Here is a 144,179-nt window from a genome sequence, read left to right as displayed (position 1 = left end):
TTAGTTCTCTTTTGTCTATGAAGATCCTGATTTACCCCTCAGTTTTGAATGATAGCCTTGCTGGGTATAATATTCTTGGATTAAGTCCCTTGCTTTGCATCACTTTGTATGTTTCATTCCATTCCCTTCTGGCCTGATGTGTTTCTGTTGAAAAACCAGTTGATAGTAAAATAGGAGATCCATTGCAGGTAACTTTCTGTCTCTCTCTGCAGCCTTTAAGATTCTTACTTTGTCATTGATGTTTGCCAATTTAATTATGTGTCTTGGTGTCAGTCTTTTGGGTTCATCTTATTTGTGGCTTTGTGAGCTTCTTGGACTTATATGATGTTTTTCTTCCCCAAATTAGGGAAGGTTGTTTTTTGTCATTATTGCTTTAAACAGGTTTTCTATTCTTTGCTCTGCTTTCTCTCCTCTGGCACACCTATTATGAGGTTCATTTCTTTTGTCCCAAAGTTCCCTTAAGCTCTCCTCTTTTTTTTTTTTTTTTTTTTTTTTTTTTTTTTACGTTTTCTTTCCAGTTGCTGCTGTGTTTGGGTGGTTTTTTTCCTACATTGTCTTCTAGCTCACTAATGCAGTCCTCAGCTTCTTCTAGTCTACTACTGATACTTTCCATTGTGTTCTTTATTGCATAGATGTCATTCTTCATTTCTCCTTAGTTCTTCTTCATTTCCTCTTGATTCTATTTTTTTTTTTGCATTTGACTTTTTTTTTTCAAGTACATATAGATAATTCTTCTTTTTCAATCTACTTTATTGTTTATTATTAAGGTATTATATATGTGTCCTTATCACCACATTACCCCCACACCTATCCACTCATGCCCTCACACCCCTGTTGTCTGTTTTCATTGGTTAGGCTTATATGCATGCATACAAGTCCTTTGATTGATCTCTTCCCCTTACCCTCACTCTTCCCTACTTTCTCTCTGAGGTTTGACTGTCTGATCAATGCTTTTCTGACTCTGGATCTGTTTTTGTTCATCAGTTTATGTTGCTCATTATTTTTCATAAATGAGTTAGAGCATGTGATATTTATCTTTCGCTGATTTGGCTTATTTCGCTTAGCATAATGCTCTCCAGTTCCATCCATGCTGTTGCAAAAGGTAAGAATTCCTTATTTTTATCACAGTGTAGTATTTCATTGTGTAGATGTACCAGAGTTTTTAATCCACTCATCTGCTGATGGGCACTTAGGGGGTTTCCAAATCTTAGTTATGGTAAATTGTGCCACTATGAACATAGGGGTGCATATATCCTTTCTGGTTGATGTTTCTAATTTCTTGGGATATACACTGAGTGGCCAGATTATTATGATCTCTCAACACATAATAACCTGACCACTCAATATGTGTGTGTGTGTGTGTGTGTGTGTGTGTGTGTGTGTGCATATGAAGCCTGGTGCATGAATTCATGCATGGATGGGGTCCATCCAGCCTGGCCAGGAGGAGGGGACGTGGGTGTTTGGCTGGCCTGCCTGCTGGTCGAACTCTTGGTCGAGAGGAAAATTTGCATATTAGCCTTTTATTATATAGGATATACACTGAGTGGCTAATTATGTGCCCAGAGATCATAATACCGTATTTTTTGGACCATAAGACTCACTTTTTTTCCCCCAGAAGTGGGGGGAAAAAGTCCCTGCGTCTTATGGTCCAAATATAGCCTACACATATACTTTAAAAAAAAAGTTTTTTTACTTGCCCGGCTCTGTGTGGTCTCTGTGTGCTTGCCCGGCTCTAAAATGGTTCTAAATGCTGCTGTTTACTTTACAGGGTTGATTACATGTGTTTATGACTGTGATGTTGGGTTTTAATGCACATAAAATATTTTAGGACACTATTTGTTTCAGAATCTTTTTTTCTTCATTTCCCTTCTCTAAAAACTGGTGCGTCTTATGGTCCAGTGCGTCTTATGGTCCGAAAAATACGGTAATCTGGCCACTCAGTGTATTCCTAGAAGTGGGGTTATTGGATCAAATGGGAGTTCCATTTTTAGTTTTTTTAAGAAATTCCATACTCTTCTCCACAATGGCTGCCCCAGTCTGCATTCCCACCAGCAGAGCATGAGGGTTTCTATTTCTCCACATCCTCACCAGCACTTGTTGTTTGTTGATTTGTTGATGGTAACCATTTTGGCAGGTATGAGATGGTACAGCATTGTCATTTTCATTTGCATCTCTCAGAAGATTAGTGGCTTTGAGCATGTTTTCAAATGTCTCTTGGCCTTCCTTATGTCTTCTTTTAAAGTATCTATTTAGGTACTTTTGGCCATTTTTGATTGGATTGTTTATCTTCCTTTTGTTTAGTTGTATGTGTTCCCTGTAAATGTTGGAGATTAAACCTTTATTGGTGATAATGTTGGCACATATGTTATCCCATGCAGTGGACTTCATTGTTCTGTTTATGGTGTCTTTTGTTGTGCAAAAGCTTTTTATTTTGATGTAGTCCCATTTGTTTATTTTCTCTTTATTTCCATTGCCCTCCTCTTGATTCTTACACATGTTTTTGAATTTTTTTTGTCTATCCTCTTCTGTGTCCTTATAACCATTGCTCTGAATTCTTTCTCTAACAAATTGCTTGCCTCCATTTCATTTATTTCCTTTTCTGGTTATTCCTCCTTTTTTTTATTAAAAAAAAGGGGGGGGGGCCTTGCATCTTAATCTCTCCATATTTGTTGCTCTTTTGTGATTGTTTCTATGTACTAGATCAAACATCTATGTCACCTTATTTTTTTAGTTTGTCTTAAATATAGATGTTTTGTGGAACCCAGTGGTGCAATCTCTCCAATCTTCTGGACTGGGTAATCTTAGGGTGCTCCTTACTTGGGATATTTGGGTTCTCTTGGTATAGCTGGGTTTTGAGTGTTATTGTCCCATTTGAGGATGGAGTCTCCTCTCAGGGAATCTAGTTCTGTGGCTTGATCTCTATCATGTTGACTGAACAGTACAAAATACAACTCGACAAGACACAACACTAAGGGAACACGAATGTACTCACGACACCAATGACCCCAAGAAAAGTGACTACTAGAGAAGAGAGAATTAGGTGAGAGGAAAGAGAGCAAATATGATATCTAGAAAAGAAAAAAGGTAGAGAAAAGAAAAAGGAGGAAAAAAATATGAGGAGAAAACACCACAGAACAAACAGATAAACCAAAACATGTAAACAACAAACACCCAGAAAAAAGGGGGGTGGTGGGGAGAGATGTTGCAAAATCTGTAGAGGCAAAGCTTATATACCAATAGTATGGTTAAGGAATTGAATGGATAAGGGGAGGATCTTGATTCAGTATAGAGGAGATAGAAAGAGAATGAGTGGATAAGAGGAAAAGAAAAAAGTTTTAATAAAAAATAAGTAAATAAGGTAAAATAACAATAAAAATAGAATGAATAAAATGATAATATGAAAAAAATCAAAGAGAAAAATAAAGAAAACAAAATTTTAAAATAAAACAAATAAATAAATTAAATTTAAAAAGTGAAGTATCATTCATTTCAGCCAAGTTTTATGTCATATGGGGGCTGGTTTAAGATCCCAGTCTTCTGTCTGCTACTTCTCAACTTCCTGTTAGGTAGTCAGCACCTTGTTAAAGTTCCAAGAGATCCACTGCTCCTCTGTTTGTGTCTATCTCCACAGCCTTAACTGCAAGCAGGTGGGACCAATCTGCCACTTAGCCTGTCTGCCTGCTGTCAATCTTAATCTCTCCAATGGCTGTTGCTGACAGGGCTATAGATAGGGAGGGTGCTGTAATTGCTTTCTAGGACTTAACGGCCTCTCCTCAACATAGTTCCTGAGGGTTCTTCATGGCTATTCAGATTTTTTGTGTCTTTTATACTGCTCAGGTTATATCTAGGTGTGGCTGTATTGGCTGCCCTGAGGCTGCTGAGAGGGCCTGGCTCTTCAAGAGATAAATGGCTGCTTAGATCCAGAGGGTCAGGAATGTCCTAGTGCTGGACTCCTGTTTACTTCTCCCCAACCTGCTCTCCTCCACAGCCTTTCACCAGACTCCACAAGTCTGCACCTCCACCTGAACCTCAGCCATGGTGACCATAGACAAAACAACCATACTGTTAGTTTCTCTCCCTGGCACCATGTGGCTCGGGCAGTTCTTCATGCTGCCTCTCTGCTCAACCTTTTGCAGCTATGGACTTAGATCTAGAATCCCCTGCCACCAGCAGCCTGTGGACTTCCTTTCCATAGTCATATGTTATGCCTGTGCCCAAGGGATGTGGACTTGGTACCATGCAGCTTCCTTCTGACCCTCTCAGCTCAGCCGTCTCACAACTCTCTCCAGCCCAGATCCCTGATTCTACCATTCTCCAGCGTCCTCTACCCTTCCCAGCTGTGAATTGTCTCACCAGCTGTATCTACTTTGCCAATTCTGGATGAATGTTATTCAATTTAGATGTTCCTTCTATCTGCTCTGGGATAAGGCTCCAGACAAGTCTGCTTATTCAGCTGCCATTTTTTCTTTCTCCAATAATGCTATTTTTAAAAGGTTTTAAATAACTTTCTCAATGCAAACAACCCACTGGAGCAGACCTAATTCACTTTATAGGTCAGCTGAACCAATAGCATTCCAGGAGCCACACTGAGCTATGCCATCACACAGGTGACTAGGCTCATAGGGTCTGCACAGTCCTGACCAATAGATGGCATTTGTGTGTTTCCCTTCATGCCCACACTTTGGGATGGCAGCTAGCATTGTCCTAATAGAATGCCCTGTTTGTGTGTGTGTGTGTGTGTGTGTGTGTGTGTGTGTGTGTGTGTTTATTTTTTTTAGTTGAGTTGAGAGGAAAAGAGAGAGAGAGAGAGAGAGAGAGAGAGAGAGAGAGAGAGAGAGAGAGAGAGATTTGTTGTTCCACTTATTTATGCATGTGCCTGACCAGAGATCAAACCTGCAACCTTGGCATATCAGGACAATGCTCTAACCAACTGAGCTACCCAGCCAGGGCAAATTCCATGTTTTCTTAACCATGTTCATTTTGTCAACTCTAAGAAAGAAGCTACCTACTAAGAAGGGTTTCTGGTGGCTAACTGTGCTCAACTTTTTTAAAAAGTAGAGCCTAGTAGCCATTTCTACACAGGGACCTCTCACACGAGCTACACTCCAGGGATAAACCTGCACTGCACTGCCTGCCTGCACTATGATTCTGCCATCTGAGCCACCCCTTATAAAGCAATTCCTAGAATCCTAGTTTAACCAATACGACTAAGGCTTTCCCCCATCCAATTGAAGCTGTGTAGCTCCAACCACTCATAGCTGCTGTTTAGGGGTTCTATTCTGACCATTCAAGACAGTGCCTTTTCAACCAATCAAACTGTAAGGATTTGGAGTCCTATTTGCATAAGGAATAGGGGGTAGGACTTCTGTCTACATAAGCCTGCTCCCTCTGGCTTAAGGTATGTGCTTTCCACTGAAGACTGGACACTGTGTTCCCTGGCTGAGCTGAAACACTGAAGATGTCTTCTGAGTAGAGCTGTCTAGCTGGAGAGGGGCCACCTCACAGAAGTGTTATTTCCACAGCCATGCTGTATTATAATTGAGCTTTTTTTTTTTTTTTTTTTTTTTTTTACACTGAATAAAGTTTCCTTCTTCACTGCATCCCAAACTGGGGATTACTGTTGGCATTGAATTGGTGCCAACGACCACCATTTGACAGATTCATACATTAAAAAAAAAAAAAAAAAAAAGTTCTTCTGGGCCTCTCCCACCTGGTGAACCTGGACATAAAGTCAGCTGATGCATTTTCCCTGATAAGTTAATGTTTCAGGCTTCACAATGGTGACCTCAAATCAACACTGCCATTAACAGCAGCTTAGCCAATGCCATACGCTCAATAGCCTTTTAATTAAAATTCCAAGTTGGTGTTTTTGTTTTCAAGGGAAGGATGTTGAAGACCAAGGTCACCCAGTCCAGACACTGTGGGCAGGTACGCCTGGCTGCACACTGACATGCCAGCAGCTCCTGGGAGGGCAGTGCGCTGCAGCAGGAAGCATTTCTACAACTTTCAGAATGTTTTCTGGATATAAATAGTCTACAGCATGGTATATTCCAGCAAGAAAGACTGGAACAAAAGTAGGTTATGGACTGGCAGATGCCAGCCTTCTGTGGGCAACAGAGCACCCATGGACTCACTTCAGCTATATTTAGCATCCACCTTAATGTACTACAAACAATGCCATTTTTAAAAGCCACACCAAACAGAGGAGAAAATATTATTAAAATTTATTAAGCAACCACTACGAGAAACCCCTGGGCAAAATCACTGTGATAAATACCTGCTTAAGCCCCTGCCCATCCCCACCTTATGTTTCTTGTTAACATACGGGGTCCATTACTGTGTGTGGCTCCTTCCCAGAGGATAGCCATCTGCACAGAGGAGCTGTCAGGCACTCTGGGCCCCTTCCAACCTGACAAGCCACTCTCAGGATTACAGTGATGGAATAGCCCTCTTAGCAAACAGGCTTCTCAGGTTCCCAGAGGGGCCTCAACTTTTTTATTTTTTTATTTTATTTTTTTCATAGCAGAATTATTAAATATAGAATGGGCATCTCCCCAAAGGAGAGAGAGCAAGCTGGCCCACTTGCTGTGAGAAGCAGTTTTGGGATCTCACATCAAGCAGTCTAGCCAGGTGCTGTGCCCTGACTCCTAATATGACCACTGATTGTGCAGCGGGCACACAGTGACATGGACACAAGTAATCCCTATTCCAGCTCAATCGCTGATCAACTGGCTTTAAACAAAATCTCCCGGCTCTCAGATTCTGTTTCCTCAGGTGTCAAACACAGATAATGAGAACATCTTCCAGGAGTTGTTAAAAAAAAAAAAAAAAAAAAAAAAAAAGTAAGTCCAGGCACTTACCCTGAAATCTAGCATACAGTACGTAATTGTTCAACCAATATTAGGCACTATTATGCTAGATACTAACTATTCTCCAAAGGAGGAAAAGAGTAATGGGTCAAGTCTGAGAATGCTAACTTCTCAACTGCCTTACCTCTTCATAGCTGGAGGACGAAGGATGATTACAGGGACAGAATTGTCCTGCCTGTTGCCATTGAGAGAACTATTCATTCATTCCAAAGTGAACTGAATGCCTCCTGAGCCTTAAGGATTTTATGAGCAGTATAGTGAAATTTTATAGTGAAATAAATTCAGTTCATGATTGACCATATTGCCACGGATAATTTCCATTTTTCAAGGTGATAATGTGGATGTTATTTGTGGCATACAATTTTCAGGAGTATTAGTGTAATTGGGAAAAAGTAAAGGCCTTTCATGTATTAAATAATATGAAAAAACCAAAACACCTTTTTCCCACTGTAATAGTGTCTTTTAACTATTTGATGGCACACCTAGAGCAAGATGTAGCTATTGAATTAAACAGTGCTGAAAGTAGTGAAGATGTCTTTTGCTGACTGTCGGAAGTGTTGTAGCCTAATATGCTGAAATCTAAGGAACAGAGAGCCCCAGAGTGCCCAAGCTCCCCTAGAATTGTAGAACTGGCTGGTGGGTGAAAAGAACAGGGAAGGTAGAGACTCACCAGTCATACCTAATCTTTCAGCTTTTTTCTTTGTGATTTACTTTGAGCAAATCGAATAACCTCTACAAGCTTCTTTGTCTGTAAAAACTGCAAAGAATGAGAACTAACTCCGAAGTTTCTATGAGGATTAAATGAGATAACATATTTAAAGAAGCTGTTACTTAAATCAGTGTGGAATTCTGAATTTTATTTATTTTCTCACAGCACACACACACCCATATGCACATATGCAACATATAACACATGGCTTCTTCTTTAGAGAATGACCTGCTGCCCTTCTGGCTGGTCCCCACCAGGGGAGTGAGAAATTAAAGCACAGCCAATCTCAGGAATGCCTGCCTCCTTTGCACCACAATATCTTCGTGCCAATGAACTCAGATTATTAGGAACTAGAGGCTCCGTGCATGAAATTTGTACATGGGGTGGGGGAGGGGTCTGCACCCTCTCCAATCTGGGACCTCAAGGAATGTTGGACTGCCCATTTAGAGGGAAGTCAGGCCTCCCTCTCACAAACCCGGACTGCTGGCTCCCAACTGCTCACCTGCCTGCCTTCCCTATTGCCCCTAACTGCTTCTACCTGCCAGCCTGATCACCTCCTAACCATTCCCCTGCCAGCCTGATTGATGCCTAACTGCTCCCCTGCCAGCCTGTTTGTTCCTAATTGCCCTCCCCTGCAGGCCTGGTCATCCCTAACTTCCCTCCCCTGCAGGCCTGGATCCCTCCCAATTGCCCTCCCCTGCAGACCTGGTCACCCCCAACTTCCTTCCTCTGCCAGCTTGCTCACCCCTAACTGCCCACCCCTGCAGGCTTGATCACCTCCAACTGCCCTCCCTTACAGGCCTGGTCCCTCCAAACTGCCCTCCCATGCTGGCCTGGGATTACCCACAACTGCCCTCCCTTGCAGGCCTGGTCCCTCCCAATTGCCCTCCCCTGATGGCCATCTTGTGGCGGCCATCTTGTGTCCACATGGAGCAGCCATCTTGTGTTTTGGAGTGATGGTCAATCTGCATATTACTCTTTTATTAGATAGAATAGAGGCTTGGTGCATGGGTGGGGGCCAGTTGGTTTGCCCTGAGGGATGTCCCGGATCAGGGTGGAGGGTTCCTTGGGGTATGGGGTGGCCTGGGCAAAAGGTCTGTGGTGGCTTGCAGGCTGGCCACACCCCCTGGTGACCCAAGCAGAGGCCCTAGTATCTGGTGTTTATTTATCTTCTGTAATTGAAACTTTGTAGCCTTGAGTGGAGGCCTAGGCAGGCAAGGACAGGCAGGAAGCTTGGCTTCCTCCATTGCTGTGGAAACCCAAGCCTCCCTCCTGCTCTCTGTGGCCGTGGCCATCTTGGTTGGGTTTATTTACATATTTTCTCCTGATAGGCTCATGGACGTGGCTTTTGGGTGTAGAGGAGTGTTGGTTAATTTGAATTTTGAATCTTACTTTTGCCCTCACCACTCTGTTGAAATTCTGCAAAACCTCCACACCAAATGGCCTTTAGTTGTAATTTGTTCTCCTCCCTTTTCTACAGCATTTGACAGGCTGATTTCCAGTTTGAATTGCTTTTTCTCTTTTGGTTTCCATGGCGGGATGCTGCTCTGGTTTTCTCCTGCCTCTTTGATGCTTCTCCTCCAAGTCTACGTTACAAGCTCCACTTGTCTTATTTCATGAATATGGGACAGCCAACATTCCTAGACCTCTTTGTTTTCTCTTTGTATTCTCCCCCTCCATCAGTGTAATTCATTTCACTGTAATCAACTCTCTTTTCTAAAATCATGGTTCCCAAGTCTGCATCTGTGATCTTGACATCTTTTACAGACCTGGAACTGGGGTTCAACGCCCAAATACCTATAGGGGCTGAGCAAGTAGAGGTAATAGGGTAGATTGGTGGCTATGACAACTGAGAGCCCAGTGATTCCAAAACTTAATTTTCTACAGAAGTCAGATATGTAAATTTTTATAAGTAATTCATTAACAATTAATTTACTTTTTTAATTATGTAGGTTAACCCCGGGACCCAGGCCTTTGCTCTGGCCAGAGTCTGTCTTCTTCATCTTTGCTGCAGACTCTGGAGTCTGCAGTCTTATCTTCACTGCAGCACTCTGCTCCTGTAGATTTCCCCCAACCACCTCCCACTCCCCATCCTCCCTCTCATAGTAGGCATCCTGCCCAGCCTGACCACTCCGGGCCTGGAGCAGCTTGGTGGCCACCATCTTTGGCCTTTTAATTTGCATACTCATTCTGATTGGTTGTGGGCATAGTGGAGGTATGATCAATTTACATGTTTGTCTATTATTAGGTAAGATTGTTACTTTTGATTTTCTGCCACTCTAAGCCAAACCTAATCTTCACTAATATAGATCTCACCTAACACAAACCCCTAACTATATCCTAACCATCACTTAAAGTAGCAACATGTTGTTCCCCAACTTACATCTATTTTCCTACCTCTCTGTACCTTTTCTCACACTGCACCTGAATTGATTTGCTTTTGGTGAAATTCTATTTCTCACTCTAGACCCATCTCAATCCTCATATTTCACCTCTATAAAATTTTTTTCATCACCCCAAAAGCATGATGTCTCTCTGAATCCAATCAGCATGTAATGTACTTCTCACATATTATATTTATCGCAACACACATGCACACACACCCATATGCACATAGGCAATATATGCATGCACATATGTATACACACACATTTACATGCTCACATACATGCACACACACAACTAATGCATGCACAAACATACTTACAGCTTTATGTCCAAACATTGCTGGCCCCATGCATACTGAACTGAGTGAGCCCATGATACAACCTATTTGATTGAACTAAGAAAACAAATCACCCACCAGAGAACAGCAAATGGCTGAGGAGTGTGGGAATAGGAAGTCTCCTCCCAGGTGTTGGGATGGCTAGTAACAAGGTGGTTTTTTGAGAAAGCTCTGTACATCTGAACAGAGCAGTTGTTTTAGGCACCAGCTGGCACTTCTTAGAATCATGCCACCTGCAAATACAGACACCAAGCAATTGCAACTAATCACCACACTTTGTCTGTGGCTCTCCCTCTGTCCTGCTCCTTCCCAATCAACACATGGTCAAGGACATCCCTTGCATTACATGGTCAATGGGCCATCCAATATAATAAAGAGGTAATATGCAAATTTACCATCACTCCAAAACACAAGATGGCCGCCCCCCATGCGGACAAAAATGAACACCACAAGATGGCCAGCAGGAGAGGACAGTTAGGGGTGACCAGGCCAGCAGAGGAGGGCAATTGGAGCAACCAGGCTGGCAAGGGAAGGCTGTTAGGGGTGACCAGGCCATCAGGGGAGGGCAGTTAGGGGCAATCAGGTCGGTTGGGGAGCAGTTAGGTGTTGATCAGGCTGGCAGGAATATGGTTAGGGGATGAGTTAGGTTAGGGGATGATCAGGCTGGCAGGCAGAAGTGGTTAAGGGAAATCAGTCAGACAGGCAGGTGAGCAATTGGGAGCCAGTAGTCCTGGATTGTGAGAGGGATACCTGATTGCCCAAAGGTGGGATCAGGCCTAAATGGGCAGTCAGACATCCCTCAAAAGGCCCCAGATTTGACAGGGTGCAGGCTGGGCTGAGGGACACACACTCTCTGTGCACAAATTTCATGCATGAAATTCGTGCACTGGGCCTCTAGTTTAACTATATTTGATCAGAAAAACATTTTGAAGCTTCTGACTTGGGCATACCCTGTACAGCACCTGACTGCCACAAACCCTTCTAGATTTTTTTTTATACTATCTCTGAATGACAATTAAAAATAGCTTGGTTTGGCAAAGGATCCAGGTTAGGATTACATGACATATGGCACTGTTGGATACAAGCCATGCTGTCAGATTATCCAGGGTCCTGGTCCTTGTGCCTGTGAGCTGCTTACATGAGAACACCCATTATCTCCTCACCTGAAACCTTTGATAAAAGATGATATTTCAATATAAATAGCAAAGAAAGGAGTTTGGAGAGAAGAAACATTCTACCTCTCTATGTGCCAGGCCACTCTGAGGCTCACTTCCCAGTAAACCCACTTGCTTTCCCTCGAAGTGACATATGTTCTCTCAGGCACCACAGAGCTCTTCAACCGTCTGGGCAGTTTCATTGTTTCTGAAAAGACAAGTTTCTCACCCCAGCCTCTATTCCCCAAATTCAGTCTTTGATTTCCTAAGCACAGTTTAGTGCTGAAGGTGATCACAGACAGGAAGAATGAGAGTGCCCTCATCACAGGATAGATGCAAGAGCTTCCTACACAGGGGGATTAGGGGTGAGCAGGGAGAAAGGGACAGGAGACAGGAAAGAGAGAATGGTGAAGACTTGGGCTCCATAAGTTAAAAACAAGCTTTCCAGTAAGGCACCAAATGTTTTCTCTTTCTGGTTCTCCTTCTGATCCTAGCCATTGAATCCATTGCCACTGCAGGCACCATCAAGAGCAAACTTCAAGGCATTTTCAAGGGAATTAATTTGGATAACAGCCTTAGCTTGGACTTTGGGCTTGTTGATTTTAACTGGTCTTCTGTTTTTAATATTTTTTCTATTTTTCTTTTTATTCTACTTTTATTTATTTGTTTTTAAATATATTTTATTGATTTTTACACAGAGAGGAATTGAGAAGGATAGAGAGTTAGAAACATCAATGAAAGAGATACATCGACCAGCTGCCTCTTGCACACCCCACTGGGGATGTGCCCGCAACCAAGGTACGTGCCCTTGACCGGAATCGAACCCGGGACCTTTCAGTCTGCAGGCCGACGCTCTATCCATTGAGCCAAACCGGTTTCGGCTTATTCTACTTTTAATTTATTCTTTATTATTATTAACTCATCATTTCATCTTCCACTTTTTTTTTTTTTTTTTTTTTTTAGTGGAAACAAGAAGTGACTGTTATAACTTTCAGACACTATAGGATGGTGCCTTTAAGATGTCTTAGACTGGGTGGGATTGGGGTGAGGGAGGCAGAAAATTTTTCTTCAAAGGACCATAGCACAATTGAGAAGGTGCCCACAAACATTTGGTTGTGAAAAGCAGCAGAGTTGCTATCTGCCAGGGAGAGATAGCTGGAAATGCAGGCACCCTCTTAAAGGGCCAATGCACAAAATTTCATGTGCAGACACTGACCTTGGCAGAGGGAGGGCAGAACTGTGTGAGAAGAATCCAGGGTTGTGTGCTCTGGGCATAGAGCTTGAAATGCAGTCACTTGGTTTCCTGTGCTGTCATTCCCCCAAACTGCAGAGGACATCTTTCTCAAGCAAACTTTTATCATCCAGGCATCTTTGCCTGGAGATGGAAGCAATTGCCTCACCCTGTTGGAAACCTCTTTCCCAACCTTGTGGAGTCCACAGTCTAAGGCTCATTAAGAGTGTGAGAATAACAATCACCCTGCAGGCAGAAGCTTTCAGTCCTTGCCTGATCTGTTTATGGACCCCAGGCTAGAAAAAGCAGACCCTGGAGTGCACCTTGGTCCTTTCCAAATGCACACGGCCCTATCAACAATCCACAAGTGCGCAGGGCTAGTCACAAACAGTATCCGACATTGTCCTAAGCAAGAAGAACCCAAAGAGACTGATGCTCAGACACATCATAATTAAATGCCAAAAATTAAAGACAAAGAGAGAATCTTAAAGGCAGCAAGAATAAAATAATTTATTACTTACAAAAGAGCTCCCATAAGGCTGTCAGCTGATTTCTCATCAGAAACTCTAAAGGCCAGAAGGAAATTGCATGAAATATTCAAGATAATGAAAAGAAAGAATCTGAAACCAAGACTACTGTATCCAGCAAGGCTATGATTCAAAATAGATGGTGAAATAAAGAGCTTTCCAGACAAAAAAAAAAAAAAAAAAAAAAAAAAAAAAAAAAAGGCTAAGGTTCATTATCTCCAAACTAGCAATGCAAGAAATGTTAAAGGGACAGGTGTAAGAAGAAGAAGAAATGGGGGGGGGGGGGGGGGGGGGGGGGGGGGAAGAGAGAGAGAAAGAGAGAGAAACATAAGCATAAAGAATTAAAATTGCAATATAATAACCTTAAATGTAAATGGGTTAAGTGCTTCAATCAATAAACATGGGGTAATTTAAATGGAAAAGAAAACACGACCCAAATGTATGCTGTCTACAAGATACCTATCTCATAAGAACAACAGTGAAGAGATGAAAAAATTTTTTTAACATGCATATGGAAATGAGATAGCAATACTTACAGCTAACAAAATAGACCTCAAAGTGAAAGCCATAACAAGATATAAGGCTGAGGAGTTGGCTGTGGGCTAGCCGGACTGCTGGCCATGGTGTGGGAGACAGCGGCCACCCTGAAGCTTTTCATCTTTCCAAGTCTCTGCTGCCCAGGGCACTGCAACCTCATGAGGAGCAGATACGTGAGCAGCCCACTCCTGTCCAAGGAGCATCAGCCCCACGAGCAGCCCTCCCCAGGCCTAAGAGCAGCAGCCACACCCAGCCTGTACCTGTCCAACAAGCACCAGCTGGGTGAGCAGCCCACCCCCATCAGAGGAGCAGCAGCCACACATGCAGCTCACTCCCACCTGAGGAGCAGCAGCCACACAAGCAGCCTATCCTCCATTAAGGAGCAGCAGCTGTGTGAGGAGCCCGCACCCATACAAGAAGCACCAGCCTGGCAAGGAACATGCCCCTGTCCAAGAAGCAGCAGCCTCATGAGTAGCCCGCCCCACCTGAGGAACAGCAGCAGCATGCAACTAGCCCCATCCAAGAAGCAGCAGCCCTATGAGCAGTACACACCTGTCTGAGGAGCAGCAGCCACATGAGCAGACCACCCCTCTCCAAGGAACAGGAGCTGTGAGAGGACCTCCCCCACCAGCCAGAGGAGATAATACTGCTGCAAACAGCACCCACCAGAGGAGCTGCTGCCAACTGAGAAGCAGCAACTTCAGCACCACCTGAGGAGCAACTGCAGCCTGAGAAGCCACTGCCACTCAAGGAGCAGCGCTTTCACAACTCAACCTCTACCATAGATCAGTCAGTGAGACCACAAATGGGTAGACAAAGAAACCCCGAGTAAAGAAAAGGAGGAATATCCAGAAAAGCAGCTAAGTGAAACAGAGGTGAGCAATATGTAGAAAAATAATTCAGAATAAGTGTCATATAGTTCATAAACCGGATGGAGGGAAAAAAATCAATAACTTATGTAAGAATCAAGAATAAGTGGATTAAAAAAATCAATAACTTATGTAAGAATCAAGAATAAGTGAAGCCAAAACCGGTTTGGCTCAGTGGATAGAGCATTGGCCTACGGACTGAAAGGTCCCAGGTTCGATTCCAGTCAAGGGCAGGTACCTTGGTTGTGGGCACATCCCCAGTAGGGGGTGTGCAAGAGGCAGCTGATCGATGTTTCTCTCTCATTGATGTTTCTAACTATCTCTCTCTTCCTCTCTGTAAAAAATTGATAAAAATATATTTAAAAAAATAATAAGTGAAGAGTGGTATATCTGCAATAAAAAACAGCATGGAAAGTTAAAGGGACAGGTGTAGTAGACTAGGAGAAGCAGAGGATTGCATTAGCAAATTAAAATACAGGGAAGCAAAACACACCCAAACTAAACTGTATTAGAGAAAAAATTAAAAGACAGGAGGAAAGCCTAAGGGAGTTATGGGACAATATAAAACAAAGCAATATACAAATAATAGGTTTGCCAGAATAATAGGAAGAGGAACAAGGGCTAGAAAATCTATTTGAAGAAATAATGTCAGAAAACTTCCCAAATGTGGGGAAGAAAAAAGTCACACAAACACAGAGAGTCCCAAACAATTTGAACCCAAAAAGACCCACACCAATACACATCATAATTATGATGGCAAATATTCAGAACAAAGAGAGAATCTTAAAGGCTGCAAGAGAGAGACAGAAAGTTACATACAAGAGAACTCCCATTAGATTATCAAATGATTTCTCAACAGAAACACATCAGGCCAGAAAAAAATGTAAGGAAATTTACAAAGTGATGCAAAGCAAGGGACTGAATCCAATAATATTCTAGCAGTGTTTCCCAAACTTTTGACATATGTGTACCCCTTCTATAGTTTTCATAACGCTGAGTATCCCTCGTACTCATGAGAACGTAGAATTAGGCGCAGCTAAGCACGGTGCAGTGCATATCCCCACCTAACTCTGGTGCAACGCGTACCCCCACCAAACTCTTCCGTACCCCTCGGGGTACATGTACCACACTTTGGGAAACACTGCTAAGACTATCATTCAAAATTGAAAGGGAAATAAGGTGCTTCACTGACAAAAAAAAAAAAGAATTTATTACTACCAAGCCAGCAATGCAAGAAATGCTAAAGGGACTGGTGTAAAAAGAAGAAATTAAAAGGTAAGAAAGAATACAGGCACAAAAAATAAAAATGGCTACAAATAATTACTTTTTAATAATAACTTTAAATGGAAACAAACTAAATGCTCTAATCAAAAGACATCGAGTGGCAGAATGGATTTAAAAAAATGACTCATATATATGCTGTCTAGAAGAGACCTACATCTCAACAAGGGACTCACACAGACTGAAAGTGGAGAGGTGAAAACATATATTTCAGGCAAATTAAAATGAAGAAAAAGCTTGTGTAGCAATACTTATATCTGACAAAATAGACTTCAAAGTGAAGGCCATAACAAGAGATATGGAAGTCCATTTCATAATACTAAAGGGATTGATATAACAAGAAGATATAATCCTGATAAACATATATGCACCAAATGCAGGAGCACCCAAATACATAAAAATCTCCTGGAAGATATCAAGGGAGAGATGGACAACAACACAATCACAGTAGGGCACTATAATACACCACTGACATCATTGGATAAATTCTCTAGACAAAAAAAATCAGCAAAGAAACAGCAACCTTAAATGACTCAGGTGGACTTAATTGACATCTTCAGAACTTTTCCCCACAAAGCCACAAAATATACATTTTTCTCAAGTGCACATGGGACATGTCCAAAAATAGAACACATATTGGGTCACATGCAAAGTGTCCCCAAATTCAAGAAGACTGAAATCATATCAAGCATTTTCTCAGACCACAATGTCATAATATCAGAAATATACTACAATAAAAACAGCACAAAAATTCAAACACTTAGAGGCTGAATAGAATGCTTTTAAACAGTGATTGGGTTACCAAAGAGATCAAAGGAGAAATTAAAAAACATCCTGAAAACCAATGACAATAAAAACACAACAATTCAAAATCTATGGAAACAATGAAAGCAGTTCTGGGATGGAAGTTTATAGTGCCATAAGCCTAACTCAAAAAAATAATAATAATAATAAGATAATAAATCATCTAACTCTACAACTCTAAGAATTACAAAGAGACCAACAATAAAAGCCCACAGTAATCAGAAGGAAGGAGATAATAAAGATCAGAGCAGAAATAAATGACATAGAGACACACAACAACAACAAAAATACAAAAGATAAATAAAACCAAGAGCTGGTTCTTTGAAAGGATAAACAAGATTGATGAACCTCTAGCCAGGCTCACTAAGAAGCAAAGGAGAGGACCAAATAAACAAAATCAGAAATGAAAGAGGTGAAGTAAAACAAACCCCACAGAAATACAAAGGATTGTTAAAAAAAAAAAAAAATACTATGAACAACTCTATTCTAATAAACTAGACAACATGGAGGACATGAACATATTCTTAGAAAAATACAACCTTCCAAAACTCAATCAGGAAGAATCTAAACATCTCAATAGGCCAATAACTATGAAAGAAATTGAAGCAGTCATCAAAAAACTTCCAGCAAACCAAAGCCCAGGGCCAGATGGCTTCACAGGGGAGTTTTACCAAACATTCAAGGAAGAACTAAAACCTATCTTCCTAAGACTATTTCAAAAAATTCAAGAGGAAGATTTCCAAGCTCATTCTATAAAGCCATCATCACCTTAATACCAAAACCAGAAAAGACAACACAATGAAAGAGAAATACAGGCCAATATCCTCATGAACATAGATGCCAAAACCCTCAACAAAATTCTAGCAAATCAGATCCAGCAATACATAAAAAAAAGATCATACACCATGACCAAGTAGGATTTATCCAGGGGATGCAAGGATGGCACAATATTCATAAATCAATAAACGTGATACATCACATAAACAAATTGAGAGATAAAAATCACATAGTCATATCAATTGATACAGAGAAAGCATTTGACAAAATCTAACATTCTTTCTTGATAAAAACTCTCAGTAAGGTAGGAATAGAAAGATCATACCTCAACATATTAACTAATAAAATCCATATACAACAAACCTACAGCCAACATCATACTCAATGGGCAAAAACTAAAACCATTTCCCCAAAGAACAGGGACAAGACAGGAATGGCCACTCTCACCACTTCTGTTCAACATAGTACTGGATGTACTAGCCATAATGATAAGACAAGAAGAAGAAATAAAAGGCATCCAAATTGGAAAAAAAGTAAATCTATCCATATTTGCAGATGACATGATACTGTAAATAGAAAAACTCTAAAGATTTCATTAAAAAATTATTGGACTTAATTTGTGAATTTGGAAATGTATCAGGATACAAAATTAATGCTAAGAAATCTATGGAATTTCTATACACAAATAATGAACTTACTGAAAGAGATACTAAAAAAGGAATCCCATTTACCACTGTACCAAAAATATTAAGATACCTAGGAATAAACTTCTATACACAAATAATGAACTTACTGAAAGAGATACTAAAAAAGGAATCCCATTTACCACTGTACCAAAAATATTAAGATACTAGGAATAAACATAACTAAAAAGGTAAAAAGCCTATACACAGAAAACCAAAGGATGTTGACAAGAGATAGAGGAAGACATAAACAGATGGAAAAAGATACCTTGTTCATAGATTGGTATGTAGAATCAACATTATTAAAATGCCTATACTAACCAAAACAATCTATAGAATCAAAGCACTCCCCATTAAAATAACAACAGCACTCTGGGGAGTGAGGGCATGTATGGGAGTTAGGTGGGGTGGGGCAATGATAAGATATGTACACATATAGTACCTTAATAAAAAAAAATGGGGGGAGAAATACCAACAGCGTATTTTTCAGACCTAGAACAAACTTTTCAAAAATTTATCTGGAATAAAAAAAGACCCAGAATAGCTGCAGCAATCCTAAGAAAAAAGTAGGAGGGATCTTAATAACATGTACCAAGCCACTGTTCTCAAAACAGCCTGGTACTGGCACAAGAACAGACATACAGATCAATTGAATAGAATAGAGAACCCAGAAATTGACCCAAGCAATTAATATTTGACAAAGGAGGCATGAACATACAATGGAGTCAAGACAGTCTCTTCAATAAATGGTGTTGAGAAAATTGGACATATACATATAAAAAAATGAAACTAGATCACCAACTTATACCATACACAAAAATAAACTCAAAATGGATAAAGGACTTAAACATAAAATGGGAAACCATAAAAATACTAGAGGTATCAATGGACAGCAAAATCTCAGACATATGCTGAAGCAATTTCTTCACTGATACTGCTCTTAGGGCAATGGAAACTAAAGAGAAAATAAACAAATGGGACTACATCAAAATAAAAAGCTTTTTCACAACAAAAGAAACCATCAACAAAACAACTAGAAAGCCCACTGCATGGGAGAACACATTTGCCAATGTTATCACTGATAAGGGTTTAATCTCCAACATTTACAGTGAACTCATACAACTTAACAAAAGGAAGATAAAAAAAACTCAGTCAAAAAATGGGCAAGGGACCTAAATAGGCACTTTTGGAAAGAAGACAGAAGGAAGGCCAAGAAGCATATGAAAACATGCTCAAAGTCACTAATCATCCAAGAGATGCAAATGAAAACAATGCGGTACCATCTCATACCAGTCAAAATGGCTGTCATCAACACATCAACAAATGACAGGTGCTGGCGAAGATGCATAGAAAAAGGAACACTCGTGCACTGCTGGTGAAATGCAGACTGGTGCAGCCACTGTGGAAAACAGTATGGATTTTTTAAAATATATTTTATTGATTTTTTACAGAGAGGAAGAGAGAGGGTTAGAGAATTAGAAACATCAATGAGAGAGAATTATTGATCAGCTGCCTCTTGCACACCCCCTACTGGAGATGTGCCCGCAACCAAGGTACATGCCCTTGACCGGAATCGAACCCGGGACCTTTCAGTCCGCAGATCGACGCTCTATCCACTGAGCCAAACCGGTTTCGGCACAGTATGGAATTTTCAAAAAAAAACAAAACACATAAAAGTGGAACTCCCATTTGACCCAGTGATCCCACTTCTAGGAATATATATCCCAAGAAACTAGAAACACCAATTAGAAAGGATTATATGCACCCCTATGTTCATAGCAGCACAATTCACCATAGCTAAGATTTGGAAACAGCTTAAGTGCCCATCAGCAAATGAGTGGGTTAACAAACTGTGGTACATCTACACAATGGAATACTAGCTGCTGTAAAAAAGGAGTTCTTACCATTTGCAATAGCATGGATGGAACTGAAGAGCATTATGCTAAGTGAAATAAGACAGTCAGAGAAAGATAAATATCACATGATCTCACTCATTTATGGAATATAATGAACAACATAAAATGATGAACAGAAACAGATCCAGAGACAGAGAAAAACTGATCAGACCATCAGACCTCAGAGAGAAGGGAGGGGAGTGTGAGGGTAAGCGGGAGAGATCAACCAAAGGACTTATATACTTGCATATAAGCCTAACCAATGGACACAGACAACAGGGGGATGACGGCATGAGTAGGGGTATGGGGGTGGAGGTAATGGAGGAAAAGGGACATATATGTAACACCTTAATCAATAAAGAATTTAAAAATAAAAAAAAATAAGAAAGGCCTTTTTATAATATTGAAGGGATCAGTAAAACAAGAGGATATAACTCTGGTAAACATACAATATTTGCACCCAATAAAGGAGTATCCAAGTACATAACAAAACTTCTGGAAGATATCAAGAGAGAGACTGACAGCAATGCAATCATAGTAGGAGACTTTAATACCCCATTGACATCATAGGATAAATCCTCAAAATCAACAAGAAAAGAGCAATCCTAAATGACTCACTAGATCAGATGGAATTAATTGACATTTCAGAACATTTCAACCCAAAGCAATGGAATCTACATTCTTGTCAAATGCACATGGGAATTAGAAACATCAATGAGAGAGAATTATTGATCAGCTGCCTCTTGCACACCCCCTACTGGAGATGTGCCCGCAACCAAGGTACATTATTGATCTCCTTTCAAAGATAGGCCACATGTTGGTACACAGGCTACATCTCTACATATTCAAGAAGATAGAAATCATATCAAGCATCTTCTCAGATCACAATGGCATATTAGAAATCAATTACAATAAAAACAATTTAAAAAAACAATTAAACGCCAAAACCAGTTTGGCTCAATGGATAGAGCATCAGCCTGTGGACTGAAAGGTCCCAGGTTCGATTCCGGTCAAGGCCATGTACCTTGGTTGCAGGCACATCCCCGGTGGGGGTGTGCAGGAGGCAGCTGATCGATGTTTCTCTCTCATTGATGTTTCTAACTCTCTCTTCCTCTCTGTAAAAACTCAATAAAAATATATTTTTAAAAAAAAACACAATTAAACATATTGAGACTAAGTAGCATGCAACTAAACAATGAATGGATTACCAAAGAGATCAAAGAAGAAATAAAAAGCATCCTGGAAATTAATGACAATGAAAACACAACAATCCAAAAACTATGGTACACTGTGAAAGCAATTCTGAGAGGGGAGTTTATAGCACTACAGGTTTACCTCAAAATAAATAAATAAGTATAGCCGAAATCGGTTTGGCTCAGTGGTAGAGCGTCAGTCTGTGGACTGAAGGGTCCCAGATTTGATTCTGGTCAAGGGCATGTACATTGGTTGCGGGCACATCCTCGGTAGGGGGTGTGCAAGAGGCAGCTGGTAGATGTTTCTCTCTCATCGACGTTTCTAGCTCTCTATCTCTCTCGCTTCCTCTCTGTAAATAATCAATAAAATATATTTTAAAAATAATAATAATAATAATAAATAAATAAGTATAATAAGTCATCTTTCCTTAAAACTAAAAGAGCAACAAGAAAAGCTTAGAGTAAGTAGAAGGAGGGAAATATTAAAGATCAGAGTGGAAATACATAACATAGAGACAAAAAAATCCTACAAAAGATCAATAAAACTAAGAGTTGGTTCTTTGAAAGAGTAAGATTGATGAACCTGTTGCCAGACTCAACAAGAAACAGAGAGGATCCAAACAACAAAACCATAAATGAAAGAGATGAAGTAGCGACTCACCCCAGAGATACAAAGGATCGTAAAAAATAATAATAATAATTTTTTAAAAATACTATGATCAAGTCTATTACAACAAACTGGACACATTCCTAGACAAATACAACCTCCCTAACTCAATCAGGAAGAATCAGAAAACCTGAATAGACTGGTAACTACTGATGAAATTGAAAGAGCAATAAAAAATTAAAAAAAAAAAAAACTCCCAGTAAACAAAAGCCCTGTCCAGATGGCTTCACAAAGGAGTTTTACCAAAGTTTCAAAGAAGAACTAGCACCTATCTTCCTCAAACTATTCAAAACATTTAAGAGGAACACTTCAAAACTCTTTCTATGAGGTCAGCATTAGCCTAATCCCAAAATCAGATAAAGAAACTACAAAGCAAAAGAGTTATAGGCCAATATCCCTGATAATTTTAGATGCTAAAATCCTCAACAAAATTCTAGCAAATTATATTCCAGCAATACATTAGAAAGATCATACACCATGATCAAGTGGGATTAATTCCAGAGATGCAAGGATGGCACAATATCAGCAAATAAATAAATGTAATATATCACATAAACAAACTGAAAGATAAAAAACACATGATCATATCAATTGATGCAGAAAAAGTATTTGACAAAATCCAACACCCTTTCCTGATAAAAACTCTTAGCAAATGGGAATAGAGGGATTATACCTCAATATGATAAAAGCCTCATTGTGACAAACCTAGAGCCAACATCATACTCAATAGGCAAAAACTAAAACCATTTCCCCTAAGAATAGGAACAAGACAGGAATGCCCACTTTCAACATTCCTGTTCAAAATAGTATTGGAAGTGCTAGCTATAGCAATTGGACAAGAAGAATAAATAAAAGGCATCAAAATTAGAAAAGAAGTAAAATTGTAATTATTCACAGGTGACATGATATTGTACATAGAAAACCATAAAGTCTCTATCAAAAATTTACTAGATTTTATAAATGAATTTGTCAATGTACCAGGATATAAAATTAACACTCAGAAAACTCTGACCTTTTTTATACACCAATAATTAATTCTCAGAAAGAGAAACTAAAAAATAAAAAACAAAAAAAAATCCTCCTTACCATTCATTGCAACATAAAAATTAAGATATATAGGAATAAACTTAACCAAAGATGTTAAAGACCAGTACTCAGAAAACTACAGGATGTTGAAAAAGAGATAGAAGAAGGTATAAATAAGTGCAAGAATATACCATGTTCATAGATTGGTAGTATCAACATCATTAAAATGTTCATACTACCTAAAGCAATCTATAAATTCAATGAAATCCATATTAAAATACCAATAGCATATTTCACAACCTAAAACAAATATTCCAAAAATTTATATGGAATAGCCACAGCAATCATGAGAAAGAAGAACAAAGTTGGAGGAATCACAATACCAGATATCAAGTTATACTACAAAGTTACTGTACTCAAAACAGCCTGATACTGGCACAAGAACAGGCATATAGACCAATGGAACAGAACAGAGAACCCAGAAATCAATTCAAGCCATTATGATCAATTAATATTTGACAAAGGAGGTAAACGCTTACAAAGAAGTCAAGATAGTCTCTTCAGTAAATGGTGTTGGAAAAACTGGACAGATACATACAAAAAAGATGAGACTAGATCACCAACTTACACCATACACAAAAATAAACTTAAAATGGATAAAAGACTTAAATGTAAGGTGTAAAACCATAAAAGTTCAAGAACAAAACATAGACACCTAAATCTCAGACAACTCTCATAGCAATATGTTTACTGATACATCTCCTAAGACAATGAAAACTAAGGAGAAAATAAATAAATGAGATTATATCAAAATAAAAAGCTTCTGCAGAGCAAAAGAAATCATCAACAAAATAACAAGAAGCCCACTGCATAGAAGATATTTTCCAATGAAACATGTAATAAAGGCTTAATATCCAAAATACATAAGAAACTAATACAACTTAACAAAATGAAGACAATCCAATCAAAAAGTGGGCAAAGACCTAAGTAGACACTTCTCCAAAGTGGACATACAGATGACCAAGAGCAATACAAAGAAAAAAAATGCTCACAGTCACTAATCATTCAAGAGGTGCATATTAAAATGACAACTGATGTATCACCTCACAATTGTCAGAATGGCTACCATCAACAAATAACAAGTGCTGGTGAGGATGTGGGGAAAATGGAAGCCTCTTGCACTGTTAGTGGGTATGTAGACTGGTGCAGCCACTATGGAAAACAATATGGAGTTTCCTCAAAAAAATTATAAATGGAACTGCCATTTGACCCAATGATTCCATTTCTAGGAATATATCCTGAAAAATCAGAAACATCAGTCAGACAGGATATATGCACCCCTATATTCATAGCAGTGTAATTTATAAAAGATAAGATCTGGGAGTAGCCCAAGTGCACATTAGGTACATTTGCACTATGGAATGCTATGCAGCTATAAAAAATAAAAATTAAAAATAAATTTTAAAAAAAGAGAGAGAGAAGTTCATACTCTTTGAGACAGCATGGAGGGACCTAGAGAATATTGTGCTATGCAAAATAAGCCAGTCGGAGAAAGACAAGTGTCACATGATATCACTTATATGTGGAATCTAATGAACAAAATAGAACCAGAGACAAGGAAGCATGGAACAGACTGATGAATTTCAGTGGGAATACAGGGGTAGATGGGTTGGGTTGGAAGAGATTAAGCAGGGAACTTGTATGCATACATGCATAATCCATGGACATAGACAATAGTATGGTGAAGGCCTGTGGTGGGGGGTGGGACAGGCTAGAACAGGTTAATGGAGGGGGAAGGAAGGGAATATATGTAATACTTCCAACAATAAAGATAACTTTTTAAAAGATTCTTATACGCATCAAAACTCATCAATTGTAATATATTGCTTTTTCTACTTATACACATTTGGGAATTGTCTTAAACACATCCATGTGTCTTCTTTATTTTTTTTAAATAAATTTTTATTGTTCATATTATTACAAATGTTCCTTCCCCTCCCCTCCATTGCTCTCCTCCACCAGGTTCCCAGCCCACCCTCTGCCCTTTCCCCTCCCCCCGTTGTCCTCATCCATAGGTGCAAAGTTTATGTTCAGTCTCTTCCCACATCCCCCTCTCTGCTTTTCCCCAAGAATCGTCAGTTCACACCCCTTCCATACCTCTGATTCTATTATATTCACCAGTTAATATTGTTCATCAGATTTTTTTTTAATTTCCTTGGTTTTTAGACTCACTTGTTGATAGTTATGTATTTGTTGTTCATAGTTTTTATCTTTATTTACTTTCTCTTCCGAAAGAACCCTCTTCAGCAATTCATATAATTCTGGTTTGGTGGTGATGAACTCCTTTAGCTTTTTTTTTAAATTAGTGAAGCTCTTTATCTGGCCTTCAATTCTGAGTGATAGCTTTGCTGGGTAGATTATCTTTGGCTGTAGGTTCTTACTATTCATCACCTTGAATATTTCTTGCCATTCCCGTCTGGCCTGCATGGTTTCTGTTAAAAAATCAGCTGACAATCGCATAGGTGCTCCTTTATAGGCAACTACCTGCTTTGCTCTTGCTGCTTTTAATATTCTCTCTTTGTCTTTTGCTCTTGGAATTTTAATTATGATTTGTCTTGCTGTGGTCCTCTTTGGATTCCTTTTGTTTGGAGTTCAGTGCACTTCCTGGACTTGTAAGTCTAATTCTTTCACCAGGTGAGGGAAGTTTTCTGTCACTATTTCTTTCAGTATGTTTTCGATATCTTGCTCTCTGTCATCTTCTGGGACCCCCATAATTCTGATGTTGGCTCGCTTCAAGTTGTCTTACATTATCTTCAGTTTTCTTACATTATCTTCAATTTTCTGGATTCTCTTGCCTTCTTGCTTCTGCGGAGGAGTGTCTTCTGGCTCTTATGTTCCAAATCTTTGACTTGATTCTTGCAACTCTGTATAATATTTTTTATTTTAGACGATGTATTCTTTATTTCTTGTTGATCCCTTATCATTTCTTGTTGATTCCTTATCAATTCTAGTTGATCCCTTTTCATATCCTCATAGGTCTTATCAACCTTTTCTAGGAAACTCTTGAAAAACCTTATAAGCATATAGATTTGAACTCTATATCCAGTCGCTTTTTGTCCTCCATTTCTTTTGTTTGTGATCTATTTCGTTGTCGCATTTTCGCAGCTTCCCTGATGGGGCAGAGTTTCAAGGTGGAGCCTACAGCCTTGGCTTCCGTCAGCCCCGCCCTATGTGGCTCCTAAGTCTCAGGGTCTTTCAGTACTCGCTGCAAACACCTCTGAGAGAAAGGTGCCCTCAATTTTCGCCTGCTACCAAACAGTCTAGGCTCTCTCCCAATGAGCCCGGAACTGGGGTTCGGTTCAGCTGGAAGTGGGATTGGAGGTGGCATTCAGAGCAGTCTGGAACCCCAGTCTCCTTCCTGCCAGGGCAATCCCGTGGCACAGCCAATCGTCCCTTCTCTGCGCTGCGCAATGTGCACGCCTCTGGGACCTCCTTTCACCACTCCCCCGAGGTTCTGCCTTACCGCCCAGCTCCCTCTGTTTGAGCCTGGGTCCCTGGGGTCTGGCCTAGAACTGGGGTTCAGAGCAGTTGGAACTGGGGCCCAGCACAGTCGGAGCTTTTATCTCCTTGCCGCTAGGGAACGCCAGCCAGGCAATCAGCCGCCCCTCCTCTCCGGCTCCGTCGTCCTCTCTGCGCACGCCGTGTGTCTCCGTACCTTAGGCTTTTATAACTCCTCCGCGCTTCCTTCTGGTTTTCTCCTTGCTTCTCGTTGTAGAATTTCCAGTCAGTCCACTTTCCTGTAGTTCTGGGTAATGTCCATTTTATATTTTAGTTGTATTTTATTGAAATTGTTGTGTGCGGCTGTGGCTAGGTATTTACCTGTGCAGCCATTTGGATTCTCCTCCTATGTGTCTTCTTTAATTGGCAGTATATTTACTCACAGCAATGATAATATCTATAGTAATAATAAAGAAATATGAAAATCATCCCGGACACTGTCATAGTAACAGTAATGAATGAACAGCAGGCTGGCAGGCTGCGTGGGGTGACCAGGCCAGCAGTGGGGTTAGTGAGGACAACCAAATGACTGAACAGGAGGCTGCATAGGGCAACCAGGCCAGCAAGGGGGGCAGTTAGGGACAACCAGGCCAGTGGGGGAGGGGGGGCAGTTGGGGGTGACCAGGCCGGCGGGGGGGGGGGGGGGGGGGGGGAGGAGTTGGGGTTAACCAGGCCAGCAGGACACAGAAACTTGGGGGCATCCAGGCTGGAAGGAGGGGCAGTAAGGAGCAACCAAGCCAGTGGGGAGAGGGAGCAGTTAGTGGCAACCAGGCTGGCAGAGGGGGGCAGTGGGGGCGACCAGACTGGCAGGGGGGAAGTTGGAGGTGATCAGGCTGGTTGGGGGGGCAGTTAGGGGCAATCAGGCAGGCAGGCAGGTGAGCAGTTAGGAGCCAGCAGTCCCAGATTATGAGAAGGATGTTGCAGTCAGACATCCCCTGAGGGGTCCCAGATTGGAGAGGGTGCGGGCTGGGCAGAGGGGATTACCCCATGCACATATTTCATGCACTAGGCCTCTATGTTAAATAATGATGGATCTATTGATCAATATCATCTTACATTTTATGTACTATGGTGAGCACATTCAAAACACAGTAGAAAAATCAAATTATTCATATTAATCCAGAGGAAGCAAAACCATCATTGGTATGTATTGTTAATCAGATTTCAAAATCTTGCATCTTAAGGAAGCTCTTAGAGACAATGAAGTGCTTTCTTGAAGTAAAACTAGTCAAACTCACTTATGTGTTCGGTGCATTCAGTGAGGTATTCTCTGGAGGGACCTCAAAGGGTTGGGTAGCTGACTTGGCGGGTTTTGGCAGGTGCATGTACGAACACATAAAAATTAAAGAACATAAATTGAGACTTTTACAAAAACAGAGAATAGAGTTCTTAAAAATAAAAGGTAAGAAATAAAACTGAAAATATAGGAGAAAGTATATGACAGCAAGAGCTATAGAAATTTAGTTCAGGAATTTAGCAAGCAGGTAAATTCAGTAAAGAAAATAGCTATTTTTAAAACAACCTGTAACCTATTACCAATCTCTATGATTTTAGTTTATTCAAATAGGTATTTAGTTGTTCAAACTAAGCTATGAGTTATCTAATAAACAATGTGTAACATGAACATGTTAATTGCTTGAATCTGCAAACCCTGAAAGGGCCTACGCACAGGAAATGAAAATCTCTTTGAGAAGAAACTCTGAGTTCTTGTGTACTTATCATACTTCTAGATGAAAGTAGCCACCTCCTGATGGGATCTCCAATTCCGGACTTGTCCATTCCAACCTATGCTTCTTATCTGTCACGTGGGTTCTCCTTAAGTACTATTTTCACATCACTCTGTATTCCAAAACCACTAATGGCTCCCTAATGTCTTGCAAATATTATCCAAACATTCCTACCTGACTTGTAAGTCCTCTTATTGGGTTAACATAGCTGACTCAAGTTCCAACTGTTCTTCTTGTGTCCTTTGCTACTAAAAGCTAATTTCAGTGCATCCTCTGTGGACATCTCTAATATATTTTTCTCCAAAACTGAAGCACCCCTTTTAAAATTCCTGCCTGTCAAGTTCCTCTCCTTCCCCACCTGCAGTCAATAGGGCAGTCAAGGTGTCTGCCACATCCAGAGCTCCCCTGGTCGGAAGCCTCAAGGGGCTCTTCTGCATAGGAGACCATATTCTGTATGACCAAGATCCTATGGCCAAAGCCTATTAGATTAGTGCAAGCTCCCAATCAAGTAATTTTGCCAGTGACCAATGAGTGCAAAGCTCTGCTTACATAAGGATGCTGAGATATAGGCAGACCAATAAAACCCTCTCTCTTGGAAATATAAATGGAGGAAAGAAAGAGGGAGAGGAGAGAGAAAACAAGATGTGTGTGTGTGTGTGTGTGTGTGTGTGAGAGAGAGAGAGAGAGAGAGAGAGAGAGAGAGAGAGAGAGGCTAACTTATAGGAGCAGGAGTGGATACCTCAGCAAGTTATCAAGTTATATTAACAGTAAAGCCTTAGAGAAAAAGCCAGAATTCCTGCTGCTGCCAGAACACAAGATTGCCCTTTACTAGGGCAGCTGTGGATCTAGTACAACCCCACTAGTCCAGTTTATATGGGACAGGTCTCACTCAATTTATGTTTTTTCTAAAAACCCTGTTTATAGACCTTTTCCTGAAATCTTGTGCACTCTGAAAGGCTGCCTGAGATTCCTTACCCCCCACCCTGCCGCATGAATACCTGCACAGTACTTAGTGGAACCTTAATACATGTTAAATCTATAAAAAGAAGAATCTAATTGGGACTGTCATCAGGAACTTACTCAGAATTTCTTCCAAAGGTCACTAATTTTGCATGTGGTTTAATTTTGCTTCCCAATCAGATCATACACTTTCTTAGGGAAGGGTGTATGGCTCATGTTTCCTTTTTTTATCTCTCATATCTTGTATGACCTTGAATAAATTATTTAACCTCTGCAAGCATCAATATTCTCATTTTCAAAACTGATATAATAGTATTACCTACTTTAAAGGTAATTCAGAAAGTGTTGCTGGAGATAGTGATGGCAGTGGTGGTAAGGCTGGTAATGATGATGGTGGTGGTGATGACAATTGTGGTGGTAGTGGTAGCAGTGATTATGGTAGTCATAGTAATGACAGTGGTGGTGGTAGTGGTAGTGGGGAGGTGGTCACCATTGTCATCATAGCGGTGGTGGTGATGATCACAATGGTAGTAGTGGTGATCATGATGGTGGTGGTGGTGATCACAGTGGTGGTGGTGATCACAGTGGTGGTAGTAGTGATCACAATTATGGTGGTGGTGATCATGGTGGTGGTGGTGATGATCAGAATGGGTGGTGGTGATTATGATGGTGGTGATTATGTGATTATAATAGTTGTGTGTAGTATACATTCTACAACTATGAATGCATAGTAATTTAGAAGTTTTCATTGATATGTGGGTCATCTGCCAAAACATATACTACTTTAATTAAAAAGAGAATAAGAGGTAGAAATAAGCAGAAGTGAGAACCAACGTATGTGAAGCACTTGCTCAGATATCAAGCACCATAAAAATATACAGGATAGGGCATATTCTGTTGTTCATATGGAAAATAATACAATAAATCATAAGTAATAAAACAAGAATAAACTCTATTTCACATACTCACAATTGTAAACATAATTTTGACCAACACTGTATTCTCTTGTTTATATCTCACAATAGCTCATTGGTAGAAATTATAACTTAAAGATTAGAAAAATTTAGATCAAATAAATTATAATAAATGACACTCAATTTTATAAAATTAATTAAGATCTACATCATTCCCAGAACCATACATTTTCTACTACACCATGTTATAAAATAATTAAGCCCATGAGGAATTGGTAGATGGAGAGAGGGGAAGCCAAGGAGTAAAATACCAACTTTACTTCTTCTCAAAAAAAGTCACACTTATGCACACTAATTATATCATTTTCATTCTAGTTTCTCTCATAAAACTCCATTATTCCATGTAATATACCTGATCAAAGTATACACAAGTATTAGGAAAAATAATGTTGGATTACTTCATTTTTAACTTTGACCTAAAAAGGAGGAAAAACAGAAGTAGGGTGTCAAGAAGTGGTGCTACTGCAGAGTTGGCAACTGGCCATTAAGATCCACTTCAAGTAAAACTCCTTCTATCAAAATGTCCTCAGAGACTGGCTAATTCTATCCCTCAGAATTAAATTTTCAAATATCTGTTGATAGAGCTTGTCTTACTGAGCTTTGCATTTATTATCATTCAGGTAACTCCCAAAACTGCTTTCTGAGTGGTGGAGTTGAGGAGGAAGCTGAATGATGGCATTTTCTGAGTACCTATTACCTCCAGGATCTTAGCCTTCACTCACTTATTTGAAGCCCTCGGTGGTCCTTTGAGGATCCACATGTTATTAGGATGAAGCAGTGAGACCCAGACAATGCAGGCAGTGATGCCTCAGTGAGTCAATGCTGAAACTGTACTTTGCTCTAGAGATCTCAACAGTACTTCATGCAACCCTCTGTGAGTGCCACCTGCATCTCCTCACCCCTGGTTCCCAACAGCAAAGGTGTGTGATCAGGATGGCTGGGATTAAAACCCAACTGTGACTTCTCCATACTTAACTAGCATCTCTGTGCCTCGGGTTCCTCAGTCCACATGACAGAATTATAATGAGTACTGCAAAGGACAATAAATAATCTAAGTCAGTCCTTTCTCTTGGCAGCTTGTACCACTATCATTATACTGCTAGATTTGCTTTGTTTTAAGGACACTGTTCTAGATTTTTCTTCTTCTGACTCTTGGTGCTGATTCCTTAATTAGAAGCTAGTACAACCATTAGGAACAGCAAAGCTCATTCTATCCACTGAGCAACCACTAAGGCCAAGAGAAAGAGTTGGCATGGTGACGATGGAAAAAATATTATATATGAGTTAATAGAGTTGATACAGTAGCAAAAGGACTAATGCATTTTGGGGTTTTGTTCCCATTGATTCCATCATGAATGAACAGAGGTGAGAGTCCCCTTTAACAGCCTCTCTGCAAACCCCACCTGGAAAATTATATTAAATTCTGGGCACTTCAATACCATAAAGATGTAGAAAAGCTGAAGGGAGTTCAGAGAAGAGTAATAAAAATGATGGGGAGGTTGGGAGAATTGATTTACTAGGAAAGATTAAAATAACTATGTACATCACATCTGAGTGGTGGCAGTCTATAAATAATGGAAACATGTAAACACTCAAGGGAAAGAGTTATTTAGCTGGTACAAGGCAGCCCCAGTAATGAGGGTGAGATGAAGCAAAGGGCAACTTATGAAGAATGTTAGGAGAACTGTGTTTGATTTTTGAGAGAGAGAGAGAGAGAGGGAGAGAGAGAGAGAGAGGGATTTAAAATACCAAGGAATAATTCAGCAGGAGGAAATCCTATTTTTTGAAATTATATTGGTTTCCAGTCTACCCTGGACATCTACTACCTCAAGTTATACTTAACTTTACTGTCATTCCTTCCTCTCCAAGAGACTGGAAGCCCAGAGAAGGTAGAAATGGATTTGTTATGCTCACTGTTGATGCCCCACACCCAGTGCTGTGCACACCTCATTGTCATTGTCCCATCAGCATTGAAGACTGAAAAATGATCAATTTGCAAAGAAATAGAATGAAGTCAAGCATTTGTTACCCAAAAACAATATGTAGCAATGGTAATATTGAAGTGTCAAAGATCCAGCAGGATCATTGCTCTGAATGATAGGATAATGATTTCAGGGTCAGAAGGGCCATTGAAAGTCTTCTATTTCAGTGATTCTAAACTTGATTTTTCCAGACCAGTTTAGGTGTGTTCCTAGGTTTACACAAGTTCTAGGACATGAATGTAATTCCAAAACTTTCTTTTCACTATAAAAAAAATCTTATCAGAATGCAAGTGAATGAGAGTGCCATCATCAAATGGGTAATTTTGAAGCCACTCTAATATATAATAAACAAAAATGTAAAGGGGGGGGGCCAAATATATGGTGACAGAAGAAGATTTGATTTTGGATACAATGCAATATGCAGACCATGTATCACAGAAATGTACACTGGAAACCTATATGATCTTATTAAACAATGTCAGTCCAATAAATTTAATTAAAATATTTTTAAAAGATAAAGGAGGTCAATTATATTGTGACAGAAGGAAACCTAACTTTGGGTGGTGAACATACAATACAATATACAGAGTTTGTATAGCAGAATTGCACACTTGAAACCTATGTAATCTTATTAACCAATGTCACCCCAATAAATTTATAAATTTTAAGTTAAAATATTTAAGAAAAAAAGAAAGAATGCAGACTGATTTTAGTAGCCCTCGCTGAGCACCCTTGTGTGTTGCATATTCACAGACGCCTCCCTTGTACTTCAGCCTCCATGTGGGCAGGGGTGCCTCGCCCTGACATAGGCTCACACATCCCCAGGTACATAAGGACATTTCTTATGTTTTGCTTTTTTGTTGTTTGTTAATCCTCACCAGATGATATTTTTTTCCATTGACTTTTTTAGATAGGATGGACAGGAGGGGAGAGACAGAGAGAGAAACATTGATGTGAGAGAGACACATCAACTGGTTGCCTCCCACACTCAGCCCAACTAGGGCCGGGGATTTAGCCTGCAAAGGAGGTACACACCCTTGACCAGAATTGAACCCACAACCCTTCAGTCGACAGGCCAATGCTCTAACCACTGAGCACCAGCTAGGGTTTGGGTTTAGCATTTTTAATAACACAATGATTTTCTCCACTACTCCACATTGTTGCGATTCATGTGTTGAGATGCAATAGATGGAGATTGCCATTCTAGCTCAGCACTGCTATGTGCAGACTAGTGGGAGTAATGTGCTCCAGGTGACCCAATCTGTTGCACAGACAAAACTGCAGGAAAAGCTCCCTCCACTGTCTCTGTACTGAACTTACCAGGTGCCATTCTGAGTATGCTGTCATTTACCAATAAGGAAACTGAGGCTGTATGACCTTAAATCTCAAGCAAGTGGCAGAGCTAAGGTTGAGCCCACCAGGCTGCCCACAGAGTCCACCTGCCTGACCCTACCCAAACCCCTGGTTCTTCTGCACCAGTTCATGGAGCAAAGCCACAGGGAATCCTTCATGAAGAACAGAATTTTCTTGGTCAGTTTAGCCAATGCTTATGAGCTGTAGTGACAAATGTTGGAGGCAAAGTCCAGATGCCCTGGATGAACACATGTGTTTCTGAAAAAGTCAGCTTCAAAGCCTGAAGTCCATCATGGAATCCTAATGCCCCATTAGCACTCAAAATAACGCTAAATACAACCCAGAGTGAATGCAAGGGAATGCAGCTGATTTTTCATTTTACAAATGAAGGTCTCTAGGCCCCCAGATACTTTGTAGTCACTAGCTGCCCCTGACACCCAGGCACAGAAACAAACCACTCCAGCCCAATGTGCTGTGCAGCCAGTAAGGGGAAAGTCTTGTGCACAAAGGCCAAGACTGAGTCTGAAGTAATCTCAGACTGTGGCCAGCAGGGGAGCAGAGAAAAGCAGGCAGAAGAAACAGCGGGAACAGAGGAATAAAGTCAAGAAACAGCTTGGTGCATTTGGGGAACCAAAAGCATTTCAGGGTCACTGGAGCAGAGATGGAAGGAGGAGCAAATGTCACCGTAAGAAGGTACAGGGAGCCCATAGAAGTTCCTGATGTGGAGAGGGCCATATAGTGGCATGCAACTGAGCATGTGTAACCTGGAACCCCAAAAGAACATGAAGCCACAAAATTTCACCTGCACTGGTCTGAAGCTATATGTAAACTTTATTAACCTACTTCATGTGACCAATTTTTCTGAGCAGAAATATTAGTGTGTTGGAATGTGTAGTGCTAACTCAGATCCTGCTGGGGTGTTACATAATGTGTGGTGTGTATACTGCCATCACATTTCTAAATCTGGAACATTCCCAAAGACAGGATGCTCCAGGGGCTGCAGATGGGCTACACTCTGTCAGCTTTGTGAAGGGTAGACGGGAGGGAGCAAGGCTGAGGTGGGAACCCAAGTCAGCTGTGACAGTATGATCAACAATGAGCACAGGCCTGAACTGGGGTGTGCTAAGGGGGATAGGGAGAAGGAGGTGATTTTGAAAAGTGATTGGAAAATAAATCAGCAATATTTGGTGAATTTGATGTATAGGGTTTGAGGTGAGGACAAGGAAGCCCAAGTTTCTCCCTGGGTGCCTGCATTTAAGATGTTTTTCACAGAAAACAGAGCAGGATTAGGGAGTAGAATGATGGTTCCATTTGAACATACAAAGTTTAAAGTACCAAGGAGAAATCCAGATAGAGTCATCTGACAGAGAGGTAGATATACAAACTGGAAGCTCAGAGGAGACGACTAGCAATGCGTGGTGGCAAATTAAAATTTCATACATTGGCACATAGCAAAAATGAATCAGAATTTTTTTTCCCACCTAGCAACAAGAGAATAGCAGAGCGAGAATGTCAGGCCAGGTTCTCCAGAAACTCCCTAAAGGTCTGCAGTTGAGACAGTTGCAGGAAAGCAGACAAAGAGCTGTCCTCCTGCCTTTCTTGTGCTGGTTTAGTTACATATAAAACTGTTTGGTTCCACTGGGCTTGGTTAGCACCAAAGCAACTCTCCTTGTATAGCCTCCCTACTTCCCAATGCGTGTCCCTTTTCTAATTTCAAAGAGACAAGTTATTGGGTGAACAGCATAGCAGCAATTCAAGCACCACTGTGGAACAATAAAGTAGAAACATACTGTTGGCTTTTCTTTATTGTGCTAGAGAGGTGGAAGTATGTGGGTCTGTACATCTTCCTAACTTGGTACAATAAAGAGTTACAGAATCTTCTAAACTGACTTTTTCTTAAATATAGGTAGATATAATAAGACAACTATGTAACCTTCCAGCACCACACTTTCTTGTGCTTGATTCCTCGTATACATATTTTAAGTTTTCTCTAGATAAATTTCTGAAATGGTGTCAAAAGTGCTCTATGAAATGCAGGAGGGGTATCCAGCAATAAATCACCAAATTCCAAAACAGTGGAAACGCAAACAATGCATCTGCCAAAGAGTTGATAACAAGGTTGCTTTATTAAAAAAGCATAGTTCTGGTGAAGAAAAGTGGAATTCCCAAAAATTGCAGTCATTTCTGGTGAAACAAAATCTCACTCAATAAGTACAGATAACAATACTGCTCATGGGCTACTTTCTGTTTTTGTCTTTAGAATTTGTTACTCATTTAAAGTGGATAAAACTGTTGTGAAAGACCCAGCAGAAAGAGCCAAAGGACCCTATCTTTGATTCTTTACTGACATTACTAACACTGTATTATGAAAAGATTTCATAATGTAGTGTCAGTAATGTTCTTGTTTATTTCCCTCTTAACAGCTCAGAGTAGGTGGGCTGGATTCTGTAACCCTCAAGGATATTGAAGGAACTAACATTTCTTCCCTCTCATACCGCCACTGTCCTACTAACCCTCAGGACACTTGGCTTGTCTGAATAATGAGTATTAAAGTCATACAAAGTTCCAATTCATGGGAAGAAGAAAGACAAGGGAATACATGTGTGATGCTTGAGGCCCAGTCTCAAGATGCAATAAATCTCTTCTGCTTGCATTCCACGTCTAAATATTAATCCAGTGGTTAACCCAGCCCAGCTTGGGAAATGGATCATGATGAGCCCAGCTACCCACTAGTTGGAAAAAGGGAAAAATAGACCTGAATTAACAACCTGTGGTCTCTACCCATCAAGCCCAGGAACAAGTGTAGCCCAGATGTGTCCTATCTCATGATTCCTGGAACAGGTCCCCTCTACATGGAAATGAAATATATATGGATCTAGAATATTGAACAGAGAGCACAGGGGATACATAAGTGAAAATTAGATTCTTTATCTTCTAGGGTGGACTGTCTCTCCCACTAGAAACTGAATCAGATCAAGTCACTTCCAATTAGAGGAGGAGGAGGAGGAGGAGGAGTTAGTGCTGGGCCATCACTTCCCCTCTCTGGAATGTGGTAAAAGTAGGTGAGATATTGCATACCCACTGTTTTGCATTCTAGGGAACACCACAGCTTGCAAAGGACATTATATACTGAGCATCTGAATGGCTAAAGCACAAGAGAAGCACATACAAATCCATTATGATATAAGGAACATGCTTGGTGAGGTTTTTCAAAAAATAGATATCTTAGTGGACAGCACCCCTCTTAGTGGACAGCACCTGATGAGTGCTTACTGTGTGCCAGGCACAAATTTTTCACATATTCAATCCTAACAACAACCCTACAGAGGTAGGGACAGAGGACTAAGCTAAGGAAAAAAGGATATAGCTTTATCCAAGGCCACGGAGTTAGAATAAATGGTGGTGATGGGATTCAAATCCAGGCAACTATGTGACCAATTTTACAAAGTCTAAATTGTAAAATTTACAAATTTTACAAAGTCTATACACTCTTTTTTAAAGTTTTCATTGTTTTGTTTTGTTTTGGTTTGGTTTGGTTTGGTTTTTTTAGAGAGAAAGAAGCATCGATGTGAGGACAAAATATTGATAAAGCTGCCTCTTGCATACCCCCTACTGGATAGAGCACAAAACCTGGGTATATGCCCTGACCAGAAATCAAACAAGGGACGATGTACCAGTACAACCAATGGAGCCATACCAGCCACGGCACAAAGTCTAGGCTTTTAATAACTGTGCTAAATGGCTTGGTGAAGAATGGGTATTTAATAAATGTTGATTCAAAAGGTGAGATTTCTTTCTTTTTTTACAGCCGAGTAATATCCATTGTGTAAATGTACCACAGCTTTTTTACTGATGGGCACTTAGGCTGTTTCCAGATCTTGACAATTGTAAATAATGCTGCAATAAACATAGGGATATATATATTCTTTTGAATTAGTGTTTCTGGTTTCTTCAGATATATCCCCAGAAATGGAATCGCTGGGTCAAAAAAGTTCCCTTTTTTATTTTTTTGAATAAACTCCATACTGTTTTCCACAGTGGCTACACCAGTCTGCATTCCCACTGATTGACCTGAGATTATTATACTAAGTGAAATAAGCCAGCCAGAGAAAAACAGATACCATATGTTTTGACTTATACGTGGAGTCTAGTGAATTAAATAAACTGATAAATAAAATAGAAAGAGGCATGGATACATGAAACAGACTGGAGACAGATAGATGATAGATAGATAGATAAATAGATAGATAGATAGATAGATAGATAGATAGATAGATAGATAGATATAGATATATACATAGAAAACTCAACAATATGGTGATAAAGGGAAAGGAGATGGAGATAAATGGAAACAGAAAGAGACTTTGCTTTGGACAATGGGTGCATGATTCTGTGCAGATGATATTTTGTGTTGTACACTTGAAACCTACATGGTTTTGTGAACCAGTATCACCCCAATAAATCAATAAGTAAATGTTGAAAAGTGGCACTAATCTTAATTTCCACTATGCTTAAAATATTAATCAGTTTCATTCATTTTCCATCCCATGAGAAAATACAAATAAATATTCTTTATGAATTAGTACTACCCAATGTGAATTAACGCCAGTATAAATTATTAATATTTCAATGGGTCCAATCTTTTTAAATAAACAGTATAGTCCCATTTAGTGTAGGAACAATACTATATATTGCAAAGCACAAAATGGCCTACTTTCTATTGAGACAAACTATCACTGATTTATTTACTGCCTTCTAAATGAAAAGTTCTCATTCTAGTTGAAGAAAACAAATAAGTTTTTATTGGACCTTCCATTCTTTATATATAACTTGTTTTCAGACCATTAATCCATAATCCTACAGTCTTGACCTTCCTATCATATCTGAAACATAAAATCCTACAGTCTCAAGAAAGGGCAATTCCATCAATGGATTACACATTGTATTAACTCTCTGCACTAATTTCTTGTGTAGTTCTCAGCATAGTCTAACTCTGGCATTTGTTAAAAATGCTCAGACCTTCCTAGGGAGCTATAACTAATCAAACTTATAATTTGTTCAGACATTTGTTATGTAGCCCTTAATACAACTCCTAAAGTACACTCAGAACCATTGGGTGTGACTCCCAATTTAACCTTATGACAAACTGTCACGTGTTCTGAGATAAAAACAGCTAAACAGGAATGCTGAAATTTAACTTCTATTAAGAACTAGACAGCATGGAGGGACCTAGAAAGTATTATGCTAAACAAAATAAGCCAGTCAGAGAAAGGCAAGTACCACATGATCTCACTCATCATGAGTGAGAATCTAATTGAACAAAATAGATCCAGAAGCAAGGAAGCATGAAACAGACTGACGATTCTCAGAGGGAAGTGTGGGAAGGAAGCAGGAAGAGATTAATCAAAAATTTATATGCATAACCCATGGACACAGACAAGTGCATGGGCCTTGGGGAGGAGGAGCAGGTGCGGGGTGGAGGGGGTCAATGGGGGAAGGGGAAGGAAACATCTCTAATACTTTAAACAATTAAGATAAAATTTAAAATAAAAAATATATAAAATTATCATTACAAGCATGTCAAAATAGGTATTCTATATGACATTACATATCTCAATTTTTCTTGGGGGTGTTTGTTTGTTTTGCTTTCACATTTCCTATATTATATGTTGTAATCAAGCCACTCTCTCCTATGAAGTATGCCATGCCCACACCAAGTTTGGTTTAGGATCAGGGTGGAAGACTCAGCCACCACCCATCAGGGAATGCTTTCTTGTTGCCCTGTTCATCTTCCTCTCTGACTAATGACTCCAATCTAAAAAGCTGAGTTTTAAACATGGTAGTCAAGAATGAATATCCTAATTCATCTTCCTTCCTCTAAAGTCTTCAGCAAATTTTAGGAGCTCTCTCTTGATGGAAAATGTAAGTCAGGGAGCTGAGTTACATATATTTGAGCACCCTGATATGCCAGCAATGATTATCTCATTTTATCTACCTGACAGCTCTGGAAGGTCAGTATTTTTTGCAACCATTTCATATAATAGTTTTTAAAATTTTTTATTGTGGTATAATCGGAATAAAATAAATTGCACAAAAATGTATATTTTGATAAGTTTGAGATATTTATACACCCAGGAAATCAAGATCATTAACATACAAGTTCCGCCGAAACCGGTTTGGCTCAGTGGTAGAGCGTCGGCCTGCAGACTGAAAGGTCCCGGGTTCGATTCCGGTCAAGGGCATGTACCTTGGTTGCGGGCACATCCCCAGTTCGGGTGTGCAAGAGGCAGCTGACTGATGTTTCTCTCTCATCGATGTTTCTAACTCTCTATCCCTCTCTCTTCCTCTCTGTAAAAAATCAATAAAATATATATATTTTTTTTAAAAATACAAGTTCCTCCAAAGTCCCCTTAGGACCTTTGCTAATCCTTCCCATCCTACCTCTCCTACCACTGATCTACTTTCTAAAACTGCAATATATTTACTCTTATAATTCTATGTAAGTGGAAACATACAGCATGTATTTCTTTTTGTCTAACTTTCATTCAGTACAATTATTTTGAGATTCATCATTGCTGCAACATGTTTCAATAATTAATTCATTTTTATTGTTGAACAGTATTCCACTGTACAATCATTTATTATTTCTCCTGTAGTATACATTTGGATTTTTCCCAGTCTTTGGCAATCATGTAAGAAGTTATATATGTATTTGTATGAACAAATGACTCAATTCCTATGGGCTGCATACATAAGAGTGGAATGGCTGAATCATATAGCAGACATATGCTAAGCCATATACTTTGGGTGTCAGTGGAATGGCAGTGTGAGAGAGACCCTTGGCCTCTCCCACTGAAATTTCAGCAAGTTAACCAACTATAATTCAACAAAGAAATCCCTGCTCAACACATAAACATGCCTGAGAGATCTGCACATTGAAACATCTACAGGTGGGAAACCAAGAATAAATGGAGAGGCAAGAAGGGAAGAAAGTGCAGATGGTCCACAGACACAGAGGAGAGAAAGCCTGCAGTAGCAGGTGCTTCCTTCAGCCAAGAGGAACAGAGAGCTGCAGGGGGGCAGCCCAGCAGGGCAAGCAGCGAGAGAGCAAAGAGTGTCTGAGTCAGAAGGCCCCTGATGGAGCACGGGGTTCTATAATGTGGCTCTCCAGTGGTGTTGCTACAGACAAATGGAACCACAGAGCCTTGCCACCGCTTGGATTTTCAAAACTCATCTCCTGTTGCCCTTGGAGTTGGGTCCAGGAGCATATTATCTATAAGCCAAGAGTAGAAACACTGGGACTATATTTTCCTCTGTGACTGATCCCCAAGAGGGGTGCTTGGGAAGGGACCCCAGGGAAGTCGGGGGTAGTTATTACAGTGATGGATAAACAAATCCCCCCACCCCTAACCCTAAGCAGCACAGTTGTACTGTCTGACTGAAGCCATGGAAGTCAAGACTAAGAGACCACAAAGATAAAAATGTTGTGATTCATCACCATCTACTGGAAAATAATATATAGACAGAGATAAATGTGTAGGCTAAGGAGAACAGCAAATAACATGAATAATCACAGAAATAGGATGACCAGCGATAAAATTTAAAATTCCCAGAAAGCAAGCTGTAACACATGTGATATAAATGACAGAGATTTCAAGAATGCAGTTCTGAAAATACTCAATGAGTTGTAAGAAAATACAAAAAGCCAATTCAATGCACTCAAAAAACAAATCAATGATCAAAACAGATACTTCACTAAAGAGATTAAAATTTTTAAAAAGAACCAATCAGAAATCATGGAAATTAAGCCTAAAATTAAGGAGTTTAAGTATGAACTACTGAGCATATAAAACAGAGCCAACCAGATGAAGGAAAGAATTAGTGATATAGAAAATGGGAATCTAGAAATCTAGACACAGAAAGGAGAGATAAACCTAAGGATAAAGAAAACTAAAAGAGTTCAATGAGAATTTTATGACTCCCATCAGAAAAAAACAATATTATAATATAGGCATTGTAGAGCAGGAAGAGAGAGAGTAGGGTAGTCTATTCAAATGGATAGTCTATTCAAATAAACAATGGACCATGAAAACTATACTCAGCAAGGATATCAATCAAAGTTGAGGGGAAATCAGGAGCTACACAGACAAAAAAGAACTAAGGGAGTTTACTACCACCAAACCAGCAATGCAAGAAATGCTAAAGGGTCTGCTATAAAAAGAAGAAATAGGAAGGGAAGAAGGAACACAGGCATAAAGAATAAAAATGGTGACAAACAAGTACCTATCAATAATAACTTTAAATGTAAATGGATTAAATGTCCCAATCAAAAGACATAGAATAGCTGAATAGATAAGAAAACATGACATATATACCTGCTGTCTAGAAGAAACCCACCTCAGAACAAAGGACTTCACAGGCTGATGGTGAAGGGATGAAAAAAGTTTTTCAGGTGAATGGAAATGAAAAAAAAAAAAAAAAAAAGCTGGGGTAGCAATATTTATATTTGACAAAGTGGACCTCAAAGTGAAGGCTATACCAAGAGATAAGGAAGACAACTACATAATACTAAAGGGTGCAATTCAACAAGAAGATAAAACTTTGGTAAACATATATGCACTCAATACAGAAGCACCCAGATACATAGGTAGACAGTGGATGACAACTTTCCAAACCAATGGAAAGCACTAAATCCTTGAAGTCAAGAAGCGAACAGAGCACCTAGTTACCTCAATCCAAAGAGACCTCTCCAAGGCACTTGGTATTAAAACTGTCAAAAATTGCCGGGACCGGTTTGGCTCAATGGAAAGAGCGTCGGCTTGGGGACTGAAGGGTCCCGGGTTCGATTCCGGTCGAGGGCATGTGCCTTGGTTGCGGGCATATCCCCAGTAGGGGGTGTGCAAGAGGCAGCTGATCGATGACTCTCTCTCATCGATGTTTCTAACTCTCTATCTCTCTCCCTTCCTGTCTGTATAAAATCAATAAAATAAATTTTAAAAAAAATTAATGACAAAGAAAAAATTCTCAAAGTAACCAGGGAAAAGAAGGAAGTGACTACAAAGAAAAACAAAATTTCATCCAACTTAGCATAAATTCTATAAGCCAGATGAGAGTAGAACCAAATATTCAAACATCAGAAAGAGAGAAATTACCAGCCATGAATAATATATCCAGCAAAATTATCCTTTAAATATAAATGAGAAATAAAGACATTCCCATATATACAGAAGCTGGGGGATTTTATTGCCAGAAAACCTCCATTGAAGGACACACTCAAAAGGAGGTATTCTACCCAAAACAAAGAATATAAGGTCATAACACTACAAGTAAGATCACCAAAAAACTTACAGCATAAAAAAAGATAATTTGTGACAACAAAAACATAAAAGGGAAGGGGGTAAAAGTCTGTCACCAAAGACAGCACAGATATATAAAGGATAATACTAGAATATTATGAAATAACCAAATTCAATAATCTAGAAGAAATGGTAAGTCCCTATACTAAATCAAGAAGAATTGAAAAATCTAAATAGACTGCTCAGCAGTGAAGAAATTGAAACAACCATCAAAAACTTCCCAAAAAACAAAAGTTCAGGACCAGTAAATTCTACCAAATGTTCAAAGAAAATTTAAAATCTACCCTTCTCAAACTCTTCCAAAAAATGAAGAAGAGGCAATACTTCCTAACACATTCTATGTATGTGGCAAATAAAACCCTAATACCAAAACCTCGTATAGATAACACAAAAATATCTCTAATGAATACAGATGCAAAAATCCTAAACAAAATACTGATAAATCAAATACAACAGTACTTAACAAAATAATACATCACGAGCAACTAGGCTTTATTCCAGGGGCACAAGAATGGTTCAATATACACAAATCAATGCCATACACCACATTAACAAAAGAAAGGATAAATATCATATGATAATAGATGCAGAAAAAACATTTATAAGATACAACATCCATTTATAATTAAAATACTCAATAAAATAGGAATAGAAGAAAAGTACCTCAATACAATAAATGCTATCTATGATAAACCCTCAGTAATATAATACTCAATGGTGAAAAGCTGAAATCTTTTCCTCTAAAAACAGGAACAAGACAAGGATATTCACTCTCACCACTCTTATTCAACATAGTGCTGGAAATTCTAGCCAGAGCAATAAGGTAAGAGAAACAAATTAAAGGTATTCAAATGGGGAAGGAAGAAGTAAAACTGTCACTTTTTGTAGACGACATAATTCTATTATTTGGAAAACCCTAAAGTCTCCACACACACAAAAAAAACTATTAGAAATAATAAACAAATACAATCAAGTTGCAAGATACAAAATCAATGTGAAAAAATCCATTGCCTTCCTGTATATTAATAACAAAACTTAAGAAAAAATCAGGGGGAAAAACAATTACCTTTGTAATTGCAAGTAAAAGAATAAAATACTTAGGAATAAACTTAACACAGAATGTGAAAAGCCTATATACTGAAAATTAGACAGCATTATTAAAAGAGATAGAAAAAGACATGATAAAATGAAAAAGTATTCCATGTTCATGGATTGGAAGAATCAAGGTAGTTAAAATGGCCATATTACCTATAGCAATATACAGATTTAATGCAATCCTCATCAAAATCCCAATATCATTTTTTTAAGAAATAGAACAAGAACTTGTCAGCTTTATATAGAACCAGAGAAGACCCCAAATAGCCAAAGCAATCCTGAGGGGAAAAAAGAACAAAACTGGAGATATCATACTACCTGCCTTTGACTTATACTACAGATCTATGGTAATCAAAATATCATGGTATTGGCAAAGAAACAGACACACAAATCAATGATACAGAATAGAGAGCCCAGCTATAAAACCACATGTATATGGGTAGATAATTTTCAACAAAGGAGCCAGAAACACACAATGGAGTAAATATTGTCTCAAAAATAAATGGTGCTGGGAAAACTGGAAAGCCATATGCAAATGAATTAAACTGGATTACAGATTGTCCTCATGGTCAAAAAATAATTCAAAATGGATCAAAGACCTAAATATAAAACCCAAAACAATAAGTCACATAGAAGAAAATATAGGCACCAGAGAAAAGAAGATGGCTGCCAATAGGAAGGCAGACTTCAAGATAGTGTGTGAGTGAGAAAACAAAGGGAAAGTGTGTGGTCACATGGGGAGTGTTGGTTGGTGAGTGGAGAGACAGCTATACTCCAGGAGACTGTGGGGGACTGCTGGACCGGGCTCCCCTAACCAGGCAGCCCCCACTGCTGTTGGCTCATACACAAAGACCACGCCATCTTGAAGGGGAAAGTGGATGTTATTGGAAGTCTGAAAATCCTGGGGAATCTACAACTATGGCACCCATTGAACAGCTACAAACCAGAGAACACCCATCCCCAAGAGTTACAAGCAGGTGGATTCAGAGGAGATCTATACTCCCTCACGGATAGGTCAGATTTTGCCTGGGATAAGGTGAGGTCTGTGGTTCCAGCAGGAGAAAGAAAGGCGCACAGCAGGAGCTGGAGAACCTGGGGAAGTCTGAACTTAGAAAAATCCAGGCTCTTGGGGCTGGCATGATCCATGAATGTGTAAGAGGGTCCACAGAGCTGCTAAAAGAAGGGAACTCTAAAAAGCAACCCATTTTGATCTGGGCGCAAAAGGATAGTCTAAAATTTTTTAAAGTGTGCTGGCTGCTTAGACTAAGGGGGAAAAAGACTGCACAGACTTATGCGCAGCCCCAGAGTTCAAATATTTACCCTGGCTCTTTCCTTTTTTTTTCTTCTTTTTTTTTTCTCTTTTTTTCCTCTTTAAATCCTTGCTCAATACATAGGATAACCGAATTGGGGACACTCTCACAGACTGCAGGGGAAAGTTGTCTTTCTGGAACCTGAGGATCAGAGTGGGGAATAACCATCAGAGAGCCAGCTCTGGGGCAACCCACTCCCCCAAACTGGTATTAAGTGCCATAGAGGGGAAAAATCTAAACACTAGCTAGAGAGGACCTATAGACATGGAGGTCAATTCCAAAACACTGCCACCCAAGGCTGAATCAGAAGATAAAGGAATACAAGAAATAAAGACATACTGCCTGCTTAAAAATCAGGACTCACTTAGGACACCAAGGAGCAGTGGAATGCAAGGAACTTCAATATTGTCCTGAAGGAAATAGGCGTGCCAAACAAAACAGTAGAGAAAGTGAATGACTTTCACTACTGCACATTTTTATTTTTATTTTTTTCATGATTTACTTAAGAAACTATTTTTTTTATTTTTTCCTCACTTGATTTTACCTTTCTCAATATTATATTTTTATTTTCAATCAGTATTATTACTACTACTATTTTACCTTTTTTTTTAAGTGTCATTTTATTTTCTCTTTATTTTACTTTGGTATTAGTGTTCTACATCTTTCCTTTAACATCATTTTACTCTATCTCAACTTTACCTTTATGCCATAACTCTCTTTCTCACTTTTCCCCTTTTGTTGTCTTGTTTCTCTACCCTATTCCTGCTTTAGATTTTCCCTATTCCTTCTTTTTACCCTTTGTTAAAATTTAACCCTACATATATGTCTAATTTCCAATATGCTGCTCCAAGTCGATACACTCCTCTCTCTTCTTTCTTCACTATCCAAAAAAAATTTTTTTGTCCTTTTGTTGTTGTTTGCTTTACTGTTGATTATATCAATTTTTTATGCTTGTTTTTGAGATTGTCTTGCTTTTTCTTTTGCTTTTTCTTTAGTTTTTGTTTGTTTTTTGCTTCTGTTTTCAATTGTCTCACTTAATATTAATTGTTTGCAGTTTGCATTCATCTCCAGGTACTTGTTGCTGGCATTTGTTGAGATTAGTGGCTGTTCTAATGGAGTTTTCTCCTCATATATATAGTTTCTTATCCTCTTTTTTCTTATTCTCTTTCATTTCTCTCTTACTTTTTTTTCCTTTTCCCAATTTCATTTTTGCACTCCTTTTTTTCTCTCCTATTCTCTAATTTGCCTTTCTCTGGTGGTCACCTTTATTTGGGGTTATTAATATTGTTAATACATGTGTATTCAGTACCTTGTATGTTGTGTCTTATTGTGTTGTATTATGTGCTTTTAAATCAACACAGGAGAGAGAGAACTACATAACCTGACACCTGGAGAAGAAAGATTATGGGGAGACAAAGAAACAGCCCACATATGAAAGAAAAGCAGGCAATACCAGAAAATGAAGTAAACGAAATGGAGGCAAGAAACCTGTTAGAGAAAAAATTCAGAGAAATGGTCATAAGGAAGATGAAAAGAATGGAAGATAAATTCGACAATATGTGTAAGAACCAAGAGGAAATGAAGAAGAACCAAGAAGACATGAAAAATGGCATTGCTGCTGTAAAAAACTCATAGAAAGAATTAAGAGTAGACTAGAACAAGCAGAGGACTGCATCAGTGAGCTAGAAGACAAGGTAGGAAAAAATACCCAAGTAAAGCAGATTTTAGGGGAGGGAAAAAAAAGGCAGGAGGAGAGCCTAAGGGAATTTTGGGACAACACAAAACAACATTCTCATAATAAGGAATACCAGAAGGAGAGGAAAGTGAGCAAGGAATACAAAACCTGTTTGAATAAGTAAAGACAGAAAACTTCCCTAATATAGAGAAGAAGGAAAAAAACACAGAAATCCAAGAAGCTCACAGAGTCCAAAGCAAAATGAACCCAAAAAAACCAATGCAAAGGCACATTATAATAAAATTGGCAAACACCAATGACAAAGTAAGAATCTTAAAAACAGCCAGAGAGAGACAGAAAGTTACCTACAAAGGATACTCCACCAGACTAGCATCTGATTTCTCAAAAAAAAGACATCAGGCCTGAAAGGAATGGAATGAAATATACAAAGTCATGCAAAGGAAAGGTCTGAATCTAAGAATATTGTACCCAGCACGGCTATCAATCAAAATTGAGGGGGAAATCAGGAGCTTCACAGACAAGAAAAGGACTAAGAGAGTTTATTACCACCAAACCAGCAATGCAAGAATGCTAAAGAGTCTGCTGTAAAAAGAATAAATAGGAAGTGAAGAAGGAACACGGGCATAAAGATTAAAAATGGCAACAAACAAGTAACTATCAATAATAACTTTAAATGCAAATAGATTAAATGCCCCAATCAAAGACATAGGGTAACTGATTGGATAAGAAAACATGACCCATATATCTGCTGTCTACAAGAAACCCACCTCAGAAAAAGACACATACAAACTGAGGATGAAAGGATGGAAAAAGGTTTTTTAGGCATAGGTTATGAAAAAAAGCTGGGTAGCAATACTTATATCTGACAAATTAGATCTCAAATTAAAGGATATAAAAAAAGATGAGGAAGGCCACTTCATAATACTAAAGGGAGAAATCCAACAAGAAGAAATAACTCTGGTAAACATATATGCATCCAATACAGGAGCACTCAAATACACTAAAAAACAAGACAGAGATTGACAGCAATACAGTCATAGTAGGAGACTATATGATACCCCATTATCACCATTAGACAAATCCTCTTAAAAAATCAGCAAAGAGCCGGGACCGGTTTGGCTCAATGGATAGAGCGTCGGCTTGGGGACTGAGGGGACCCGGGTTCGATTCCGGTCAAGGGCATGTACCTTGGTTGCGGGCATGTCCCCAGTGGGGGGTGTGCAAGAGGCAACTGATCGATGACTCTCTCTCATCGATGTTTCTAGCTCTCTATCTCTCTCCCTTCTTCTCTGTACAAAATCAATAAAATATATATATTTAAAAAAAAAAAAAAAAAAAAAAAAAAAAAAAAAAAAAAAAAAAATAAAAAATCAGCAAAGAAACATCAATCCTAAATGATTCACTACACCAGATAGAATTAATTGACATCTTCAGAACATTTACCCAAAGCCACAGAATATACATTCTTCTCAAGTGTACAAATGTCGTTTTCAAAGATAGATCATATATTGGGCCACAGGCAAAGTTTCTTCAAATTCAAAAAGATAGAAATCATATCAAGCATCTTCTCAGATCACAGTGGCATAAAACTGGAAATCAACTACAATAAAAACAACCCAAAGAAATCAAACATATTGATACTAAATAGCATGCTATTAAACAATGAGTGGGTTACCAGAGAAATCAAAGAAGAAATAAAAAACATCTTGGCAACAAATAACAATGAAATCATAATAGTCCAAAAACTATGGGACACAGCGAAAGCAGTCTTGAGAGGGAAGTTCATAGCTCTACAAGCCTACTGAAAAAAAAAAAAGGAAAAAAAAAGAAAGGAAGGAAGAAGAAGAAAGAAAGAAGAAAGAAGAAATAAAGAAGAAGAAGAAGAAAGAAAGAAAGGTAATAAATTACCTAACCCTAAAAGAGTTAGAAGGAGAGAAACAAGATAAGCCCAATATAAGCAGAAGGAAGGAAATAATAAAGATCAGAGTAGAGATAAATGACATAGAGACAAATAATAACAATAATAATAATAATAATAATAATACAAAAGATCGACAAAACCAAGACCTGGTTCTTTGAAAGGATAAACAAGATTGATGAACCTCTAGCCAGGCTCACAAAAAAGCAAAGAGAAAGGACCTCAATAAACAAAATTAGAAATGAAAGAGGAGAAATAACAACAGACCTCGCTGAAATACAAAGCATTGTTAAAAAATACTATGAACAACTCTATTCCAACAAACTGGACAACCTGGAGGAAATGGACATATTCCTAGAAAAATATCAATACAACCTTCCAAAACTCAATCAGGAAGAATCTAAACATCTCAATAAGCCAATAACTATGGAAGAAATTGAAGCAATCAATAAAAGCTTCCAGCAAACAAAACTCGGGACCAGACAGCTTCACAGGAGAGTTTTACCAAACATTCAAGGAAGAACTAAAATCTATCCTCCTCAGACTTTTCCAAAAAAATTAAGATGAAGGAACACTTCCAAGCTCCTTCTATGAAGCTAGCATCACCTTAATACCAAAACCAGCTAAAGACAACACAATGAAAGAGAATTACAGGCCAATATCCCTCATGAACATAGATTCCAAAGTCCTCAACAAAATTCTAGCAAATTGGATCCAGCAGTACATCAGCAAGATCATACATCACGACCAAGTAGGATTTATCCCAGGAATGCAAGAATGGTACAATATTCGCAAATCAATAAACGTGATACATCACATAAGCAAATTGAGAGATAAAAATCATATAATCATGTCAATTGATGCAGAAAAAGCATTTGATAAAATCCAACACCCTTTCCTGATAAAAAATTCTCAACAAGGTGGGAATAGAAGGATCATACCTCAACATAATAAAAGCCCTATATGATAAACCCACAGCCAACATCACACTCAATGGGCAAAAACTAAAACCATTTCCCCTAAAAACAGGAATAAGACAAGGATGCCCACTCTCACCACTCCTGTTTGACACAGTACTGGAAGTATTAGCCATTGCAATTAGATAAGAAGAAGATATAAAAGGCATCCAAATTGAAAAAGAAGAAGTAAAGCTGTCCTTATTTGCAGAAGACATGATATTGTACATAAAAATCCTAAAGACTCCATCAAAAAACCATTAAACTTAATAAATTAATTCGGCAATGTAGCAGGATACAAAATTAATGCCAAGAATTCTATGGCATTTCTATACACTAATAGTGAACTTACATAAAGAGAGACTAAAAAAGCAACCACATTTACCATCGTACCAAAAAATATTAAGATACCTGGGAATAAACTTTACTAAAGAGGTAAAAAACCCATATGCAAAAAACTACAGGGCATTGAAAAAGGAGTTAAAGTAAGATGTAAACAGATGGAAGAACATACCATGTTCATGAATTGGTAGAATCAATATCACTAAAATATCCATACTACCCAAAGCAATCTATGGATTCAATGCATTCCCCATTAAAATACCAACAGCATATTTCACAGACCTAGAAAGAATTCTCAAGAAATTCATCTGGAAAGAAAAAGACCTTGAGCCTCCTGAAGAAAAGGAGGAAGAGATGTTTTCTTAGGGGAATTCACTAGGTTTTAACCATTCGTTTCTCCTGCTCCTCTTCTCCCTATCAGACCTGACCCCACACACCCCTGTCCCCTTGGTTGTGTTCAAGCCCCCTGGACAGTGGGCAGGGATGGCAGAGGACAGGAGCGGCACTGCCTTCACCCCTCTCCTCTCTGTACCCCCTGCCCTGCCCTCCCAGGGATTTGTGAGCCTCCTCCCTTGATGGTCCTTCTTGCTCTCCTTCCGGTCCCCCCCCCCCCTACTGTCTGCTGCCCCTCCCTGGGGAGTTGGTGCTTTTTTTTTTTCCAGGGGGAGGGAGGAGAGAAAGGAGGAGAATCCGAGATTCTGTCCTAAAGAGAGGGAAAAGTGAGATTGAGAAGGGGCAGAAGCAGGGAAGGCAAAGGTTTGTACCTTCATAAGGCGGGGTTGTTTAGGGTCAGGCCCTAAGCATACTCCTCAAGAACCTGTCAGGGGAAAACAAGTCAAGGGGGAGCAAAAGGACCTACTTGGGCCAGAGGCAGGACAAGGAATGGAACTTTAGGAGGCCAGGGTAGTGGGGAGATCCAGGGACTAGAGGTGCTGCCTGGGGGTGGAGGAAGGCAGCTGCAGCGTCTCCCCCTTTCCTCTTCCACCCCAGCTCCAGCCCTGGCCATTTTATCCCTCTCCCCCAAGGTAGAAGCTGTGGCCCTGGCCATGTCATCGTGTTCCTGTGTCCCCTGCATGTTCCCTACCCTTCACCCCCTCCTCTTGGCGTGGATCCCATTACAATAAATTAAAAAAAAAAAAGAAAAAAGAAAAAGACCTTGAATAGCCACAGTAATCCTGAGAAAGAACAAAGTAGGTGAGATCTCAATACCACATATCAATCTGTATTACAAAGCCACTATTCTCAAAACAACCTGGTACTAGCACAAGAACAGACATATAGACCAATGAAATAGAATAGAGAACCCAGAAATTGACCCAAGCCACTATGCACAATTAATATTTGGCAAAGAAGGCATGAACATACAATAGAGTCAAGACAGTCTCTTCAATAAATGGTGTTGGGGAATTTGAACAGATACATGCAAATAAATGAAACCAGACCACCAACTTATACCATACACAAAAATAAAGGACTTAAACATAAGACAGGAAACCATAAAAATACTAGAGTTATCCACAGGCAGAGAAATCTCAGACATATGCCAAAGCAAATTTTTCAACAATACTGCTCCTAGGGCAATGGAAACTAAAGAGAAAATAAATAAATGGAATAGCTCAAATTAAACAGCTTTTGTACAGCAAAAGAAACCATTAACAAAACAAGAAAGCCCAGTGTATGGGAGAACAAATTTGCAAATGTTATCACTGATAAAGGTTTAATTTCCTACTTTTACAGGGAACTCATAAAACTTAATAAAAGGAAGATAAAAAACTCAGTCAAAAAATGGGCAGCGGACCTAAATAGATCCTTTTCAAAAGAAGACAGAAGGAAGGCCAAGAGACATATGAAAACATGCTCTAAGTCCTAATTATCTGGGAAATGCAAATCAAAACGACAATGTGGTACCATCTCACACCTATCAGAATGACTATCACCAACAAATCAACAAATGACAAGTTCTGATGAGGATGGGGAGAAAAAGGAACTCGTGCAGTGCTGGTGGGAATGCACACTAGTGCAGCCACTGTGGCATTTCCTCAAAAAACTAAAAATGGAACTTCAATTTGACCCAGTAATCTATCCCAATAAACTAGAAACACCAATCAGCCATGAAAGAAAAATACCACATGATCTCACTCATTTATGGAAAATAAAGAACACTATAACCTGATGAACAAAAAGATAGATACAGAGGCATAAAGCAGTGAACAGATTGTCAAATTGCGGTAGGAAGGCTGGAGAGTGTTGGGGAGTGGGAGGAAAGAGATCAACCAAAGGACTTGTATATATGCATATAAACACAACCAATGGGCATAAGACACTGGTGGGGGGGTAGGATGAAGGCATGTGACATGAGATAGAGGAGGCTGGGGGAAGGTTAATGGTGCGGGAAGGGAGATAAATGTACTACTACCTTATTTCCCCGAAAATAAGACATCCACCAAAAATAAGACCTACTTACAGGTTTCCTTCTGAGTGAAATATAAGGCATCCCCCCGAAAATAAGGCCCACCCCCCTAGGCTAACCATGAGAGATTTGGTCCACTGATTCTGAAAGAAATGGAGTCACAAGAAATTCACCAGGAAATTTAGGAATTGGATTGTTATGATGATGTTCCAGAAGTTGATGACATGATTGTCATTGAATAAATGAGTAAATTCTTGATACTGTAGGATTCACAGTTTGTCTGGTTTGTGTTGACAACTACCGTACTACCTTACCGTATACAGGTAATAAATTTCCTTTATTTTCATTTAACAATGAATGTGTACCATATTCTTCTTCATGGAAAAATAAGACATCCCCTGAAAATAAAACCTAGTGCATCTTTGGGAGCAAAAATTAATATAAGACACTGTCTTATTTTCGGGGAAACAGGGTACTGTTTTTTAAACAATAAAAAAAAAAAAGAAAAATTTAAAAAAAGAAAATATAGGCACCAAACTGATAGACCTTGGTAGTAGAGAACATTTTATGAATTTGACCAAAGGCCAGTGGAAAAAAACAAAAATAAATTAATGGAACAATATTAAACTAAAAAGCTTCTGCACAGCAAAAGAAACTGACAACAGAGCAAAGAGGCAGCCAACTAGATAAGAGGTGATATTTGCAAATAGTAGCTCCAACAAAGATTTAATTTCCAAAATATATAAAGAACTCATAAAATTCAACCCTAAAAAAAACCAATCAGGAAGTGGGCAGAGGACCTAAAAATACACCTCTCCCAAGAACATACAAACAGACAATATATATATATGAAAAAATGTTCAACGTCAAATATTTTGAGCACATGCTATGAGAAAAGTTTTGATGCAACTAGCTGGAAATTCCCACTAATTATGGAGATGCACATCAAAACTGCAATGAGATACCCCTTACACCTGTTAGAGTGGCTATTACGAACAAGACAATATCAAGTGATGGAGAGGTCATGGAAAAAAAGGAATTCTCATTCACTGCTGGTGGGAATGTTGACTGGTACAACCAATATGGAAAGCAATCTGCCGATTCCTAAAAAAATGAAGACTAGAGCTACCATACAATTCAGCAAGCCCTCTCCTGGGTATATACCTGAAAAACTCAAAATCATGTATATAAACACCCCGATGTTCATCGCAGCCCTATTCACAATGGCCAAGACGAGGAAACTAACCAAAGTGACCTGTGTGGAAGACTGGATAAAGAAAATGTGGTACATACGTATATGCAATGGAATACTATTTAGCCATAAGAAAGGAAGAAATAGCACCATTTTCAACAAAAATGATAGACTTTGAGAACATTATGCTAAGTGAAATAAATCAGGCAGAAAAAGCTAAAAACTATATGATTTAACTCACATGTGGGATATAAAACTGAAACTCATGAACACAAACAACAGTGTGGTGATTGCCAGAGGGAAGGATATAAGGGGAGAAGATTTGACTTTGGGTGGTGCAATATACAGATCTTGTAACATAGACACCCACACATGAAACCTATATGTTCAGGTTGACCAATGTCACTCCAATAAATTTAATTAGTAAATAAATAAACTTAAAAACGTCATATTGTTTTAAGAAACTGCCAAAATGTCCTATCTAATAAAGAGGGAATATGCAAATTGACCATCACACTGTCACAAAGATGGAGTCCCCCACAGCTAAGGCTGAGCTCCCAGAACAAGCCTTAAGGAGCAATCAGCAGAAACTTGAGGCTGTGTGGCGCTGGGCATGGGCAGGGCACCTGAGCCTGCGCCTCCCCCCTCTCTGCCATGTGGGGTTTGACAGGACACCTCAGGCTGTGCCCCCCACCCCGGCTGCACCCCCCACCTGGCAGGGCATTACAGGGGACCCCAGGCCATGGCCCCGACCTAACAGGGCTTGAAGGAGGACCTCAAGTTGCTCCCACTGCCCAGTGCCAGGGGACCTGAAGCTGCACCCCACACCCAATGGGGCTTAATGGGGGATCTCAGACCGCACCCCCAGCCTGGCCGGGCCTGACGGAGAACCTTAGGCTATGTCCCCATCATAGCCTGATGGGACTTGACAGGGGACCTCAGGCTATACCGCCAGCCCTGGCACTGGGCCAGGGCACCCCAGGCAGAGCCCCCAGCCCAGTGAGACTTGACAAGGGACCTTAGGCCATGCCGCCCACCCTGGTGCTGGGTCTAAGCACCTCAGGCCGCACCTCCCGCCCAGCGCCAGGCCAGGGGGACCTTAGACTGTGCCCCTGCCTGCTGGGGCTTGACAGTGGTGGGGCCAGCTGGGTCTGGATCTCACCCAATGCGGGTGGGACTGGCTTTGTATGAGTATTGTGCAATTTTGAGGCACGGTAGGTGGGCAGGGACTACACTCTGGGTATCGTGCCATGTCCCAGACTCTGATAGGAGGAAGATTTTCATGTATATTTTACTAATTTTCTTTCATCTCTGACACTTCTTTGATAGAGAAAGGGCAAATAGTAAACTATTAAAATATTTCCTCTAAAGAAATTAGAGGCCTGGTGAATAAAATTTGTGCACTGGATATAGGGGGGAGTGTCCCTCAGCCCAACCTGAAATCTCTCCAATCTGGGACACCCCCTACCCCCTGGGATTGGGACTAAACCAGCAGTCAGACATCCTTCTCACAATCCAGGACTGCTGGCTCCCAACTGCTTGCCTGCCAGCCTGATCAACATCTAATCACTCCCTGCCAGTCTGATCGATGTCTAACTGCTCCCCTGCCAGCCAGTCACCCCTAACTGCTCTCCCCTGCAGGCCTGGTCCCCCTGAGCTGCCCTCCCTCTCCTGCAGGCCTAGTTGCCCTCAACTTCCCTCCCCAGCTACCCTGCCCCCCCTAATTGCCCTCCCTCCCCTGCAGGCCTAGTAGTCCCCAAGGGCCCTCCCCTGCTGGCCTGGTTTCCCCTAACTGCCCTCCCTTGCTGGCCATCTTGTGACAGACATCTTGTGACCACATGGGGTAGCCATCTTGTGCAAGGGTATAACAGCCAATTTGCATATTACCACTTTATTGTATAGGATGGCCAATTCTGCATTCCTGCCAACTATGTATGAGAGTTTCAAATTATCTAAATCCTCACCAGTGGTCAGTTCTTTTTATTTATTTATTTTTTTAAATATTTTTATTGACTTTTTACAGAGAGGAAGGGAATGAGGGATAGAGAGTTAGAGACATTAATGAGAGAGAAACATCTATCAGCTGCCTCCTGCATATCCCGCAACCAAGGTACATGCCCTTGACTGGAATCAAACTCAGGACCTTTCAGTTCGCAGGCTGATACTCTATCCACTGAGCCAAACTGGTTTCGGCAGTTCTTTTAATTTTTAATTATTTTAACAGGTGTGTAATGGTATCTCATTGTGATTTATTTTTGCATGCCCCTAATGAGCAATGATATTGAATATCTTTATGTACTTATTTCCCATTCATATGTTCTTTGTTGAAGCATTTGATCAATAAATTTCCCATCTTCTTGAGGTTTGATAGTTCTTTCTACACATTGGACATAAGTCCCCAGACATGTAATTCTGGATATAATTTACAAATATATTCTGCCAGCCAGGGCTTTTCTTTTCATTCTCTTAATGGTATCTTTAAAAAAGATTGTGCTCTTTCTGTCTTGTATCAGAAATCTTTACCCAGGATCATATATGTTTTTTCATGTTTAATTTTAAAAGTTTTATGGTTTTTGGTTTGATGTTTAACTCCCTAATCCATTTTGAGATAATTTCTGTATAGAAATTAACAAGGTGTGGATTGAATTTTTTTCACATGGATATCCCATTTTCCATACCATTAGTTGAAAGGCTGTTATTTCACTGAATCTGCTTTGCAACTTGTCAAAAATTAGTTGTCCAGCCCGGCTGATGTGGTTCAGTTGTTGAGCATTGACCTGTGAACCAGGAGGCCATTGTTCAATTGCCAGTCAGGACATAAGCCTGTATTGTGGGCTCAATCCCCAGTAGGGGTGTGCAGGAGGAAACTGATCAATGATTCTCTCTCAATTAAAAAAATATATATTTTTTTAATTAGTTGTCCATATTGCTCCCCAAGAACTGTCACTCATTACTGATGGGAATGCAAAATGGTGCAACAACTTAGACAGTTTCTTACAAAACTAAACATACTCTTGAGAGAGAAACCAAGATGGCGGCATAGTTAAACACCTAAACTGCTGCCTCACACAACAATATCAAAACTACAACTAAGAGACAAAACACACAATCCAGAACCACAGGAAAGATGGCTGGGTGGAAATTCTACAACTAGCAGGAAAGAGGAAAGCACACTGAGACTCAGAGGAGCTGCAAAAGGTTGAGGTATAGAGATGCATGCACACAGAGAGGATGGGCAGCTGACTGTATGGGCGACTGAGTGTGCAGCTGGCTTTCTAAAGCGGAAGGGGGACAGAAGCTCCAGACTGTGCTGAACTCCAGTTCCAGGTGAGTTTCTGTTAAACCAGACGCATTCAGAGAGAAACTGGACTGCCTGGCAGTGAGCAGAACTCGAGGGCAGCTTTCTCTCAGATGTGCTTGCAGCGATTACCATGGGACACTGAGACACAGGAGCCTACTAGGGCAGGGCTGATGGGAACCAAGGTAGTCTGCTATGCCCTTAGACTCTGCCCCATCCAAGCTAAGCACAGAGGCTTTTGCAAGTCTCCCATTAGGGTGTCTCCAGCACAGAAGTTCTCCCATCATAGACACAGCTGATCCTCACAGGCAATTGGCCTGGAGGTCAATTCCTCCCAGTGATACCAACAACAATCAAGGCTTAACTACAACAAGATTGCACACAGCCCACAAAGGGGTGCACCAAGAGTGTCCACCTCAGGTAACTGGGGAGGCTAAGCCAATGGGCCCTATAGGACACCTAGCCATACAAAGCTACTCTACCAACTCAGAAAAGCAGCCAAAATGCAAAGACAAAGAAACAGATCACAAATGAAAGAAATGGAGGAAAGCAAACAACTAGATATAGAGTTCAAAACCACCATTTTAAGGTTTTTCAAGAATTTTCTAGAAAAGGCTGATAAATTTAATGAGACACTCAAGGATATGAAAAAGGATGAACTAGAAATTAAACATAAACTGACTGAAATAAAAAATATTATACAGAGATCTAACAGCAGACTATAGGATCACAAGAATCAAGTCAAAGATCTGAAGAAAAAAAAAAAAAAAAAAAAAAAAAAAAAAAAAAGCAAAAAACACCCAACCAGAAAAGCAAAAATAATCCAAAAATTTGAAGATAGTGTAAGGAGCTTCTGGGACAACTTCAAGTGTAGCGATATCCCAATTATGGGGGTACCAGAAGAAGAGAAAGAGCAAGATACTGAAAACCTATTTGAAGAAATAATGACCAAAAACTTCCCCCACCTGGTGAAAGAAATAAATTTACAAGTCAAGGAATCCCAAAAGGATCACACCAAGACATATTGTAATTAAAATGCCAAGAGCAAAAGACAAAAAGAGAATATTAAAAGCAGCAAGAGAAAAACAGGTAGTTACCTACAAGGCAGCACCCATACCACTGTCAGCTAATTTCTCAACTGAAACTATGCAAGCCAGATGGGAGTGGCAAGAAATATTCAAAGTGATAAATAGCAAGGACCTACAATAAAGATTACTCTATTCAACAAAGCTATCATTCAGAATTAAAGGGAAGATAAAGAGCTTCACAGATAAGAAAAAGCTAAAGGAGTTCATCACCACCAAACCAGTATTATACGAAATGCTGAAAGGTATTCTTTAAGAAGAAGAAGATGAAGAAAAAGGTAAAGATAAAAATTGTGAACAACAAATACATATCTATCAACAAGTGAAATACATAGGATTGTAAAAGAATACTATGAAAATCTCTACTCCAACAAACTGGACAACCTAGACAAAATGGACATATTCTTAGAAAAATACAACTCTGAAAACTCAATCAGGAAGAATCAAAAACATGAACAGGCAAATAACTACCAATAAAATTGAAGCAGTAATAAAAAAAAAAAAATCTTACAGCAAACAAAAGCCTTAGACCAATGCTTTACAAGGGAGTTTTGCCAAATATTCAAAGTAGAACTAAAACCTATCCTCCTCAGACTACTCCAAAAATTTCAAGAGGAAAGAACACTTCCAAGCTCTTTCTATGAAGCCAGCATTACCCTAATTCCAAAACCAGATAAAGATGCTATAAAGAAAGGGAATTACAGGCCAATATCCTTCATGAACACAGATGCTAAAATCCTTTAAAAATTCCAGAAAATTGGATCCAGCATTACATTAGAAAATCATACACCATGACCAAGTGGAATTTATCCCAGGGATGCAAGGCTAGTACAGTATCTGTAAATCAACAAATATGATACATCACATAAACAAATTGAGAGATAAAAATCTCATAGGCATATCAATTGATGGAGAAAATGCATTTGACAAAATCCAACATTGTTTCTTTTAAAAAATATATATTTTATTGATTTTTTATAGAGGAAGAGAGAGGGATAGAGAGTTAGAAGCATCGATGAGAGAGAATCATCAATAAGCTGCCTCTTACACACCCCCTACTGGGAATGTGCCTGCAACCAAGGTACATGCCCTTGACTGGAATCGAACCTGAGACCTTTCAGTCTGCAGGCTGATGCTCTATCCACTGAACCAGAATGGTTTCAGCCCAACACCCTTTTCTTGACAAAAACTCTCAGCAAAGTGTGAATATAGGGATCATACCTCAACATAATAAAAACATTATATGACAAACCTACAGCCAACATCATACTCAATGGGCAAAAACTAAAATCATTTCCCCTAAGAACAGGAACAAGACAGGGATGCCCACTCTCACCACTCTTGTTTGACATAGTACTAGATGTGCTAACCATAGCGCTCAGACAAGAAGAAACAAAAGGCATCCAAATTAGAAAGGAGGAAGTAAAAGTATAACTATTCATTGATGACATACTATACATAGAAAACCCTAAAGACTCCATATAAAAAAAAAAACCCTCCTAGACTTAATAAATGAATTTTGAAATGTAGCAAGGTACAAAATTAACACCCAGAAATTTAAGGCCTTTTTATACACCAATAATGAACTCACAGAAAGAGAAACTTAAAAAACAATCCCATTTACCATTACAACCAAAAAAATTAAAATACTTGGGAATAAACATAACTAAGGAGCTAAAAGACCTGTACTCAGTAAACAACAGGATGTTGAAAAAAGAGATAGAGAAAGACATAAACAAATGGAATAATATATCATATTCATGGATTGGTAGAAACAATATAATTAAAATGTCTGTACTACCCAAAGAAAAATCTCTCCAAAAATTTAAATGGAATAAATAAAGACCCCAAATAGTTGCAACAATCTTGAGAAAGAAGAACAAAAATGGAGGGTTAACAATATCAGATACCAGGCTATATTACAAAGTCACCATTCTAAAACTGCCTGGTACTGGCACAAGAACCGACACATAGGCCAAAGGAATAGAACAGAGAACTCAGAGATCAACCCAAACCACTATGCTCAATTAATATTTGACAAAGAAGGACTGAGCATACAATGGAGTCAAGGAGTCTCTTAAATAGGTGGTGTTAGGAAAGTTGGCCAGATACATGCAAAATATGAAACTAGAACACTAACTTAAAATGTACAAAAAAATAAACTCAAAATGGATAAAAGACTTAAATGTAAGATGGGAAACCATAAAAATCTTAGAAGAATCCATAGGCAGCAAAATGTCAGACTTATGTCAAAGCAATTTCTTCACCAATACCACTCCTATGGCAATGGAAACTAAATATAAAATAAATAAATGGGACTACATCAAAATAAAAAGCTTTTTCACAACAAAAGAAACCATCAACAAAACACCAAGAAAGCCCACTGCATGGTAGAACATATTTGCCAATGTTATCTCTAATAAGGCTTTAATCTCCAAACTTTATAGGGAACTCATATAACTTAACAAAGGAAGATAAACATTCCATTAAAAAAAAAAAAAATGGGCAAAGGACCTAAATAGTCACGTTTTAAAAGAGGACATGAGGAAGGCCAAGAGACATATGAGAACATGCTCAAAGTCACTAATCATCCGAGAGATGTAAATCAAAATGACAATGAGATACCATCTCACACTTGTCAGAATGGCTATCATCAACAAATTAACAAATAACAATTGCTGACAAGAATGTGGAGCTAAAGGAACTCACATACACTGCTGGTGGGAATGCAGGCTAATGCAGCCACTGTGGAGAACAGGATGGAGTTTCCTCAAAAACAAAAAAATAGAACTCCCATTTGACCCAGTAACCTGGAATATATCCCAAGAAATTAGAAACACCAATCACAAAGGCTATATGCACCCCTATGTTTACAATTTGCAATAGATAAGATTTGGAAACAGCCTACGTGCACATCAGCAGATAAGTGGATTAAAAAACTGTGGTACAACGGAATACTACACTGCTATAGAAAAAGAAAACTCTTACCATTCACAACAGCATGCACTATGCTAAGTGGAATAAGCCAGTTGGAGAAAGAGAAATATTACATGGTCTCACTCCTTTGTGGAATATAATGAACATGAACTGATTAACCAAAATAGATCCAGAGACAGGGGGCATTAACAGACCAGCAAACCTCTGAGAGAAGGGAAGGGAAAGGAAGGGAGGTCCAGTGGGGTGGTAAAGGATTAACCAAAGGAATTGTATGCATGCATATAAACAAACCCTTGAACACAGACTCTGGTGCAGTGGGCCCATGACCGGGGAAGGGGTGGGGGGAGTAGGAGTGGCTGTGGAAGGGCTGATGGGGGAAAAAGGAGACATATGTAATAAACAATAATATATTTTTTAAAAGATAAGGATACTTAAATGCATATTACTAAATTAAAGAAGCCAATCTGAAAGGCTACGTACTATTATGATTCCAAGTATATGACATTCTGGAAAAGGCAATACTACAGAAACAGTAAAAGATCAATGTTGCCAGAGACTTGGGGGTAGTGTGGGGAAAATTTTCAGAGGACAGGGGATTTTTACAATAATGAGACTATTTTGTGTGATATTATAATAATGGATACATTTCACTATACATTTGTCCAAACCAAAAATATGCCCAGCACTAAGAGTAAATCGTAATATAATTTTTGGACTTTACTTAATTATGTCAATGTAATTTCATCAGTTGTCACAAACATACAATTCTGGTAGGGGATGTTGAAAAATGGGTAGGCTGTGTGTAAATGAGGGAATATGGGAAATCTCGAAACCCTCCCTTCATATTACTGTTAAACCTAAAAAGACTCTAAATATAAAGTCTAGTTTTCAAAAAAGTATAGAGATAAAAATTATAAATTTAGCATGTTGGATCTTTTTTTCAGTGATTCTGTTGGTAAATTATATTTTCTTTCTGGGTATTTGCTTTCCAAGATAAAATAGAGCAATAAGTGTATTTTAAAATTAGATGTTTATTTATGTATGGGTCTATTTATGGACTCTGTATTCTGTTCCATTAATCTATTCATTTGTCTTATGTCAATTCCAGTCTTAATTACTGTAGTTTGTGGGTCTTGAATTAATTAAATTTTATTCCCTTTAGGAAGGAACCAAGATGGCAGTGTAGAAAAGTGGGGTACTAGCAGACTCTCCACAACCACTTCAAAATTATAACTAAAATACAAATCAACCATCATTCACACTGCCTGAAATCTGGATGATTGGAAGCCCTACAAATAGAGAATGAAAGAAGAAACCACATTGAGACTGGTGAGGGGAACAGGCTGATCTGACACTCACATGTTGCATGTTTTTAATAGGGAGGGATATCTTGGCTAAGGAGGCCTCCTACGAGGAGCAAGGGGTCCCAGCCCCAAACTAGGTCCCCAGTCCAGGGTTCCAGTGCAGGGAAGAGAATTCTCTGTAACTTCGGGCTGTAAAAACCAGTGAAAATTGTGGCTGAATGACAAGAGGCTGTGGAAGTCCAAGGCAGTATCTCTTAAAGATGTGCAGATTTACTCGAATTTACTCTCTCTGACCTCCAGCTCTAGGGCAGCAACTTGAAAGGATCTGGGGACATACAGGGAGGAAGTATATTATCTGGCATAAGGGCAAGAACTTGAGGACAGCTTTATCCCAGACAAAAGTGCTAGCAGAGGTATTGTTTCTCTACTGAGATCCCCCTATTAATATGTACTCCCTGTATATGACCCCTCAAGTGACTGGAAGGTGCCATATCTCAGTCTTCATTAACCTAACCCATACCCTGGTAATTCCCTAAGATCCTGCCTCAACCAATCTGCAGTCCCACCCAAGCTGTTTGCAATGGTTTTTTCCATATCAATGGACTGTCCTGGCCCCTGGCTTCAGAGTTTCCTAAAATCTCTTACACAAGCAGCATCTGGTATCAGCATGCCCCATACCTATGAATAAGAGGCCCAAGACCCAGCACTAGCACCAGCTTGCCTTGCTTCATTGCTGGGCCTTGCCTGGGCACTTCCTACCCCATGAGACATAACAGCTCTACTTAATACATAGAAACAAACACAGGGAAGCAGACAAAATACAAAGACAAAGAAACATGTCACAAATGAAAGAAATTAAAACAAGCAAGTTACTGGATACAGAGTTCAAAACAATGGTTATAAGGTTACACACAGACCTTAATAAGAGCTTCAAGAGAATTAATGAGAGCTTCAAGGAACTTAGTGAGACTTTTAAGGATCATAGTATCAATGTTGAAGACATTAAAAAAAAAAAAGACCAATCAGAAATTAAGCATACACTAACAGAAATAAAGAATAATTTACAGGGATTCAACAGTAAAATAGAAGATTCTGAGAATCAAATCAACAATTTGGTATGTGAGGAAGCAAAAAACACCCAATCAGAGCAAAAAGGAAAAAGGACCAAAAAATATGAAGACAGTGTAAGGAGCCTTTGGGAAAACTTCAAGCACACCAATATTCACATTATGGGGGTGCCAGGAGAAAAGAGAGAGCAAGATATTAAAAACCTATTTAGGAGGGAAGATGGTGGCGGAATAGACAGAAGTGTCCTGAGCCTTGTCCCAGAGCGGGTGGAGGGAGCAGCTGAAAGAAGTGGAATTCAGCCCGAATTTGGCAGGGAGACACAGCTGGTGAGATAGTTTGCACCAGGGAAGGGCAGAAGTCCAGGAAGTAAGGTAAAATCAAGGTTCTAAGCGGGAGAATCTGCCCAGCCTCTGTGTCCAAAGAGGCAGGGGAATCTACAGGGTGCCGGGCTGCACCCCTGAGGACAGGCTAAGCATCAGTTTGTGAGAAAATAAAAAGGGGGCGGGGTGGGCAAGGGGCTGCGCGAGATCGGGGATTTTGGACCTTGGAGTCTGGATTTTAGATCTGAGCAAACTCTGAAAGGCCAGCTGGATCGCGCAGTGCCGGCAAGAGAGAAGCTCTCCTGGAACAGTCGCTCCTCGCCCCGGGGCCTGTGCCTCCTCCCACTGAACCTGGTTCATGGGACCTTTTGGATACAGACACTTACCCCTGGCTAAGGTGCGGGAGAAGGTGTGAACTTGCGGAATCAGGAAAGAGTGGGTGGTGATCTAGGGGAGGTGGTGGCCGGTCTGTTGCTGAGTCATCTAAGCCCGGTTGCCATTTTCTCCTGAGAGATAGCCCCTCCCTCCAGGCTCCAGGAAAGGAACATAGCCACACCCAGTTCACACCTTGAGTAAAACAAGGAATCTGAATACTCCCTGTGGATATAAGGGCCTAAAGACTAATCATTAGCCCCAGCCACTGAGAAACTGACAAATAGTACAGACAAATGGAATCATAAGCCAGCCAAAGAAAGACACTCTACTTTTTTTCACTTTTATTTTTATTTTTCTTTTTTTCTTTCTTTTTTCCTTCCTTCCTTCCTACCTCTTTCTTTCTTTCTTTTTTTTCTTCTTTGTTTTCCAGTTCTGGTTTGTTCCTTTTCTTTTATTTTTGTTCACATTATTTCTCATCACTTTTTTATTTGCTATTTTTAATTTTTATACTACTTTTTAAATCAATTTCTTTGTGTAAATTTATCATTTTTTCTTCTCATTCTATTTTCTTTCATCCACTTATTCCCTTTCTACTTCCTCAATACTAAATTGAGGTCCTCCCCATATTCATCCAATTCTCAATCTTATTTTCACTATATAAGCTTAGCCTCTATAGATTCTGCTCCAATCCTCTTATTCTTTTGTCTTTTATTCCATATCTTTTTCTCTCTCTTCCATAGCATTTGTGCTCTCTTTTTGCTGTCCAATATCTCTTTTCTAGGGGTCACTTATACTGGGGGTTTTGGTATCCTGAGTACATCTGTGCTTAGTTTCCTCAGTGTTGAATCTTGTTGAGATGAATTTTATCCGTTCAGGCCAAGGGGCTTGAGAGCAAGCCACATAACCAGACACCTGGAGATGAAACATGCATGAAAGGGTCAACGACACCCCAGAACCAACCACAGAGGCAAGAAGAATGTGACAGTAAGGGAAAGAGCATGAGTGAGTGAGGAAGTAAAAGAAGAGCGTGTGGTCAGGTGGGGTATATGTGTGTGAGTGAATGAGGCACAGTTAGATCCCACAGGACCTTCAGGGCAGGCTAATCAGGCTTGCCTAACTAGGCAGCTTCTGCCAACATCACAAACAGTACTGGAAGGCCAACTTGTCCAAAGGGTCCTAGCCTTTTTGAAGGGCAGAGCTGCTGTAACTGGGTTCCCAACCTCAACTCCAACCAGAGTGCCCTCAGATAACACCTGAGACTCTCCACCACTCCTGCCAGGGGCACGCTACCTGGACTGCAATCCCATTGTCAACGAGGCTCCAGCTGCCCAAAGCACAGGCTTCTGTGAGTTTGGAAGCAGCTTCCCCTCTGACCGGCTCAGCACCACGTGAACAGCAGACAGGTGAGCAGCCTGCTCCTGTCCAAGGAACAGCAGACCCCTGAGGAACCTGCCACAGGCCTAAGAACAGCAACTTCATGTGGCCTGCCCCTGTCCAAGGAGCAGCCAGTTCTGCAGCAACCTCATAATCAGCCCAACCCCGTCCAAGGATCAGAAGCTATACGAGCAGCCTCCCCCACCAGCCAGAGGAGGCACCACGGCTGTGAACAACACCCACCAGAGGAACTGCTGCCAACTGAGAAGCAGCTGCTACCATAGAGCAATTGCAGCCAGGGAAGCTACTGCCACCTGAGGAGTAGCCCCTGCACAGCTCGACATCTAGATCAAACGGTGAGACCAAAAATGAGTAAATAAAGATCCCACCAAAGGAAAGAAAAGGAGGGAACACCAGAAAAGCAGCTAAGTGACACAGAGACATGAAATATGTCAGAAAAAGAATTCAGAATAAGGGTCATAGAGTTCTTAAATCGGATGGAGGAAAAAATTAACACCCTATGCAAGAGTCAAGAAGAAATGAAGAGTGATATAGATGCAATAAAAAAACACCATGGAAAGCTTCAACAGTACACTAGGAGAAGTGGAGGACCGAATTAGTGAACTAGAAGACAGGGAAGCAAAACACAGCCAAATTGAATTGAAACATTAAAAGACAGGAGGAGAGCCTAAGGGAGCTATGGGACAATATGAAACGAAGCAATATAAAAATAATAGGGGTGCCAGAACAACAGGAAGAACAAGGGTTAGAAGAAATAACTGAAGAAATAATGTCAGGAAACTTCCCTAATATAGCAAAGAAAAAAGTCATACAAGCTCAGAGAGTCCCAAACAGGATGAACCCAAATAGACCCACACCAAGACACATCATAATTACTATGGCAAATATTTAGGACAAAGAGAGAATCTTAAAGGCTTCAAGAGAGAGACAGAAAGTTACATACAAGGGAACCCCTATTAGATTATCAAATGATTTCTCAACAGAAACACATCAGGCCAGAAAAAAATGGAAAGAAATCTACAAAGTGATGCAAACCAAGGGACTAAATACAAGAATACTCTATCCAGCAAGGTTATCATTCAAAATTGAAGGGCAAATAAGGAGGAGCTTCACAGACAAAAAAATAAATAAAACAACAACAACAACAAAAAAAAAAACCTAAGGCCGTTAATCACTACCAAGCCAGCAATGCAAGAAATGCCAAAGGGATTGGTGTAAAAAGAAAAGGTAAGAAGAAACATAGTCTCAAAAAATAAAAATGGCTACAAACAAGTACCTTTCAAAAATAACCTTAAATGTAAACAGACTAAATGCTCCACTCAAAAGACATCGAGTGGCTGAATGGATAAAAAAAAAAAAACACATCCCATATATATGCTGTCCTCAAGAGACCCACCTCAGAAAAAAGGACTCAAACAGATTGAAAGTGAAGGGATGGAAAGACATCTTTCAGGCAAATGGAAATGAAAAAAAAAAAAAAAAAAAAAAAAAAAAAAAAAAAAGCTGGGGTAGCAGTACTATTTCTGACAAAATAGACCTCAAAATAAAGGCCATAACAAAATATAATATAAAGAAGGCCATTTCATAAGAATAAAGGGATCAATACAATAAGAAGATATAACCCTGATAAACATATATGCACCCAATGTCGTAGTGCCCGAATACATTAAAAAAAAAAAAATCTCCTGGGAGATATCAAGGGAGAAAGTGACAACAATATAATCATTGTAGGAGACTTTAATACACCACTGACATCATTGGATAAATCAACTAAACAAAAAAATCAGCAAAAAACAGCAATTCTAAATGACTCACTAGATCAGATGGACTTAATTGACATCTTCAGAGCATTTCACCCCAAAGCCACAGAATATACATTCTTCTCAAGTGCACATGGGACATTTTCAAAACTACACAAAGTCTCCCCAAATTAAAAAAGACTGAAATCATATCAAGCATTGTCTCAGACCACAATGGCATAATATTAGAAATAAACTATAATAAAAACTCTACAAAAAATTTAAACACTTGGAAGCTGAAAAGCATGCTATTAAACAATGATTGGGTTAATAATGAGATCAAAGAAGAAATTAAAAAATTCCTGGAGACTAATGACAATATAAACACAACAATACAAATACTATGGGACACAATGAAAGCAGTCCTGAGAGGAAAACTTATAGCTCTACAGGCCTACCTTAAAAAAACAAGGAAAAGGGTTAATAAATAATCTAACTCAACAACTCAGAGAAATAGAAAGAGAGCAACAAGAAAAGCCCACAGTGAGCAGAAGGAAGGAAATATTATAATAAAGATCAGAGCAGAAGTGAATGACATAGAGACCAAAAAACAATGCAAAAGATCAATAAAACCAAGAGCTGGTTCTTTGAAAGGATAAACAAGATTGATGAACCTCTAGCCAGGCTCACAAAAAAGCAAAGAGAGAGGACCCCAATAAACAAAATCAGAAATGAAAGAGGTGAAATAACAACAGAACCCACAGAAATACAAAGGATTATTAAAATATACTACGAACAATTCTATTCTTACAAACTAGATAACCTGGAGGAAATGGACACATTCCTAGAAAAATACAACCTTCCAAAACTTAATCAAGAAAATACTAAAAATCTCAATAGGCAGATAATTATGGATGAAATTAAAGCAGTCATCAAAAAGATTCCAGCAAACAAAGCCCAGGGTCAGATGGCTTCATTGGGGAGTTTTACCAAACATTCAAGAAAGAGCTAAAACCTATCCTCCTTAGACTTTTCAAAAAAAAAAAATCAAGACAAAATAACACTTCCAAACTCCTTCTATGAAGCCAGCATCACCCTAATACCAAAACTAGATAAAGACAACTCAATGAAAGAGAATTACAGGCCAATATCCCTCATGAACATAGATGCCAAAATCCTCAACAAAATTCTAGCAAATTGGATCCAGCAGTACATCAGAAAGATCATACACCATGACCAAGTAGGATTTATCATGGGGATGGAAGGATGGTACAATATTTGCAAATCAATAAATGTGATACATCACATAAACAAATTGAGAGATAAAAATCACATGGTCATATCTATTGATGCAGAAAAAGCATTTATCAAAATCTAATACCCTTTCTTGATAAAAACTCTCAGCAAGGTAGGAATAGAAGGATCAACATAATAAAAGCCAAATATGACAAACCCACAGCCAACATCAGACTCAATGGGCAAAAACTATAATAAAAAGATTTCCTCTAAAAACAGGAACAAGACAGGGAAGCCCACTCTCACTACTCCTGTTCAACATAGTGCTGGAAGTATTGTACTAGCCATAGCAATCAGACAAGAAGAAGAAATAAAAGGCATCCAAATTGGAAAAGAAGAAGTAAAACTGTCCTTATTTGCAGATGACATGATACTGTACATAGAAAATCCTAAAGAATAACTAAAATTAATAAATGAATTTGGCATAGTAGCAGGATACAAAATAAACGCCAAGAAATCTATGGCTTTTCTATACACCAATAATGAACATACAGAAAGAGAGACTATAAAAGCAATAACATTTATCATCACAACAACAAAAATTAAGATACCTAGGAATAAACTTAACTAAGGAGATAAAAGACCTAGGTATACACGGAAAACTATACAACACTAAAAAAAGAGTTAGAGGAAGACATAAACAGATGGAGGAACATACCATGTTCATGGATTGGCAGAATCAACATCATCAAAATGTCCATACTACCCAAAGCAATATATAAATTCAATGCACTTCTCATTAAAATACCAACAGCATATTTCACAGACCTAGAAAAAATTTTCCAAAAATTCATTTGGCATAAAAAAAAAGACCCCAAATAGCTACAGCAATCTTGAAAAAGAAAAACAAAGTAGGAGGGATCTCAAGCTACTAAGGAATCTACAAAGCCACTGTTCTCAAAACTACTTGGTATTGGCACAAGAAGAGACATATGGATCAATGGAATAGAATAGAGAACCCAGAAATTGATCCAAATCGCTATGCTCAATTAATATTTGACAAAAGAGGCATGAACATACAATGAAGTCAAAACAGTCTCTTCAATAAAAGGTGGTGGGAAAATTGGACATACACATGCAAAAAAAATAAACTTGATCACCAACTTACACCATACACAAAAATAAACTCAAAATGGATCAAGGACTTAAACCTGAGAAGGGAAACCATAAAAATTCTATAGGCAGAAAAATCTCTGACGGCCATACCACCCTGAACGCGCCTGATCTCGTCTGATCTCAGAAGCTAAGCAGGATCGGGCCTGGTTAGTCCTTGGATGGGAGAAAAATCCCTGACATATGCCAAAAGAACTTCTTCACTGATAAGAACTTCTTCACATAGGGCAATGGAAGCTAAAGAGAAAATAAACAAATGGTACTACATCAAAATAAAAAGCTTTTGCATAGCAAAGGAAGCCATCAATAAAACAAGAAGAAAGCCCACAACATATTGCCAATGGTATGAGTTTAATCTCCAACATTTACAGGGAACTCATGCAGTTCAACAGAAGAAAGATAAACAACCCAATAAAAAAAATGGGCAACTGATCTAAATAGACACTTTTTGAAAGAAGACAGGAGGAAGGCCAAGAGACACAAAACATGCTCAAAGTCTCTCATCATCAGAGAGATGCAAATCAAAACAACAATGCGGTACCTACTCACACCTGTCAGAATGGCTATTATCCACAGGTCAACAAATGACAAGTGCTGAGAAAAAGGAACCCTCGTGCACTGCTGGTGGGAATGCTGACTGGTGCAATCATTGGAGAACAGTATGGAGTTTCCTCAAAAAACTAAAAATGGAACTCCCATTTGACCCAGTAATCTCACTCCTAGGAATATATCCCAAGAAACTAGAAACATCAATTAAAAAGGATATATGCACCCCTATGTTCATAGCAGCGCAGTGAACATAGGAGTTTGTTTGGAAACAGCCTAAGTGCCCATCAGCAGATGAGTAGATTAACCAACTGTGGTACATCTACACAATGGAATACTATGCTGTGGTAAAAAAAAAAAAAAAAAAAAAAAAAAAAAAAAAAAAAAAAAAAAAAAAAGGAGCTCTTACCATTTGCAACAACATGCATGGAGATGGAGAGCATTATGCCAAGTGAAATAAGCCAGACAGAGAAAGATAAATATCACATGATTCACTCATTTGTGAATATAATGAAAAACATAAACTGATGGGTAGAATATAATGAACAACATAAACAACATAAACATATATATATCCAGAGACAGAGAAATGCCAATCAGAATGTATAACCTTAAAGAAGAAATTGTGAGGTAACCAGAAACTCAAGAATTCCTGAGAATGCCTTTCTAGACATACTAGCAATCATCAGATGTACAGTAATATTACCTGGGGCAAATGGGGAGGTATTTTGGACTTATGCTCCTGATACTTCACAGGTAAGACCCCTTTCATGGGCTGATCCCCCACATAATGTAGACACTAATAATACCAAACACCTTGGTCATCCAGGAGGAACATGGGAGGGGCAAGAAAGTGTAATTACACAGGGGTCTCTACCCAGCTTCCCTTTTGTAGGACACAAAATCAAAACACTGCCCCTTTGTGTGTAAAATTAAAGAGCGATTTCTGGCTTGTATGGACAGCAAATAAAGGGTGTCACTATTATCACTACTAGCCCCTTGGAGAGGTCCAGAAAATGTAACTAAGACCTGGTCCATAGAAAAAGAAATAGACAGCCAGTATGAAATGGAATTGCCATGAATATCCTTACATGGTAATATTCTACAATGTCATTAAAATTTTCCCCAGATTTGTGTTACGCCAATTACTTATAATAGTACCTTGAACACTTGGGGATCAATAAAAAATCACCTTTTTGGTGCTTGGAGACAAAGGTAACACATCTCTTCATATTCTAAAATTATAAAAGCATAACATACAATTATCCCAAGCAAACTTACAAACCAATTCTTTAAATGTCTGGCAGCAATTTAAAAATGACATGAAAGGATTTAATCCCTTCCATTGTGTAGAGGGCCCCTGGGGAGGCACCTGAGCATTCTATATTGGCCCCTCTTGCTCTTTTGGGACCCTCTTCTGAGAATCCAATTGCCAACAGCTGCTGCCTGAACTTTCTGTTCATGTCGAGGTTGAAGTCTCGTGATGGCTGGTACCATGAATCTGTCTCTCATCCAGTGGGGCAAGCTGGGCCCTCCCTGGAGAAGAAACCCGGGTTCCCCAAGATATGAGGTCAGCGCTGGGGCCCCACCAGCAGGCGTGGGAATCCTAAGGCAGGAGCTGGACATGGAGGCCACGGGGGCATAGGATACCAAGGAGACAGAACTGAACCTCACATCACCCTGCTTGGCCTCAGAGGATGGCTGGTTAGCCAGTGACGGTTAAGATTCCTCAGGGAAGGGACAACCTAAGACAGGCACAGTCGGAAGAGGGGCCATCAGGAGAGAACTTGGGGAACAACTGAGGTGGGGCACAGACCCTCACCCCCAAAACTTTGCAGGGGCCTGAAACCTCACCCCTGCTGAGGGAGTCTATGTCCCCATTGCTGCTTAACTTCCCATGCCCAGCTCAAATAGGGAACCAGGTAAAAGACAGAGACTTGGCTGACAGCAGCTGCCCTCGCACTACAACAAGACTTGTTTGAATTGTATTGTAAACATGGTGTGGGGAAGTGGGTTTTTGATATCTAAATCCAGCCCATCACCAGGAATGCTCAGGGCCTACTCAAGAAGGCAAATAATCCTTTCCCCTAATATTTACACGGTAAAATAAGATTGTTTTAGCATAATAAATTTGATAGTACAATAGTAGACAAGTTTTCAGGCTAATTTAAATTAGCTAATTGAAATAAGTGAATATCCTAGAAAAACTAATTGCAATGGACAAAAAGCTGTTCCTAAAGTGTTAGCTAAAATTTTTATTGGTAGTTCATCTCAGGATAAAATCTCACAGCAAGAAATGAAACTAAAGCAGTCATATTATAGTGCAAAAAATTAAAACTTAAAAACTATTAAGACTACATTATAAAATTTTCAAAAGCCTCCTAATATTTAAATCAAAAGGGGGGAAAGTAGAAAAACATCATGTAAGGAAAAATATCCTGTAAGTAAATTACATCTAGAAAATTTGTACTTGAAAAACACACATGGTGTCAAAATAAGCCAGAGGAACATCATTTGGGCAAAAATTAAAAAGGATTCCAAGTCAAATTTATAGAAAATATTCCTTTATTAACTTTTGGTGGAGAATATGTTTGTATATTTTCAGAAAACAACTCCAAGACCATGTGGATTCTGGCAACAGAGAGGAATTGACAGAACTACTCCAACCATGAAGACAGAAAAGAAGCAGTCCAGAGATGGAAGACGCTGAGGACGCCTTGCCATAATAGCAGTCAGCAGCTGTGTATCACTAAAGGTTGCCCAGGACCAAACCAGAGAGGGTTGGACCTGCGTTACCACCATTTGCCCACTATCCAGAACTGAAATATCATTGCTGACATGTACACATAACGAACTGTATGACATTGAAATTGGGTCTCAAAAGAACTGGTGGCCCAGAAAGAAGCTCACTGCAGACTGATTCATATATCTTTTAGCATAATGATAATAGCTTGTCTCATTTTTTATTCTTATATTTCCAATAGGACACAATCTCACTCATCTGGGTGAAATGGTGAACAACAGACTGATGAACAAGAACAGACCCAGAGAAATGAGCCATGGGTCAGACTGTTGGACCTCAAAGGGAGGGTGGGGATAAAAGGGAGAGATCAACCAAAGGACTTATGTGCACACCTATGAGACTAACCAGTGGTCAAGGACACCAGGGGGGTGGGAGTATAAGTAGGGGGGTGGGGGATTGGAATGGGGGTTGAGGACAAATATGTGATACCTTAATCAATAAAGAAATTAATTTTTAAAAAAGAAAACCTATTTGAAGAAATAATGACAGAAAACTTTCCCTACCTGGTAAAATAGGCTTACAAGTCAAGAAAGCACAGAGTCCCAAACAAGAGAAATCCAAAGAGGTCCACACCAAGACACATCACAATTAAAATGCCAAGGATTAAAGACAAAGAGATAATTTTAAAAACAGCAAGAGAAAAGCAGTTACCTACAAGGTAGCACCCATACAACTGTCAGCTGATTTCTCAATAGAAACTTTGCAGGCCAGAAGGAAGTGGCAAGAAAATATTCAAAGTGATGAAAAGCAAGGACCTACAACCAAGATTACTCTACCCAGCAAAGCTCTCATTCAGAATTGAATGGAAGATAAAGAGCTTCACAGGTAAGAAAACGTTAAAGGAGCTCATCACCACCAAACCAGTGTTATATGAAAGGTTAAAGGGTATTCTTTAAGGGAAAGAGGAAGAGAAAAAGGAAGAAGAGATAAAAATATGAACAATAAAATGACAACACATACTTTTCTATCAATTGAATTTAAATATCAAGATAAGTAAACAAGAAATCTAATGAATAAAATAAACTCATGAAATAGAACCAGAAGCATGGAAACATGGAACAGACTGATGAATCTCAGAGGGAAGTGGGGAGGTGGGGAAGGGAGTGCAGGAAGAAATTAACCAAAGATCTTACCTATAAACACATACAATGGGGTGGTGAAGGCCTGGGGTGAAGCAGAAATTGGGTGAGGGGAACAATGGGAGAGGGGGGAAAGAGGGAATATCTGTAAGTAAGGTACAACCAGTTGTTCAGTTCTTAAGTTCCTCACTGCACTCATTCTAACTCTTTGTTCCCAGTATCAACTATTCCTGGCTAAGTCCACTAGTAACAATGGAAATAACCAAAACCATAGACATAGTTAGAAGGATCTTCACAAGGGGATGGCGGCAAAGGCAGGGGCAGGGGTGGGGGTGGGGGTGTGGAAACAAGGGCTGGCTATAAGCACAATGTGCCAAGTGCTATTAAGATGTCAGTGTACCTACATGGTTTTAAGTTAAAAGCAAGTTTTTAAAAGTGTTTTCCAATATATAAGCTGAAATATAGTGGGAGAGTAATAAGAATTCTAAATAAGAATTTTCTCTTTTATTATTAACCAAAATAGCAAAAAGACTTCTCTTGGCTGTTTTCCTGGTCTCCCTGGTAGCCATTACAAGAACTGCCAGGCTTTGGAGCTGGATGACTATACTGGTGGTGAAGCAAAGGGAAGACTACTACAAAGAATACTCATTTCACTTTCTTTCCAAATAAAATTGTAGAAGACACTATTTCTTATTTCAGTATGTTCCTCCCTGTGAAGATGTTACATAAAAAATTCTGCTAGATAATGATTAACTGAAATTACTGTGGTCATCATTTCATAATATATATAAATGAAACCATGATGCTATACAATTTAAACTTATTCAGTGATGTATATCAATTACATTTAAATAAAACTGGAAAAATTCTTCTAAAGACCTAAGAGCAGGCAGCCACCCAGGAATACTTCAAGTAAAGGGCAAAGATCACATACCAAGGTACGTTTGTAACCAACCTGATGTGGTCAGGGTTCATTCAAAACCTGTGTCCCAGAATTTGGGGCTATATACTAAAGGAGGTAGGCACAGTTTATCCTTATAATTCCTTCATGTTCAACTTTTGACAACAAAATATCGATTTTATAATGTGCAATATTGGGGTCCAAGAAGGTGGCATTCAATGACCTCGTCCTCTCTGTGAACAAACTCAAATATGCATATATGTAGATAGAATTACTCCTGCAAAGCAACTGAGTGCTGAATAAACAGCTTCAAGAGAAAGAGAACAAATAGAGAGGCTAGGAATCACGGGAGTCCTCACCTAGATAGGGTGGGCAGAGGTTCTATGCAGGCACTCTGGCCCGTCTGCAAGGTAGCTGTAGTGTGTTCCTGGACACATTATCTGAACCCATTTTGACCCAAAGGGAGCAGGCAGGATCAACTGGGCAGTATTATACACAACTGTCCTCACCCAGAACTGCTCCAGCTAGATAGACCAGATGCCTTAAACACCTGATTGGCTCCTACCTATGTGCCTGTCAAAACCACCCAGCACATACAGTCTGTACAGAGTCTACTTCTATTAATACATAGGCCAATTTCCCAAGACTGGAAGAGAGAGCTATTATTTTCTAATTCATATAAAGAAACTATTTTAAAAAATCATAGCAAGTCAAACAAGATTTAAAAACAAAATTTTAAGATTAAAAGACAGAAAAATATCTTTCAAGTGAAGAAACAAGAAAAATCCTCAAGGGGGTGGGGAAGAAACCTAAGGAAACAAAACCTAAGGAAACAAAAATCATTTGCCTGATTAAAAATTCAACGAAATGGTCATAGAATGATCACCAAACTCAAGAGTGGAACAGAAGAACTGAGGGAAAGCTTTAACAAAGAGTTAGAAAGTATAAGAAAGAATCTAGCAGACCTGAAGAATATAGCAACTGAAATGAAAAACACACAACAAATAAATCAGTAGATTATCTGACACAGAACAATGGATCAGAGACCTAGAAGACAGATTAGTGGAAATCAATTCGTCAGAACAGAAGAAAGAAAAAATAATTTAAAAAATGAGGATAGTTTAAGGGGTCTCTGGAATAAATAGCATCAAGTGCTCAAACATTCACATTATAGAGATCCCAGAAGGAGAAGAGAGAGAGAAAGGAGCAGAATCTCTAAGAAAATAATGGCTGAAAACTTTCCTAACCTGGGAAAGAAAACAGAACAGACATCCAGATACAGGAAGTACAGATAGTTCTAAGCAAAAGGAACCCAAAGAGAGCCATACCAAGACATATTGTAGTTAAAACGGTAAAAGTTAAAGATAAAGAAACAATGTTGAAGAAAGAGAAAAACAAGTAATGTACAAAGAAAACCTGTAAGAATATTAGCTGATAGCATCAACTTTACAGGCTAGAAGGAGTGGTGAGGCATCTTTAAAGTGCCGAATGAAAAGACCTTACAACCTAGAATAATATACCCAGCAAGGTTGTCATTCAGAATTGAAGGAGAGAGAAAAATTTTCTGAGACAAGCAAAAACTAAAGTACTTAATCACCCTTAAATCAGCTTTACAATAAATGTTCTTCTTTCAATAGAAAAGGGAAGACCAGAACCAGAAAATTTTCAAAATATGAGAAATGGAAAATACTCATAGGTAGAGCCAAATATTCAGTAAATATAGCAATCTGACATCTTAAAAGCTACTGCAAAAGTTAAAAGAAAGAAGTATCAAACTCAACTCAATCTATAATATGTAGATTCACAACACAAAAGGATCTAAAATATGACATCAATAACATAAAACATAGAAAGGAAAGTATAAATGTAGCCTTTATAGAATATATTCTAATTTAAACACCTATCAGCTTAAAATAAAGAATTATATACATAAATCTCATGGCAACCACAAACCAAAAACCTTCAAAAGACATACAAAGAACAAAGAGAAAGGAACCTAAACAAAACACTAAAGAAAAGCAGCAAACCACAGGGAAGAGATCAAGAAGAGAAGAAAGGAAGAGAGGAGAACTACAGAAACAACTTAAAAACAATTAATAAAATGGCAATAAGTACATATTTATCAATAATTCACCTAAATGTAAATGGATTAAGTGCTTCAATCAGAAGACCTATTAACCAATTATATATCCAATAAAACTTAGAAATAACTCACAACTGAACACACACACACACACAAACATACTTCCAATTTTAAAAATGGGCATAGAACCTGAGCAGATATTTCTCCAAAGAGGACATACATATGGCAAATAAGTATATAAAAGATGCTCAGTATCACTAGTCATCAGGAAAATGCAAATTAAAACTACAATGAGACATTACTTTACATCTGTCAAATTGACTATCATTGATAACTCAACAAACAGTGTTGGCAAGAATCTGGAGAAAAGGGAACTCTTGTACATTGTTAGTGGAAATGCAAATCGCTACAGTCAGTATAGAAAACAGTATGGAGTTTCCTCAAAAAATTAAAAGTAGAACTACCTTATGACCCAGCAATCCCACCTCTGGGTGTTTATCTAAAGAAACCCAAAAAACTAATTCAAAAAAATACATGCATGCCTATGTTCACTATAGAATTATTTATAATAGCCAAGATATGGAAGCAACACAAGTGTCTATCAATAAAGAAAATGTGGTCCATACGCACAATGGAATATGACACAGTTATAAAAAAGAATGAAATCTTGTCATTTAGGACAACATGGATGAACCTGAAGAGTATTATGCTAAGTGAAATGTTAGAGAAAGACAAATACCATACGATCTCATTTATATCTAAAAAAAAAAAAAAAAAAGAATACCCTAAATAAATGAATAAACAAAACAAAAACCGACTCATAAATACAGCTCATAGTTGCCAAAGGGGTGGGGTTAGGGAGATGGGAATAAAAATAAAGTAAATTAACCTAGGCAATGTATGTCCTAAATTGTCTAGGAGGGTTTTGAGGCTCAAGGAATATACTTTTTAAAAATTCATGGTAATGCCAAGATTACTCTCAGAAACTACCAAAACTCAAAATTACTGAAGTGGCAAAAAAAAGTTTTAAATAAATTCTGCAATGTCTATGGACACACATGGGTATGTATGTATAATACACATACACACACATGACTTCCAGAGGGGCTTGTGAGCCAACACACCTTCTGAATCCACCTGACATATTCCCCCACCCACCACTGCATTGTTCTTTGGTGCAAGTGACCAAAAACTGGATCTAAATTTGGCCCATTTCAAGGTCAAATGATTCAGCAAACAGAATTTGACCTTAAACAATGTAACTTTGTCCATTCACCCAGCCACACACACACCATTCTCCTTCCTACAACTCCATTAATGTCTATCACAGGTTACCTGCTTCTGCATCTAATCCTTACAAAAAGAAAAGGCATCAGGATGTGTTTGTTCCTCCCCCTCCATTCTCCTCCCCTTTCTTGCTCAACATATATGCAATAGCTGTAAGAGCAAGAAAAGTACAGAACTACCTTATAACCCAGCAATTTTAAAATTCCATTGGTTCAGGTAGGCACATAATTTGAAGCAGCTCCAAATGGACATCAAGTTAAAAAAAATAACAGTTTTCAAAAGTCTATAATTATGTATTTACACAAAGCACATAATTCTGTATGTATTTACATAAATTACAGATTATCAAGGAAATCATGCAAGGTTGTAGTGTTTGTGAGAAGAAACAGAATGAAACACCATAAACTGAATCCATTCCTTTTAACTACACAACAAAATCTAGTGGAGATAGGTTCCCCAACCTGGCGCGTCCTTCGACACTGCCTGGGTATTCACAGAGATAGGTGGGAGGGTGGTTCAATCATGGTAAGTCTTTAACCATGGTGCACATATTGGCACCAATGACACAGTGGTTGGGCTGTCTAAACATTTGTTGGTGAAAACTGGGACCACCTATTTCACAGTAGCTAAGGGCTACCAAATGAGGGATCTAAGCCTCTTAGGAGAAGAACCAGATGCAAACATATGAGCTCACTCTGCTGCCCAATAGAATAATGCCCACCAAAACCCTGAGCAATCTACTCTCCCACACACTTCACATAAATTGCATAAGTCAATATTTATTTATTTACAGACCATTACAGTTTATTGTATCCGTTGCCAAAAGCAAAAACAAAAAAACAAAAACAAAAAAACAAAAACAAAAAAAAACAATTTTTCTCTCTTTTTTTTTTTTTTTTTTTTAAAAAAAGGTACCAAAACAAAGTAACTCCAAATGTAGACATTAAAGTAGCATTTTTCTAGGAATGCATGGAGCTTTTAGTCTTTTTCACAAACTGTTTTCTTTATTTTGGCCTAATTGTACCTCATGCTACTTTAAGATTACTTTTGGTTATCACCTAAAATCAATTTTTTTCAGTGCTAAATATTGTACCTATAACATCCTACAAATTTGATTCATCCCTGTGGTTAGATGTTTAATGTTTCTCAGTAAAAATATTAAATGTCTTTTGGAAAAACTAAAGCCTGAATATGTGCACATTTTAACAGCAGCAAAGAGTTAAGTAATAAATAAGACTACTACATCTTGGGATTAAATACAGTTTCTCTTTAGAAAGTTAAAAAAAAAAAAAAAGAAAAAAAGAAAAAGAAACTAAATGAAGAGAATGTTCTGACCTTTATCATAAATCAACTATCTTACATTGCTCCAGTCCCCCATCTCCAAAATATTTCTTAATTCCAAAGGTTAGACTTCGTTTTTCCTTAATGCCTATCATCAGGAGGACTCTTCTGTGTGCTCCAGCTCGGACCTTAGAAGGGCCACATATGTTCACGGCTATAAGTCATGGGCTTCTACTTCAAAACAGCTTTAACTCACCAGTGACATACCTTTTTTTTTATTTTTAATAGAGAATATGTATCACAACAAAACAAAGTTGGAGTATTAAATTTTAAAATTAGCTACATAAATCCCAACACATTTTTTAATTGTCACTTTTAATTTCCCAACATAACTGACTAAAAACTGTTCTCTATGGTATGGGAATTTGTTATAAACTCCTTTTTCTTAAATATTGCTTTAAAAATTTGGCTCTTTTCTCCTTAGATATAGTAAGGAATAGTCCCCTTGCCCAAGGGCAAGTTCCAAAGTTATTGCTACTAAATAAATACGTATTCTTATGCTTTTCAGCATAAAATGTTATAAAAGCCTTGTAAAAGATATTCTATATAGTAACCTTCCCTTTAAAAAAAAATTGAGTGCTTATGAAGACCTTTTTAAAAACAAAACAAGTCAACAAGTATAATACTTCCCCCTCATTGTCAATTATTAGTAAAGATTTAATAGTTTCATTTGCAAGTTTTACTTGAAGTTCTATTACCATGTATTATGACAGTTCACACCAAAATCAATTTTCCATGAAAGATGTTACAATGACCTCTATGGTACTTGTATAATTTCATATTTGATAACCAAATGTACAAATAAAACGTTTACAAGAATGATCCTACTAATCTGGTTCAGGTGTCCCTTTAAAAAATAATCTGTGCTATGTAAGCTTTTTTTTCTTTTTTCTTTTTGAGAACTCTAAATCAGTACAATGTCTGATGTTCATCCCGTTGTTCTAGAGACCATCTAATATAAAAGCATGGCTACTGCTTAGCTTTGGTACATTCTGCAATAGATTTTAACGAATCGGATATATACTGACCCTCATTTTCCAACTGTGACATTACAAGGATGGCGTCAGTCACTTATGAGAGAGTAAATAGTACAGACACAGAATAAAAGTTTGAGACCCAGTTTATCTTTAATCCTCTGGGATAAGCTATGAAACAAGCATTCTGAAGAGTGAATACTCAGTGTCATGAATGATGTGCATAAGTTTACAATAATACGGGCACAAAAGAGATTGTCACCTTCAGTACATTAAGGGTCATCAGAATTTCTCATATCCATGCAAAGTTATATCCACTTGCATGAATTCACCACAGGTTCATAGCAGACTTTCTCATTTAATGCTTATAGAGCCTAAGCTTCCAAAATGCCTATCTGGCCTGTACATATTTCATTAAAAATAAACTCTATATAATAAATAAATATATAAAATAAATAAAATGTTGCCTTTGGAATTTCTATAAATAAATTTAACTTTTTTTTTTTTTTTTTTTTTTTTTTTACTAAGAGATCTTTGCTTTAAATTCACTGGGATGGCACCAGTGAGAATTAACTGAAAAGGTCTCTTAAGTAAGAATGCACCCTCCATGCCTTTGAAAATGCAGTGTACCCTTAAGCAGGCGACCAGCCAAGGTCCCATGATTCAAAGTGTGGCAGCTGTGTTGATACCAGCTGAAGGACAACTGATTGGACATGTGAAAGTGTGTCTATTCCCCAGCATGCATCAGGCTACCATCTTCTACTTTGCTCCTGTCTTTGATTTCCTGCTGCTCATCCACTCACATTCACACATACATACACTAATATACATACACCCTTGTCTCTTCTCACAATAAATCAAGTGGGCACAGGCAGGCCTCCCAGAGGACAGGCCTGTAAGTGCAACACAAAATCAGCACATCCCCATCCAAGCCTCCATCCTACGGTATACATGCGACAAAGTTTGGCAACAGTGGAGCAGATGTGATGACACAGCTAATCAATAAGAACCCACTGCACGGAACCTTTATAGTGGTTACTTTTTTAAGGGCTCAAGTGAAGAAATGGTCTTTGTCAACTTTGGCTGAGAATATCCTTATATAGTTCAGGTACTTTGTCGGGGTCCACTGGTCTTGGTAAAAAATGTGTGAATTTCTGGTGCCGTTTAGTCCTCGTTCCTTCTCTTGGGGTCCCATCTTTATTTAATGCAACATAGTATCGCCTTCCAGTGTCCACATGTTTATAGAGATTCGAAGAGTACGTATTATACCAGTTTTCTTCAAACTGTTCTCTGAATACACACTCTTGGGTTAGTTTTTCCTGTTTAAAAAGAAAAGGAAGCAAATGAGTATTTTTACTAAATTAGTTACATTCTGTATTTAAAACAATTTTCATTTGCTTACACACTATAACTCTGGCAAGAAAATTTTGATTTCAACCCACTAAACCATTTTAACACATTTTGCCAAAACTGCTTTACTACCGTATTTTTCGGACCATAAGACGCACTTTTTTTCCCCCAGAAGTGGGGGGGGGGAAAGTCCCTGTGTCTTATGGTCCAAATATAGCCTACACATATACTTTAAAAAAAAAGTTTTTTTACTTGTCCAGCTCTGTGTGGTCTCTGTGTGCTTGCCCGGCTCTAAAATGGTTCTAAATGCTGCTGTTTACTTTACAGGGTTGATTACATGTGTTTATGACTGTGATGTTGGGTTTTAATGCACATAAAATATTTTAAGACACTATTTGTTTCAGTATCTTTTTTTCTTCATTTCCCTTCTCTAAAAACTGGTGCGTCTTATGGTCCGGAGCGTCTTATGGTCCGAAAAATACGGTATATAAATTTAACACATTCTCATTTCTTTCTCAGAATGATTAAAGCACAAAGATCCAAAGTATTTTCTCGTTAGACTTTTATGCCTACCAATTATCAGAATGAATAAAACAGGCGAAGGACAACTAACAAGATGAGTTGTTCTCATTTTTCACTACAGCAATTAGGGTGATGACCATCTCAGCAGAAGCCAAAGGTTCAGGTAACTGCTTCATCTTTTATATATTTTTTTTATAAAGCACTTGCTACACATAGACCAACATGAGCAACATCACCAATGATGTCAGTTGCTGTCTAACAGTTGAACAGTGGTGTTTGCTTCTCCCTCCATAAATGTGGTTTTCAAACCTCAGTGTACACAAGAATCACCTTAGATGCTTTTTGAAAATGCAGACTTCCAATTCCAATTCTTTAAAATTCTGATCCACAAAGTATGGAAATACGCATTTGTAACAGGCCCTTGTAAGGGGGAATTCTGATGCAGACACTCCTTGATCTTCATTTTAAGATATAATGCCTTTGGTCATGACTGAAATAAAAACAAATATTCTAGCCCTCCTATTTCCCTGAACTTCAATGGAAGAACTTTTCTCCCCACTTAAAAAGCCACATTCTCAGGCATGCAGCAACCAAGAGAAAAGCTCTACTACTTCCCACATTCATCAAACAAAAAGGTATCACCACCCCAGAATCTGGGGCTCCAGAAGCTTCCTGTTGTGGGCTGGAGTCATAACCAGAAACAACATGCACATTACATCCCAGAACTGTGAACAACGCCCCAAGTACATCCTCAGCTGCTCACCTAACTCCTGGAGGAGCGAGGCAACAAACCACATGGCCTCTGCTCTTCTCACTCCTCAACTGAAACTTTTCAAATCAATCCCTTCCTAGATAGCACTTTTTAAAAATAAACACAAAAATGGCTTTGTAAAATCTCCTACTTGCTCTTGCCCACCTGACACATTACATAAATAAGAAAACAAATAAATATTAAGCGTGCACACACACAGTTAAAGCAGCAGAACAGGTCAGGACATTTGATGTGTTTCCAATTCTGTCATTCAGACCCAGAGGACAGACAGCAAACTATACATCACCAAAATACAGACGCCCTTTTCATATGCACACACCTGACAACACAACTTAGGACACTGGGTTCAAAAGATATCAGCTGGGCAGAATCCATTCTCTCCGGCTGCTGTGTAGTAAATAAGGAGAGTGAAGGAGGGGACAAAGGGAGGGAGTCTGACAAAATCAGTAGTCTAACGAAGGCCACCTTCTCACCTTCTTTAATTAACTGAAGGTTTAAAACCCATTCAAAAGCACAGCAGGGCCTGCATTTCCTGGCAGGTGCTCTTCCCGGGACCAGGGAGCACTGAGTAGGTCTGTAACAAAAATGTTAACTCAATGGACAAGTTTTTGCTAAGTGAATGGAAACAGGGGAAAACAAATTAAAAACAATGCATCTGGCAAGGACAGAAGAAATGGGGGAAATGAACTGCTAATGCTGGTGTACGGGGACAAATGAGTGGCAGGGGGTGAGAAGTGATCCATATTCCTCTCTGCAAAACCACTCCCAATTGCGGTGCCAGCAGACGTTATACCCTGCAGGAAAGGGCCTTATACCTCCTCTACATGTAAACTATAAGCACATTCTTCTGAGGGGCACCCAACTGTACCCTCTGCACTGGGGAGATGAGGCTAAATCTCTATTAAAACTGGCAAAATAAAAATTGTGTGTTGCCGAGACTGGTTTGGCTCAATGGATAGAGCGTCGGCTTGGGGACTGAAGGGTCCCGGGTTCGATTCCGGTCAGGGGCATGTACCCTGGTTGCGGGCACATCCCCAGTAGGGGGTGTGCAAGAGGCAGCTGGTCGATGACTCTCTCATCGATGTTTCTAACTCTTTATCTCTTTCCCTTCCTCTCTGTACAAATCAATAAAATATATTTTAAAAAATTGTGTGTTAAAGACACTGTTATTTCAATCTTTCCTTCCAACTGTATAATAAATATTGTCCTCACAGACAAGATTATTCATGGCTAAAATGTCTGATTTAGGTTTGCTGTGAGATTAAGTTAAATTTTCTAAACAAAATATGTTCACTTTTTCTTAACTTCATAAAATGGACCAAACTATGGGATTGTATAATGAGACTTTAGTTCTACAACGGATGTGAAAAGCTAACTGAAATTAAGCTTTCCTCTTCTCGGCAGGAAATCACATTATTTGACAGACACTTTCCTTAAAAACAGCTCTTCCTTCTCTCTGTGAAACATGAGTTGTGCACTAGCTTGTACACACATCACACCTAGTTGTCTTTGGGTAAAGAACTCACACAAGTAACCTCAGAGGGAGACAGCTGGCTCTGGAGTCTGAGGCCCATGTGAACCCTGGCTTTTCCCCTTACTGATCATGGGCATTTATAACTACTCATTAATCTCCCAAATTTCAGAAGCCCCACTCTTAAAGCAGGTGAGGAATAAGACTCTCGAGAGATGACTATCACAAATATGCACGCAGAGAGCATTGCCTGGCATACAGGAAACCCTGCACAGACAGTGCTTAAGTTAGCACCATAGTCTCTCAGATCTGGAATAGGCCTTAGAAGACAGCTGGTGCAACTTTTCCTGTCAAATATGTGTAAAGTGATCTGCCCCCATCAATGCCACAGGATCTTGTAACAGTAATGAAGCCACTAGAAGTCTTCAGGGTCCCTACTGGAAATGCACGCCCTTCTGCTTTCCCCTGGTCACTAAGCAGTGTGATGCCTCCAGACCCCCAAGTCGATCTCTCTCGGAAGCTTTCTGATACTGCTCCCTAAGAGCCAGGCACTGGAGACTGTGCAGGAGACAGGCTGGGGTGAACTCACTCTTACCTAAGACTCAGACGTGCTTCCTTCCTTCTCTACCTCAAAAATGTAACTTTTTAAAAACACCATTTTATAGGAGGAATAGAAACATATAAAACACACACACACACACACGCACACACACACACACACACACAGATTATGAACAAAATTCCACAGGTAGGTATAACACAGTTTAACAACAAAACACATTTAATTTATGCATTTAAGAAAAGATTCATATTTTACCTGTTTTGAATTTTTGTTGTTTGTTTTGTTTTAGTTTTTTTAAAAAAACAAAAAACTTTAAGAAGTTGAATAAACTAACAAATTGAGTGTGTCTTTTCACTGCTCAGTGAACACTAGTGTTTCCCCTTGTAGGCAATTTTAGCACACATAATATAACTATATAGCAATCCAGAAAACATTTCATTTAAATCAGTATAATCTAAGGCCAGCATTTGTTATGATGGTTAAGAGTTCAGTTGTCTCATACATGGGAGGGTTGTAACTTCCCTTAACAAGCTAAATGTGGTTGTGCAGACATTACATTGCAAAACCACTGGGACCTTTCAGCTCTTGCAATTATTACAGTTGGTATAATGCCACTCAGATAAGCTTATTTTTAATGATCATTTAAAATTAAAGACCCTTTAACTTTTCTGTACCATGTATATGCTTTTTTTAAAATATATAATTTATTGATTTTTTTTTTTTTAGAGAGAGGAAGGAAGAGGGATATAGAGTTAGACACATTGATGAGAGGGAGCCACCGATCAGCTGCTTCTTGCACACCCCCTACTGGGGATGTGCCCGCAACCAAGGTACATGCCCTTGACCGGAATGGAACCCGAGACCTTTCAGTCTGCAGGCTGACGCTCTATCCACTGAGCCAAACTGGTTTCAGCATGTATATGCTTTTAAATAATTTCTTCATCTTATTGGGGACTATGTTAATATGAGATTTTTTTTTACACTGATAAAAGTAGCAAGACTTACAGAATTAATCTCTTTATCCTCACACTTCAGTACTTAGGAATAAAATATTTAATTGAGGTGAATATATTTATGTTTTAAATTTGTACTCCAAAATGACTTTTCTAAGTTAAAAATAAGCAAACAAATGCAAATTGGACAGCAGCAAATTTATTAACCTGTATTCTTATAAATATATGCAAAGGAGAAAAAAAAATGTCTGCCTTCAAAGAAACTAACAAGAGGGCAGCGGAGAGCTACAGGAGGGTGCAGAGAGCCAACTCTGGGGGGGAGGGAAGGGGGAGGAGCAACGGGAGGCAGGGCAATGGGCGGAGAGCAACGGGCACATGGATTCGTGTGCAGGGCTACTAGTGAGATAATAATGTGAAAACTATAGTAAACCCAGATAATGTTTAGAGACATAATAAGAAATAAACTCATACAGATAATAATTTAAAATATTAGACAATTGAAAACATGGAACCAACATGGGCTTTACTATGACCAATTCATATCAATAGCCATTTTTTAAAATCAGAATTGTTCAAAATTCAAAACTAATTTGTTTTCTTTGAAAATGAATAAACTTTATCATGCAATTTTAAAATGTGTTTTCATGTTTACATAAACACATACATAAATATAGATGGTGTAGCTTTAACCACATTATCAAAATGGTCACTTTTATCCAACTGAAGGGGTTGCTTCAACTCCTTGCATGAATCTGAGGTGGGTAATGTACAGAAACTAACAGATTGTAGAGCTCCAAAATAATTTTTAAATTAATTATGTGATGTAATAACTAGCTCTCATATCTGCTGTTTATTGGTCATGGTATTTAAATGTCCCAGAACCACAATTACTCATATCTGTGTAGTCTTCCTCACTATTGATATGGCAGTAATGTCCTAAAGAGAGTTGTTGCAGGGATCAAGCTGGTTAAATATAATGACCATTAAAAAGAAGCCAGGTGGGGGGAGGAAGATAGCTGCCAATGGAGAGGCAGACTGAAAGATAGTGCCCAAGTGAGAGAACAAAAGGAGAGTGTGTGGTCTCACTGGGAGTGTCTATGTGTGAGTTGACGGACAGCAATACTCTAAGGGACTGTTGGGGATTGCCAGACCGGGTTCCCCTGACTGGGCAGCCTCCACTGCTGCTGAAATCTCTCCAGGAGTAATCGGCTCTGACAGGGAGACCACATCATCTTGAAGGGGAGAGTGGCTGTTGTCTGAAGCCTAAAAATCCCGAGACTCTACAACACCTAGGGAACATCTGCGAACCCAGGAACACCAACCTCAATCATCGCGAATACTCAGACTCGAAGGAAACGTCAGATTTCACCTAGGAAAAGGTAAGGTCTGAAATCCAGGAAGTAAAGAAAAACATGCATAATGGGAGCTAGATGTTCCAGGGAAATGTGAGCCCCACAAAATCTATGGCCTTTGGGGAAGGGGTGGGTAGGGCTGCTAGCAGTAGGGAACTCTAAAAAAGGAACCCATAGCTGAACTGGATGCAAAAGGGCTGCCTAAAAATTTTAACAGTGTACTGGCTGCTTAGAGCCAGGGGAAAAAAGACTACACAGACATGTGCGCAGCGCCAGAGGGTAGCGCACTTACTCTGGCTATATTTTTTTTCTTCTCTCTTTAAATCCTTGCTTTTGATTAGTAAGCCCAGTACATAGGATCATCCAATTGGGGACACTCTCACAGAATGCAGGGGAAAGTTGTTTTTCTGGAACCTGGGGATCAGAGCTGGGATAAATGATCAGAGAACCATCTCTTGGGCAGTCCATTCCTCTAAACCAGCATTAAGTGCCACATGGAAAACAAAATCTAAATACTGACTAGAGAGGATTTATAGACCTGGAGGTCAATCCAGAAACACTGCCACCCAAGGGTTGAATCACAAATTGACTCTTGTGTAAACACAAATAAAGGAGTCTAAAAATCAAAGAAATAGTGCCTGCTGAAGAATCAGGACTGTGGCTTACAACACAGAGGAGCAGTGGAATGCAGGGAACTTCAATACTGTTCTGACTACAAGAGAGAAAAGAGGTGTACCAAACAGAACAGTAGAGGAAGTGAATGACCTAATGACTGCACATTTCTATTTTTTCATCTTTTACTTAAAAAAATAATTTTTTAAATCTTTTTTCCTTACTTACTTATACCTTCTTAATTATTATACTTTTATTTTTAATCAGTATTATTACTATTTTACCTTTTCTTTGTTTTTTAAAGTGTCATTTTATTTCTTTTTATTTTATTTTATTTTACTTTAGTGTTCTACATTTTAATTTTTTCTTTAGCATCATTTTACTCTATCTCAACTTTACCTTTATGGCAACACTCTCTTCCTCACTTTTCCCCTTTCATTGTCCTGTTTTTCTTGCCCTATTCCTGCTTTAGATTTTCCCTATTCCTTCTTTTTACCCCATGTTAAAAATTCACCCTATTTATATATCTAATTCCTGATCCCCTGCTCTACATCCATACACACCTCTCTCTCCATTTGCTTCACTGTCCAAAATTGTTTTTCTCTCTGCCTTTTTTTAGTTTGTCTGATTTTTTTTTAATTGTTATTGTCCTTCTGTTCTGTTAGGAATTTTGTTCTAAGTTTTCTTTGTCATATATTGTTTTGTCTTGCTTTCTCTCTGTCCTATTGTTGTCTGCTTGACAGTTGATTAGATTGGTTACCATTGTGTTTATTGGTGAGATTGTTACTCATTTGTTTTTGTTTTTTGCTTCTCTTTTCCCTGTCCTTGCTTGTTAGTTGTTGTATGTAGTTTGCATTCATCCCTGGTTGTCTGTTGTTTGCATTTTTTTGGGATTAGTGGTTGTTCTATTGGAGTTTTCTCCCCATATAAAGAGTTACCTCACTCTTTTTTATTCTTTCTTTTCTCAATATCATTTTTGCACTCCTTTATTATTTCTTATCCTCTAATTCTCTTTTCTCTGGTGGCCACCTTTACCTGTGGTTATTAGTATCGTCAAGACATTGTGTTCAGTGCCTGTGCGTTGTTGTGTTTTGTGCCTTTAAATCAATGCAGGAGAGAGAGAACTAATAACCAGATAACCAGAGGAGAGAGACCATGGGGAGACAATGAAACAGGCCACATGTGAAAGAAAAAGAGTCAACACAAGAAAAGGAAGTAAACGAAATGGACACAAGCAATATGTCATAGAAAGAATTCAGAGAAATGGTCATAAGGTCGCTGAACATGGAATAAAAAGTCAACAATATGTGTAAGAACCAAGAAGAAATGAAGAAGCAAGAAGAAATGAAAAATGACATCACTGCTTTAACCTGTTAAGTAAGCGGGACCTATAAATATGTCAAACGTAAACAATATCGGGAATGGGTAGGATGTATGAATACGTCCTGGAAATATATGTTGCGCCCTGAGAGGGACGGTATATATTTTTTGAAATCTTTATAATTGTTTGTAAAATTTATAATTTTTTAATTCGATGTTTCCATTTTTTTTGGTATTCTTTTCTATTTTTTTGTAATTTTGTATTTTCCTTTGTGCTTTATATATAAATAAATGAAAAAAATATATATATACCATTTATTTTAATTAAGTATAAAAAAATAATAATAATATGAAATTACATCCTCCGGGTGTGACGTACTGACACGTCCTAGTGAAAGAGTACGCACCCATTATAGGTTGTGTAATTAAAAAGGGAACTCCCGGTTAACAGGTTAAATAACTCAAGAGAAAGGATCAAGAGCAGACTAGAAGAAGCAGAGGACTGCATCAGTAAGCTAGAAGACAAGGTAGAAAAAAATACCCAAGTAGAACAGCATCTAGTTAAAAAAAAAAAAAAAAATACCACACACACCTTAAAAATAGGAGAGCCTAAGGGAGCTTTGGGACAACACAAAACAAAACAACATCCACATAGCAGGGGCGCCAGAAGGAGAGGAGACTGAGCAAGGAATACAAAACCTGTTTGAAGAAATAATGACAGAAAATTTCCCTGATATAGGGAAGAAAAAAGTCCAAGAAGCTCACAGGGTCCCAAACAAAATGAACCCCAAAACACTGATGCCAAGGCACATTATAATTAAAATGGCAAACACCTACGAAAAAGTAAGAATATTAAAAGTAGCCAAAGGGAGACAGAAGGTTACCAACAAAGGATACCCTATCAGACTAGCAACTGATTTCTCCACAGAAACACATCAGGCCAGAAAGGAATGGAAAGAAATATACAAAGTCATGCAAAGGAAGAGTTTGAATCCAAGAATTCTGAACCCAGCAAAGCTATCAATCAAAATTCAAGGTGAAATCAGGAGCTTCAAAGACAAAAGACTAAGGAAGTTTATTACAACCAAGCGAGCAATGCAAGAAATGCTAACGAGTCTTTTGTAAAAATTAGAACTAGAAAGCGAAGAGGGAACACAGACATAAAGAATTAAAATGGTGACAAAAAAGTAACCTATCAATAATAATGTAAATGGATTAAATGCCCCAATTAAAAGACATAGGGTAGCTAAGTGGATAAGAAAACATGAACCATATACCTGTTCTCTACAGGATACCCACCTCAGAAAAAAAATACTCACACATAATAATGATGAAGGGATGGAAAAAGGTTTTTCCAGCGAATGGAAGTGAAAAAAAGCTGGGGTAGCAATACTTATATCCAACAAATTAGATCTCAAAGTGAAGGACATAACAAGAGATAAGGGAGGCCACTTCATAATCCAACAAGAAGAAATAACTCTGGTAAACATATACACACCCAATACAGGAGCACCCAAATACATTAAAAAACAAACAAACAAACAAACAAAAAACTTCTGTAGATATCAAGGGAGATTGACAGCAATAAAGTCATAGTAGGAGATTTGAATACCCCACTATAATCATTGGACAAATCCTCTGAAAATAAAATCAGCAAAAAAAAAAAAAATCAATCTTAAATGATTCACTAGATCAGATGGAATTAATTGACATCTTCAGAACATTTCACCCCAAAACCACAGAATATACATTCTTTTCAAGTGCACATGGGTCATTTTTGAAGATAGACCATATATCGGGTCACAGGTAAAGTCTCTTCAAATTCAAGAAGGTAGAAATCATATCAAGCATCTTCTCAGATTACAATGGCATAAAACTGGAAATCAACTACAATATAAACAATCAAAAGAATTCAAACATATGGGTACTAAATAGCATGCTGTTAATCAATGACAGGGTTACCAGATAGATCAAAGAAGAAATGAAAAGTACCATGGCAACAAATGACAATGAAAACACAACAATCCAAAATCTACTGGATACCGAGAAAGCAGTCTCCGGAGGGAAGTTCATAGTTCTACAAGCCTACAGCAAAAGAACAAGAAACAATGGTAATAAATTACCTAACTCTACAACCCAAAAAAGCTGGAAAGAGAGCAAGAAGAAAAGTCCAGTGTAAGCAGAGGAAGGGAATAATAAAGATCAGAGCAGAGATAAAAGAAATAGAGACAAAAAAAAAAAATACATAAGATCAACAAAACCGAGAGCTGGTTCTTTGAGAGGATAAATAAGATTGATGAATCTAAAGCCAGGCTCACAAGGAAGCAAAGAGAGAGAACCCAAATAAACAAAATCAGAAATGAAGGAAGTAAAATAACAACCGATCCCACAGAAATAAAAACGATTATGAAAAAATACAATGAACAACTCTATTGCAACAAAATGGACAACCTAGATGAAATGGACATATTCCTAGAAAAAAACAAGCTTTCAAAACTCAACCAAGAAGAATCAAAAAAACTAAATAGGCCAATAATTACTTAAGAAATTGAAATAGCGATCAAAAATCTCCCAGCAAACAAAAGCCCTAGTACAGATGGCTTTACAGGGGAATTCTACCAAGCATTCAAATGAGAACTAAAGCCTATACTCCTCAGACTATTCAAAAAAAAAAAAAAATCAAGAGGAAAGCACACTTCCAAGCTCTTTCTATGAAGCCAACATTACCCAAATCCCAAAACCAGATAAAGACACCACACACACACACACACACACACACACACACACAGTGACAGAGAGAGAGAGAGCGAGAGCGAGAGCGAGAGCGAGAGCGAGAGAGAGAGAGAGAGAGAGAGAGAGAGAGAGAGAGACAGAGAGAGACAGAGAGAGACAGAGAGAGAGAGAGAGAGAGAAAACACTACAGGCCCATAAACTTGATGAACATAGATGCTAAAATCCTCAACAAAATTTTAGCAAATCAGATTCAGCAATACATTAGGAAGACCATACACCATGACCAAGTGGGATTTATACTGGAGATGCAAGGATGGTACAATATCCGTAAATCAATAAATCTAATACATCACATAAACAAACTGAGAGACAAAAATCACATAATCTTATCAACTGATGCAGAAAATGCATTTTTAAAAATCCAACACCCTTTCTTGATAAAAATTCTTAGCAATGTGGGAATAGAGGGGTCATACATCAACATAATAAAAGCCCTATATGAAAAATCTACAGCCAACATCATACTCAATGGGCAAAAACTAAAATCATTTCCCCTAGGAACAGGAACAAGTTAAAGATGCCCACTTTCACCACTACTGTTCAACATAGTATTAGAAGTACTAGCAATATTTCTGGGAATATGTCCATAGCGATCATACTAGTAGAAGAAATAAAAGGCATGCAAATTGGAAAAGAAGTAAAATTGCCCTTATTTGCAGATAACATGACACTATACATTAAAAAGCCCAAAGACTCCATCAAGAAATTACTAAACCTAATAAATGAATTGTTAATGTAGCAGAATACAAAATTAATGCCAAGAATTCTATGGCCTTTTTATACACCAATAATGAACTCACAGAAAGAGAAATGAAAAAAACAATCTCATTTATCATTGCACCAAAAAAATTAACGTCCTTAGAAATAAACTTAAACAAGGACATAAAAGACCTATACTCGGAAAACTACAGAACACTGAAAAAACAGATAGAGGAAGACATAAACAAATGGAAGAGATGCCATGTTCATGGATTGGTAGAATCAACATCATTAAAATGTTCTTACTACCTAAAGAAACCTATAGATTCAGTGCAATACCTATTAAAATACCACTGGTATATTTCAAAGATCTAGAACAAACTCTCCAAAAACTCATCTGGAACAAAAAAAGACCCCCAAAAGCCACAACTATCCTGAGAAAGAAGAACAAAGGAAGGGTCACAGTACCCCTCAAATTATATTACCAAGTCATGGTTCTAAAAACTGTCTGGTACTGGCACACAGACAGTCATATAGACCAAAGGAAAAGAATAGAGGACCCAGAAATGGACCCAAGCCATTATACTCAATATTTGACAAAGGAGGCAAGAGCATACAATGGAGTTGAAATAGCCTATTTAATAAATGGTATTGGGAAATCTGGTCAGATATATCCAAACAAGTTGAAACTATATCACCAACTTACACCATACACAAAAACAAAGTCAAAATGGCTAAATGAGCTGAACATAAGACAGAAAACCATAAAAATCCTATAGGACTGCATAGGCAGCAAAATTGCAGACATATGTCATAGCATTATCTTTACAGACACAGATCTTAGGACAAGAGAGACTAAGGAGAAAATAAACATGGGACTACATCAAAATAAAAAGTTTCTGCACAGCAAGAGAAACCATCAACAAAACAGCAAGAAAGCCCACTGCATGGGAGAACATTTTTGACAATGTTATATCTGATAAGGGTTTAATCTCCAAAATTTACAGGGAACTCATACAACTTAACAAAAGGAAGATAAACAACCCAATCAAAAAATGGGCAAAGGACATAACTAGACACTTTTCAAAAGAGTATATTCAGAAAGCCAAAGAGACACATGAAAACATGCTCAGTAATCATACGAGAGATACAAATAAAAATGAGGTACCACCTCACACCTGTCAGAATGGATATCATCACCAAGTCAACAAATGACAAGTGCTGGCAAGCATGCGGAGAAAAAGGAACCCTCCTTCACTGTTGGTGGGAATGCAGCCATTGTGGAAAACAGTATGGCGATTCCTCAAAAATTTAAAAATGGAATTCCCATTTGACCGAGTAATACCACTTCTAGGAACATACCCCAAGAAAACAGAAACACCAATCAGAAAGGATATATGCACCCCTATGTTCATAGCAGCACAATTTACAATAGCTAAGATTTGGAAACAGCCTAAATGCCCTTCAGCGCAGTGGATTCGAAAACTAAGCTGCTATAAAAAAAAAGGGAACTCTTAACACTTGCAGCAGCTTAGATGGAACTGGAAAGCATTGTGCTAAGTGAAATAAGCCAGGCAGTGAAAGAAAAATACCGTTGGATAATAAAGAACATTATAACCTAATGAACAAAAAGATAGATCCAGAGGCAGAGAAGCATCGAACAGACTGCCAAATTATAGCGGGAAGGCTGGGGAGTGTTGGGAGGGAGTGGGGTAAGGGATCAACCCAAGGACTTATATGCATGCATATAAGCATTACCAATGGACACAAGACTGGGAAGGGCATGTGCCAGAGGGTAGGGGAGGCCAGAGGAAGGTCAATGCAAGGGGGGGGGGGGGGGGGGGGGGAGAGGGAGATATATGTACTACTATTTGTAATACTTTAAACAGTAAAAAAAAAATTAAAAAATTAAAATAAGCCAGGTCTGTTAACTCTTCTTTCCTTGGAGAGAATTGGCAGGCAGGACTATTTCTTGTTTTATTAGAAGTTCCAATTCAGATCCAACCACTTTGTGCCTTCAACATGCCTCACCTTAAGCTCCTCTTTTCAAAATCACTTTAAAGTATCCCTTATTCCAGATGAACCTCCTTTCAGACCTATGATCCTGACCATCAGGATTGCCACCATAATTGTGGGAACAATTGAATCAGCTGTGTCTGGTCAATATGAACAACAAGAAGCAATTAGGTAAAAAAAAAAAAAAAATTCATTTTGCCTCTTCAAAATATACAAAGTTATAAATTCCTCTTGTCTCCACTCCTTTCCTATAAAACCAAATCATACAAAACAAAATAACAACAATTTAAAAAATAATAATAATCATGACTTTAAAAAAACAACACAGAAAAATGCCTTCCTTCCAGAAGCTGCTGACAGGTATAGGGCACATCTGAATATGTCTCTGATATTATACAAACACCACCTCTGTGGCACCATCAATAACACCAAGAAAAGACCTGCTACAATGCCACAAGACAAGCTAGTCAGCATGGAGGCCTTCCTAAGAAGCTACCTCTAGACATAGATACTTATTTAACAAATCATATTATGTCATAAACTTTCTATACATTTTCAGAGATGCTGTCCCATGTGTAAAGAAAACCTAGCTGAGAGTATAATGGAAACCAAATCTGAGAAGTCCAATATTCACATTAAGAAGTGTTTTTGGAAAAACTATGTCTTTGAGATTCCAAAATGGTGGTGGAGTGAGTGGAAGCTACACTGACACTCTCCCAGGACAAACTGGAAATACAACTAAAATACAGAAAAGCTATCCTGAATAATCCTGAAGACCAGCTGGAAAGAACTCTGGTAACCAAGAACAGAAAATGGAGACCACATAGAGACTGGTAAGAAGTGCGCAGACTCAAAAGGGCTGGCCGGACTCTACAGACAGCAGCTGGAGGGATATCTAAGCTGTGGGGAGTGTTCCCACTGAGAACTCTGGGGACTAAACCTCAAGTGGGACTCCCCAGCCAGAACCGAGAAACATGCTCAGAAAACATCTGGCTATGAAAATCAGCAGTGTTTCTGTCTACCAGAAGAGATAGCTGGAAATGAAGGCACTTTCTTAAAGGGACAACATACAAAATTTTTTGTATAGCCACCCACCTTGGGCTCCAGCAGAGTGAGGGCAGAGTGGATTGGAGCTGTGTGAACAGAAGACATGTTTGGGGGATCAAGGGTTGGGGCTTAGAAGGCAGCCACCATAGATTCCTGTGCTGAGACATTCCCTTACAATGCAGAGGACATCGTCCTTAGGTGGACCTTTGTTTGCTATACTGGCACTTTTTTTGCCTGGAGAAGGCAGTTGCTCCACCCTGCTAGAAGATGTCTCACCCTATCCTGTGGTTGACAGCCTGAAGGCTAATCAAAACTGAGTGTCATTGGTACTGCAGGCAGAGACAGGTCTCTGGAGATTTTGAGTCTTTGCCTGATCTAATCTAGGGTACAGTGCTAGGAAAGGGAGACCCTGGAGCACAACTTCGTCCTTTGCAAAGGCACTCAGCCCAAGCAGAAAGAGCAACAAGCTGTGGATTGCTGATAGCTCAAAACAGGGTACTTAGAGCCAGTCATGAATAGTGTCTGACATTGTCCTGCACTAGAGATTAGGAGTCATAGCAGACCTATATAATAAACAGACACAAACCCAAACACACAGCCAAAATGGGTGGAAAAAAAAACCAAGCCCCAAATTAAAGAATGAGAGAATTTCCCAGAAGAAGAGCTAAATGAAGAGGAAATAAGAAATTAATCAGGCATAGAGTAAAAAAATAATGATGGCAAAGTAGTTCAACAGCATGTGAAAAGATATAATAAACATGGAAAATGGTCTGGCAATATACACACAATGGAAGGAAAATAGCAGCTTAGGGGAAGCTGAGAATCGGATCAGTGAATTAGCAGAAAATATGACATAATCAGAAAGCCAAAAAGAAAAACAGAAAAAACACAATAAAAAGGAAAAAAATAACAGGATAGCTTAAGGGAGCTGTGGGACAACATGAAATGTAACAATATTCTCATAATAGAGGTGTCAGAGGTGAAGAAAGTGACAAAGAAGTAGAGAATGTATTTGAAAAACTAATGGCAAAAAAAAACAACAACAAAAAAAAAACTTCCCTAATCTGGTGAAGGAAAAAGTCACACAAATTCAGGAAGCACAGAGAGTCCCAAGCAAAAGAACCCAAACCCAGACTCAAAATTAAAATGCCAAAAATTAAAGACAAAGGGAGCATCTTAAAGACAGCAAGAGAAAAGCAATTAGTTATCTACAAAGGAACTCCCATAAGACTGTCAGCTGATTTGTCATCAGAAACTCTACAGGCCAAAAGGAATGGCATGAACTATTCAAAGTAATGCAAAGCAAGGATCTGAAACCAAGATTACAATATCTGAAAGGCTACCATTCAAAATAAATAGTAAAATAAACAGTTTACCAGACCAAAAAACAACAAAAAGCCTAAAGAAGTTATCACCATCAAACCAGCACTGCAAGAAATGCTAAAGGAACTGACATAATGAGTAGAAGAGAAAGAAACAAACTTAAAGAATTTAAAATGGCAATAAGTAAGTACCTATCAATAACAACCTTAAATGTAAAAGGATTAAATTATCCAATCAAAAGACTAAATGGTTACAGAAGCATGACCCAACTATATGCTATCTAAAAGAGACCCACTTCAGAATAAAAACTCATTCAGGATGAGAGAGAAGGGATATTGTACAAAATGCTGCTATGAATATAAGGTTGCATATATTCTTCCTAATTGGTGTTTCAGGATTCTTAGAATATATTCACAGAAATGAGATCATTGGGTCAAATGACAATTCCATTTTTAATTGTTTGAAGTAACTCTATAATGTTTTCCAGTGCACCCATGTGCACACCCACCAACACAGTGGTAGGATTCTCTTTCTCCACATTTTCACCAGCACATCTTGTTTGTTCATTTAATGATTATGGCCATTCTGTCAGGTGTGAGGTGATAGCTCAGTGTAGTTTTAATTTGCATCTCTCTGGTAATTAGTGACTTGGAGCATTTTTTCATCTCTTGGTCATTTGTATGTCCTCTTTACAGACATGTCTATTCTTGTCCTTTGCATGTTTTTTAATTTTATTGTTTTCCTGGTGTTGAGTTGTATGAGTATGTTATATATTTTAAAATTAATCCCTTGTCAGATGTATCACCCTATCTAACAGAGGGAATATGCTAATTGACCCTCATGCTGTTGCAAAGTTGGCGGCGCCCACAGCCACAAGATGACAGCGCCACGTCCCCTCAGCCCCACCAGGGCGGCAGTCCCAGCCACTCCGCACACCTGCCTCTGGAGTCCCCCAGTCCCCTCAACCCCCCAGCCACCCAGGGCTTGCCTGAGATGCAAGCAAGCCTCAGATGGCAGCTGCCCAGCCACCCAGGACCAACCCAAGGCACAGGCAAGCCTTGGAGAGCAGCTGCCCAGCTGCCCAACGCTGCCCGAAGCTCAGGTAACCACGGTGGGCCAAGGTTTGGGCTGCTGGCAGTGGCAGCAGCAGAGGTATGATGGGGCATTGCCATTCGATTGCTGAGTCGCCTCTCACACCTGGGGGCTCCTAGACTGTGAGAGGGGGCAGGCCGGGCTGAGGGACCCCACCATCAAGTTCATGAATTTTCATGCCCTGGCCATACAGTTAGTTCCCTTTTCGTCTTTGTAGTGGTTTTTATTCCTGAGGAGCTTTTTAGTATGGTATAGACCCATTTTTAAAATGTTCCCTTTGTTTCCTTTGCCCTAGGAGATGTACAGGTGAAAATATGCTTTGTGACATTTTACTGCCTATGTTTTTACTAGGATTTTGTGGTTTCATGATGTACACTTCAGTCTTTTATCCATTTTGAGTTTATTGTGTGCAGTGCAAGTTGGTGGCCTACTGTCATTTTACTTTTTGCATGTATCTGTCCAATTTTCCCAGAAGCATTTATTGGAGAGACTATATTAATTCCATTCTATGCTCTTGCCTCCTTTGTCAAATATTAATCATCCACACAGGCATAGGTTGATTTATGAGCTTTCTGTACAGTTTCTTTGGTCTACATGCCTGTTCTTATGCCAATACTGGTCTGTTTTTGTTTTGTTTTTTTCCATTACAATAGTTCTGTAGTATAGTTTGATATTAGGTATTGTGATCTCTTCATCTTTGTTATATTTCCTCAAGATTGTTGAGGATATTTAGGGGCTTTTGGGTTCCAAATAAACTTTTGGAATATTTGTTCTAGATCTGTAAAATAAGCTGTTGGTATTTTTATAGGGATTACATTGAATCTTTAGATTGCTTTGGGTAGAATGGACATTTTAATTATGTTAATTCTTCCTATCCATGTACCCAGAACTAGGTGTACTGATTAATGCGGATTTTTTTCAATAGGTGAAGTTACACATATGTTGATATATATGCAATTTGATATGTATGCTATTTTGTTGTATTGACAAGCTTTAAAACTTCATATATCAAATTTCCTGAAGGTGTTAACATCATATTTTTACACTTTCATGCCAAAAAAAGAGCATTTGAGGGAAGTTTTAATTCATTACTTTATTTTGAAGAAAAGTGCTGCTAACAGTTATTGTATACTTTGGGAAGCTTATAGTGAACATGCTCCATCTCAAGATACTTGTGAACGCTGGTTTAAATGCTTTAAAAGTAATGATTTCAATGTAAAAGACAAAGAATGTCCAGGTCAACCGAAAAAGTTTAAAGACCAATAATTATAAGTATTATTGGATGAAGATGCATGTCAAACTAAAAACAACTTGCAGAAATATTAAACGTTGCTCAGCAAACAATTTCCAATCATTTGAAAGCAATGGGAAAGATTTTAAAGGAAGAAAAATGGGTGCCACAGCAACTGAATGAAAGACAAATGGAAAACCGAAAAGTCATCAGTAAAATATTGCTTCAATGGCACAAAAGAAAATCTTTTTTGCATCAAATTGTGACTGGCTTTGAAAAGTGGATTTATTCTGAGAATCCCAAATGCACAAAATCATGGGTTAATCCAGGTCAACCATGAACACTGACTGCAAGGCCAAATCATTTTAAAAAGAAGACAAGGCTCTGAGTTTCGTGGGATCAGGAAGCTTCTAAAACCAGGTGAAACTATTAATACTGATCACTACTGACAATAATCAATATAAACCACATTTTGATCGTGAAATGTCCAGAATGTACCAGAAGACACAGCAAGGTAATTTTGTTTCAATGATGATGCACCATTACAAACTTCAAAACAAGTTAAAGACATGTTAAAAGATCTTGGCCTGGGAAGTATTAGAAATTAACTAATAAGAAAAAAAAGAAAATGAGAAAGGAAAAATATAGAGTAAGAAAAGGAAAGAGAAAAATAAGAGATATGAAAGAAAAAAGTGAGATAAAAATAATAACAAAGCAATGAAAATAATGCAACACTGTCAAAGTTGTATATATTTGCCTCTCAGCAACCAGTTCAAAACTTCATGCAATTCATACCGTAGTTTGTGGCTGCCCCCATAAGGCTTGGCTGCGTGCAAGAATGGCCAAGCTGCACTCTAAGCAGGTTGTTAGCAGCATAAGGCCTACTGAGGGGTCAGCAAATGTCCCAAGGCATCGTGGGATCCACCTCCACCCACCTCTACCACTAAGTGTGCCAAATGCCACACTTAGTCACTGAAAAAGATATTTCTGAAAAGTATTTTGCTGAAATTGTGAGGATGTCACTTCTAGGTCTCCCATGAGGAGGAAGTGCCATTTAGATTTCAGGGAAGATGACAGGGATGTTCCCTCCATCCTAGAGCTACACGTCCGAGTCTGTCCCAGAATATTTCCCTGACCTGGATGGGGCAGAGCCCCTGGTATGCAGTCCAGTGGGGTCTGCTATAAACTGAGAGTTTCTATCAGCCCTCCCATGAAGAAGCACCAGTCAGGTTTCCAGGAAAGTCAGGAAAATACTAGTCCCATCTCAAAGCTAGTCACTAAGGCCCCTGAGACTTTCCATACCCATAGGCTGGGCCTCTGCAGCTGCCTCATTATCAGGGGTCAAGATGCAGAGTGGAGTGAATTGTGTCCCCAAGGGCAGGGTATTTGCCTTCCCCCGGCTGTTGCTACTGGTAGGGGCTTGCACTTCTCAGGGAAAATGGCTGCTGTCCTATGTGGGGGGATGACCAAGCTCTCCAGGGCTGTTGCACTTCCACATCTCCCCCCAATGCCTCCCACCCTAGCCTTTCCTCAAGCGACTCCAGTGTACACTGTCCTCCCTCCACTGAGCCTTGAGTTATTGGCTGTAAAAAATACAAATCTGTTGCTCTGGTTTTGTTTTTTTTATTTTATGTGGCTTTATTTCCAACTGGCTCCTTCTCTCCCAGGGTAGAAGCCCTGCCACCTTTCATGGTTGGATGTCACATGGGCCACTGATGCTCTAGGGTTGGGAAACCCAGCCTGGGGTCTGGGCCTCTCTCCTCTCATGGAAAATACCCCCACATATTCCTCCTCTCCCTCTACCTGTCATCTGATGGCACTGAGTCAGACCTCTCATGGCCCTGCCCTTCCTGCTAGTCTCAAGGTACCCTTCCTTTTAAAAAGTCACCTCTTCACCCTCACCCATTTGGCTCAGTGGGTAGAGTGTCAGCCTGCGGACTAACGGGTTCTGGGTTCAATTCTGGTCAAGGCATGTATCTTGGTTGTAGGCTCGATTTCCAGTAGGGGACATGCAGAAGGCAGCTGATGGATGTTTCTCTTTCATCCATGTTTTTAACTCTCTATCCCTCTCCCTTCCTCTCTGTAAAAGCCAATAAAATGTATTTTAAAATAAAAATAAATAAATAAATAAATAAAAGTCACCTCTTCAGCCAGTCTTCAGTTGGTAATGCAAGGTGAATATTCTCCAATTTCGTTTCATTATCAATTTCGTTCTGGGAGGAAGTGCAAGAAAGACCTACCTACTCTACCACCATCTTGAAACCCCTCTGTAACATTTCTTAACATAGAAAATTACCTGGTAAGAGTAGTATGTCAGGGATTCCTATATGGCTGCAAACTAGGTAAAAGCAACACACACCTCCTCCCATGTCAATCCAATTTACAGCTAAAATTTAGAGCAACAACCTCAATAAACAATGGAAGTACACCTGAATAGGAGTATTATATCCAAGAATTAGAAAAAGAAGCTAACACAGAGACTTGTAAGAAGGGCAGAGAAGCAGAGAGGGCTAGTCCCTGCACTCAGGGACAGTAGCTGAGAAACCAGAGAAATATCAGGCTACAAAAGTCCCCATTAGGAAAGTGGGGTCTCATCCACATGTCAGGGCCCCCAAACCAGAGCATCAGGACCACGAAGAAGATCCTGCATAGAATGTGGCAACAAAAATACAAAAATAAGCTGCCAGATTTGTCTGCCAAAAAGAAGAGGGCGTCTGCCAGAATCCTAGGTGTTCTCCCGAAGGACCAGTGCACAGAGGCTCACTGCGGGGCTGTCACTTGGGGCACCAGGAGAGGGAAGGAGACGTAAGGCCTGTGGAAGACATAAAGAGAAGACCTGGGTAGCACAGCTTTGGAGATATGGAAGGTAGGCTACTAAGGTCCCAGTCCTAAGTCAACATCTCATACCACCCTCAGGTGTCATATCACCAGGTTGAGCACTTCCATTCTTACATCACAATAGGGACCTGCGGTACACTATTTTTTTTTGGAGAAACTATAGACAGATTCTCAGATGATCATTGAATTAAGTTTTTTGGAACAAAGGCTCATTTTCCCCCCCTACCATGGGTTAGGCAGATACCATCCCCAATGGAAGACTCCCTTGTCAGGGCCTCAGGCATAGGATAGGTGTGGAGCTAAGAGGAGGCATGCTCTTGCACCCCCAGCCACAGCCCTGTGCCACCCCTAACAAAGAGCTGCCTTGAGTTACATTCCCTAATATTACTGGCGCTATCCTGCCAAACACAGTTCCATGTGGGTAATAAAGCATGCAACTCAGAACTGGGACATTTGGCATGATTCCCTAGGAGTTTCACATTAGGCAGGGCACTGCCAAGCTAGGAGAAGGTAAGCAACTAGTTCCCCTCCCAAGGACCAAAGGCCCACATCAGTCCAATTAAAGAGCAGATTTGATTTTCACCCCCAAATCCTGCTGGCTCCATCTTACAAAGCTCATATTTGCAGGGGGGAAAAAGAGCAACTAAAAATTGGGGCATTTGTCAGGACCCTTCAAAGCTCTCTGTCAGGGTCTCTGGCAATGCACTGCAAAGCTAGAAGAAGATAAATAGCTATCTTGCTTCCCAAGAGCCGTAGGTACCAACCCCAGTACAGGAGTGCCTCGATCTGTTCCTCCAAGTCCTTCAGGGAGGAAGGGAGCAAGGAGCATAACCAGGAGCAAACAGGAGCCCGGAGTTTTGGAATGCAGATCAGTTGGAATCTCTGAAGGCGTGGCTGCAGAGCCAGCAAGACCACCAATGTAAGTCTGACTTGATCTGTTTTCAAAAGCCCAGCTGGCTCCATCCTGCTAGGCTCAGTTTTGAGGGGGAAGGAGGGTCTGGTCAGAGCTAGGACATTCAGAGTGCATTTACCTCAGAGGATCCAATGAAGGGCTTGAGCAGGTAGGGCTACAGAGCTTCATGGCACAGTTGGTGCTACCCTCAAAAGAAGGCTTTCTTAATTTGTTTGCCTAAGCCCCAATGAACCTGTACTGTCCTACTGATCTTGCTCCTGCAGTGAGGTCAGCTGGCTACATCTAACCTGAACCTGTGGTACATTCCTTCTGGGAAAGACAGAGTTGGAGACCCACACAGTGTGTGAATGGTATGCTTCTAGAGTAGGCGCCACATTCTCCCCATTGAATGCCAGACCACACTGCCCCAAACTAGGGGACCCATTAATCCTGTCTTGTCTGACCTGGTTACCCCAACCTACCAAGCCTGGGCCTAGCTTTATTTATCTCACCCCAGCTCAGAGCTCCAGGAAGCAGAACCGACTACACAGATTGGCCCCTCCCATAGACACCCAGGTCCAGTTTATGCAGAAACAAACACTGAATAATATGGAAGCTCCAGACAGGTAGCCCAAAACCAGTTATATACAATGTCTGACAGTGACCTGTACCTGAACTGTATCCAAATGAACCTAGAACCAACATACCTAGTGGTGAGCTTCAGACCTCACCAGAGCTTGACCCAACCACCCACACAAGCAACACACCCAAAGGAAGAATCTGGCAGGCACCAGACCCTGCTGAAAACAACTCCACTTTAGTAAGCAGCCCCTACACAACATCTCATACATGATTATCAAAGTTTACCCTTATAGCCACCCAACCTGAAGGGATAACTGCACCCACAAAAGGGCCAACAGCATTCATCATAACACAACTAAATAGGGGGTGCACATAACCCACAAGAAACATTTCTGGAGCAAGGGTCAAAAGGAAGATTGTGCCACTGAGCCCAACAAGACACCTAGAGATTGCACCTGCATAACAGTTTGCATGCAATAGTTAGACTGAGCCTCAGCCAGCCAATCTGAGTCCCACCCACGAATGGGCCAACAGCAATCAAGACCCAATTATAACAAAAAGGCCCACACAAGGGACATTTCTAGAGTATCCAACTCAGGAGAACAAGGAGACTGCACAATTGGGACCCACATTATATAAGGCCACCGCACAAAAACTGAGCAGCATAGCAGTGCTATCTAATACAAAAGAAAAAAAAAAAAGCCCACAAAAATACAGCTAAAATGGGGAGACAAAGAAACAACCCTCAAATTAAAGAAAAGTAAGACTCTCCAGAAAAAGAGCTAAATAAAATGGAGCCAAGCAATTTATCAGATATAGAGTTCTAAGTAATGGTTATAAAGATGCTCAAACAACTTAATGAGAACTACAAGGATCTTCGTGGGAAATACCGAGCAGCCATAGTGAACCAAGAACCATGCTAGTTGCTTTATAGACACCACCTCCTCTATCCTTATGACAACATTGTCATGTGGCTTCATCAGCCCCTTCTCCTAGACTACCCAAATTTGTGCAGCTAGTGGGCAATAGAGATAGGATTTTGAGCCTGTGTTCCCACAAGTCTATGCTTTAATTCCAAGTTCAACCAGTTCAGAATGCAAATATGGGCTTGACCACTCCATCAAAATATAGCAAACTGAAAATCAACTTAAGGATAGAGGAAGTGGGAAGGCTCTCCCGGAAGTAGTGCCCGATGGACAGGGCGAGTCGAGTGGCCGCGCTGGCCTTCGCCGGGGCGTGAGGCGGAAAAAGAAATGCTCCTTGGTGCAATCGATCTGCTTTAGTTCATCCAAATGATGCCTCGCAGAAAATCAAACCTATGTCGTCGTACTCGTGGAGCAGAAGCAGTGTGACGAGTAATTGCAAATCAAACTGAGGAAGAACAGGCATCAGCAAACGAGCGAAACAGACAAAGAATGTCTCAAAAACGTGCCAAGGAAACTGCAGAGCAACCCAGACTTGAGGATGCACGGTTGCGAGAACGGCGATCGCGTTCTGCAGCTTTAAATCGGCTTCGTTCTCAACAGAATGAACGCCACAGGCTGAGAGTGCCCGAAAGACTTCAACACGAAACATCAGATCAGCATCAAACACAACTCCGTGCTCAGCAATCACGCGATTACCATCGCCTTGCATTCCAGTACAACCCAGCTGATGATTATAGTTTGAGCTGGCATATTCTCATCGGCACTATGACTGAAGTGTGTCCTTATTGCAAGGCTCTGAAATTTAATGCAGAAACAAAAGAAATGTGTTGTGTCGCCAGAAAAATTAAACTACCTCAACTTGGAGAACCTCCAGAGCAGGAGATTTCAGGCAAACATTACCTGTAATTCCTCAATCGACACCAGTGAATGAAATAAATGCTTGCATGAAATACTCTACTTTGTGGCGACACGTAAAGGCATTAAAATTAACTACAAATATGCGTGTCTAGCTGCAAAACAATCTATCAGCTGAAATATTCTCACATCAATTGCTGGAAACTGGGAACGGAAAGGTGCCGGTTGATCTGACCTCAGGATGAATTTCACTGCCGCAATTTCTGCAATTTTGTGACTTCAAAAGAAAAATTGGATGAAAAAGTATTTCCCAATATTCAAACCAATTACCGTATTTTTCGGACCATAAGACGCTCCGGACCATAAGACGCACCAGTTTTTAGAGAAGGGAAATGAAGAAAAAAAGATTCTGAAACAAATAGTGTCCTAAAATATTTTATGTGCATTAAAACCCAACATCACAGTCATAAACACATGTAATCAACCCTGTAAAGTAAACAGCAGCATTTAGAACCATTTTAGAGCCGGGCAAGCACACAGAGACCACACAGAGCCGGGCAAGTAAAAAAACTTTTTTTTTTTAAGTATATGTGTAGGCTATATTTGGACCATAAGACGCAGGGACTTTTCCCCCCCACTTCTGGGGGAAAAAAAGTGCATCTTATGGTCCGAAAAATACGGTATAAGAATTACAGTTGGGCATTAGGAAGAGGAGGATCCAAGATGGCTGCACAGGTAAACACCTAACTGCAGCTGCACACAACAATTTCAATAAAATACAACTAAAAAAACAACAACAGAATCACAATTGGCCGAAACCGGTTTGGTGCAGTGGATAGAGTGGAAGGGTCCCAGGTTTGATTCTGGTAAAGGGAATGTACATTGGTTGCGGGCACATCCCTAGTGTGGGGTGTGCAGGAGGTGGCTGGTCGATGTATTTATTTCTCCCATCGATGTTTCTAGCTCTCTATCTTTCTCCCTTCCTCTCTGTGAAAAATCAATAAAATATAGTTAATAATAAAAATTAAAAAAATTAAAAAGGATAGAGGAAGTGGGAAGGGGGGAGAGACACAATAAAAGCCAAGAGAAAAATATCTGAAATAGTAATTCATATGGGAAACAGATGGTTGGAAAGAGGGATAAAAGGAGGGTGGGAGGAAAGAAGGGGAGGGAAAAAGAGAGGAAGGAAAAAAGGAAGGAAGGGAAGGAAAGGACCAGGAGAACAGAAAAAAACCTAGAGCTGAGAGTGAACAGCAACTATGTGAGACTATACAATGCAATGTGGCACGTGAATAGGCAAAAAAAATAAAAATAAAAATAAAATAAAATAAAAATCACTCCATGGTACATCAAGCAAACATAGGATACCCCACAGGGACAGTGGTATCTTTGGAATGACCTTTGCAAGTCTGTTCTTGGCATACTTCTTTGAGCTTTGATCACTTCATCACAAATGAAAGGCAAATCACATTGGATTTCAATGAAGAATTACAAGAGCACACACACAAAAAAGAGATTAAGAAAGGAGGGGATCAACTTATGTCAGGATTTGAAGCATTTACAGAGAGGGCAAAGTAAGATAGCTCTGTGAGTGTCTCCCCCACTTAATGCTTTAACATTTTCATCCTTAGGAGAGCCATCTGTGGCAGGCATGTTAGGAATGCCCATGTTTTTCTCAGCACCTGTTGGGATGCTGCCGAGGCCACCAGGTCAACAGATTGACGAGAGATTTTTGCACAAGTATAAATCAGTCCCTGGCATTGTGGAAGATTGGGATGAGGTGGCCAGACTACTGCAAAAACTGTCCCCAGGGCAGTTAATCCCACTTGCCTCCAATGGGGCTCATGGGCACCTCCCAAACCAGGATATAGAGCAACTTAACAGCACCATCCTTGATAGCAAATGACAATGACAAGGGGGTACCCTCCCAATGTCAGCAATGTAGCTTCCAGCAGCAACTGGGAAAAATGGAAGCAGAGATAGGACCATAGAAGGGGACCAGAAGTAAAGACAACATATTCAGGAGACATCTAGCATCCCATGTTTCCAAACCCTGCAACAAAGCTGCCTTCTCTCCTAGAAAAGCTATTTTCCTATATCTCCTCTGTGAATAATCCTGACATTCTCTTGCACCCCCAGAACTTATCTCCCTTCTCCAAGCCTTTTTTTATATATATAATAATTCTGTTATAACATTTATTATACCAAATTGTAATTTTTGGTTTGCCTATCTAACATCCCAACAAAGTTGCAAGTTCTTGAATCAGTTCTAGGATCACCCACCCACAGGAGGAGGGACCATTTGCATTTGTAGGTACAATAATTTATGTTATTATTAGGGGCCCCGTGGATGAAATTTGTGCACTGGGGAGGGGTGCCTCAGCGCAGCCTGCCCCTCTCACACACTGGGAGCCCTCAGGGGATGTCCTAAGGATGGCTTAGGCCCGCTCCGCAGTGGGAGTGGGCCTAAGCCCCAGTCTGGCCTCCCTTTGTGGAGGCAACCGAGCTGATCAGGGGAAGATGCCAGCCCCATCACCCCGCTGCTGCAGCCACTGCCGGCCACCACAGTCACCAAGACATTTTCATCAGCAGGGACTCTAGTCCCTTCATCATGAAAAAATGTCAACTTTCTTTAAGCATTATCAAGATGTGTTTTTCATAGGATATGACATTTCTTTCTTTATTTTCTTTTTTATCCTCACCAGATGATATGTTTCCATTGATTTTATCCCCTTCCCTCCAATTGCAGGCTCGGCCCCTTCCCAAGCCCAAAGCCTCCACCCTAGGCTTTAAACTTGGGGAGGGGTTCTCCCCAGGCATCTCTGATCGCAGACTTGACCCCTTCCCAAGCCTAAAGCCTCCCCGTGATGACAGGCTTGGAGTGACCTGAGCGCCAATGAGGTTCCCAGAACCCACGTATGTATGCAAATTAACCACCATCTTTGTTGGGTTAATTTGCATACTCACTCTGATTGGCTGTGGCCGTAGTGGAGGTATGATTAATTTACATGTTTCTCTATTAAGTAAGATGGTAGTTCTGTTCTACAGAGTAGCCATAAACACCGAATTATAGAATACTGAACCACTTTTGAACATTGCGTTCTTAGCTTACGAGTGTTTGCTGTTAAAAATTTTTAATAAAATTCATTTGTTAAAGTAAAAAAAAAAAAGAATACTGACCCACTTGTTCCTGAGAAAAACACAGGGTTAGGTTCTTGCCAACCTCTCAGCATAACATTTTTGTTCAATAATCAATATATAACCCTATTTTATGTGTGTTTCTGTTTAAGTTAAATGTTGTTGATTCGGTAAAAATAAACTCACAGCCAATAGCACTGTAACCTGTGCCTGAACAAAGCTTGTCTAACACATGCATTTGCCCAATAAGACACATCATATCCTCCTTGCTTTCAGGAATACTAGCACTCAATGCAATGCTTGGGGGCATTTTAAAACACAAAAATGTCAAAAACATGGCACTAACTAGATCCTGAAAAGAACACCTTACAGGGAGAGCTGGAACAAGAAGGCAGAGGTTGCCTTGATGGACCTCAGCTGGAAGGGTACCCACCAGGCGACTTACAAGGCCAAGGCAACTAATTTCTTGCTTCTGTTAATGTTTGCAAGTGACCACAGAAGTGCCACGAGGAGTAATTTTAGGATTACGTAAATAAATTGGCAAATATGCAATCTACAAATAATGAGAATCAACTGTATTTCCAGCACCTGGCACATGATAGTAAAAGGTGATATCAATAATGCTTGTGGACTTTGTGAAAGCAAGCAAGCATGAGTGTGCAAGTAAGTGTATGGAAGAGTGACTGAGTGAGTGACTGGAAGAGTTATTGAGTGTGTGAATGGAATAGTGACTGAGTGTGTGAGTGAAGTAAAGACTGGGTGTTCAAGTGAGTGAACAAGAACATGGTTATGTAAATGGACCGTGAATGAGTGACATAGCATCTCCTGGTTCTTGATCAGGCTCCCAATAGCATTATTGGGAGGAGCAGGAGATAGGTCTCCCAGAAAGCAGGAAGCTCTGCAACTAAAGACCCATGAAACAGGCTGAGCTGAGGAGCAAGTGCAGGCTCTGTGTGATCTACAGTCTGTTCTGAGAAAAGCAGCACCCTAAAAGGTGAGGAGAAGGTAGGTCCATAGAAGGGAAGTTTTATTGTATTGTCAGAAACAAGAAAATGGTCTCAGGAGCTCTGGAATGCAGAAGATCAAAAGGGACAGAAGCAGGGAGCAGTGGGAGGCAGGGAGCCAAGGCTTGTTTTCTCCAATGTCATATTCTACTGGTGGTCCTCACATCTCAACTTAGAAACGCACTCAATGTCCTGGATGCAGCGAGGCTCAGGGTAGAAAACCAGGGGTCTGCAGAGTCAATAAACTTTATAAAGGAAATATCATCTCACAGACATGCTGCTCTTTCCAAATGTATGTCTGACCTGTTCTGTAACCAGTTCACTTAAAAACATTAATGAATTCTCAGGAGTTTTTGTCATAAGGTATTTTTTCAATCAAAAGACATTTACAAGCACAAGTACTATCATGTGGGACTCCCTGCCACTTTTTATAAAAAAGGAAGCTTTATATACAAAATGATCAGGAACTACTCTGGTCTCCTCTTCTAGCCTCAAATACTTAAATCATAAACTAGGTGTTTGTAAGCCACAATCTGCGTGGTCCTCTTTTTACAGAAAGTAAGAAATAGGTACTAATCTGGAATCCCACTTACCATACAGTGACATATTCAATATTTATTAAGTGCTAACTGCATGCAATATATGGTTTAAGTCCATGAAAGTCATGGTTTAGTTTCCATGGGAAACTGAAGTGACCACAACCCTACCTTCGCAGAATTCACACTTTATGAAGTGGAATTCTATTAGGAGCAATGAAGAACTGTCCAGAGGAAGTTCTTCCACTGAATCAAGAACTCCCACTGCAAGAAACAGCTTTCTTTGAGCCTGACGTGGGGCTTCCACAAACCATTCTCTCAGCTCTCCTCATCAGACCACTCTGACGGGGACTTCTGAGCATACAACAGTGTGGAACAGGGAAAATGACTACACCAAAGGCAGGAAGAAAGAAGAGTTAGGATCACGTGTAGAACTGTGCCCATCAGGAGGAAGATTCTGCTTGGGAACTCCTGAGACTGAAGAAAGACCATCACTGAGCGTGTTACCTGGTGCTCAGCATGAAAGGAGATGATAGCCCTCTACAGAGCCGTTAGCTATTAAAACTAAATCCTTTGCAGAGCCTATAAGACCTACAGACCTGTGCCCTATAACTTTGGTCATTTTAAACACGGACATTTTAAACACACCTCGGACAATCAGTAAATGTAGCTACCCTGCTAAACAACATAAACTTAACTAAAATTAAATAGTAAGTACATTATTTAAAAGATGACTTCAACTAACTAATGGCCAGCAGTAGAGATGCTAAGGACCAATAAATGAACCACTCAATAAAAACTAGGCTACTAGAAAGAAAATTGTTCTAAATATTATCTGTGAAGAAAATACTAAAATCCTGTTATAATATGTGATTAATTCTGGTTAAAAAAAATATGTTACTTCCAAAAATGGATGCCCACTCTTATATGTATATGTTGGACCTGGTTTACTAATTCACCCAAGTTCAAATCATAATTTGTCACTTACTATCTGGGTGAACTTGATTAAGTCACTAGCCACTTATCTGTCACTCTTCTCATCTCTAAAATAAGGACACTATATGAAACAAAATCAAATAACATGGTAGAAGATATTCTTCTGAAGTCCTGCCCTCTTTATCATCAAAGATTACTTGATCCTTTGAAAACATATGCAGTAGAAGGCAATGCTCTGTCACCCAAAGTCTGTGTTTAAAACTGATGTTTCCTGAGCATGACTGCTCTCAAGCAGACAAATGACCCTTTCCATTTCCTTTATATGAATTACATTCTTTGGAGACTCTACGTAAAGGACATACCTGGACATCTACCATCAACTCATCTGAAATAACACACACCATGACAAATTGCTGTCTGGTGGTACATGCTATGTGTTATGGTGTCCTGATTCACAAACACAGAGCTTATTCTGCTTGTTCAAATTTCTCTCACAATTGCCACAGCAGAGCACCTAATGGTAACAATGCCTCCCCAAAACCTCCAGAGTCAAGCTACCACCTTCAGCACACCACAAACCCTCCTTGCTAGGACTTCCCACCACCACAATGTTTTCAACACTGGCATCTTCAGATCCCGGGAAGACAATGGAACTACCCTGGGGGGGTGCACAAATTTTCTATAAGAACATTTTCACTTTGTCTTCTCATTTCATGAAAAAATTAAGGAATTATTTTAAGGCTATTCTAGACCTTCCAGATGGCCTTGTATTACCAGATACTGCCATCTAAGAGTGCAGTTGTGTTTAAAGTTACTTTCAGGGCAAATATGAAAAGGAAATAATATATAAAGAACATTAGCAAAGACCAGATGGCATCATCTAGCCTCCCAGTTATTGAATAGGAAGACGTAGAGGAAAATGTCTTCCCAAGGTGCCAGGGGCTAGGTATTCTGAGCTAAGAGAAGATGGGCTGCCATGTAACAACAACCTAACATTCAGCAACATCTTAACCTCAGTCATCTTATTAAACCAATCATGCCAATTTGGCTTGTATTGGTATTATAATTTAGTGTGGATTTTAATATATGTTTTGAATTGCCCAAAGGGGTTTAAGGAGTATGTACATATTTAAATAACAATAAAATCATCTAAGTCAATATGGGATTCTAAGGACCTGAGATATATTTTCCTTTTAAAGGGGTGGATACAGTTCTTCGATCTAGGACAGGTGGCTCTCCAGGGCCCCTCACATCTCCCCACATTGTGAAAACACCCCTCTAGTAGCTGGTGGCTCATGTAACTCTCTTTATTCAGTAAAGACAGCCACCCCAACTACTGGATTTACTTTTCTCTAAGACTATACACGTGGCAAATCCACCAAACCTCAGTTATTGGTTACATGAATTCACATAAACAGGGCCCAACTGCATCTCTGGAAATATAACCACCAAATCCTAAAGTGAGTAAACACTTACTTTACAAACATGTCTGTCAGGAGGGTGGCCAGGTCCTTTCAAGAATTACCTTAAGTCCCTACTGTACCACCTATGAATTCTGGGCTTTGAGCTTGTCACTCAACTTCTTTTGCCTTCAGTTTTAATAGTTAAATAAGACAACTCTTATAGAAAAACTGGACTCTATAAGTGGACAATCACATACTAGGTCATGTATTAACACATGAAATTCAAATGCAGCAAGACTCTGTGCGAGGGCTGTGACAGGATGAGTAGTTGGGTCACGAAACCAAGTGCCAATCGCACATATGTGCACTGCTGAGCCTTCAAGAAACAGAAATATTATAGATACAAAGACTCTGACTCCAAAAAACATAAGTCCAGTGGGAAAGACGAAGGAATTAAAATTCTGGACAGAATGAAGTAAGAGCTATAAAAGGGATACAAACCAGGAATCTGTGTCGTCCTTTCATATCACTTTTACAGAATCCATGCTGTATTTTTTATATCATCACAATTTTAGTAATTGTGCTACCTTTTTTTTAATGAAAACATCAAATATTTTTCATTAAATGCAAGATTTTTTTTAAAAATTAATTTTTATTAAAATTCTTTTATAATGAGATATTTACCACAGTCAAGTATCTTGAGAACATTCAGATAATTTGGGGTAAGACCCTAAAAATAACTATTTGAGCCTCACTTATGGTCTCTTTAATAAGAACAAAAGTGGCAAATGTAAACATACTCTAATATTTTAATCTTCTGGCCAGGTATGAGTATGAGTGTGTGTGTGTGTGTGTGTGTGTGTGTGTGTGTGTGTGTGTGTGAGAGAGAGAGAGAGAGAGAGAGAGAGAGAGAGAGAGAGATTACCACTCTCTCTTAAACTTCACCGACACAGGATATCCTAATCTTTACAGTTGAAGGCTTATGTGCTCTAAATTGTCTGTCAGTCCTTTTCTGAGACTCCTATTCATCCCTCAAAATCCAGTTTAAATGTAACTACTCAATTTCCCCAAATACTCTTCTGGGCACCCAAGACACCCCTGCATTTCTCTAATATTGTGCATTTCACATTGCACTGAACTACTTATAATCCTTTCAGGTTTTAAGATATTTGTTGCAGTATTATGCACTTAGAACATAATATTATAGGTACAAATGTTTGTGAATAATTTAGCAAATGAGTGAATGAATGACTAACATATAATAAAATAATCTAATTCCACCTCAGAACTAGAATTATTCAGGTTTCCTCAAACCACACACCATGATACACAGAAATATACTTTTTCCTACTTCCACCTTCTAATAGGAAACCAGAATCCTAGATGTACATTATTCTGAAGCAATATCAATTCATTCACTTCTAACCTTTTAAATCCATTCCCATAAACTTGAAAACAAAAGAACTACATAGATAAAAAGAGAAACAATCCCAATTTCCAAGATATATTTTTAATTAATTTCTGCTACATTTACACATTCATTTACTTTATACAAGTGTCTGCTATTTTTCCAAATCTCTTTACCTTCTTTAATAAGGTAAACTTCTTTTCAAAATTTCCTTGATATTTAGAAATAAAAATTCCACTTTAGTTAACTGAGCTTTACACAACTTCACAATTTTTAGTTTAATGTAGAATCATTGCCTGTTTCTTTCCTTTCCTTCTCTGAATCTTACCACAATGAAATGAGCTGTCTGGGTCATTCCTCATTCCCAAGAGTTATGACCACAAGGCCAATAGACAATGTGGTCCCTGGCCATAGAGAAGCATTGCTGTCACCCTCTCTCTACCCTTTACCTGCATCAGGTACAGACCCTGGAAAAACAACCTGGCTGCCCAGGGAGTTTTCCTCCCAGCTCTGTGTGTAGGAGGGAAAGGAGCTCACTACACAAACATTTAATGTGCATAGAAAACATCGCAGCTCAGACTCATGAGTGAACCTGAAAAAGCCAAACCATAAACTCTTGAGATGCAAAGTAGAAAGAGATGTTCCAAACAGCTAAGTCATGTTTTTTGTTTTATATATGAGAGTGAGGGCCAGCACCTCACTAGTGGCAGAGACAGAATAAGAGCCCAGGTCTCCTGATTTCTGTTCCCGTGCTCCCATCACTACATTTTCTTTGTCTCCAGGCTCAGCCATATCCCCCTGGGGGTGGACACATTATCACCTCTGATCCAGCATGGCAATGGAAGATAGCAATTCTTCCTTCCAGCAGAGTACTAAGTACACACTAGCCACACAATGAGGTCCACACCATATGGTGAATGAAGCATAAAAAGAATCACAATGTTTCATTCATTTCAACCCAATATTCATATATTGAGCACCTTATCATGTACAAGGGCCATAGCTATGTGTTAGGTAACATTAGGGAATACAGAAATACAATTAACACTGAATATCATACTGTACTTAAGTGGCCATGGAAATATAAACAGTGGTACAGAGGCCCAAAGGAAAACACCAGAACTGCTAACCAAATAACTGGGGTTCAAGTTAGAGGTGTAGTGAAGGTTTTTATAAAAGAGGCAATATTTTCATTGAATCTTAAAGAAAGAATGCAGCTTTATCAGATAGAGCAGAGAAAGACATGCCAGAGAAAGGAGTCAACCACACATACAAATTAGAACAGTAAGTGGAAAACTCAAAATACATGGGGAAAGAGGGCAAGAGATGGGACTGGCATAGTGTTTGTGATAATATTGATGGTATCGCTAAAGTATGTGGGGACTGGCCTTTAAAGGCAAGCATTGGAAGGGGTCTGAGCTGAGAAGGACATTCATCTCTGGGTTTTGGAGGTAATTCTCCCATTCCTGGTGAGAATGAACTAGAGATGAGAGTGGTAGAATGCACAGAAGCCATTTAAGATACTTTTCCACAAAGGAAAATCACTGTATGGAAAAGTGTTCCTTGTCACACTTTCCTCCAAGCCTGGAGACACACATGAGAAGGTATGCATTTCTCAAACATGGAAGAAGAGCTTTTTTTTTTTCTTTTTTCTTTTTTTTCTTTTTTGGGATTGACCCCTTTGCTGTGATAAGGATTGTCAACTAGTCCTATGGCTGTGGGGTAGTGGAGGTGAGAAGTCCATTCTTATCCCTGCTCAGGGGCTCCAGAAGCTCTAAACTAGGGGTGTCGAACTCAATCAGAGAAGGGGCCAAAATCTAAAATCCAGCCTAAATCGCGGGCCGAATGGTTTACTGAACAGTCATAAACTGTCATTGTGATGGAAACGCAGCAGAGTGCAGTGATGACAGCGCGGTGAGGGCCACATTGCAAGGCCTGGCGGGACGGATTTGGCCCGCGGGCCTTGTGTTTGACACATGTGCTCTAAACAAAGCAGCTAGAAGTCACAGAAAACCTGGTACAATGGGATTCTCCAACTTTCTGCCTCTGGCCACCTTTTCAGATACTCCAGTCCCTGGTGTTCACTGAGCCCTCGCTCTGTCCCCAGTCTGTGCTACAGAGGGAGCCACACAGGCAGGAGGGCAGCTGACTGAGAGGAGAGGAAGCCACCCAAAGAATCCAGAAGAAGAGACAAGGCTGAGCCCAGACAACAAATGGGAGGCTCCTGTGCTGAACACAAAGTTCCATCTGTTCCTTGTCAAACAGCAAACCGCAGGGGCTGTCACACAGCCATTTCATCTGAAAGATGAGTCATCTCTCAAAGGGGAAGGGGCTCTGACAGGGTATGCAAGGTGGTCGGTCCCCGGAGCAGGGGATAAATAGTCCAGACTCTATTTGTGTTGACTCAGTCACTGCATCCTTGAAAAATGTTTACCTTAATTCATGTTTTATAAACTAACACCTATGAACTATATCTTATATTTATAATCTATAATAATAAAAGTGTAATATGATAATTAGACCAGACAGCCAAACCACCTTCCAGACAACCTTCTGGACGAAGTAGGAGCAGCCACTGTGGCTGCCAGGGCTGAGCCCCTTGCGTAAATTTCATGCATCCAGCCTCTAGTTTTGAAATAATTTAATATGCATTATTGAAATCCATACACAAAAAACATTTTTGGTGGTGATACATGATTTGAAAAGTTTGGAGATCATTGTGACAAACCATAGTCTCTGCCATCCAATGAAGGTCAGATTGTATCCTACACACAAAAAGCATTATATTGAGTTCAACTGTGACTGACATAAATTCACATTGTATGCCTAAAGGTGAAAAAAAATTGAGGGGGGGACATTTTTTCACACATAAATTTTTATGTATTTGATATGAAAATGGTTTGGCATATGATAAAACATTTCTTAGAAATTTTGGTCTACTGAAGACCCAGGGATAATATCTATTAATAAAAACAATATGATTTGCCCCCCAAAAGTGAAAGAGTTCACACTCTCCTTCCCAACAGACTCGGTTTTCTCTAGGACAGTGGTTGGCAAACTCATTAGTCAACAGAGCCAAATATCAACAGTACAACGATTGAAATTTCTTTTGAGAGCCAAAATTTTTAAACTTAAACTTCTTCTAATACCACTTCTTCAAAATAGACTCACCCAAGCCATGGTATTTTGTGGAAGAGCCACACTCAAGGGGCCAAAGAGCTACATGTGGCTCGCAAGCTGCTGTTTGCCTACCACAGCTCTAGGCTATTACAACCTAGAGAAAGTGCATTCAAGCCAGTGTGAGACATAAAGTCTGTGAAGCCTCTCACAATACTTACTGATCCGTACAGCTCCCCCTTCTCATTCATGCCGAGGTAGAGTCCACTGTCCACGCCTCGAATGCTGACAAGGCCCACGGCTATACTGATAAATTCCAGAATGCCTACAAGACAATAGGGAGAAGGTGAAGGGCAGGTCAAGCACAGAGCACTGCCCTGAGTTTCAGCATCACTAGAAGTTTCAAAGAGGACTGAGGTGAGCTCCCAGTTGGGATAATCTCACACTCATTAAGAAAGTGTCTTTTAGAACCACTGCCAAAAAGAATTGACTTTTATAATAATAATACAAAAATACTTATCAACGTGACACATAACATTTTAAAAATAAAAGGCTGATATGTACATAAATATGCTGAGAAGTGATAGGACATAACTAGTGTACATATTCTAATTAATCTAAAAGAATATAATTGGAGAGAAAAATATCCAGTTTTACTCCCAGTTGATAAATGTGAAATTATATATTTGTGTGTGGGCATAGATAAAAAAAAAAATTCTATTCAGAGAATGGTCTTATGTTACTCAAAGTAAAGAGTATGAGGTGCTAAGTTGATTGGTTTATACAGAACATTATCCCCTCTCTACTGTATAGAGAGCTCCATCTGGGACAGTAAAATAGCCTACTCATATCTCAAATATTTTTGCTTAAACAAAGTATCTATTATTGCTATATATAGTTATCTATGCCTCATAGGGATACTTAAGCAATTAAGATAACACAATATTCTGAAAAAAAATGCAGATTCCAAAAATATTCTTGATTTTAAATAATCATGGAATATTATATCCCCAAAACAAATCAACATAATTACCTTTTATTTCCTTCTTTCTGCTTACTTACCTCACTAAGAATAACTACCTATTCTGGGCATAAATCCAGGATTTTATGGCTATACAACAACAGCTTTAATGTCTCTAACTATATTGTTGTTTAAATATGATTACACAACAGGACATTTGGGACAATGCTAATATTACTCGTGCTTAACCATGTTTTCAATTTAATAATAATAAAAGTATAATATGCTAGTTAGACCAGACAGCCAAACCACCTTCTGGACTAAGCCAGAGCTGCGAGGGCCGAGCCCCCTTGTATGAATTTTGGTGCATCAGGCCTCTAAGTTTTGTGACAAAGTACTAGACTTTATAAAAACCTTGCATTAATGTATACCAAATATTCAGTTGTTTTCTAAAAAACGCTTCAACTATTGAAAAACTTACATCTTAGAATAACATGGGCCTATAGTTAGTCTCATGTGACTGATAAAAAATAAATTATATGGATTTTTAAATAATTAATTTTTCAGCTCTCACAAAACAGACTGTGTTACAATGAAAAGAAGACATGACAAGGCCCGGAGCAGCGGCTGCCAGGCTGGGAGCGGCCAGGCCCGGAGCAACCGGGTCGGATGCGGCCAGGCCCAGAGCAGCAGCAGCCAAGTCCAGAGCAACTAGGTCGGGAGCAGCAGTGACGAGACCTGGAGCAGCTGGTTGTGGAACGAACCAGAGCAACAGAGGCCAGGCCCGGAGCAGCCAGGCCCGGAACAGCTCGCTCCTCGCCTGCCCCTGCCCCATGGCTGCCTCTCAGACATGGCTGGAAACTTTTGCGGGAACTTGAGGGTCTGCTGAATCAAGTGATGAAGGCTTAGATCTGGATGTGTTGAGTTAGTATAGCGCTGGGGTGTTGATCTGTGAATGCCTTGGGTGGGGCCTGGATGAGGCTGGTTGACCTATTTGGAAATGTCTTTTGTGTGAAGTGTATCATTGGGCATGTGGAGGTATTATTGATATGAGAAAATGCTAAGTAACTGATTTACTATCTGAAAAGGGATTTACTATCGGGGAAAGGGAGGGAGGAAGAGAATGAACATAAACTGTGCACCTATGGATGAGGACAATGGGGGATGGGGAAGGGGCGGAGAGTGGGGTGGGAACCTGGTGGAGGGGGGAAGAAATGAGGAACCTTTGTAATAATATGAACAATAAAGATTGATTAAAAAATAAATAAATAAATAAATAAAAAGGGGAGAAAAAAAAAAAAAGAAGACATGACAGCCTGGTAATGTGGCTCAGTGGTTGAGCAATCACCTATGAACCAGAAGGTCATGTCCAGTTGCAGGCTCAGTTCGTAGTGTGGGGCATGCAGGAAGCAGCCAATCAATGATTCTTTCTCATCATTGATGTTTCTATCTCTTTCTCCCTCTTCTTTCCTCTCTGAAATCAATAAAAATGTGTATTTTTTAAAAACCACAAAGAAGACATGACAAATACATAGTGATGAAGGAAGACAAGACTTTGGGTGGGGGTACACAGTGGAGTATATGGATGACCTTATAAATTGTACAGCTAAAAGTTATAGAAAGCTATTAATCAACATCACCCCCAATAAATTTAATTTTAAAACAAAATACATGGAAGAGACAAAATGGCAGCAGAAGAGGCAGACGTGTCCTGAGCCTTGTCCTGGAGTAGATAGAAGGAGCAACTAAATCGAATAACATCCACCCCAAATTGGCAAAGGAGACACAGTTGGTGAGACATTTCGCAGCTGGGAAGGGCAAAAGACACCTGGAGATGGTAAAATCAGGGATCTGGGCTGGAGAGAGCTGCGAGACCTCTGAGCCAGAGGGTCAGAGGGAAACTGCACAGCACCAATGCTGTGTCCTCACTGTGGAAGCGAAGTCCACAGGGCTGGGTGACAGGAAATTACAGATCTAAGCCCACAGCCATGAAAGGGCAGCCTGAACAACTGCCCAAGCCACGCTGGGCCAGAGGGAGAGGGGCTCGCAGGGGCGCAGCTCTTTCCCCTCTTCGGTCTTTGCTTTTCGCTAAACCCAGTTCATAGGACCTTTCAAATATAAACACTCACCCACGGCGGGGTGCAGACCTGTAGAGTCTGAGGAGAGGAGCAGCTTGGGGAGAGGTGGCTGTGAGTCTGGCACTGGGACATACCTGACTAGTGGGACCTGGGCACCCATTTTCTCCTGAAGAGATAGCACCTCCTTGCAGTCTCCAGGCAAACAATACTGCCACACCCAGACTACACCCCGAGTGGTACAAAGGATACAAAAATTTTTAAATAGTCCCTGAGAGACGTAGACTGGCCTGAAGATAGGTTATTTAGTCCCCAAACGCCATAAGGCAATCTCCCAACTATAGCCCTGTCAGAAACAGCTGCTTGAGAGCTTGAAAGATTAAGGCTGAGTGGGAAGATGGGTCCTGCCTGCTGGCAGTCAAGGCTGTGGAGACAGACACAAACAGAGGAGCAATGGACTACTTGGAACTTCAACAATCTAAAAGGGAACTGAGAAGTGGTAGACAGTACAGAAGAGTAGGATCTTAAACCGGCCCCCATGGGACATAACACTCAGCAGAAAGCAATGACAACCTCACTTTTTAATTTTAATTTTAATTTTACTTAATTTTATTTTATTACTTCGTTGTCTTTTACCTTTTTCTATATTTATTTTTTATATTTCTCTATTTTTATTTTTTCTTGCATTATTTTTCATCATTCTATTTCTATTTTTTCTTTTTTAAATGGGCTAAATGTATTTATCTTTTTAAAATTTCTTTATTGATTAAGGTATTACATATTTGTCATTATCCCCCCATTACCTTCCCAAACCATCCCCTACCCAACTCATGCCCTCACCCCCCTGGTGCCTGGTGTCTGTGTCCACTGGTTAGGCTTATATACATGCATACAAGTCCTTTGCTTGATCTTTTCCCCTTATTCCCCACCCTCTCCTACCTTCCCTCTGAGGTTTAAATGCTTCACTGTCTCTGGATCTGTTTTTGATCATTAGTTTATGTTGTTCATTATTTCCCATAGATGAGTGAGATCATGTGATATTTATCTTTCTCTGACTTATTTCACTTAGCATAATGCTCTCCAGTTCCATCTATGTTGCTGCAAATGGTAGGAACTCCTTCTTTTTTACCACAGCATAGTATGCCATTGTGTAGATACACCAGAGTTTTCTAATCCACTCATCTGCTGGTGGGCACTTAAGCTATTTCCAAAACTTAGCTATGGTGAGTTGTGCTGCTATGAACATAGGGGTGCTTATGTAATTGTGCTTCTATGAACACAGGGGTGCATATATTCTTTCTGATTGATGTTTCTAGTTTCTTGGGATATATTCCTAGAAGTGGAATCACTGGCTCAAATGGGAGTTCCAGTTTTAGTTTTTGGAGGTAACTCCATACTGCTCTCCACAGTGGCTGCACCAGTCTTCATTATCACCAGCAGTGCACGAGGGTTCCTTTTTCTCTGCATCCTCACCATCACTTGTCTTATGTTTATTTGTTGATTACAGCCATTCTGACAGGTGTGAGATGATACTACATTGTAGAATTGCATCTCTCGGATAATTAGTGACTTTGAGCACGTTTACATATGTTTCTCGGCCTTCCTTCTGTCTTCTTTTGAAAAGTGCCTAAATAGGTCTGTTGCCTATTTTTTGATTGGATTGTTTATCTTCTTTTTGTTAAGTTGTATGAGTTCCCTGTATATGTTGGAGATTAAACTCTTATTGGTGATAACATTGGCAAATACAGGTTCTCCCATGTAGTGGGCTTTCTTGTTGTTTTGTTGATGGTTTCTTTTGCTGTAAAAAAGCTTTTTATTTTGATGTAGTCCCATTTGTTTATTTTCTCTTTAGTTTCCATTGCCCTAGGAGCAGTATCAGTGAAGAAGTTCCTTCGGCATATGTCTGAGATTTTGCTGCCCATGGATACCTCTAGGATTTTTATGGTTTCCCATCTTATGTTTAAGTCTGTCATCCATTTTGAGTTTATTTTTGTGTATGGTGTAAGTTGGTGGTCTAGGTTCATTTTTTTGCAAGTATCTGTCCAATTTTCCCAACACCATTTATTGAAGAGACTGTCTTTACTCCATTGTATGTTCATGCCTCCTTAGTCAAATATTAATTGGGCATAGTGGTTTGGGTCTATTTCTGGGATCTCTATTCTATTCCATTGATCTATATGTCTATTCCTATGCCAGTGCAATCTGTTTTGAGAACAGTGGCTTTGTAATACAGCTTGATATCTAGTATTAAGAGCCCTCCTACTTTGTTCTTTTTTCTCAGGATTGCTGCAACTATTCAGGGTATTTTTTATTCCAGATGAATTTTTGGAGAGTTCGTTCTATATGCCATTAGTATTTTAATAGGGGTTGCATTGAATCTATAGATTGCTTTGGGTAGTATGGACATTTTAATGACGTTGATTCTACCAATCCATGAACATGGTATGCTCTTCCATCTATTTATATTTATGTCTCCCCCCCCCCCCCTCTCTCTCTCTCTCTCTCTCTCTCTCTCTCTCTCTCTCTCTCTCTCTCTCTTTTTAGTGTCCTGTAGTTTTTTGCATATAGTCTTTTACCTCCTTAGTTAAGCTTATTCCTAGGTATCTTTATTTTTTTGGTGTGATGGTAAATTGGATTGCTTTTTTAGTCTCTCTTTCTGTAAGTTCACTATTGTTGTATAGAAATGCCATAGATTTCTTGGCATTAATTTTGTATCCTGCTATATTGTTGAATTCATTTATTAAGTCTAATAGTTTTTTGATGGAGTCTTTAGGGTTTTTTATGTACAATATCATGTCTCGAATAAAGACAGTTTTACTTCTTTTCCAATTTAGATGCCTTTTATTTCTTCTTGTTGTCTAATCACAATGGCTAATACTTCCAGTACTATGTTGAACAGGAGTGGTGAGAGTGGGCATCCCTGTCTTGTTCTTGTTCTTAGGGGAAATGGTTTTAGTTTTGCCTATTTCTATTTTTATTTTATTTTATCCTATTTTTAGTTGGTCCGAAGGTTGTGGGTTATTGTTAAGCTGATTAATATTTTATCCTATTTTTAACTAATTTGTTTTTTTCTTCTTTCTTTCTCTCTTTCTTCTTACCCACTCATCCTCTTCCTATTTCCTCTATACTGAACTGAGGTCCTCCCCTTATTCATCCAATTCCTTAACCTTACTTTCTGAATATAAGCTCAGCCTCTACAGATTCTGCCCCCACCCTCTTTACTGGGTGTTTGTTATTTGCATTTTTTTAAATCTGTTTCTTCTGTGGTGTTTTCTCCATATATATATATATAATAAAGTCCTGATATATGAAATTTGTGCTGGGGAGGGGGTTCATCAGCCCAGTCTGTACCCTGACCGCAATCTGGGACCGCTGGCTCCTAACCACTTTCCTGCCTATCTGATCACCCCTAACCACTCACATATCTGTGTGATCACCCCTAATACCTCTGCCTGCCTATCTGATCACACCTAACTGCTCGCCTGCTTGCCTGATAAGCCCCTAACCATCTCTGTCTGCCTTCCTGATTGACCCTAACCACTCTGCCTGTCTGATGTCCATAACCACTCAGCTGCTTGCCTGATAACCCCTAACTGCTCAACTACCTTGCCTAATCACCCCTAACCACTCACTGCGTGACTGATTGCTGCTAACCACTCTGCCTGCCTAATCGACCCTAACTGCTTGCCTGCCAGACTGATCACCCCTAACTGCCTCTGCCTCTGCCACCATAACTTCATCCAGAAGGACATTTGTAATGATATCCAGAGGTCATTCAGCTGTCTGGTCTAATTAGCATATTATGCTTTTATTATTATAGGGTTTTTTTCCTCTTTCTTCCTTTTTTTCTTTTTCTTTTTTCTGTTATGACTTTTTCTCTCCTTGATATCATTTGTGCTCTTTTCTCTCCCCTAATTCTCTTTTCACTGGTGGTCACTTATATTGGGGTTATCAGTGTCCTGAGTACATTCTTGTTTTGTTCCTTTGTGTCATGTCTTAGCAAGTTGCATTTTTTCCTGTTTGGTCAATGTGGTAGAAACTGAGGCACATAACCAGACACCCAGAGAGGAGACTCCATCCACAAATAGGTCAATAACACTCCAACCCAACTACAGAGGCAAGAAGCAGGCAGCAATGAGGGAGAGCACGTGAGTGAGGGAGGGTGCAAAAGGGGAGTGTGTAGGCATGTCGGGTGTGTATGTGTGTGTGGGGGGGTGTCTGTGCGCAACACGCGCACGCAGTGAGGGACAGTTACGTCCCACAGGACCTTCGGGGGCAGGCAGACCCGGCTCACCTAGCCAGGCAGCTTACACTACCATTATAAACAGTCCAGGTGTGGCCAGCACTACCATAGAGGCTACGCCTTCTTGAAAGGGAGAGGAGCCATGATGGAGCCCAGCCTCACCTCCACCTAGTGTGCCCTCAGACACCACCAGAACTCTATAGCCATGCCCTAGCACATGCACACATGCACACATGCACAGGTTCTGTGAGTTCCAAAGCATGCTCCCCTTTGGCCAGCCCAACGCATTAGCCTAGGGCATCTTAACCACACAAGCACCAACAGCACAAACAGACCACCCCAATCCAAGGAGCAGCAGCCCCAAAAGAAGCCCGCCCCCCATCCGAGAAGCAGCAACTGTCCGAGAAGCAGCAGCTGTGTAAGAAGCCCGCCCGGTCTGAGGACCAGTAGCCATGTTAGCAGCCTGCCCTGTCTGAGAAGCCACAGACACACACACAGCCCCAGTTTGAGGAGCAGCAACCCTGTGAGCTGCCGGCCCTTTTGAGGAGCAACAGCCAGGCAAACAGCCAACCCTCACCAGAGGAGACATCATAACTGCCAGCAGCTGTGGGAAACCAATCATTGTCTCACTAATTAGAAAGGTGTGGACAAGGAACTCAGAAGGCTGGTCAACCTTGAACCTCTGAAAGGTCAGAGCCAACCACTCCCTATCAAATTGAGACAATGGTAGCTGAAGCAACTTCCCCACCAAATAATCATGTAAATCCTTACTGATAAGATAATCTGCCTGTCACTGGAATTGCCTGCCTAAGGGCAATGGGTGTATCCCAAACCTGAATAAAAAGGATGGTAAGGCCAAGGCAAAGCTTAGTCCTCCCACTAGAGTTGGGCTTCTGCCTGGCCCCCATTTCCCAAATTAATATTTTTTTATTCTCTTTCATTGTGTGTGGCCTTCTCCAGAACCAGAACCCTGAACCTGAACACTGAACCACGCTGGACGTGAAAGGGGTTCCCACAAGCATCCATGCTAGCAGCACCCAACAGAGGAGTCAACACCAACTGAAGAACAGCCACCACAGTAGCGATTTTCCGAGGAGGAGCCACAGCCTGAGAAGCCGATGCCACCAGCAGAGCAGCACCCACCCGACCCAACCCCTAGATTCTTTGGTGACAAGCAAAAATGGGGAGACAAAGAAACCCCCAAAGGAAACACAAGAGGAATTGTGAGAAAAAGAGCTAAGTGAAATGAAGGCGCAATGTCAGAAAAAGGATTCAGAATAAGGGTCATACAGTTCATAAATCAGATGGATGAAAAAGTCAACAACTTACGTAAGAATAAAGAAGAAATAAAGAATTGATATGGCTGCAATAAAAAACACCATGGAAAGTTTCAACAGTAAACAAGGAGAAGAGGAAGACCAAATTAGCAAATTAGAAGACGGGGAAAAACACACACAAACTGAACTGCAATTAGAGAAAAAATTAAAAGACTAGAAGAGAGTCTATAAGAGCTTTGGGACAACATGAAATGAAGCAACATAAGAATAATAGGGGTGTCAGAACAATAGGAAGAGGAACAAGGGTTAGAAAAGCTATTTGAAGAAATAATGACAGAAATCTTCCCAAATGTGGGGAAGAAAAAAATCACACAAGCACAGAGTCCCAAACAAAATGAACCCGAAGAGACCCACACCAAGACACATCATAATTATGATGGAAAACATTAGGACAAAGAGAGAATCTTAAAGACTGCAAGAGAGAGACCGAAAATTATGTACAAGGGATCTCCCATTACATTATCAAATGATTTCTCAACAGAAAAATATCAGGCCATAAAGGAATGGAAAGAAGTTTGATTCTAGAAAATTGGATTCAGCAGTACATCAGAAAGACCATACACCATGACCAAGTAGGATTTATCCTGGGGATGCAAGGATGAAACAATATCCACAAATCAATAAATGTGATACATCACATAAACAAATTGAGAGATAAAAAACACAGTCATATAAATTGATGCAGAAAAAGTATTTGACAAAATCCAACACCCTTTCTTGATAAACCACTGAGAAGTGTGGAAATAGATCATACCTCTACAATGTAGAGTCTACATAATAAAAGCCAAATATGACAAACCCAGAGACAACATCATACTCAGTGGGAATAAACTAAAACCATTTCATCTAGGAACAGGAACAAGACAGGAATGCCCACTTTCACCACTCCTGTTTGACATAGTACAGGAAGTGCTAGCTATAGCAATTAGACAAGAAGAAGAAATAAAAGGTATCCAATAGGAAAGAAGACATAAAATTGGCATTATTCGCAGATGACATGCTCAAATCTCAGAGCGAAGGTAGGGGAAAGTGGGGGTAAGAGGGAACATATCAACCAAAAGTCTTGTATGCATGCATATAAGTTAACCAATGGACATAGACACCAGGGGGGTGAGGGCATGAGGGAGGGAGGAAGGATGTGGGGGGACAATGGGCTGGTAAGGACCCATATGTAATGCCTTAATCAATGAAGAAAGAAAAAAAAAATACATGAATTGCACACATATACTGAGTGGCCAGATTATTATGATCTCTGAACATATGATCTCTGAGATTTGAGCATCTGATTGATGCTTCTCTGTCTCTGGATCTGTTTTTGTTCATTGGTTAATGTTGTTCATTGTAATCTACAAATGAGTGAGATCATGTGATACTTACCTTTCTGGGACGTAAGTATGCAAATTGTCCCCTTGACCAGGAGTTCGACCAGCAGGCAAGCCAGCCAACAGCCCATGTCCCTTCCCCCTGGCCAGGCTGGCCAGACCCACACATGCACAAATTCATGCACTGGGCCTCTAATATATTATATATATATATATATATATATATATATATATATATATAGAGAGAGAGAGAGAGAGAGAGAGAGAGAGAGAGAGAGAGAGAGAGAGGCCAGATTACTATGCATTCAGAGATCATAATAATCTGGCCACTCAGTGTATAATAAAGCAATGGATTCCAAAGCAATGTGAAAGACAAGAGATATTTCTTATAAAGGGGCCTTCCTAATTGTATTTTAAGCACAAAATACAACAAACGTCTTATGTTTACAATTCACAGAATATCTATCTGAACCTGCAAATATTTATTTTTATGGAATATGAAATACTGTGTGGAAAAACAGAAAGCAAAATTACAAATTACATTTCAGACCTGAAACTCTGTGACTCTGTAATGAAAGATAAACCAAAAATAAACAAGTTTTCTAGTAGTCTTTCATACCTCACAAAGCCATTTGAAAGATAAATACGGTATTATTTCCATGAGATTCATTTGAAAGGAGGTCTGACTCATTAGGTAAATCATGTCATCAGGAAAAAGCTTAATAAAAACACTAAAAAATACTCACAATCCTATTAAAATACCAACAGTATACTTCGCATACCTAGAACAAACTTTCTAAAAATTCATATGGAATTAAAAAAAAGAAAGACCCCAAACACCCTCAGCAATCCTGAGAAAAAAGAATAAAGTTGGAGGGATCACAATACCAGATATCAGGCAAAATTCAAAGCCACTGTTCTCAAAACTGCCTGGTACTGGCACAAGAACACACAAAGAGACCAATGGAATAGAACAGAGAACCCAGAAATGGACCCAAACCACTATGTTCAATTAATATTTGACAAAGGAGGCAAGAGCACACAATGGAGTCAAGATACTCTCTTCAATAAATCGTATTGAGAAAATTGGCAGTTACGTGCAAAAAAATGAAACTAGCCCACAAACTTACACCATACACAACAATAAACTCAAAATGGATAAAAGATTTAAATGTAAGACCTAAAACCATAAAAATCTTATTCCTCATACCAATATGTTTACCAATACATCTTGTAGGACAATGGAAACTTAGGAGAAAATAAACAAACAGGACTACATCAAAATAAAAAGCTTCTGCACAGCAAAAGAAACTGTCAACAAAATAACAAGAAAGCCCACTGCATAGGGGAGCATATTTGCCAGTAATACATCCAATAAGGAATTAATCTCCAAAATATATAGGGAACTCCTTTGCCCATTTAATAAAATTTAATAAAATGGGCAAAGGACTTAGACACTTCTCCAAAGTGAACATACAGAAGGCTAAGAAGCATATGTAAAAATGCTCTAAGTCACTAATCATCAGAGAGATGCAAATCAAAATGACAATGAGGTACCACCTCAAAACTATCAGAATGGCTATCATCAACAAGTTAACAAATGACAAGTGTTGGTGAGGATGTGGAGAAAAGGGAACCCTCATACACTGCTGGTGGTATGCAGACTAGTGCAGCCACTGTGGAGAACAGTATGGAGTTTATTCAAAAAATTAAAATTGGAATTCCCATTGATGCAGTGATCCCACTTCTAGGACTATACCCTAAGAAACCAGAAACACCAATCAGAAAGGATATATGCACCCCTATGTTCATAGCTGCACAACTCACCATAGCTAATATTTGGAAATAGCGTAAGTGCCCATCAGCAACTGAGTGGATAAAAAAGCTGTGGTCAATTTACACAACAGAATACTACCCAGCTGTAAAATAGAACTCTTACCATTTGTAACAGCATGGATGGACCTGGAGAGTATTATGCTAAGAGAAATAAGCGAGTTACAAAGAGATAAGTATCACATCTCACTCATATGTGGAATCTAATGAACAAAATAAACTGATGAACAAAAATAGATCCAGAGACACAGAAGCATGGAACAGACTGTCAAACCTCAGAGTGAAGGCAGGGGAGGACAGGTTGGTGGGAAGAGATCAACCAATGAACTCGTTTGCATATATGCATAACCCATGGATACAGAGAATAGGGTGGTGAAGGTCTGGGGTGGGGAAAAGGGGAAGGCTAGAAGAGGTCAATGGAAGGAAAAGGCAAGACATCCATATCCTATCTAATAAGAGAGTAATACCATCACTCCAACACACAAGACGGCTTCCCCCATGTGGTTAAAGATGGCTGCCCCCATGTGGATACAAGATGGCCAGCAGGGGAGGGCAATTGTGAAGGACCAGGCCTGCAGGGGGGGGGGGGGGGTCAGTTAGGGGTGACCAGGCTGGCAGAGAAGGGAAGTTGGGGTGACTGGGCCTACAGGGAAGGACAGTTGGGTCTGCCGGGGAGAGCAGTTGGGAGGGAAACCAAGCCAGCAGGGGAGTGGTTAGGGGGTGATCAGGCTGACAAGCAGAAGTGGTTAGGGGCAATCAGGCAGGCAGGCAGGTGAGTAGTTGGTACTCAGCAGTCTGGAATTGTGAGAGGGATTCCAGATTGGAGAGGGTACAGGCTGGGCTGAGGCACACTCTTCCCCCCCCCCCCCCCCCGCGCCCTCCCCTCCCCCCCCACCAGTGTACTGGGCCTCTAGTACAGTATATAGAAAGCCAGGTGCTGGCACAACTGAAACTGGACAGAACCAAAAGGCTGTGTGGGGTGACCAGGCTCGTAGGGGGGCAGTGAGAGGCAACCAGGCTGGGGGGGGGGGGGGGGGAGAGGGGGGGCAATTGGGGAGACCAGGCTCAAGGGGTGGGGCAGTTGGGGACAACCAGGTCGGCAGGGGGGCAGTGAGGGCTGACCAGGTCAGCAGGGCGGGGCAGTTGGTTGTGACCAGGCCAGCTGGGGGGGGGGGGGGGGGGGCAGTTGATTATGACCAGGCCAGCAGGAGAGCAGTAAGGAGAGACCAATCCGGTGGGTGAAATTAGGGGCAAACAGGCTGAAAAAGGGGTGGGGGAGTTAGGGGAGACCAGGTTGGGGGGGAAGGGGGTGTTAAGGGGCGACAGGCCAGCAGGAGGGGGCAGTTGGGAATGACCAGGCCAGCGGGGCGGGGGGGGGGGGTAGTTGGAGGTGACCAGGCTGGCAGGGCAGCAATTAGGTGCGACCAGGCTGGCAGAAGGGGAGCAGTTGGAAGCAACCAGGCTGGCGGGGGGGGGGGGGGGGGGGGGAAGAGCAGTGAGGGGTGACTAAGCCAGCAGGGGGAGGGGTGTGTGTGTGTGTGTGTGTGTGTGTGTGTGTGCAGTTAGCGGTGACCAGGCCAGTGGGGGCAGCAGTTGGGGGCCACCAGCAGGCAGGGAGACAGGGGTAACCATGCCAGCAGGGGAGCAGTTGGGAACAACCAGGTCAGAAGGGGATGGCAGTAAGGGGCAACCAGGCTGGTGGAGGGGCAGTTAAGGGTGACCAGGCCGGCGGGTGTGGAATAGATGGGGGCAATCAGGCCAGCAGGCAGAGGGAGTTAGGGGTGATCAGGCTGGCAGGGGGGATAGTTAGGGCGATTAGGCAGGCAGGCAGGTGAGCAGTTAGGAGCCAGCAGTCCAGGATTGTGAGGGATATCCGACTGCTGGCAGTTGGACATTCTCTGAGAGTTCCCAATTAGAGAGGGTGTAGGCCCAAATTTTGCGCACTGGCTCCCTCCCTCCCCTCCCCCTGTGTGTGTGTGTGTGTGTGTGTGTGTGTGTGTGTGTGTGTGTGTAGTCCTTTGCAGAAAGATTCCTGCAACAGGGCTTCTTGCTGTGGTCTCTGCCGCCCTGCCTGATTCCCTCCCTTCTCCCCCTCCCTGCTTGCTTCTCTCCTATCTCCCCTGACCCTGTCCCACTTGCTTGCTTCTCCACAGCTTCGCTCCCTTCTGCAGCACTTGGCTTCTGTCATCAGTCTTCACTATACACCTGGATATGCAAATTAACCGCCATCTTGGTTGGGTTAATTTGCATGATCACCCTGATTGGATGGTGGGTGTGGCTTGTGGGCATAGTGAAGATATGGTCAATTTACATGTTTCTCTTTTATTAGATAGGATAAAGAGCCAGGGTTCATAATGTCCTAAATGACTGAACAGATAACCGAACACTGGAAGTTAGTCCTTCTCCGGGCTTCTCTCTGGGCCTGATCCTCAGTCCCATTGGCAGTCAGTGCCTGCAGTGGTGGCAATTAGTGCTGGGTAGCCGAGGCTGTTAAGGGCGATAAGGCTGGCAGGGGAGGGCAGTTGGGGATGAGATCAGGCTGGATTGGAGAGCAGTTGGGAGCAAGATCAGGCCAGCAGGGGAGGGCAGTTGAGGGCAATCAGGCAGGCAGGCAGAGGGACTGGGGCAATAAGGCAGGCAGGCAGGTGAGCAGTTAGAAGCCAGCGGTCCCAAATTTCGAGAGGGATGTCTGACTGCTGGTTTAGACTCGATCCCCCTAAACCAGCAGTCAGACATCCCCCAAGAGGTCCTTGATTGGAGAGGCTGGGCTGAGGAACCCCCTCCCCACTGTGCACTACTATGTAATAATTTCAACAATAAAGATCAAATCTATAATAATAAAACTGTAATATGCTAATTAGACCAGATAGCCAAATGACCTTCTGGACATCATTCCGGATAAAGATACAGCAGCAGGGGCTGAGGAAGAGGTGGTAGGGGGCAATCAAGCAGGCAGGTGAGCAGTTAGGGGTGATCAGGTAGGCAGGCAAAGGTGGTTAGGAGCTAACAGGGAGGCAAGCAAAGGTCTTAGGGGCGATCAGGCAGGCAGGCAAAATGGTTATGGGTGATCAGGCAGGCAGGCAGGCAAGCAGTTAGGAGCCACCGGACCCACATTGTAAGAGGGTGCAGGCCTAGCTAAGGGACTTCCACCACTCCCGTGCACGAATTTCATGTACCAGGACTCTAGTTAATAAATAAAATAATTTAAAAAATACATCTTCTAAGAGGGCATATATGTGACCTTCACTAGACAGGAGGTAGCTCTGAAAACTAATAATGAATATTGGCCAATGGTGACCATCAGGCCCAACAAGAAACAGGGTGTATATGACCTCACAAAACCATCTGACTGGCTGGTATGAATAACAATGACAATCTAATGAGTAGCTAAAACACTTGAGAATTTAGCCTGGGCCAAATGAAAGGCCTTCTCTCATTCAATCCTCAATATTTTTTAAATTCTCATTCAATCCTCAATATTTTTTAAATTCATTGATTTTAGAGGTAGAGGAAGAGAAAAATGGAAAGTGAGAATGAGAAACATCAGCGTGAAAGAGAAACACCAATTAGTTTCCTCCAGTATGTGCCCTGACCAGGGATTGAATCCACAACCTAGGTATGTGCTCTGACCAGAAATCAAACCCGCAACATTTGGTGTATAGGACAATACTCTAATCAACTGAACCACCTGGCCAAAGCTCATTACAATATTTTTTTAAATATATTTTATTGATTTTGTACAGAGAGGAAGGGAGAGAGATAGAGAGTTAGAAACATCAATGAGAGAGAGTCATCGATCAGCTGCTTCTTGCACACCCCCTACTGGGGATCTGCCCACAACCAAGGTACATGTCCTTGACCGGAATCGAACCCGGGACCCTTCAGTCCCCAAGCCGACGCTCCCCATTGAGCCAAACTGGTCCCGGCCATTACAATATTTTAATCTCCAGTTTTACAAATGGGGACACAGTTTTAAGGGTATTAAATAATTTGGCTGCAAGCAACCAGACTCCAAAACCTATTTCCTCATGTATTGCATACATCTTACAATTAGTTTCACCTTTTTTTCATGGATCCATGATTTCTATATCATTTTTATATTGTTATTCCATGATTAGTGACTATAAGATGTTGCCTAGGTCAGACTCCACAGACCTCATGCACAAGATTAGGAATTATAGAGGAAGTGAAAATGGATGAGCCACTAGGATTGCACTCTCTTCTCACACAGACCTAAGGAAAGTAGGCATGTCTTGTGTGCGTAGACTATTTGCCCAAACCATTTATATTAATATAGCACTTAGCTTCTTCTATTATAGAACTTAAGTTCTAAAATTATTATTATTACATACCTTGGAAATGAAAGTATTAAGATATCTATCTTGTTTCAAGATAGCTATAATTCATTGTATTGACTCATTCAATGGACAAACTATTAATGACTATTGTAATCCAAGCATTGGGCCATTTGCTGAGTATATAAGGATGAATAAGATATAACCTGGGCCTAATAACCTCAAAGGACAAATAAACAGATGAATATGATAACTATGTGGTGAATGCAGTAAAAGGGAGCCATTTAGGGAACAGTCAGTGTCCAATGGTGGGTTTGGGAAAGGGAGTAATAAGGACTTGCTAAATGAAATAGTACCTGGGACAAGCCTCCAAGAGGCTTACCATGTGAAAAGGAACTACCTATCTAGTGACCCCAGGTGGAAAAGATTTCATTACCTCAAACATCATACATATCTCTGCAACTCCTTGAAAAGTAAAGACCTCAAAAGAACAGCCCACACTGGAGAAGAAACCCAGGTTCCCCAAAATATGTGTTCAGTGCTGGGGCCCCACCAGCAGGTGAGGGGATCCTAAGGCAGGAGTGGGATGTGGATGCTATGGGGGCATAGGATACCAAGGAGACAGAACTAAATCTCACATCACCCTGCTTGGCCTCAGAGGATGGCTGGTTAGCCAGTGATGGTTAAGATTCCTCAAGAAAGGAACAACCTAAGACAGGCACAGTCGAAGAGGGGTCATCAGGAGAGAACTTGGGCATCAACTGAGGTGGGGCACAGACCCTCAGCCCCAAAACTTTGCAGGGGCCTGAAACCTCACCCCTGCTGAGGGAGTCTATGTCCCCATTGCTGCTTAACTTCCCATGCCCAGCTCAAATAGGGAACCAGGTAAAAGACAGAGACTTGGCTGACAGCAGCTGCCCTCGCACTACAACAAGACTTGTTTGAATTGTATTGTAAACATGGTGTGGGGAAGTGGGTTTTTGATATCTAAATCCAGCCCATCACCAGGAATGCTCAGGGCCTACTCAAGAAGGCAAATAATCCTTTCCCCTAATATTTACACGGTAAAATAAGATTGTTTTAGCGTAATAAATTTGATAGTACAATAGTAGACAGGTTTTCAGGCTAATTTAAATTGGCTAATTGAAATAAGTGAATATTCTAGAAAAATTAATTGCACTGGACAAAAAGCTGTTCCTAAAGTGTTAACTAAAATTTTTATTGGTAGTTCATCTCAGGATAAAATCTCACAACAGAAAATGAAACTTAAGCAGTCATATTATAGTGCAAAAAATTCAAATTTAAAAGCTATCAAGACTACATTATAAAATTTTCAAAAGCCTCCTAATATTTAAATCAAAAAGGGGGAAAGTAGAAGAATATCGTGTAAGGAAAAATATCCTGTAAGTAAATTACATCTAGAAAATTTGTACTTTAGAAAATTAATTGTAATGCTATCATCCAGACACCCTTGAAAAACACACATGGTGTCAAAACAAGCCAGAGGAAAATCATTTGGGCAAAATTAAAAAGGATCCCAAGTCAAATTTATAGAAAATATTCCTTTATTAACTTTTGGTGGAGAATATATTTGTATATTTTCAGAAAACAACTCCAAGACCATGTGGACTCTGGCAACGAGAAGAATTGACAGGACTACTCCAACCATGAAGACAAAGAGAAGCAGTCCAGAGATGGAAGATGCTGAGGACGCCTTGCCATAATAGCAGTCAGCAGCTGTGTGTCACTGCAGGTTGCCCAGGACCAAACCAGAGAGGGTCATACCTGCATTACCACCATTTGTCCACCATCCAGAACTGAAATATCATTGCTGACATATACACATAACGAACTGTTTGACATTGAAATTGGGTCTCAAAAGAACTGTTGGCCCAGAAAGAAACTCACTACAGACTGATTGATTTGCCTTTCAGCATAACGATTATAGCGTGTCTCATTTTTTATTCTTATAAGTATATTTCCAGTAGGAAATGATCTCACTCATCTAGGGGAAATGGTGAACAACATAGACTGATGAACAAGGAGACTGATGAACAAGGATCAGACTGTTGGACCTCAAAGGGAGGGTGGGGACAAACGGGAGAGATCAACCAAAGGACTTATGTGCATACATATGAGCCTAACCAGTGGTCAAGGACAATAGAGGGGTGGGGGCATTAGTGGAGAGGGGTGGGGGATTGGAATGGGGAGATGAGGACAAATATGTGATGCCTTAATCAATGAATAAATTAAAAAAAAAAGCAGTCTAGCTTTTCATGAGGTCATCTCAGTGATCTGAGATCCAATAGATGTTTGGGTCACAGCCATTCCACGGTCTTTCTATTTGATTCAGAAAGACCTGGCTACCTGGCAACAAGCTCTACACACACACACACATATACACAGACTAGACTGAAACCCTTACCATTTATAGTACCATTTTGTCCCCAGTGAACTCTATAACCTCAACCAGTGAACTCATCTGTCTTTTGGCCTGAACTTCCAACTGTCCTCGTTTGAGTAAGGCCCATTCCCATTATCTGTTTATACAGATGTTTAGCACAGAGGAGGCCCAGGAGTAGACTTCTATGTAGGAACATTTAAATGCTTAATGATCAACAGGAGAGGAGGAAAAAAAGGAAAAAGCAAGGAAAAGAAGAAGAAAGGGAGAGGAGGGGAGAGAGGGGAGGGGAATGAGATTGGCCTTAAAATAAAAACTGCCATCATATGTGCACCATAGTGGCCTATCTCTCCTTTTCAACAGATACAACCTAGACATCCTCAGGTAATGGATATTGATGGAGGTACATGGAAAACACAGCTAGTTTCATGGTGTTCCCTTTCACAGCAGCCGACAGTTCCCAATGAGGATGAACGCACTGGCTTCCAGATGGTCTTATGCTGTCCGAGGTCACCCCTAGTCCACAAGAGGCAAGATCAGTTCTAGGGACTACTTTAGGAAAAAGACCACACCAAAACTTCATCCTCACTGCACACTCAGAAGGTGGCCTAGCTCCCAAGAGCCCCCTATATTGTGCCTCACCTTCAATGCCATAACAAGGTCAGCTCTAGGAAGTATTATGGTGGACAGAGGCTGCTCCACTCTGGCATATGTTAAACAGCCTTCTAGTTTAAAAGCCCCCAATACTTAACAGAGCTGCATTCTTCAGAGGACAAGAATGTATGCAGGCCATGGAAAGAGGCATGACATGAGGCTTTGAAAACAGATTAACCCCCCTAATACAGAGAGTTCACTGCTCAGCCAGCAACCCATACAAGGGCTACCCAGTCATTTATATCAGGGCCTGTATCTCAGAAAGTCTAGTCAGCAGCAACTTGAGCAAATCTCAGAGTTACTTAAGAAATGACTACTTGAGCCCAGTCGGGCGAGGCTCAATGGTTGAGCATTGACCTATGAACCAGGAGATCACAATTTAATACCCCTGTCAGGGCACATGTCTGTGGTTGCAAACTCCAGCCACAGTAGGGAGTATGCAGGAGACAACCAATCAATGATTCTCTCTCATCACTGATGTTTCTACCTCTCCCTCTCCCTTCCTCTTTGAAACCAATAAAAATTTATTTAAAAAAAAAAAAAGGATGACTGCCTAAATGGCAGTTATAATCCCACCAATTTTTCAAGAATCTGGACCAGTCCTAAACAGTTCCTTAAGTAGACAGCCTTTCCCTTAGTGAGGTATTTTTAATGAGATTGCTTTAACCTCTTTAAAAAACAAACAAACAAACAAAAAACCTCATGCTACCCTATTTCTCGCCTTTAGTACAACTTCCACCTGACTCCTGGCCCCTTTAAAGTACAGCCCCAGTTAGAGTGCTCATCTGGGATTCTTGCAGGGCCACCACACCAGGCCACAAGGCACACCCAGAGAAGCAGGCCATCTGTCCACCAAGGCCAGAGTCAACTGCTCAGGTTTTCCTCGCTGTGCAAGTAAAATAAAGGATCAAGCCCCAACACTCACTTTTTTATTCTTCTGTGTGACCACTTTCTCAATTGATATTCTGCTCACCTTTTTCTGCCTAGCAAATGCTTTAAAGAGAAGACAGGAAATAAAACGTCTGACTCTCCTAGCCTGTATCCCAGAGACACAATTCCCAATTCCTTATCTCTACACCGCCGCCCCCAAAGGGAAAGGCACAGGGCCCTCTCAAGGTCCCACCTAACCTGTCACCGCTGCAACTTTCCTCTCCCTCCCCCGCCTGCCTGCTGGGTCAACGCCAGGCTCCCCCAAAGCCGCAGTCACCTGCGGGTGGGGGAGGGAGGTCACTTTCCTTCTGGTAGTTCATTCCAGGTGCGAGATGCACCTTTTATATATATATATCAAGGTGTAAACCAGCCCACCCCTGCCCCACTAAATGCTCTTTCCTAGAGAATGTGAGAAGACACTGAGGGTAAAGAATGCCGTCCCCAGAGAGAAGCGGAGGGGGGTGGGGGGAGCATAGAGGTGAGAGCCCTGTGCTTGGTGTGACTCGCTCCCGCAGCTCCCGCCCACCCTGCGCTGGGTCCTAGCGCTGCCGCAGGTCTCTTCCGGGCGCGGCTGCGCAGCGAGAGCAGGAGGCACGCGGCTCGCTCACCAAGCTGCAGAGGTTGCTAATATTGGGACCTGCCCTAGCGGTAGCTGCCCGCGGCACTGCGGTCAACTCGGCGGCCTTTCTCACTGCAACCGGATGAAATACTTAAATAGCCCTTGTTCCCCACCCCCGCTGCGCACAGCCACCCACTCAACTTCATCCAAGCCCCAGAGAGCGATACCACAGAGTGCCAGGCACACCCTTCCCCCTCCTCTGGCTCCCGCTGATCGTATACCTCCCGGCCCCTTGCCCCCCACACCCCGCCCTCCCACATACAATATCCCTGCGAACCCGGCCAACCGCGGCCCAGCGAGTCTAAACAGTAGAGATGTCACCTGCAGGATGGGGGAAGCAGGGGGAGTGCCGAGGACTACTTTGTTATTTTATGGTCTTTATTCAGCAGCTATACCAGCAGCCCTTGTCCGCTAACTCGCCCTTGGGGTCCTTTCCACCCTCGTAGTCCCCACCTTACCTCCCTTGCATCCTACTCTCCCAGTGGCAATGACTGAATTTCAAATGGCTCGACTGCATGTACCAAACGTCCTACCCTAAAAGTGACTGCACTAAAATAATAAGAAGAAGAATCATAAGCTCGGGGTATGTGAGAGCCCCACTAGCACGTCCCAAAATCTCTCTGTGCCGGGTCCACCAGTGCTGCACGAGGGGGGGAGGGGGTGTTCCGAGGGTACCTCCAAGGCCAGACTCGGCCAGCTCACACAATGCCACCGGGCCGGCCCTGCCCGCGGCCCGGGCTCTCCGCGCTGAGAAGCGGGCCCACCCGGGCGCTGGTAAGCCGGCCGCGGACCGCAGGCCAGAAGCTGGGCTCCGGGAAGCGGTTCACTTAAGCTTGCCATTGTTCCGCCCGGCCTTTGGCCTAACCCCCACCCCCACCCCCAACCTTTCCCCGGCGCTCTGGTCTCGCAGGGCCCGAGCCCCGACCCACCTCCCAGACGCCTAGGAGCCCCGCCTGTGCGCTTCCTACAGAGGAAGAAAAATCCCCGACGGAACAAGGTGTCAGGTTCCGATATCCAGCTGGTCCTCAGTCCCCGCACCAAGTCTCCCGCCGCGGCGCGCGCCTCCAGCGGTTCTGGGGCGGCGGCTGTCAGTCCCGCAGACCATACACACAAAGAAACGAAGGGGCTCAACTTGGGCCAAAAACCTGGTTACCCAAATGCCGCCATAAGTGTGCAAGCCATCGCCCGTGGCCCCCAGAAATGAGTCCGGAGTCCCCACCGCAACGCAGGGCGCACCAGCCGGGCAGAGGGTGCCGGACGTGGAGCGCGTTAGGACCGCGCGGAGCCGGCCGGGCCACCGCAGAAAGCGCCTGGGGCTGGGGCTGCAGAGCCGGCACCTGCCGGCCCCGGGCGCGAGGACCGCGTTCCGCCGCGGGGCGCACTAAGGCACCGGCCCTAGCTGCTCGCCCCGAGGCGCGGCCCGGACCCCAGACGGCAGCTGCGACCCGGACACTCCAGCAGTCCCAACCTCAGCGCCCATCGCCAGTGTCTTGGTGAGAACGCTAGGAACGGCGGCAGCCCCCACAGCAGCCCAGAGCAGCACTTGCAAAGTTTAGTCTGCTGTGCAACCACCAGAGCTTGCATCCATGGGGGCGGTGTGGGGGGCTGAGAAGTATTTTTCAACCGAATAATTGCAAGGCCAGGAGTTACCACTTTTTTTTTTTTTTTTTTTTTTGTACAGCCAGTAATTTTTGCACTAGCAGGTTCAGCTTGGGGCTGAGGCTCCGGGAGTAAAGGGGCAAAATGGTAGGCCATCCCATCCCAGGCCTGACTCCAGCTCGCCTTCTGGCCTCATCAACAGCCCCTGAACCTAAATCAGATAGTTTAGATTGTGGTCTACATCTGGCATGAAAGCTTGAGGGAGAAAAATCACCGCGGGACTTTGTTTTTTACGACCCATTTTAAGTGTTGTCAGGTGGGTCCACTAAAAAAAAAAATCAACTTTCAACAGCCTGGTTGCCCAAACTGGCGCTTTTTATTTCTTTATTTTTTAATTTTTTTTTTATAAGTACAGGGGACGAGGGGGAGCAGAGTCCCCCACCTGGACTGGCTGTCTGTTGGGCTCAGGGTAACCCAGCCAGCACGTGTGCGCAGAAATAAAAGGGGTGCATGGTCACCAGCCCTCGGTTTGTAGCCTCCATGCTGAGTCACAAGTACCCTCCTGGGGAAGTGAAGTCCTCAGAACTGAATGCTCTTTATAATTAGCGCTCAGCTTTTGCATGGGACACACAAATTCACCAGAGAGCCACCAGGAACCCCACCTCAGCTGCACACTAAAGCCCTGGGGTGATTTGATGGCTGGAAGGACAAGCAACCCCAGTGAGCGTCCAGCCACTTTCCAAATCTAATGTGACTTCAAAAGAACATTCAGCTAGTAAGCCTAGCAGAAGGGTTTCAGACCTTCAAGGTGGGAATCAATACCTTTCCTTTACAATTCAAGTAGGATACTTGTTAGAAGGAGGAAGGAGCAAAAACTTCATTGGGGCACTAGATTACAATAAACCATACCTTCAGGAAATGCATTTTTAAGTTCTCAGTAGTTAATGATTAAAGCTTTAAACTCCTGGGATTGGTCCATCCAAAACAAAAACAAATTCCTAAACCTGATTTTCCTGAGTATCTGATTCAAAGGAATGAGGAGCTTATGTGATATTTATAAAAGATGGCTTTCTTTAAAAAAAAAATTTTTTTTTTTTAATTTAAAGCATTTCAATGTAGACTTGCATAGGTGCCAGTGGCAGACCTGCAATTCCGGGGGCTTTTTATTTTATTTATTTTTTTAAGCTGGCAAGATGAAGCAGAAAGAGGGAAAGACCCTTCCTGCAACCGCCCCCCCCCCCGCCCCCGACCACCCCTTCTTGGTAGTTATAATCCCAACGTATCACAGCGCGGACACAAGAATGTTAATGGTATACCTACCGAATCGGCTGTGGTCTTTCCTGGTTCCCTGGATAGTACCATTGGGGAAGATTTCCAAGTGAAATCCAGTCCTGCAGTAGAGCTGCCTTCGCCTGAGAATCCCCTTTAAGTGATCCAAATCCGTGACTGCCGGTCCCCGGGGAAGCCCCCCTGCTTCGGACTGACCCAGGTGGTCACTTAGCAAAACCGGGCTGTCCACCGGCAACACCGGCACATTTCCAAACGGTACTGCATCCTGCACACCGAAATAGTTCCCAACTTCACCTAAGGGAGCCATCAGAAGGCTGGGCTGTTGGAGCACAGGGATAAACAATAATGATGGTGCCAACCCGGGAAATCTTAGGCGAGGTATATTCAACTCCCCTCCCTTACTGCGGTTGCAGAGAGGGGAAAAAAAATACGTTATTTTCTTCAATCCATGAAATGCATAAATAAAAGTAATCTGCCGTTTCACTGGTACAGGTTCAAGGTCAAACCACTAATAGCCTAAAGAAACCAGCGTTGTATACTCACACGCCGACACACTGATAAACACATCTATGCATCTCTATGGGCAGAGCCCCGGCTCCTAGAAGGCAGGAAGGTCTGCATCTCAGCCGGCGGTCGTACGGGGGGAATTTCGTAGTTTCTCCATTTGGTTCCAGATCGGAATGGCCATGGCAACTTCAATGCCTAGGCGTTATTATAGGATTTTAAGATGCACTGGCTACGTCAGAATCCACGGGTCCTGACTCCGGGAAAGGCATGCGCCGTTTTTACTCTAACCGACTATGCAGACATCAGCAGGAATCCTTCCAGGGCGGGGGTGGGGTGGGGGGTGGAATCTCACGTTGGTGGCGCTGAAGACTCTCCCTTCCCGATCCCCCCTCCAAAAAAAAGGCAATAATAATAATATAATAAAACAAAAAACAAAAACTTTAGGCGTCCAAAGCTGGAATCCGGAATCTTGCGGCGGCTCGGCGGAGGTCCATTGGTTCAGCGCAGTCGGCCAGAGGCGAGCGAGAGAGCGGTGTCCGCAGATCGCGTGCGCCCTGCGGCCGCGAACAGGTGTTGCCGCGCGGGCTCCAGCCTGGTGACGGGCGGAGCGCTCCTCCTGCGCAGCCCGGCCGGCGCGCAGAGTGGCGCAGGGCGGCATTGGGCCGGGTTTAAGGTAGCGCCGTGCTGCCCGCGCGTCCCGTGGTCCTAGCGCCTGCCCTTTCCAACGCACAGCGGCTGGCGCAGCGGCAGGCCCGGCGCGGCCAGCCGGGCGCGACCACCCGGGACCACCCCGCGTTACAAAGACGCCCAGAGAGAGGCAGGGGATGCAAATCCTGAGACTCCCAAGTTCTCCTGCGGAACTGGAGCCCGGACCCCGAAACCTGGCTCGGCGCAGTGATGAAGGTTCAGGCAGGAGTGGGAAAGTAATTTCGCTTGGACTCTAATGTTACATGAAAAATACAACTTAGTTGCTAGAGTTAGAGGGAAGGGTGCTGATTTAATGATATTGAATGGACATAACAGTTTCTCCTTCATTCTTCTGCCAGGCAAACTAATGCAGGTGAGACGAGCGAGCGGACGAGACCCCAACCTCTGTTATGCTCACGCACGCCTGTGGGACCTCCGGATCTGTTTGGACAGCCTTCCCGGCGGACATCTCTCGTGGGCGCAGTTCAGGTCCCACCAGCGCGGTCCCGGGGGCTGCGACGCAGGCGGCCGCGGGGTGGGGGACGCCCAAGACGCGCCTCCGTCCCGGAATTGGACCTGCGCGCGTCCGCGGAGAGCCAGGGAAGGGAGCGCTCCAGTGGGTCCCGCTGTCCCCAGACCAAGCTAATCAGGGCGAGCTCGGATAAGAAGAAGCAAGTCCAGTGTCCCCACTACGGCAGCAAGACAACGTGGAAGCCTGGGCTCCAGAGCCGGCCTCGGGTTTCTGCTTGCGACCCACGACCTCCGCGCTCTGCCGGGCTGGGACAAAGCAACCCGCCTCACGGAGCCGCAAGGGGCACTGCGGTGCTGGGCTAGGTGCGCTCTGCGCGGGTCCCCGAGGAGGTTCCCCATCACACACTCACACTCACATTCACATTCGCCCTGCAACCGCCCTCAAGCCCCTCTCCCTGATCCTCTTTGTTCACATTGTCCTAGAAAGGAGCAGACTCTCGGGTCTGGATAGGGAAACTTGGCGAGACTTGCGCGCAGCCCCAGACTGCTGAGCGAGCAGTGAGAAGCGAAGTGTGAGCCAAGACTGGACCCCTGCGGCGGGAAGGGGAATCGGAGCCTTTCTAGGAGAGAAGTCAGACCCGCCTTAGCAGCAGCTTTGAGCAGCAGGGGAAGGGCCAGTCTGTCCTCCTCTGGACGGAAGGTTATGGAGATGAAAGGCAGCGATGAATTTGCAGGTTCTTGGGCGACCTGGGGCGACCTCACCCGGCCCCCGCGTGGATGACATGCTGGGGCGGATGAGAAGCAAGGACAGGCATGAAGTGGCCCTCCCTTCTTTCCATTCCCACACCCATTTGCCGCAGTCCCGGATCATGGGGTGTCTGGGGCTGCCTCTGAGCATCTTGCTCACGTGCTCATGAAGCACCAGCGCCCTGCCCTGCCCTGCCCAGCAGTATTTCCAGCAGTCACGTTCACTGTGGGCTTTCACATTAACTGCTCGGTGGCAGATACAAGAAGCTAGGAAGCAAGTGTCACTTCTCATAAACCATCTGAGTAGCCTGCATTCATCTCGGGCAGCCAGCCGCGCTGGGTTAAGCAGGGGTATGCCTGGACCACTTGGGTACAATGAGCCGGGTGATTACTTTTTTTTTTTTTTTTTTTTTTTTTTTTTTTTATGAAACCTGATAAAGGAAGAGACATATGCAGGTGAAGATGGAGAGGGGGAGATGCTTGATCAGGAGACAACCAAGCAGCACGTGGACATTCCTACTGAAGTAAGGACTGGGGCAATTTCCACCAGCTGTATCCCACCAAATTTTTTAGAACTGATGTTAGACTGTCGGCCAATGAGCCAAGACCATTTCCACTTAAGAATCCTGAAGCCTCGTGACTGTCACTTTAAAAAGCAATGGAGCAACGGGAAAAAAGGCTAAGTAGCTGATGGAGCATTTTTCTACTACTTAGCGGCAGCCTTCTCTGGGCTCCCTT

The 144,179-nt window shown here is 40.6% G+C and overlaps 1 protein-coding gene across 1 annotated transcript; it reads right to left on the bottom strand.

The window, feature by feature from the left end:
* Positions 1 to 79,168: 79,168 nt before the first annotated feature.
* FGF9 (fibroblast growth factor 9) lies at positions 79,169 to 142,629 on the bottom strand. The gene is made up of 3 exons (XM_036457552.2): positions 141,060 to 142,629; positions 117,692 to 117,795; positions 79,169 to 82,039 (listed from the first exon to the last, which is right to left on the bottom strand). Exons 1-3 carry the CDS (start codon positions 141,334 to 141,336, stop codon positions 81,794 to 81,796), a joined length of 627 nt encoding a protein of 208 aa, XP_036313445.1. The 5' UTR covers positions 141,337 to 142,629; the 3' UTR covers positions 79,169 to 81,793.
* Between the last annotated feature and the right edge of the window lie 1,550 nt (positions 142,630 to 144,179).

This window comes from Pipistrellus kuhlii, unplaced genomic scaffold, assembly GCF_014108245.1.
Source record: "Pipistrellus kuhlii isolate mPipKuh1 unplaced genomic scaffold, mPipKuh1.p scaffold_m20_p_3, whole genome shotgun sequence".
Classification (NCBI taxonomy): Eukaryota; Metazoa; Chordata; class Mammalia; order Chiroptera; family Vespertilionidae; genus Pipistrellus; species Pipistrellus kuhlii.
The sequence above is the reverse complement of the archived record's forward strand: the minus strand, read 5'-3'. Positions and strand labels throughout refer to the sequence as shown.

What these genes read in the sequence shown, in the direction of transcription:
- FGF9 (XM_036457552.2), bottom strand. Translation starts at nt 141,336, where the DNA reads ATGGCTCCCTTAGGTGAAGTTGGGAACTATTTCGGTGTGCAGGATGCA. An exon ending in GAAAGACCACAGCCGATTCG is followed by an intron (nt 117,796 to 141,059) that starts GTAGGTATACCA and finishes ATTGTCTTGTAG; the next exon opens with GCATTCTGGAATTTATCAGT. An exon ending in AGGGGGAGCTGTACGGATCA is followed by an intron (nt 82,040 to 117,691) that starts GTAAGTATTGTG and finishes CTTTTTAAACAG; the next exon opens with GAAAAACTAACCCAAGAGTG.